The 144179-nt window shown below is 39.7% G+C and overlaps 1 protein-coding gene across 1 annotated transcript; it reads right to left on the bottom strand.

The window, feature by feature from the left end:
- Positions 1-35274: 35274 nt before the first annotated feature.
- On the bottom strand, positions 35275-123583 carry LOC126466530 (translation initiation factor IF-2, mitochondrial). Its single transcript, XM_050096393.1, has 15 exons — positions 123479-123583; positions 122483-122648; positions 122295-122403; positions 119338-119521; positions 113637-113797; positions 111791-111967; positions 111645-111694; positions 110827-111041; positions 78158-78362; positions 65493-65597; positions 46339-46462; positions 46118-46258; positions 40542-40706; positions 40243-40383; positions 35275-35508 (listed from the first exon to the last, which is right to left on the bottom strand). The coding sequence occupies exons 1-15, from the start codon at positions 123514-123516 to the stop codon at positions 35336-35338; spliced, it is 2154 nt and encodes a 717-aa protein (XP_049952350.1). The 5' UTR covers positions 123517-123583; the 3' UTR covers positions 35275-35335.
- Positions 123584-144179: the final 20596 nt, after the last annotated feature.

Here is a 144179-nt window from a genome sequence, read left to right as displayed (position 1 = left end):
CATGGCACGTCGAATTGTTGCACTACACCGGGAAAGAGGAGGTCCTACATGATATTAGGAGGTATATCATAACATTTCTCACCTCAGTGTACAAACTTTGTATTACTCGTTGTTAAAAGTTTAGCCCATCCACAGTGCAGATGCATATTTGGGATTTCCTACTGACTGTAGAACATTGGATTTTACTTGGAAACCTGTAAAAGCACAACAATGTAAGTGACAACTGCACCGACAATGGACACAAAGAGTTGCAAATCAATGTTGAAGAATCCTGCAGCAGAAAAGTGTAACGGATCCATTTGCAGGTGAAAAATATCGACTGCTTCCCTGGGCCGTAACAGGATCCGGACCCTCTCGAATAACAGCGACACTCGGCAAGCGCGGTGGGCCGCAGAAGAGCACGCCCAGCAAGTGGCGAGGAGATGGCTCAGTTTAAACAGCAACCAAAAGGAGAGCCACAATAGGAGTGGCCTGTGTTGCTCGATGCCTAGCGTCGCTGCTGCGCCGTAACTCAAGGAGGTAATGAGGAGCAGTTCGCTGATGGTAGCCAGTAGCAGGGCAGGGCCGAAGTGCCGGCCGCAAAGGTAGCCGCAGCGGTGGAGCGCCAGCCTGGCGCGCTGCAGCCGCCGCAATTCCCCAGCTACAGCCACGGGCGCAGCCGGCAGCCCTGCTCTCGCGACCGCCTCGTCAAGGACAGACTCAGAGGTGACCCGGGGCCGCACGCTTCTCAGCAGAAGTGCGCTGACAGTACCCATACGGTCGCGCACCATCAACACGATGCTGGTGAACTGCACTCGTCCGACCAAACAGTATCCTTGGAGGCAGAAAGGAATGACCGTAGCAGGATTATAGCTGAAGACTTTAACCACAAGAGAAAAAGTCAAAGGTACGACGAGGTAAAGCCCGGTGGAAACCAGCAAAAGAAATGCCATTAGCTTCGTTCTACGGAAACAGTTTCTAACGTACATTTTCTCGTATTTGGCAAATAATTCGTCCACTAATTCCAAAAGCTCAAAAATCTCTGTTATATGTTTGCTTCCAGTAATCACACACTCTGTGAGTAGCACAGCTGGTTCTAGCCAGCTAAGCAGAACAAATAAAACATCTATAAATGTAAGTGTCTTTGGCCGATGAGCTAATTGTTCTACACAGATCTGGCTGTAGCTGCAGAATAATCCGGGTACTACTATACACGCCAACCAGACTGCAGACAGCCCTGTAACACTTATTCTGCTGCGAATGGAGGGCCCTGGATCATCTGACGTCAATGGAGCCACACCACATACCTGAGTCAATAGGTGTATGGGCCTGATGGCACTTTTTAACTCACACTTTGTCATGCCCAAATAGATGTAAGCTATTTACAGAGGAAGACAACAAGTAAGTCTTAATGTGTTATTCCTTGTAGATCTGTGAACGGTCATGAAACACTGAGAAAACAGGTACCAAACACTTAACTGTAGAATAATAGTACTAGTAGAAACTACAGTTACTAGTTACTCCAGACACAGTCACGACAAATTTCTCACTCTGCTGTCAAGAAAAGAGCGCTACTTATATTCAATGTGCTTAGAGTGGATTAATTTCGATCCACTGCACGTTGAGACTATTAAAGAAACTGCAGTAAGTAATATTGGATGCACTGTTTCTAGGTCAGTGTAGACAATGGAGGAGCGATCGAAGTTCATTACAGTTAATGAAACGGCACTAAACTGAGAATATGTAGACACAGGCGACTACTAGAATCTAAATGCTGATGTAGGTCTCCCATATCGATCTCTTTTTGAATATTTCATTATAAAGAGCTACTGTTACGACCAATGCCGTCGTCATACTTTCTGTCTCCGTGGTAACACTTGTGTAGACACGCACCAGAGTATACATATATATATTTTAATTTCTTAAATAACGCTATTTTCATCATGTAAATATGCGGCGATGTTATCTTAGAAAGTACAGGCACCCAAAACTTTTCTGAAACTCCTGTTATCAACGAGTTTCTTCACAGAAGAAATGGTGGGTACCTGACAAATTCAGTCGACGCAGTAGGCGATCTATAAATTTGTGCTGTAGTCTTCTTATGAAAACTTTAATATATTTGCGAATATCGCTCTGTTAAGAAATTAGTAGATCACTAGCTTCGGCAATATAAATTGCCGTCTTCACATTTACAAAGGAAAATAATCCGAGCTTACAGGCTTAAGGAAATGTGAAAGAACACAGTGGGGCAGACAAAAAAATTACATACTCATCAACCGGACAGTGGTTATCACATCATACATCCATTTAAACCACTGTCATTTGAGAAACATAGTGTTCTGTAAGATAATAAATCCCATAAAATTCTGTTCATATGGACAGATAATGAATCTGTCTGCTTAATAAAATTAAACAAAAACATACAATAAGAAAATCGAGGCATTACGATAACACGACAGATGTGCAACCATATACTGGGTGATCAAAAAGTCAGTATAAATTTGAAAACTGAATAAATCACGGAATAATGTAGATAGAGAGGTACAAATTGACACATATGCTTGGAATGACATGGGGTTTTATTAGCACCAAAAAAATACAAAATGTCCGACAGACAGCGCTTCATCTTATCAGAATAGCAATAATTAGCATAATAAAGTAAGACAAAGCAAAGATGATGTTCTTTACAGGAAATGCTCAATATGTCCATCATCATTCCTCAACAATAGCTGTAGTCGAGGAATAATGTTGTGAACAGCACTGTAAAGCACGTCCGGAGTTATGGTGAGGCATTGGCGTCGGATGTTGTCTTTCAGAATCCCTAGAGATGTCGGTCGATCACGATACTCTTGCGACTTCAGGTAACCCCAAAGCCAATAATCGCACGGACTGACGACAGAGCACCTGAGAAGCCAAGCATGACGAAAGTAGCGACAGCACACGATCATCACCAAACGACGCGCGCAAGAGATCTTTCACGCGTCTAACAATATGGGGTGGAGCGCCATCCTGCATAAACATCATACGTTCCAGCAGGTGTTTATCAGCCAGGCTGGGGATGAAGCGATTCTGTAACATATCGGCGTACCTCTCACCCGTCACGGTAGCAGTTACAAAACCAGAATCAAGCATTTCCTCGAAGAAAAAAGGCCCCATTACGGTAGATGTAGTAAATCCAACCCATACCGTGACTTTCTCGTCGTGCAATGGAGTCTCCACAACAGTTCTAGGATTTTCGGTAGCACAAATTCTGCAGTTGTGGGCGTTGACAGACCCTCGGAGCGTGAAATGAGCTTCGTCGGTCCACAACACGTTACTCAACCAATCGTCATCTTTCGCCATCTTTTGAAACGCCCACACCGCAAATGACCTCCGCTTCACTAAATCGCCAGGTAACAGTTCATGATGCTGATGGATTTTGAACGGATAGCATCGGAGAATACGCCTAAGTGCCAACCAAACAGTAGTGAATGGAATGCCGGTGCGACGTGCGACAGCACGAGCGCTGACTTCCCCGTGCATAGACAAACCCGCTACAATCTCCATTTCTTCCTGAACTGTCTCAGCAGCATTACGCCTTGTGCTCGGTCGGCCACTACGGGGTCCATCGTCCAAACAACCCGTGGCTTCGAACTTCGAAATCATTCTCGCCACAGCTGCATTTGTCAACGGACCTTTACCCGTTCGAATCCCCTTCCTATGGCGATAGGATCGTAACGCTGGACTAGCACATTCCCCATTCTGATAATACAGCTTCACTAAAAGCGCATTTTCAGGTAACGTCAACATGCTGCGACTGCTGGCGCATATGATTCTCTCTCTCATTACAGCTCCTTTTATACACGATTGCCATGTGCAGTCACTGACGTTTTGCTGTCCAGCGCCATCTGTCGGACATTTTGTGAACTTTGTTTTTTTTTTTTTTTTTTTTTTTTTTGTTCTAATAAAACCCAATGTCATTCCAAGCATATGTGTCAAATTTTACCTCTATATCTACTTTATTCCGTAGTTTATTAAGTTTTCAAATTTATACTGACTTTTTGCTCACCAGGTATATACACGACTTAGAATTTATATACCATAAACAAACCCCGTAGTTTGGTCCCTTTACTCCCCAAACCAACCTACCAACCATAAACAAAACATGCCACGTATAATTTCACTTGGGCAAAATACCATGTTGGCTAAGAGAGTAACTGTCGATTAGACACAGAGTACAACGGAAATGCTGTGATGAGAAGTACCACCAGATGGTGGTCCGCAACGCATTACCTCAATTAGAAATAATTCAATAGAGTCCCACATTTGTTTTATATTACAATTTCCAAAGGTAATTTAACATTAAAAATAGTATGTACTAAGTAATTATAACGGCAAAATTACAGAAACTGTACTTAAAGAGACACCGCGTGCTTTAAGTTGCCATACATAACTGACTGAAAAATCTCTTGACGTAACGATAAGACAAAAAACAAATTTGTCAGCCATTTGGAAAATAATTTTCCTTTTGAAATATAATAGCATCAAGGCTAAAACAACCTATTACAAACGATACGTCTATGATGTAATAGTCCTTTATAATGGTACTGTTGATGAGCTGTATGACTATCTAGCGGCGCTGAACTGCTTGCGCCCCCAAGATATAGTTCACTTTAGAATTCGAAAATAATAACTCCATATTTTTTTAGGTTTAACTATTACTAAGTTAAATAGTAGACATGCAACTGTAAATGAGAAAGTCGTTTAGTTTCAGAATTTGCTTTCACTATTTACCACAATTTCACTAGTAATTACACAGCATGTCTTATCACCAGGACATGAGAACAACGAAAGGTAACTTTTACTAATGCTAATAAACGAAAAGCGTTAATCTTCTTTTGTCCGTCAGTGTTCAATACTTTTCAAATTAATCTTTGGCATGAGAGTCGAATTATTATCTATACATTTATCAATAAGAAAAAATTATTAAGTTCTTTTATAATCATTAAAAAATAATACAGAAAATAATAACAACTGTATAATATTGACCTACTAGGAGGGTAAGAGTAGATACTGGATCTGGCTTAGCACTGATTACACACAAAAGGCCCACAGTTACCATTCTTTGCACAATCGACATTGATTCCAGGTTTCATCGTAAGAGTTTCCACATCCTGGGCAAGTAGTGGCATCATCTTCATCAGAAACCGAAGATTGCACTGAGTTCGTTGACGGTAGCTGGTTTTCGTAACGTTTTGTTTCTCTTTTCTGTTGTTTTTTTACTCGCTCGCTTTCGTTTATCGATTTATTATGGAGTTTCTCTGTTTTTTCCCTTTTTTTCTTTTTCTTCTGAAAGGGCTTCATAGGGTGAAGATTTTCTTTTATCCTTTGCATTAGGAGTGGTAGAATTAATTAATGCTAACAGTAATTATTTTTGTGGGCTTTGGCGTCGCATCTTTTTCTGGCTATGGTTAGTCTGTCCACGGCTTGGATCTACAAACGCACTTGCGTTTTGATTGACGTCTTTTGTTGCCACCAATGATAGAGCATTAAGTTCTTCCTCAATTACGTCAGGATTAAATGACTCTATGAATGTAGCTGAAAAAAATATTTTTCAGTTAATTCAACTATTGCAACAACTAAACAAAATCTTGAAGAGTCTGAGAGTAGGTAGTGAACAGCTGCGAACTCTTGACCTCCTTGTTAGCCGTTTAGTAAACTAGCACTAGACACCAACACGTTACGTTGAAATTCAGTTTACTATACAGTTTGATGAACGAATTTTACAGTCATTAAACGCACATTGTAACAGCTACATTAACTCAATCGCATCACATAAAGAGCTATAAATCGCTTGAAATTGCTATCTCATTTAAATCATCTGACGAGCTTAGATTGCAAATGTGCGCTACATTAAAGTAGTCCAAAGAATTCATTTTCTAGCTAATAGATGGCTGTTAAATGTATTCTAAGACGAAGCACAGGCCATGAGCGCCATGTGATAGCTGGTCTTGGTAAACAATCAAAATGGCGAAAGTCTAGTTGGAGGTTATGATGAGGCGACTTTACAGAGGTTTATGCATAGTGTTTTCAATAGCGCTACAGGCTTGTGCTAACGAAGTATACTGCACCCCGACATACTTTCTGTAAATAATTGTTTCACTCTATATAATGACAAACATTTACGATCTATGATGGAAAAATTACATCGAAATGTAAGAAAAGAGAATTTTACGTTTGAACTGAAATTGAAGTGCAACAGACCGATGGTGATCCGTCGTATTTCATCACAGTTATAGCAACACTAAACGTCACAATGGCGAATCTCGTTGATGTTTCCAACAATGCGAAATTGTGCTGCTTATTCTTAACAGTCTACGTATTCTTACCCAATGTTCCATACAAACTAGTTCTAAACTGCATACACGTTTGGGCTATAATACGTTGAAATTCAGTTTACTCTACAGTTTGTTGACCAAATGGTACAGTCACCAAACGCACATTGTAGCACATACATTAACCCAATCACATAAAATAAAGAGCTGCAATCGCTTGACGTTGCTATCTCATTTAAATAGTATGAGGAGCTTAGATCGTAAATGCAAGCTACATTAAAGGAAAGCATAGAATTCCATTTCTAGCTACTAGATGGCTGTTACATGTATTCTAAGACGAAGCACAGGCCATGAGTGTCACGTGGTAGCTGGTCTTGCTAACAATCAAAATGGCGAAACGTCTAGTTGGAGGTTATGATGAGGCGGCTTCACAGAGGCTTGTGCACAGTGTTTTGAATAGTGGTAACGAAGTAAGTGATTTGTCTTTCAGTCATTCGGACTCTGAAAAACTGCAAGCTGAAGTTCAAAGTGTCCTTAGGCCCCTAAGTATCAGAATGGAATGAGTGGCGTAACTTCCAAGACCAGCTGACAGCTGTCTTTCCAAACATACGACAAACAATGAAGGGATATAAACAGATACTCTTTCAGCTCGTTGACTGCGTATCGTCAACTCCATCACTGGGTATCGCGTGATCAGTGAAAAGAAGAAACCTCCTACACCGAAAACTTGCTACACCGATATCAGGACCAATGTTGCAGAGCAACTGCCACAGACTGCTCAGCTATCTTGGTACTCTGTTTGCAAGCGGCCTTCAGCGAGCACCGCTATGAGACTTGAGGCAAAAAGGTGAGCTGGTGCACACACTTCCAACTGGGAAGAAAAAAAGTTGCAAAAAGGTGTGTTGTGTACTACTCAAGAGGAAAAAGAAACGAAAGTGCACAGTAATGTAAACAGTGTGGCGTTACTCTACATTTAGGAGACTGTTTTGCGGTCTACCATACTCAACTACCCTCAGACTTCAAGAAGAATATAATAATTCCAATCCCAAAGAAAGCAAGTGTTGACAGATGTGAAAATTACCGAACTATCAGTTTAATAAGTCACAGCTGCAAAATACTAACACGAATTCTTTACAGACGAATGGAAAAACTAGTAGAAGCCAACCTCGGGGAAGATCAGTTTGGATTCCGTAGAAATGTTGGAACACGTGAGGCAATACTGACCTTACGACTTATCTTAGAAGAAAGATTAATGAAAGGCAAACCTACATTTCTAGCATTTGTAGACTTAGAGAAAGCTTTTGACAATGTTGACTGGAATACTCTCTTTCAAATTCTAAAGGTAGCAGGGGTAAAATACAGGGAGCGAAAGGCTATTTACAATTTGTACAGAAACCAGATGGCAGTTATAAGAGTCGAGGGACATGAAAGGGAAGCAGTGGTTGGGAAGGGAGTAAGACAGGGTTGTAGCCTCTCCCCGATGTTGTTCAATCTGTATATTGAGCAAGCAGTAAAGGAAACAAAAGAAAAATTCGGAGTAGGTATTAAAATTCATGGAGAAGAAATCAAAACTTTGAGGTTCGCCGATGACATTGTAATTCTGTCAGAGACAGCAAAGGACTTGGAAGAGCAGTTGAATGGAATGGACAGTGTCTTGAAAGGAGGATATAAGATGAACATCAACAAAAGCAAAACAAGGATAATGGAATGTAGTCTAATTAAGTCGGGTGATGCTGAGGGAATTAGATTAGGAAATGAGACACTTAAAGTAGTAAAGGAGTTTTGCTATTTGGGGAGCAAAATAACTGATGATGGTCGAAGTAGAGAGGATACCAAATGTAGACTGGCAATGGTAAGGAAAGCGTTTCTGAAGAAGAGAAATTTGTTAACATCCAGTATTGATTTAAGTGTCAGGAAGTCATTTCTGAAAGTATTTGTATGGAGTGTAGCCATGTATGGAAGTGAAACATGGACGATAAATAGTTTGGACAAGAAGAGAATAGAAGCTTTCGAAATGTGGTGTTACAGAAGAATGCTGAAGATTAGATCGGTAGATCACATAACTAATCAGGAAGTATTGAATAGGATTGGGGAGAAGAGAAGTTTGTGGCACAACTTGACCAGAAGAAGGGATCGTTTGGTAGGACATGCTCTGAGGCATCAAGGGATCACCAATTTAGTATTGGAGGGCAGCGTGGAGGGTAAAAATCGTAGAGGGAGACCAAGAGATGAATACACTAAGCAGATTCAGAAGGATGTAGGTTGCAGTAGGTACTGGGAGATGAAAAAGCTTGCACAGGATAGAGTAGCATGGAGAGCTGCATGAAACCAGTCTCAAGACTGAAGACCACAACAACAACAATACTCAACAAACATCTGATACGTAAAACGATCATACTAGCTGACATGTATAAGGAACTATCAAAAAGTTTCCGATTTAGGGCGCTGAAGCAGCTTTTATGTAAGTTAACGTTACTCCGATACTGGTATATAAGCACCAACATAAAGGCAAGGGACTAATGTCTTTCCGACGTGCGTGCAGTGAATCTGGGAAAGTGAGCTATAGTGATGTTGTTATCAATTGGGTGCAAACAGGACGAACGTGCCGTCATTCTTTTCTTGGCCACCGAAGGACAAACACCGGTAGATGTCTGTCGGAGAATGAAGAATGTGTGTGAGACAGCATGTCCGTAGAAAACCACCGTTCCATATGCTGCACCAAGTTCTGTACTGGTGGCGACTCGACACGAGACGCCGGCGATGTGGGAGTCCAGTCTCATCCCATTACGGGCAGCAGAGACAGGTGATTGATGAGGTGATTACGGTGGATCAGCACGCAATCATTCTTGTGCTGGCAAAGGATCTCGACATCAGCTTCGATAGCTTCCAATACATTATCCGGCAGGAATTAGGCTACCGTAAGATCTGCAGCCAGCTGATACCCTGGGCGCTGAGTGTCGAACAAGGAGCAAATCAGATTACTGTTTGTCTGAAGCACCTGGCGTGTTTCGGTGCTGAAGTTAACACGTCCCTTAAGTGCACTGCTGCAGGCGATGGAAGCTTGTGCCACCACTGGAAAATGGAGTCTAAAGCGTAGGCGATGCACTAGTACCATCCATCGTCCCTTGTCCCAAGAAGTTCAAGAGCGAGCCATCTGCTGCAAAGGTGGTGCTCACCCAGTTCTTTGACGACCGGGACCCTTTGCTTATTGATTTCAAGAAACCTGTTGTCTACATAACTGGGGAAGGTACTGCCCAAAGCTGGTGACATTAAGTCGTGCAGTTAAGGCAAATGTCCAGGGAAACTGCCACAAGGTAACTCACGCCCCCATATCGCAAATGTCGTAAGGCAGAAGTTACGCCAGTTCAAGTGCGAGACACTCGAGCACCAGCCCTATAGTCCAGATCACTCCCCATGCAATTATCATGCCTTCGGTCCCTTAAAAAAAAGCATTGAAGGGTGGACGATTCCTATCAGATGACAAGTAGTTACAGACTTCTTCACACAGTAGGACATGGCGTTTTACCAAACGGTTGTCTTTAATCTGGTGCTTCGGTGGGTGATTGCCTCAATACTCACGGCGGTTTTACCCGATGAACATATCGATTACGGGCTGTACGGCGTTAGAGTGGAAACTTTTTGATCGCCCCTTTTACTAAATCTGATTTCACAGCAACCAGTGCGATATACAAATAAGTTGTCATAGGGTGAATCGGAATCAGTGGTAAAACAAAGCGAATAATCATATACATCTTGAAACATAGACTTCCAAGGTATTTTACTCCATCGCGATGTCTCTTGTAGGTAGCTGTACTGTATCATTTCTGTCTCATCCGCTGGCTATGGTGGGTGCTGATAACCGTTGGGAAGGGGTCTTTGTCTAGCCTGTAGATGACGGGTGAATTTTTCATTCTAATTGCCATAGTAAGTTTTCACTCAGCAGCGGAGCTTGCACCATGTGAATCTTCCTGGCAGATTAAAACTGTCAGCCGCAGCTGGACTCGAACCTAGGTCCTTTGCCTTGTGCGGATGAGGTCTCTACCGACTGAGCTATCCAAACATTCTGTTCGTGAAAGACAAATGTCCCAGTTTCGCGTCTTGATCTGATATATTGTTGTAATCTGCCTAGAAGTTTCTTTTAAATGGATTTCACTCTGACCTACTATGTCGGCTAAAGGACGAGCGATATCCTATGGTGGTAGATGTTTTCCAACATTTGTTGGAAACAAACTTCGTAAAACCCTGGTAGGAAACATCTCTCTGGAAAATAATGTGTAAGCTTTCTGTATTATTTATTTAAACATGAATTACTGAGTATCCTTTTTTTTTTTTTTTCAAAAACTTTCGCCTCGCGTGACATTTACTTTAGATATTGTATTCAACTGCAGAGCAAAACTGACTTGGTTGGCCCATGTTGCTCAAGGGAACAGTGTCATAAGATCAAAGTTAAATCTTAATGAGATGCTGAAATTGAAATAATGAAAACGAGTCTAATTGGAGGCACAAAAGAAACTAATTATGTCATCACTGAAAACTATTTAACTGACTCTCAGTACTGAAGTACTTGATTAAAGTTACGTAATATGGAGTGCAATATCTGAGTTCAAAATATCCTCGAAATAAAATACTGCTCAACATGGAAGAAAATAACTGTTTGATATTACGTTCACTGTTCACTGTAAATAACTGGAATAATTTGGAAATTTATGGTAAGGTCTTAAGGGACCAAACTGCTGAGGTCATCGGTCCCTAAGCTTACACACTACTTTATATAACTTAAACTAACTTACGCTAAGGACAACACACACACCCATGCCCGAGGGAGGACTCGAACCTCCGACCGGTGGAGCCGCGCGGACCGTGACAAGGCGCCCTAGACCGCTCGGCTACGCCACGCTGCAGGTAAATTAATCTGCTTACTTAATACAACACCTGATAATTCTGACTTAGTACTGTCTGCTCACAATTATGCAAAGTGAGAACTCCCTTGAATGAGAAATAACTCACTCCTTGCTCAGCATGTTGTTTTGTGTCTGGTAAGTGACTTCCTCGAGAGCAAATTGAAATCAGAAAAATCAGTAGCTAAAAAAAGAATCTCCCTTTTTTTTGGTTAGAGCAAAATATTCGCAACTTTATTATGAGAGAGGACGAGTCACTCAATATTTTTGATATTCAAGTCTACTCTTTAACATTGATTTTACACCCAAGACATCATTTTTGTAAGACAATGGGAATCTAACAACAACAGCAGGCACTGATGAGAACATGTACGTTGTTAAAGCATGTGGGATATTTGTGCTGGTTCTCCTTCAAACAGTATTTTCTGGTGTTGAGAACGAACCGGCAGTTTGGTCATTTAACAGTAAACCTTACACAGAACGTTTGGAGCTTGTAATACACGTGCAGCTATTAGGGAAAGGAACATCTGGAACCACTTACCGGGGACAGACTGCTGGTCCCAAGAATTTCCCACACAGGTGTGCAGATAATGCTTTTGGCCGAAGAGACAGAAAAGCTGTCTACCTCGACCTATCTGTTACACACCTCTAACCACGGCAGGGGCACGAGGGAAATTCAGGATCACCCGGCCAAGCCCTTTCGACAGACACGAAACCATTTATAGAACAGGCGTTTATAGTAGTTCGGCTTGGTTAGAATCGATTTTTACATAGGACTTCAGTGTAATAGCAAATCTAGGTGATATTGTGTAGCAAAGTCTACATTATCCGTTTGTTGAATCTCTGTAACTGATGTATTTGTAACTGTCATTTATTAGCTTATGGTACGACTCCTTGAGGAACGTGGACAAATGAGTAGCATGGTTGTTACATCATGTTATAAACGCGTTCACCGCCTGTCTGAAAATCAAAGTCCGGATTGAATAGTGATTCGTATTAAGTGACAGCTCCTAATATTAATACCACTTTGTGGCATGATAACCTCTGCACGCTTACTGAACGAAGCTCAGGGTTCAACCTTCATTTACCTACGTAACAAAAGGCCACTGTGTCTTTGGACTGTACTGTCGTTGTTCATTATCGTGCTCCAAGGAGTAGAAGAATGTTAGTGAAGACACGATCGCATTCTGAACATCTAATTCAGCTGCATAATTCTCGTAGTAGTGTCTTCCATAATATCACTATGGCCTGTGAGAGTATTTCTGTCCTTTTTCCGCGGTGTCTTACGCGCTGTCGTAGAGGCGAGTGTATGTTGCTTTCCGCTATTTAGCGATGACGAGCTTGCGGCCATGTCACTGTGCATACTTGTCTCGATTTTCGCGTGTGTTATGATGGTGTCAGCAGCCCACATATGAGGTGCCTGTAGACATTAAGTCTGCTGAGATTGTGGGCCCTCGCCAGTCATGCGATAAAGTCTTTCTCGAGGGCTTTGTATTTTGTTGGCGCCATGAGAGCGCCGTAACCAAAATCATTATGAGGTACGAACATGCACTGAGCGACTCACGGTGGTGTGCGCCTCAGGTTCAGGAAAAGAATGGCAGCAGTAAGAAGAGGACCATTGGTGAGATAAGGATCAAGCTGCATTGGAGAACTAATTTATCTCTATATATTTTATTACAGCGGCGATCCATCAAGAGAAAATTGGAGGCATTTTTGTAACATGTGAAGCAACAGGTAAGTGGAAACTAATGGCAATTGCAAGTTTCAGATGTGTGAATGCAGGAGCAGTTGTCATGAGACAGAGCATCTATACAGATGAATGGGAGTGTGGTTTCAGACCACTTTGGCATTGGATAACAATGCCACCGAAAGTACTAAGAACAGGAGCAGTATCTCTAGCGTAGTCAAAATCTAAGAGTAGAAGTAAAGTTGACAGGTGTTATGTAGAGAAAATAAGTTAATATTAAGTGTTGTGTGGAAACAGCATGTTGAGTGAAGAGTAGATGCAGTGCTGGTCTATCATACAGGTGTGAATGACAGGAAAAGGCATTAATACAACTCTCACACACAGACAACAGACACTTGACACCATATTTTTAACGCAATTGTAACTGCTAAGGATATCATGTTTAGTCAATACGATTACACATATTTCTTCTTTTCATTTTTGTTACAGTCACTCAAAGAGCTTTTTTTGGGTTGTTGTTCTATTCATAAGAAATTATTCATTGAGATCGATGTAAAACCTTAGTACTGGAACGTACTACGAGGACTGCAGATTTTGGAAGCTGTCAAACCCACTTTGATACATTCTGTCGCTGTTGCGAGGCACCACCCTGCAACTGGCGACAACAACCACATGACAGCTTGAAGGAGAACACCTGAGGCGGGCGGTCCAGAGACCTGCCGAGTTGAGGGCCAGTTGTCAGTACTGAATAAATAATGCTGGGACAGCTGGGGATCTGCCTGCCACCTTCGCATCCCTACACAAATGGAAGCAGAGAGACAGCTGTGCCACATGCTGTGGCTGCCATAAACCATACTACCTGTGGTGACTGTTGACTATCAATGGAGGCAGCCTGCTGGACAAGGGCGGGAGGGGGAGGGGCGGGGGTGGCACACCATTTATGTCACATCACTTCTTCAAAAGTCTGGTGGACAGCCTGGTGCTGACTAAATGACAGCCGACAGCAACCAGCCACCGAGCAGTTGTGAATGGGACAGCTGGACTGGATGCATGTCCTTCACATAACGCCACGTCCTCGAAGGACCTGCAGATGAATCTGCTCCACAACAAGGCTCAGAGGAATCCCCCAGGTGGACACACCACTCTACTGATGGCATGCAAATCAGGTGGCCACGATCCGGATGAGTTGCTCCTGCAGTCATCCATTATGATGAAGATTCCTACTGGCAACTTTGGGAATAACACAAGCTCTCTACCGGCGCATTGAGAGAGAGGAAATCAATAGGGGATGGGTTGCACACCAAATGCAACACTGTCGCACCACCTAATCCAAGGGAAGACTGCACTCTTTCAGCTACTTGATTGGGAGACAAGGCAGCATCAGAAGTGTCACTAACTGAATTGGGGGTGTTGGGTGACATGCATCCACTCCAGTGTCTTATTTCCTCCCACAAGATATCATGTTCATTGCACTCAACAGTGCGCTAGACTACCAACTGCTGTCAGGTCGAGATGGTGCCAACAGCCCAGCTACCTTACTGATGGTCGCCAGAGCCATCTGCTGCTGTTCCTACATCAAGCACAGAGTGAAGGGCGACCCTCTTAGTGCAAGCTCGCTGCACCTAGCAGTGAGAGAGGACGAGTCACTCTCTCAGTATTTTTCATATTCAAGGCTACTTTTCAATATTGATTTTACATCCAAGACGTCATATCTGAAAGACAGTGAGAAGTTATCAACATAAGCAGGCATTGATGGGAGCATGTACATTGTTAATGCGTGCGGGATCTTTACGGTGATTCTCCTTCAAATAGTATTTTCTAGCAATTTGGTCATTTAACAGTAAATCTTGTAGTGGATGTTTGGGGCTTAGAATACACATCCAGCTGTTAGGGAAAGGAACATTTCGATACACCTACCGGGAACAGAATGCTGGTTCCAAGAATTTATTGCAACAGTGTGCAGACGATCTTTTTCCCCAAAGAGGCAGAAAAACTGCCTACCTGGACCTACCTGTTACTCACCTCTAGCCACAGTAGGGCCAGGGGCTCAAGGGAAATTTTGGTCGTCTTGCCAAGGTGCTTCGACACTGTCATAAACGCCCTTTGTGGACAGAGAAGGTGACATAAATATTTGCGAGTTTCCATTTTATCTGTGGGCCAGACACTGTTGGGGGAGCCGTCAGATGGTGACATCCCTCTGCTGCTGACATTTTGCAAAGCCTCGGGTCTTCAAAGGAATTTTAGAATGGAATGCAACTTTTATGGCGGCTCTGAAATGATCTATGTTGGGACACAAAAGCACTTCTATTAGTTTATCCAAGGTCACTGGTCGGACACGCTGTAACGTTTGGACCTTTCAGATAATGATCTCTGTGATAAATGTGTTGTTCACTTTAGGGCTAAATGGAGACTCAAAACGCGCTGCCTAATGTGGCTGTACGAAAAAAAACAAATCAGAAGTACAATGGCTTCTCCTCTCTGAGTAGGAATTTACGAGTCAGGGACTGGTTGCTTCTCCAGAAAAAGAGAAGGATATTGTCAACTTTGATCAGGACTGCCCGATGGGTAGAGCAGATGAGTTAGAGGGAAGACAAGGAGCTCGTGGAGTCTTCTGATAGGCACAATACCCTTGTGGGGCAGTTGCGTGAGTGCTTTTCTGGAGTTTACTGAGGTTTCATGGAAAGTGAGGAAAGGAAAAATTTGGTCTTTTGATCCAGGTTCCAGTCTAGAGAGGATTCCAGTCTTGACTCTTGATATGATTAGGTTGCACTTGAGACAGTTGTCCTGAGCGTGACTTCGCACTAGCGTTGGCCCTGACTAGGGAGCCTGTAGTGAGGACTTAACTGTGACGACAGTTTAGACCACAGTCACCTCGAACTACATGCTGTGCCGAGGGCAGTCCTATTCATGTCAGGTCTGCCACCTTAACGTTTGACCTCCTTGTGTGCTCTGCCATATAAGTGAGTCAAATTGATCCATGGTATGACCGGCGAACGGGAGTGCCACACGTTGGGATCTGCCTAATTTGTGGGCTTCTTTAGAGAGCAACTGCGATCTAACAGATTGCCAGCTCCGATTTTGCATATTTCCTGTCCGCGATAACGAATTACAGGCGCCACACATTGCCACCCTGCAGACGCTTGAACCATGACTGTCACCTGCTCCAGCTTGCTAGCGTAAACAGAATCACAGTCTTGCCACTTATTCTCAGCAGCACCAACATAGTATAACTTCTGTGTAAAACAAATCCATCAAAGTCTATTCTGCGTTAGATAATTTCAGATTGCATTGTCTATGTTTTGAGCAAGATTCAATAGTGTAATCAGACAGATTTTACTCTTTGCCAATCAATCGCCCCCTAGTGGAGCGTTAACTATTTCTTGTGTCTATTTGTGATGCCAGCAGATCATGATTTATTCGTCATCATCCTTAAATTATTCTGTTTGTCCTGTTTTGTGATCAATAAACCTGGGTCATAATTTTTATAAAATATCAATCCCATGTTGGAATATCAATATCCATTAACAGTTTACTACGATAATGATAAGGTCACCATTCCATTAAATGATTTCAGCATTCAAGTTGATTTAGATTCTGATAAAAATGGTAACTTCTCATGCAGGCTAACAACAACCACAATCACGGGGCAAAATCAATTTAGCAGACACATGGGTCAGGTAGCCAAGTGGGAGGCTTACTAGTTAACGTGATTGCTGTCAGGGCGTTAACTCTTAGTCGACTGCAGCGTTTCAAATCATACCGCAGGGCCAGAGTAGTTTTGCAACCAAGAATGATGGAGGAGGGTTTTATTTTAAAGAACGTCGTTTTGAGAAACTAAAATATGATTATTGTAAGAAAAAAAATTACAACATAAGAAGACTCAAACAATTACGAAATTTTCTCAGTACAAAAATTACAGACTTTCGAATCCATTGCGTTATTTGTGACATAATAAAAACAAAGAAATCAAATCAACATTGATCATGAATCTTATTAGTTGTCTGAGGAACAAAGATGTCCTTATGTCCTACAGTTAATAGTTCTGACAAAAAAATATTTTGTTCTTCCACATGCCTTGGTTACCTTGAAAAATTCGCCCAAGAAGTCTTATCCATCAATATAATAGCTTTATAAACAAGTATTCATCTCCATAATAAAGTATTCCAGGTAATTTCTCCCAGATTAACAAATATCATATCTCCTTCTCTAAAAGTCAGCTGCTCGCTACTATGCCTCAATTAAGAGTGCCCCAGCACTGCACAACTGACTGGCGACTGAGTACACCACAGATAACATTACACACAGTCAAGGATCTTATCCACTACTCATGCAGCGCACTCGTACATCTTTGCCCCAGTACAGTAAAGGTGAATTATGTAATATGGCAGAAAACATATAAAAACCTTACAAGTGCTATTAGAGGTATCAAGAATTGAGCAACAAAATTACTACTTTCTGTTCCTCAGGTTGATTAGTTGCAAAGGGTTACATGTAAAAAAAATAAAAATAAAAAAAAAAAATTAAATAAAAAAAATGCAGGTGCTTGGAGTTTGTGAAGACGAGGGATCGGCTTGCAGCCCTTACGAATGTAGGAATCGAATGATGGACCAAGTGGGACAGATGTGTTGTTCTAAGTGTGTTGTCAGGAACAAATAATTCTTCATGGTCCATAAGTCAATAGCATTCTAGTTAGTGAGTTTCCGGTTACCAACGTGAGTGTGTGGGTTTATTGAGTGTGCATGTGCTCGGTATATAAGGTCTCAGATGAAATCTCACAGTCAGTAACTAGATGGAGGTAGTATTTAGTGAACGAGGTGGACAAGAAGTCGTCCAAGCAAAGCCAGTAAATTCCATTAGTTTCTGTGGAAATTACAAGTGTGACATTTTTTATGATATTTGACCTATTGAGATTGAACATATAGGCGGAAGTTGACAGGAGCCGCTGGCGGTGTGTATAAACTGTTAGCGGTCTACATTTTCCAGTGCTTGGTCGGATTTAGGGATCTTACTGAAAGTAGTAATAAAGTTTCAGCTCTTTAATTATGGACTTGGGAGTGGTGAGAACGTTAAACCTCCCTCGCTGTTCAATGAGAAGCTGCAGAACCTTATTTAGACAGACTGAGTAGTGTAGCAGTGCAGAGAATTAATCTTCGTCGGGCGATAAATGTTTCCTGTGAAATTTGCAGAGCAACACGGCGCGTAATTTTCCTCGCGCGTGAACAAAGTGTGGATTTTAGCGGCTGCTACGAGTGCGACTTCTGGCAGTGCTACGAAAGCTCCGAGAACTAATAAAAGGAAAGTTTCAAAGATTGCTGTTTACTTTTCAGACGAGTTACTTCCATAATTTCTCGTTGGAATGACTCCACACAAGGAGATTAGAGCTGAGTCCAGGGGATAGTTCAATCCAAGCCTTGAAGGGAAATTCAGACAACTTCTGACACAGAAGTTGGTGACACGCTGCCCACGATAATGATATAATAATAATAATTAATAAGATGGATGATCATCTTTTTATTACTGTCAACAATTTGACATACTGAAAGAAACTTCGCTTACCTATACTAAACTGATGCTCATAAATTAAGGATAATTGCAGAATGTGGTGTCACACAACGTGGCACTACACAAAACTGGCGCCAATAGCATAGACACATAGGGAACACACACGACACAGATCTGTAAGTCCACGGTATTGGTTATAAGTTGAGAAAACTGTCCCGAAACACATGTGCTACAAAACGCCACTGCTTTCTGTGCATGTACCCTGACATCAATATGGGATATGATCACCAGGCACACGTACACAGGCCGCACAACGAGTTGCCATACTCTGGATCAGGTGGTCGAGCAGCTGCTGGGGTACAGCATCCCATTCTTGAACCAGTGCCTGTCGGAGCTCCTGTGTCGTAGGGGTTTGAAGACGTGCAACGATACGCCGACCGAGAGCATCCCAGACGTGCTCGATGGGGTTTAGGTCTGGAGAACAGGCAGGCCACTCCATTCGCCTGATATCTTCTGTTTCAAGGTACTCCTCCACGATGGCAGCTCAGTGGGGCTGTGCGTTATCATCCATCAGGAGGAAGGTGGGACCGGCTGCACCTTCCCCCCTGCCCCCCCCCCCCCCCCCCCCCCCCCGAAAAGGCGGACATACTGGTGCAAAATGACGTTCCGGTAGACCTGACCTGTTACAGTTCCTCTATGAAAGACATGCAGGGGTGTATCTGCACCAATCATAATCCCACTGCACACCATCAAACCACGACCTCCATACAGGTCCCTTTCAAGGACATTAAGGGGGTGGTATCAGGTTCCTGGTTCACGCCAGATGAAAACCCGGCGAGAATCGCTGTTCAGACTATACCTGGACTCGTCCGTGAACATAACCTGAGATTACTATTCCAATGACCATGTTCTTGACACCTGGCTTTACGGGCTCTCCTGCGACCAGCTGTCAGTGGAATTCACCTTGCAGGTCTCCAGGCGAATAAACCATGTCTGTTCACTTGTCTGTAGACTGTGTGTCTGGAGACAAATGTTCCACGAACAAGGCTACCTGCAGTACTCCGTGGCGTCTGCGGGCACTGATGGTGAGATGTTGGTCTTCTTGTGGTGTTGTATTTGTGAACGTCCCGTACTGCAGCACCTGGACACGTTTCCTGTCTGCTGGAATCGTTGCTATAATCTTGAGATCACACTTTGTGGTACACAGAGAGCCCGTGCTATGACCTGCTGTGTTTGATCAGCCTCCAGTCGCCCTAGTATTCCAGCCCTCATAACTTCATCAATATGTGTTCTTTGAGCCATTTTCAACAGAGTCACCATTAGCACGTCTGAAAACGTCTGCACACTTACTCGTTGAACCGTACTCTGACATGCACCAACACACCCCTACGTATGTGGACTGCTGCCACTGCCACCGTGCGACGACCGCATGTCAGATGCACTGCATGGTCATACCCCGAGGTGATTTAAACCTACAAACTGGCCACCAGATCATTGTTTTTCACCATGTATCAGCATTATCCTTAATTTATGAGCATGAGTGTACGTTACTGTTCATATTAACATTACATTCTCCAATCACATTAACGTAACCACCTGTCGAAAGCCAAAAGAATCACTGTCTGCTGAACGGACTGCCGCAAGACGATGAGGAAAAGAGTCAGTGAGATTCTGGAAAGTACCGACAGAGATGTGGAGCCACGTTGGCTCCAGTGCCGTGGCCAGCTGTGCTAGGTTTCTCAGTTGGGAATCCATGGCATGAACAGCCCGATCGTGTTGGTCCCACAGATCCTCGATTAGGTTTCAATACGGGGAGTTTGGTGGCCAGGGGAGTACCGTAAACTCGTAACGGTGCTCTTCAAACAACCCACGTAAAAAGCGAGCTATGTGGGGCCTTGCGTTGTCATGCTGGTAGATGCCATTCTGCCCAGGAGTAACAAACTGCATGTAGGGGTGGAAATGGTCTCCAAGGACAGATGCACACTTGTGCTGATGCATTGTGCCTTACAGAATGACAAGATCACCCAAGGAATGCCACATAAACATTCCCAAGGCCACAACGCGTCCTCCTGTGGCCTGGACCATTTGCTTTCAGGCGTTTCACGCTGTACACGTCGTCGGCTGTCTGTCCAACGGAGCATAAAATGTGTTTCATCCGAAAACGCTGCCTGTCGGCATTCAGCTGACGTCCAGTTGCGGTATAGGCGAGCTGATTCCAGCCTTCACCGCCATGAGCGGTAGTCAGCATGGGTGCGTGAAACAGGCACTTGCTGCACACGCTGAAGGGTCGTCTGAGTAGACAGTTCCTCGACGGTCAGACATATGTTCACCCGTACACACTTTCGCAGCCGCCATTCACCTCTGTCACCTATGGCCCATGTTACACCACAGTTGCATCAGCGCCAGTGTTGGATAGCGCAATTTGCATGCGCTGTGTATTTTGACCACGAACCGTCGTCCTCCTGAATGCGAGTCCAGTGTACTAACCACTGCGCCACCTCGTTCGGTCTAAGATCCATGCTCTTGCATACTTTCTGTGCAGAACCTTGGTTGATATTGCTCTTCTTCAGGAACTTACCAATACAGACATTATTGTTGTGTGTCATATTGCCATTTTTAACGTTAGCGAAGCTTGTACTAGCACTGCAATCCTGATGCAAGATGGCATTCCCTTCACTAACGTCCAGTGTCTTCATAATGGTCCAGGTATCTCATGAACGGTAAAGGGGATACAGACAGTAAACATCTACTCTCCATCATGATCGATCAAATGACATGAGAATTCTCTGATTTTTTTACACAAAAGACACCCAGTTTTATCAGCACCAACAGCAGTTCGATAATCATTGGTGGAAACTATAACCTCTTCCTCCATCTTAAGGATCAGACGCCAAATTTCAGTAAGTGTCATCAACTGCAAAGTCTGATCACTGGTCTTCACCTCGTTGACACTTGGGAACAGTTTCACTGCCCTCATATCGACTTTACATGTCTGTCCCAGTGTGCAGCAAGAAGATTGAATAAGAGATGTCTCTCTCCCACTCTCCAACCACATGTTAGCAATGCCACAACGCCAGTCAGTTTTTCTGACCACAGTGCCTACTCCTGCTTTATAAATCTTCAACATCAACCGGTCTCCCGTGGTTTCAGTTAAAGGAAGCTGAACATCCTCGAAGCTTAAAAATGAAGAAAAACTCAACTATGTGCAATTTTTTTTACATAGGTATCACAATTCCGATGCTCTGATGTGGTGGACTCGCTATGCAAAGTCTAGGTTCGAGTCCATAGTGAAATAATATGGAAAGCAGAAACGCTTCTGGAAAAAATCGAGCATATCTGCATCAGGGACCTGTACTAGAAAACTACTGTCCTAGACGCTGTAACATATACAGAGCTCAAGTAATTGAAAGCTAATATCACTTACATATAGCGAAAGCGGCTGTCTGGAGTCCCTGTTGAGTCTCCGCCAAAAGACGTAGCTGCTGAAGGAAAAGCACTGCTGTTCCAGGTTTCGCGCCTCACACACCGATGGAAAGCTCAACTAATCACTGAAATTGTGAGCGACTTCAGCTTGCGAGTGGATACCCAGAGGGGATTATGGACTGGGACAGTATTTGTTATAGTAACCTATTTGACAAACAAGACGTCGACGATCAGGATTGTCATACAACACTCAGCACTATCCACCAACACCTGCAAGAAGCAGATAGGTCCAGCCTAGAAAACCCGTTCACGATCAGCACAATTGAAGAAAAAAATCTTCCACGCATTCCGCCTCAGTAGCTTCAGGGTAAGCATGGCAGATTGCTACCAGAAGGGTCTGGGTTCGATTACTGGCTAGGACAGAGAGCCTGCTCTGCTTAGAGACATGGTGTTTTGTTGTCCTTAACTTTGTATACTTAAAATCGATAGGGACGTCGCTTCAAACACACTGTCATATCATTTTTCGCCAATTGAGATGGCTGTATGGGCACAAACCAAAAAGCCAGTAAGTTTTAAAAAAGCCAACGCTATTGGAACGTGCTCAAAGACTCCCATCAAGCTGTTGCACATGATGTGCAGCGAGCTGTCACGATACCCAACACTTTGAAGGAAGGGATAGTCGTTCTTCTCCTAAAAACTGCCTGGAGCAGCCACGTCTATAACTTCACATAGCTTAGCACTGATTTCAAAATGGTTACACATATGACCAAAATTCGCATGGAATCACACTTACCTGCCAAAAAAGACAAACAACGTTCCACCACCGCGCCGCACGGTGGTCGCTGAAGCATGTCCAGAGCTTACGGTGACATGGGACTGGCGGCGCTTACCACTCCCCAGCTCAGGAATTTAATAGAAGTGATAAAGATAGTGGGTTATGGAGATCGTAACACAACAGTCGTCCATGACTTATTATCAAATGCTTCCTCTCCGATTTTAATCACTAGTCACCACACAAATTCACTCCATACTGATGTCTGTTCGTCAAGGATGGCCAGTATTGATGGCCCTGCATGCCAGAGCCATAAAGATACTACTGCATCTCACTGAAAGCAGAATTAGAGAATTAGTGGTCCACAACAAGTAGTTTGCTGCACAGTGTACACAGATGATGTATCTGTTGTTGTGTCTTCCCTAAAATATCTGGCCGCCCTGAAAAACGTAGTTAAAATCTACATGAAGGCATCTGATGTCCTGATCTACAGCAGGAACACGATCATAATTCCTCTCAGTGGAGACTTTGACTAAACATGTGATGTGACATGGGTCAAGCAACAGGCCTTTCACCATTCTCTGGGCATCTACTGACAGAAATAAAATAAAATAAAATCGACCAGTTAAAACTACTACCAGTTAAAACTACTACAGCAGAGCTAAAAATTTCGGATTTTAGATAAAACATTAAAAAAAAAACGAATAATGTTTATGTGGATACTTTCGATTGCTTTGAAATATTGGGTTACTACATAAACTGGGAAAAGAGATCAGTGCTAATTTAATAAAAACAGTTGGAAACTAGCTACAAATATATGACATAAGAATCGGTACAGCATTGCTAAGACAATACTGTAGCTGTTGCCATGTGACATGTCCTATTAGACTGGATGTGTGAACGTGCAGGGTGTAAGACTTGCCCCGGTCTGGTCTATGTAGTAGTTCTTTGCTGTCATCCTCCAAAATCCGTTGTATCCCAGAATGGCACTACCCCTGGCTTGGAAGTATTTTGCGAAGTGTGGCACCAATGAAGTACAGTGCTTAACAGCTTAAAAATGGAAGGAGGCACAATAATCAAATGAGGAGAAAACATCCACCATGTTTCTTGGAAGAGAAGATAAATTTGATTGACATGTCTACAAACATGGGATAATAACTGAATCCTTATTTTTGTGGTTGCTTTATGGTGAAAAATTGATATGATCCAATAATGACGATGCAGGAAAGTCATCAACTTGTGCCCTTTGCTCGCACTGTCACCAATGCTGTCTCCTTCACCTTCGTTATCTTTGCTGCAGACAGTGAGATCTATTTCTGCCACAGCCTCAACCTCATATCAATTAACATCTCCTACTCCTTCCCATAATACAACACGCAATAACACTATCTTCGCGCAAAGCCAGTGTCAGTGCCACACAACAGTCCTTCGTCATCAGCATAGGCGTGCGTATATTATGACTACTTCGCAGAGAAAGTTGATGCTCTGACTGAACGGATTAGTGAGCTGCTGTCTCGTCGCAACTCCAGCAGTGACTGGGTCTGCTATTGTAGGATATTGTGTAGCTGTACCTCCCTGAACTATTTGGTAATAAACAATGCAAAGCAGCTGCCCTTGATGGTCTCACAGCAACTTTGGAGACCAGACATGCAAGTGCACTTCACTGTGTGCTAACTCAAATGTTAATGGCACTCAGGCTAGAAGCATCTGATTGCCGACTGCAGTCTCAGAACCTCTTCATCAGCAATCGGAAGACAGTAAAAATATTTCTTGTGAACACTATTTATGGCATTCAACGTATTGAGTGGGACTTGGGACTGCACCGTTTCTTCACCTTGAATTTCACCATCACTGACGTCATAAGCCCATAATCAGACCAGACTTCTTGGTGTACTGTCATCTGCTGCAGCATGAGTGTAAAACTTGTTGACAGTATCAAAGACCTTACAACTGCCAGATTCCAAAGCAGCATAGCGATACCTTATGCCAAGCTCATCCAAGTGGTAAGCTGCCAAGGTAATTGAAGTTTCCAGCTATAGTGCAATCTCTAGGTGGTCCGAGGGAGCTATGTCACAATACCATTCATTAAATTAAGATGGTTGATGACCCGCCAGTTTTGCGGAGAGCTAGACAATTAGCTCCTGACTGTCTCGCTATTGCAAAGACAGAGTTTGACTCTATGCTCAGAGAAGGTATTATTTGCTCTTCTAGCAGTCTGTGGTCATCATCTATCCACCAAGAACTCAATAAATGTGGCAAATGGTGCCTGTTTGGCAGTTACTATGCCCTTATTGCAAGGGCAGTGCCAAACACATATTTGATACCCCAATTGAGAGATTGCGACTATGCTCTGTGTGATACCACTATGTTTAGTGTGCTAGACTACACAAAAGCCTTCTCACAAATTCACTTGGCAGATGAGGACATCCCAAAAACAAATATAAGCACACCATTCCATTCTCCTTGCTGTAAGGATTGTCATTCCATTTCGCTTACCTAAATAATACTCTCATCTTTTCAGTCACTGGAGAACAGCACTAGCAACACTTGGTAAAAGTTTTTAAACCATCTTTGCTCAAATGCAGTCATTTCACTTATATTCCAACTAAAATTACTTTGCATTTAACATTTCAGTGAGTCGAATGGTAGGGGCCAGGCGTCAATCACAACTGTTTATAGGGCTCCAGGTGTTCACCGTGTTGCCTATTCTACTTGAATGGGCTGCAGGGTTTTGCCATGTGGCACAGGCTGCAGGGTTTGGAATGAGGCCAGGAGGTGGGCCCCAAGGGCCATAGAGGAGGGGAGGCGAAGGAGTGCCAAGCATGTAGTGATTTTTGCATCTTCTGTTGCACTACTATAAAAATATTTTCATGCAAGTAGGAGAAACAGTATCTACTGCAGAGGTTAGTACTTTAGTAAAAATTTCAGTTTCTGCACATAAATATTGTAAAGAAGTATGTCAGATTCTCAATCTTTATCAAGTGATCTAAATAAATTGGTTCAAAAGTTACATTCCTTTGCATCTTATAGTATCACATCATACCTTGCTTTAGTGGTCATAGTTATGATGTTTTGAAATTAAGAAACCTACAATCACAAATTTAAAGAGCTTGCAGTGGAAAATGTGCTTGGTACGTTAAGTTTAATGGGCATTGCGACATATGTTACTGTGCACAAAATGCAGCCATTGTATTGAAATTGTTTTCAAGGGTGTAAGGAGAGCGATAACTCACTACAATGTGGAGTAAATACAATTTACATAGTCGTAGTTGGCCCTGCACAATATGCTGGACTCATTTAGCCCACGTGTTTTGCGTTTTGTTTTCTTAAGCAGTTTGTCAGATCAGTCACAACAGCAATCTAAGTTGGCATTACAGTAACAGTGGATGATAACAAGATTAAATTAAATGAAATTGTCCATGTAACACATTATCATAAGACTAAAGCACTGGACTGGTAATGAAAAGATTGTGAGTTTAAATACAGTACAGAACAAAACTCTTTTTTAAACTTATTTGTTATTTTTCTTTAAGAAAACTGTCTTCTAGCAATAATGTGGTCATAAAATTAATGGCTTTCAGTTACCTCTGTATGTTGTGAATGAAATGGCAAAAAATATGGCCACAGGGTACTCAGACTGCCAACATATAACTGCCACTTCAGGTTTATTGAACTCATACAGTAAAATAAACATAATATTGAGTGACACTATAATTCAAAACAATGTGACATGTATAACATGTACAAACAAAGTTCACATTTGGCACGGTCGCTGATGGGAAGTGATCGTAAAAGCATTTCCCATTTGTCATGCAATCCGAAAACAAAGGAAGTAGGTTACAGTACGCTTGTTCGCCCACTGCTTGAATACTGCTCAGCAGTGTGGGATCCGTACCAGATAGGGTTGATAGAAGATATAGAGAAGATCCAACGGAGAGCAGCGCCCTTCGTTACAGGATCATTTAGTAAACGCGAAAGCGTTACGGAGATGATAGATAAACTCCAGTGGAAGACTCTGCAGGAGAGACGCTCAGTAGCTCGGTACGGGCTTTTGTCAAAGTTTCGAGAACATACCTTCACCGAAGAGTCAAGCAGTATATTGCTCCCTCCTACGTATATCTCGCGAAGAGACCATGAGGATAAAATCAGAGAGATTAGAGCCCACACAGAGGCATACCGACAATCCTTCTTTCCACGAACAATACGAGAATGGAATAGAAGGGAGAACCGATAGAGGTACTCAAGGTACCCTCCGCCACACACCGTCAGGTGGCTTGCGGAGTATGGATGTAGATGTAGATGTCATCACTACCGTCAGCCACCGCACAGAGTGTCAACTTCATTTGTGTGTATAATATAACAGTACACAGGGAGATGAGCTTTTCCAATTAATTGCAAAGATAAAAGAACCCGTCAGCAATGAGGTAAGCTCTTTTATTTCAGTTAACTTGCTGTCAGCTGTGAGGGAGTGCTGAAAAGCAATGCCTTCGAATTGCTTGTGAAACCTCTTAAAGCTTTGTAAATGTGCCAAACATTATTAAAATCCTACATCTTTATTCTTCATGTCTACATATTTATTTCTCAACATAGTCACCCTAGTGACAAAAATATTTCTCCCAATGAGAAACCAGTTTGTTGATACTGTCAGTGTGGAATGATTGAATTTGTTGACAGAAACACAACCTCACTTCTGCTCTTCTGAAGTCCTCAAAGGTGTTCTTTAAGTTTGGCAACAAATGAAAATCAGATGCGGCCAAGCTGGTACTGTATTAAGTATGTTTGGTGACAGTGAACACAAAGTGTCAGACTGTCGAAGGTGTAACAGTTTTTGTATGATATCTGGCAGTCATGCTGAAGGAGAGTGTGCTTCATATATTGAAAACTCAATTAGGGCATGCTGTTTTTCACCTGCCAACACAGTTATGTTACACTCTGCCTTGTTACACCCTACAAATTGGCGCCCTCTATCTGCAGAGGCATACAAATATATAGAAATGAAGAATAAAAATGTAGAATGTTAATAATGTTTGTTTTATTTAAAAAGCTTTTAAGTTTTCACATAAAAATTTTGCACACATTACTTATCAGCACATCCTTGTATTAATATTATTGGAGTTTTATTACAATTTTATTTACACCACAATTTTACTTCTATGATTTGAGATTACAAACAGCACTGCAGCGAAGACGAGCTTTAAAATTGATCAGGAACTTTGACCATTCTCCACTGGGACACTTTTGAAGCAATGCCACAATTTGAAGCAGTTTGTCTGTCTCATCATACATTCGCATGCTGTATAGAAGACCACAGTGCAGATGCTGAATGACAAGTAATGTAGAGAAGGCAACAATTCATAGCATATTCTTTGTGCCTTGATGAAAGTACTGATGTTACTGATATAGCACCATTGGGTACTTTTGTCCAAGTAGTGGTCATAGGTCTGAATATCACAGAAACACTTCTGGATTTAATCCCCATGATAGATACATGTTCTGGTGAAGAAATATTTTGTGCTGTTGAACATGCTCTTGAGAAAACGAATCTGCCCAGATCAAGATGGTTTCTGTCACAAACAATGGAACCTCAAATGTAGCTTGCTGTAATGTGGGATCTGTGGGACATCTAAAAACTAAGTTGAATCCTACACCAAAATTTCACTCAGTGCATTGTGTTTTGTTCTCTATATGCAGTACAGCGTTCTGTGAATGTTATATAGAACAATAGTTTCTTGCCAGTGATAGACAATGCCTGTCAAACTCTTCTCTAGCACTAATGAGTCATACGTCGTATCTAGTATCTTTTCTGTGTTTTTTGGTTAAAAAATGTTTATCCGTTTTTTGTACACCAGTGCTCATATTCATATAAGTGGCTGAGTTGCTCAAAATGCACAATTATAGTTGTTTGGATGCCTAACGCCTAGTTGTGCGAACAACTGTAAAACTGACATTAGTGACATCCAAAGAAATGTAAGTTATACAGCAACTGCTAAAACTATAGCACTGTCTAACTGTAATCAGCCACAGAATGCTACAACTGACTACATGAAAGGTTTAGTGAACGCATAGGAAATCGCTTGTAAGAAGTGTACGAGAATTCTGTAATTCAAGGGCAAGTGCCCCCTCTTACCCTTTATGCACACATGAACACAAGCTCAAATTGCCTAGAGAAATCCAAGCAATGTTGATGAGGGGAAAAAAAAATATTATATGAACATATCATATGAATGAGTGTTTTAGAGTATCACTGCAGCGGTTTGAGAGAAAAGATGTGGCTACAATTGCTGAATTGAATGGCTTCAAAAATTCATTTACCAGATGAGTTGCTATGGAAAACCATTGACATTTTGGAACTGATTCTAGCCACACTTGGGTGTTCCCGTCTTTAAATTTCTGTTCTTACGTTGTTAATTTATTGTGGCACTTCTTCAAACCACAGTTTTGCATCCAAAAGCAACCAATAGTCAATGATTAACGACTTCATTTAAGCTTTTGCATTTAAAGGAACAGTACAGTGATATCGTTTCAGGTATCATCTACCCCTGTTGTTGTCACATGATTGGTGTATCATCACATATTGTTCACAGATAGATTCTTTTTATGTATGCAATGTGGCTCATCACCTACACACTACTTATTACTTGGCATACGAGAACGCTTTTCATGTGTGTGCCATCAAGTGCAATACATGGAAGATTAGTAGAGGGCAATCCCCTTAATCGACAGGGAAATGGTGGAAATTTATTATCTTACTATCCATCAGTGGCAGCTGCTGTGTTCGAGCGCAAGACCACGTAAATCCCTAACTTTTGAAACCCTGCAGATTTATTGGTTCTTATTCTTTGAATGCTGTTAAATGTAACACATAACTAGCACACTCCTCAGACATCCCACTTCACTCACTATATAGTAAAATTGGATTGGATGTCATTATTATGCTACTACTACTACTACTACCAGCATTATTATTATTATTATTATTACTACTGGCAGTGGCTGCAGTTGTATAAATTTGTTCATAATCATAACTGTTATACAGAAGATGCTATTTCACACTTTCAAGTTTATCAGCATCAAAAAGTTTGTGAACATCCAAAATGTATACTCACGTGCTGCCACTGCTATCCATCAAATATGAAAGTAATGTCTTCGTAAGAGACAGGAGTGTTTGTTGAGGAGTACTTCAGTTTGTGCTCATACATACATTTCTTTCTGTGATACTGTGGTGCAGAGATACGTAGAAATGATATGCTTTGTTCTTATTTATAGTGCCGTGGATGACTTTCCATCCTACACTCAGCATTACCATTTTTCTCTGTAGTGACACATTACTGTTTTTCTTTGAAAGTGCTTATATGCTGGAAAATAAATCTTTCTTTTTCCAAAATGATGTTTTTATAGAACCTTGGAGACCTTTCCTATGTAAAATTTTCATTGTGTGTTTCAAAACAATTAACCATTTTTATGAGTTTCTATTCATTTTAAGAAACTAATCTACAAGATGACATGTACAATAACTTGGAACAATTGTCAATTGCAGCTACTGACAGAGACAATCAGTCCTTCATTGTTTCTGTTGTCTCACCTTCTTTCTTGATTCAATTACTTAATTGTGTTTTCCACCTATAGGGTAAGGCATTTAAAACTGTCTGTTGAAATATTTGGCAAAATATACATAAGATTAAAAAAAGTGGTAATAAAGAGGGACATCCATTAACATAACGCTTAAACCCCCTGCACCATCCCTGGAGGCAGAAGGGGGGCTGACTTTGAAATCTTAAATACAAACCCCTATTCTTTATTGCTGATTTGGATTCTTGATGAAAAAATATGTAACTTTTGTATGAAACATTTCTTTTGTTTCACGATAGATTGCACCGTAATTGGCACTCATGAATATGGGGACACAATTGTTGTAAAATGGTAATGACTCCCAAAAATACAGATCTGATTATGAAAATCAAAGTACATTATTAAATATTTGAAAAATACTATCATGTGACACCATCCACCCTCCCGCAATGCATTCTTACTCTACATTTAGCGTTACCCAGGAAGAACAACGTGGCTGTAGTAGTAATGTGTTACCTTCAGGGTACTTGATTTTGGTGAGTCCCTTTGCCTCTCTCTATCTCGGGGTGCTTGATTAATGTGAGTCCCCTTGCCACTCACAAGTGTTTCAACAAATGTTCGAAATGTTGTCAACTGTTTCTATTGCACATTGCAACTCTGTGTCTGAATCACAATCTGACATGTATTAGTGTCTCTGTGCCAATGTTTGCACATTCACTGCAAATTCACTGCCGCATATCTCCAGGGGTTGTTGGTACATTCATGTAAACTGTCTCTTTTTCCCATCCTCACACAAAAAAAGTCGACAGAAGTCAAATCAGGTGGAAGTGTGGGCCACGTCTGAGGACCTCCTCATCCAGTCCATCAACCCGGATAGCTTTGATTCAAAACTTCTCGAGCTAGTCATGAATAATGTGGTGGGCACCCATCGTACTGAAACCACATATCCAGTCTCATTTGAAGTGGAACATTGTCCATTAGTGTGGTTAAAACACTATCCGCAATGTCACTATACATTTGACCAGTCAGATTACCTTCTATGAAATATGAGCCAATTACCTGCATATCTAAAATACTGAAGCAAACACTGACACCCCACGGGCATTGATGTTCAACTTGTGTTACCCAATGGAGATTCTCCACTGATCAATAATGCACATTATGTTGATTCACTTGACCACAATTTGTAAAATTTCATTCATCGGAGAAAAGTATCTATGAAATGAAATTATCCTTGACTGCCAGTTGTTCCTGTATCCAGTTGCAGAATTTAAGGTGATTGTGAAAATCATCACCATGCAGTTCTTGATGCAACAATAAATGAAATGGATACCTTGTGTGGCATGCAGTGTGCATAGAACACTTCTTTGCTAAATTCCTTAACCTCGCACAATTTTCCGAGAACTAGTGTGAGGATTTGCAGCAAGCGCAGCTAAAACACTCACAGTGTTATGTTTGTTTGTCACAGGCTGCAGTCAGACTCTTTCTAAAGGTTTAACACTTCCCATTTCAGTAAACAGGTGGACAATACTGCAAAACGTCATTGCAGACGGAACATTCCTATTGGGGAACAGAGTAGCATACCTTTGATGAGCTTCGTCAACATTTCTATGAGCCTCAAAGTATATGGCAATGATATTGACCCTCTCTGCAGTCATTAACATTGTGGAACAATTGCAACAAGATGTATAAGTCCAAATCACTGAAGTGACATGCACAGTCTGACGCAGACTGAGCACATGATCACAGACTTGCTTCATTCAATTATGGGAAGTGTCACAGGATAGCATTTTCGAAAATATCCAAAAAGTACTTCGATTGTCTTAATCGGATGTGCATTTGTTTGAGATAGTACCATTTTGCAACAATTGTCACCTCATTTTCATGTTTCCCTATTACAGTGCCATATATTATGGAACAAAAGAAATAAGGGTTCCTATTTAGCCCCACCCCCCACCCCCTCCCCGTCCTCCCTCCTGCCCTGGGGGTCGAGCGTTACGTTAATGGATGTCCCTCTTCAAGGTGAACAACATTTATTGCCACTTTTTTTTTTTTAATCAGTATGTATTTTGCAAATACTCCGACAAACAGTTTTAAATGCCACACCCTGTATAATCATTCTGCTCTTTTCTCTGTGCTTCTTAAAGTAATTGCTTATTAGACAGTGCATGGCTTGAATGTCACCCTTTTTCAATTGTGTCCGTATCTCCTGCCATCTTTCCTCCATGCATTCTTCTTTGGCTTTTCTACATTTCTGGATGATTTCATTTCCAAGTGATCTACATTTCACCTGTTCATTTTCATCATCATTTTATTAATTCCAGTAGCTTATCTGTTGTACATGGCTGCCTCTTTTCTACCTTCTTTTTCAAAGCTGCATCTGGCCACCCAGGTTTAGGTTTTCTGTAATTTCCCTAAACTGTTTCAGGTAAATGGCGGGATGGTTCCTTTGATAGGGCACGGCCGACTTGCTTCCCCATCCTTCCTTAATCTGATGGGACTGATGACCTCACTGTTTGGTTGCCTCCCCCCAAATCAACAAACTAACCATACTCTGTGAACCACTACAAAGTGCACTGCAGAAGGCACAGCCCATTGTACCAGTTATTAGGGTTTCATTACTTTCCATTTATGTATGGTGCATGAGAAGAATGATTGTATGAATGTTTCTGTGCAAATTGTAATTATTTTAATCTTGTCTTCATGATCCTTATACGACCAATAAGTTGGGATTGTTGCGCATTCCCAGAGTTACCATTTAAATCTGGTTCTTGAAACTTTGTTAGTAGACTTTCTCAAGATAGTTTATGTCCACCTTCAAAAGTTTGCCAGTTCAGTTTCTTCAGCATCACTGTAACACCCTCCCATAGATCAAACAAAGTTGTCACAATTCGTGGTGCCCCCGTTATTCGCATTTGGTGTGGGTCCCACACAGTTGAGTAATATTCTAGAACTGGTGGTACAAGTATTTTGTATGCAATCTCCTTTGTAGGCTTGATTGCACTACCCAGTATTCTACCAATAAACCAACATCTACCCCCAGGTTTACCCACAACTGAGGAAGGGCATAGTTTTAAATTTTGAATATTCAAAGTACGTTGCCAATCTTTGCACCATTTTGAAATCATATCAAAACAAGAATGAATATTTATGCAGCTTCTTTCAGACAGTACTTCATTATGGATAAGAGCATCATCTGCAATAAGTCTGAGGTTACTATTAATATTGTCTGCAAGATCATTAACATAAAACATGAACAACTAGGGTCCCAAAACACTGGTTCCCCTGGGGACACACCCGAAGTTACTTCTACATCTATTTATGATTCCATCAAAGATGTCTTTCTGCATCCTTGCTACCAAAAAATCCTCAATTCAGTCACAAATTTTGCTTGATACCCCTTATGACTGAACTGTTGACAATAAATGTAGGTGTGCTACTGAGTCAACTGTTTTTGGAAATCAGGAAAAAATGCATCTACCTGACTGCCTTGATCCAAGGCTTTCAGTATGTCATGTGAAAAAAGTGCAAGTTCCGTTTCACATGACTGATGATTTCGGAATCCATGCTGGTTGTCATGGAGGAGGCCATTCAGTTCAATACCTTGTTATGTTTAAGCACAGAATACATTCTAAGATTCTACAATAAATCAATGTCAAGGATACTGGACAGCAGTTTTTTGTATCAGTTCTACTTACCCTTCTTGTAGACAGGTGTGACCTGTGCTTTCTTACAACTACTGGGCATGGATTTTTGTTCAAGAGATCTACAACAGATTATAGTTAGAGGAGGAGCAACTCAGCCACAAACTCAGTATATAAGCTGATAAGGATTCCATCAGGACCTGGAGCTTTGTTCAGTTTTAACAATTTCAACTGTTTCACAACACCACTGACACTAATACTAATTTCACTCATCTTTTCAGTTGTATGAGAATTAAATTGGGGCAAATCTGCTTGGTTTTGAGCAAAGGATAGCAGAGCTGTCAATAGAGCAATGTGTGAAGCCTTCAGTGACTACTATAGTAGAATATTGGCAGATGATCTTTCACAAAACCCAAAGTAATTCTGGTCATACGTAAAGACAGTGGCACCAAAGTTAGTGTCCAGTCTATAATGAATGAGGCAGAAAGTGAAATTCTGATGTGGTTGAGAAGAGCACAATCTGGCACCGACTCAGTGTACCAGTAACCAAGTTCCTACTTTATCCTTTTACAGGGGAGAGTGTAATCATGTTTCTGGTTATTTGTTTCAGTTGTCAACAGAAGCTTCAGTAATACCATGTTGTCCCGATGCTGCTCCAAAATTAGATGCCAGTCATTGGGTAGTTGTTCATCCATCACTTCTTGTCAGTAGTGGCAGAAAAATGTATGAAGGCTTATTACGCCTGGCCAACCTGGTTTGTATCCAGCCTAAACAACTCTGGTGAACTAAATCAGTGACACAACTTACAGACAACACATCCACCTGTAGTGACTGTGGTGAGGATGGAATTTTACCTCTGAACTTCCTTCTGTTTGGGGATGACAATCTGCAGAACATGCAGCAAGTGGGTGATCTTTGTCTTCAATTGACTGATTATTTTACCATTCAATGTTTTAGTCAACAACTCTCACTCATACGTAGAGATAACACCTTGCACTTAATGTGAGAATGAGTTTTGGTGAGGCATTGTGCACTGTTATTAGACCTGTGTATTCTATTTGACAGTACAACCTGAAGAAAATACTTTTGTGCGACTGCTGACGATGTTAGACAGCACAGTGTCACACTGATAGTAATTTCATTAGTTGTCATGCTTTTTCTATTGAGCTACTTTTCAATTTTCCTTCATATGCTACACTTCTCAACATTAATAAAGCCTTAAATACAAGCTAGTGCTGCTATCCTTCACTTGTTGGTGGAAGAATGACTCAAAGATTCACTCGATGTATCAAATACAGGAAAAACAAACAAGGAACAATGTTAAGAGCTTAATATAAAAACCACCTAAATTATTTGGATTTTGGTAGACAATAATGCTGCATTCAAATGGGATTCAATACACAAAATTATTTAGTTAGTATCGATTAACAGAATATTAAAACGTATCAGCAGGTATACATGTCAGCCAGATATAAATAAATCTGAGTAATGACAAATTTTTTTATCTACAAGAAATTATACACAGTGTAGCATATAAATTAGAATAATCAAAATCCAGGGTCCCAATCTGTTTCTTGAAGCTCCTTGATAACTTCATAACACACTAAATTATCACCTGGCTGAAAGCGAATACTTGGATCAGAAAGACGTAGTCCACATTCTACATCTTTTTTGATACTATCTACCTCATTTTTTACATGTCTCATAGATTCTAGTGAACCTGCAACAAACCACAGAAGAACAATGATCAATTTTTCATTTGTTTCGACAAGTAATGTTGTTGCATCTTTTAACACTAACTTATGTTGGGTTAACTATTATCCTGTCTATAAAACTCACTTTGCAGAAGGAAACTGTTAGTAAAATACATTAATAAGAGTTTGTCTGAAGACGAGTGATATGCAGGAAGAAATTAAAGCAATGAAAGCAAGCACAAGCTGACAATGCTCAAAGATGGAAAAACATCAATTGTGTCTTTTTCATATTTAGTTAAATGTTTCCTACACCATCTGCATAATTTCTATTGAACTGATGTGGAACAAGTCAATTTACAGGGTATATATTGCCATGTACTTGCTGTACCCCTAAAGGGATTGACAAGCCCTCAAAACAACGAAGCATCACGGGTTTGGATATGTACAAGGCATCGCCTTCCCGGACTGTGTCAATCACAAGGCCGACAGACAGCAGGACAAGCGGCACCAGAGGTCCTCCATACCAGGGACCTATTTTCCTTGCCATGTCATGTAGGTGGAACTGGATCAGCATAAATTCCTCCACAGCCCAGCTATACAGGGTGATGTCAGTTCACTCCACTTGAGTTCTGGGCCAATTCATGCACTGGCTTTCAGCAATCCATCAATCACAGCTCAGTCAGAAGCCACTGCAATGGGGCCTATTACTTTCCAGTGATATCTTGAGACATACATATCAGCCAACTATGCCAGCTGCTTAATCTTCGTTGTAAGGGATTATCAGTGGCTTGATCTTCATGTCCTACTATGTTTGTTCCCTGTGTACTCCAGATGTATGCCTGTTAGTGTCTGAGAAGTTGTATTATTTTTTATTGAGATGAATTTTCCTTAGTTACTGAATGTCGTTTACATGTGGTAACATGAAGTTTACTTCATTGACATGTTTTATACCATTTTGTGATGTTCAGAAATATATAAACTTGAGTTTATATATATCATTATGAAACTGTTTATGGAGCATTTTCTCTGGTGTTTCAGAAAATATTTGTCATTTCATTTTTTCAGTCCTAACAAACACTGCTAATCACATGTTGCATGACATGCCACCCAGTGTCATCAGAAAGCATTGGTATATTTGCCATTGCAAAGAAAATTATTTTTTAAGTGCAGTTTTTGATTTCCACTCGATATGACAACCTCAAATTAATGTAGTATGATATCTGGTGTATCAATATGTACTTATATGGATAATAAATCTGAAAAAAAAGTACACAAGAAGCGATTTGTGCGACGCCCTCTCCCATGGTGTCTGCTACTACCATGTCGCAGTGTTACTCAGTCACTGCTGGTGAACCAGTTATTTTTCCTGTTTTACTGACAATGTGTGGTTTGTGCGGCACTCAACTGCACGGTCATCAGCGCCCATAGGAAGTCCCAATTTTGACACAGTCCAATTTTTTCACACAGTCTAATCTAGGCACTGTCACGAATGATGATGATGATGATGAGGAGGAGGAAATGATGAGGACAACACAAACACCCAGTCCCCGGTCAGAGAAAATCCACAACCCGGCTGGGAATCAAACCCAGGACTGTGTGAGCCAGATGCAGCAATGCTAGCTACTAGACCATGAGCTTATTCCTGTTTTACTGTCCCTACCAATTCATCGTGACGAACCAAATATAACACCAGATTAATTTGGGACCACACTATCAAATGGGCATGTAAAATTCCACTTTAAAACTCAAATTGCTTTTAACAGGAAACAAACTGAAGCTACTCATTAACACTGGGTATTGTGGCTTGTTGACTGTGGATGAATACCAAACATTATTCTCATTGTTTTTTTTTTTTTTTTTTTTTTTTTTTTTTTTGGGCACAAAACTTTACTGTTTGAAAATATGCAATATTTATTAAGCTATTGATTTGTTTGTTTCCAAAGAATTTTGCAAAGGGCCAAAAATTGTTGAGCTACAGATATTGGAGAAGCTCAATTACATGTTTCTTCCATCTCAAATTTTCATTAACATGCCCACCAAAAACATCTGAGCATACTTCAGAGGGGTCCAGGAAAATGTAGACACTCTTTGAAAGTTAATATCTTTGAAACAAAATGACTTATTGTGGCAATTTGGTGCAGTACGGAAGTCCATTGTTTTCTAAAGAGATCTCGGCACACGTTTTCCTGCAGACAACAGTGCAGCAATGAATGAAGTAAGATTGTCATTTGCCAAGGCCATACTGAAGTGGTACTGGAAGTACGAAAACATGACAGAGGTACAACAGCAATGGTGTAGTGTATACAGAAAAGAGTGACCAACATTTACAACAATTTATCATATTAGGGATAAATTTGAAGCTGAAATTACTGTTCAGGATGTGCAGACGGAAAGATCTGGCTGCTGAAAAACATCAACAGGTCAAGCTTCCAGTGCTGCTGCGTTGCAACATTTTACAAGGACACCTCATAAATCTGAGAAGCAGGCTACAAGCAAAAGTGGGCTAAGCCAACAAAGTGTATGACGAAGACTGCAAAGTGGAAAGTGTATTTCCAATATCACTGCGCATACGAATGAGGATGACCCAAATCGAATGATTGAGTACCGCTAGTAGTCTGAAGGCATGCTTCATGAGGATGAATGGTTTGCAGGGATGTTTATATGGTCTGATGAGGTGCAATTCAAACTGAACGGTACTGTAAACCACCACAACTGTGTATACTGGGCTCCTGAAAATCCTCACATTCACATGGACAAATATGTTAAGCTACCGGGTGTTAATGTGTGGTGTCATTTGTCATCGTGATGTTTGATTGGCACATTCTTCTTTGAAGGTACTGTAACTGGTGAGGTGTATCTTCATATGCTGCAACCATCGATTTTACCTGCCATCCAAGACGTATTCAAAAATTAAAGACTTTTACCTATAATAAGATGGCGCTATGCCTCACTACCACAGAGGTGTCAGAACCTACTCGAGGGAAAACTACCTGGACGATGAATACATTGAAGAGGAGCTCTCGTGTACACACTACCGTCTCCAGACCTTGCACTTCTCTATTTCAACCTGTGGGGGACCTTGAAAAGAGAATTTATCAACAGAACCCAGCTATACTGAATGAGGTGTCCTGCACTGCTATCACGCCGGCAACACTGACAGCCATAGTTCGGTGAACAGTTCAGTGGCATCAATTCCATTTGGCTGTTAATGGGAGTCACTTGAAACATATAAGGTAACGTTCTGCCCTTGCAAGAATTCTAATGGTGTGTTTTTACGTTCTCTTAACAGTGACTATCAAAGAGTGTCTACACTTTTCTGGACCTCTCTGTAAATAATACTTAGCTCTTACAAATGTTTGCTAATTGCTGGTGGTGTTACATTTCTTATACTGAACTGACTAAACTCTATTTTCCAAAAAATAAGGAAGATTCTACTACAGGGGTGGCAAGCGAAAGGTTATTCACTTATTTAAATTACAAAACAAGAACAAAAATTGAACCCTGATAGACTCCATTCACAATTTCTTCCCAGTGACTAACTTTTTTCCACTTCAGAAACCACTCACCACCATTTTTAGTATTATTTTTGTTAAATATCATTCTATCCAGTCGATAGGAACACTATTAACTCCATAGAACTTAAGGTTCTCTAAATGAGTGTTATAATCTATGCAAATATGTTAGACAGGTCACAAACAATATCACCTTGTGATATTTTGTTATTTATGTCTCGTGATAGCTGGTGACTGAATGTGTAAATGGCATTCTCAATTAAACATTCCTTCTGGAACCCAATCTATGCTTTACTATGTAAATTGCATCTATTTAAGTGTGATAATATCCTTGAATACATTACTTTCTTGAGTAATTTAGAGAAGGATGTCAAAAAAAGGATCAATGAAAATTACTTTCATTTTTCTTGTCACCTATTCTAAAAAGAGATTTACAATGGCATAATCTGTGAAAAAATTCCCTGTACTTGTGGTGCATGCATGGCATACATAATTTAAAATATGATTTCTTAATACAGAACAACTTCTCAAAATTCTGTTCAAAATTCCATCTACATTCTATAAGCTTTCGTTTTTGAGAACTTTATAATAATATTAATTTTAGAGACGTGCATTGCATTAACTTAATTATTTTATTTTAGTTAATCAGCTATATTTAGAAAAATATTTCAAATGGTTTTAATTACATTGCCAGTTTCATTAGTTTTTGTCATGATGTGCAAACTTCAGGACATTTTAATAACTTTTCTTCATAATTGCAGGAAGTCTTACAGTACAGGAAGTCCTTTATTGTTTCTAAAAAACTATATAATTTTTTTTTTTTTTTTTTTTTTTTTTTTTTTTTTTTTTTTTTTTTTTTTTTTTTTTTTTTTTTGGAGAGGTAGTTTCAAATCTGGACACAAATTTATAATGATATACAGTGAATTTCTGAATTTTACATTAGCATATTTTCCATTTATACCTTAACCAATTCCACCCCTTTTGCACTTATTCTTAAAACATTGTATTCTGGAATCATTAATTAGCCTTCTCGTTATGTATAGATGTGCCTCACTATTGTATGATGTTAAATTGTTAATATTAATAGGAACTGTCCCAGTATTAACGTAAAGCGATTTAGGTAAATCAAGAGAAACCTAAACAGCACTTCCTTACACACAAGTCTAGTATCCTAACACTGTACCAACTCCCGATTATCATGTAGGACATAGGAATCGTATGTGTTCAATGCACATTTCTTGCTCTCACCTTCATATAAAATTTCTTCTCCTCGAACAAGCCTATATAATGCGTTCTTCTTCAAAATTCCTTTTGTGCATCTGCATCCTGCTACTGGGATCTTTTTCCGGCCCTCGTTAATGATAAATTCCTGAAGGACATTTGCTTCACCTAGAACACACATTGTGATTGTAACTTAACACAAACCTGAAAATGGGTAATAAATTTCATTGCTGTACCATCATATAAAATCTAGGTGAACATATTTCTGGAAGCCAGCAACAACCTAAATTATGTTAAGAGTTTCTTAGTAATTTTATTATGCTTACCTAGCGTTTGTTCAACCTCTTTTTCTGGTAGTTTTGTACTAATTTCTTTCTTTAAATCATCAATAAGTTTATATATGACATTATGGTGACGGATTGAGATCTTCTTGCTGTTAGCCATTTCTTGTGCCTTCTTTAATGTACTCACATTAAAGCCATATATAATTGCTGTAATTTATTAGAAATACAGTTATTTGTGTTCATACTAAATGTGAATTAACATGACAAGACAATCATTTATCTTCAATCTGCAGCTTTTAAAACAAGTAATATGAAATTTCACAAATACTTTCCAAAATGTGGTTGTTTTAAGTTTTAACATCTAGTAAAAATACCTACAATTTCATTGAAAGAACTGCTTACTTACATGAAGTAAAAATATTATATGGTTGTCAAAACAAAATTTCATAGAAAGGACTGCTTACTTACATGAAGTAAAAATATTTCATGGTTTCCAAAACAAATGTATCAAGCATATTCACATAATGATCCCACTAATACACTTATTGTAAACAGGTGTATGTATTTTTTGTGTTAAATAAATAATCAAGAAAAGTCCAGCAAGTGACAAAAACCACAGTCTAAAACACACACAAACATGATACTCAAGGCTGAATAGTTATCATCATCTCACAGTTGGAACAACACTAGCACCCCTAGAGGCAAGAAAGCCACCTGTAAAATTAATGTTTTTGTAATTATTCTTCTACTTGTTCCAAGCTTTAGTAAATTATCAAGAGACATGAATGTCTATGAAATAATGTGAAAACAGCTGAATCTCAATGATTCAGTGGCATAAGCTACAACTTTTCCTCAAGAAAAACTTTCGAATATATGTATAATAGCAGCTTACTCTGCCGAAAGCCAAGAAAATATAAAACCATATTTCATTTATGAGAATCATGTATTTCTGTTGTGTTTTCTTATTATGACAGGCACTTTCCTTGATACCTAATAATTTTGTACAGTGTCTCATGATTTACACTTCAGTCAACTTTGTAATGCGTGAATATTTGTTTGTAACTGTAATTATTTTTCTTTCTGTGTTTATGGCTCAAATGTAGTGACAACTGTGGGATTGGTCTCTTCTGCTCTGGGAAATAGTTTTATTACTTTTGACATTTGATCATAATGTTTGTGTGGTTTTCCATTCGTCTACAGTTGTGGTGGCTTATTTGGTTCATTAAATAACACAGGTACTGCATTCCATACAAGTTTCCTACATTCTTCATTCACTGATTTAACTGTAAATGCAGTTAAGAAAACTCCAAAATGTTGAATAGATATACATCATCTTTCTGCAGAAGGTGAGGCTTCTCTTTGTGAACCATTTCTTTGTATCTTAAAGGAAATGATATTCTTCAACCAGTTTCTGTAGCTTACAAAAGAATCATAAATAAACTGTTTTGTAATACCTTCTTTCATACATAACAGGATCCTTAGAGAACTTTAAAGACAAATGTTGTGTCATTTTTAGTTAGTGCCAATTTTTAATGGCACTATTTATGCTCCCTGTTGTTGTAACTACGTTACAAATCAATATAAACGATACTATTCACACTCATTTGATATCATACTCAGATGTCCACTTGGAGCACTGCAGTCACGGTGTATAGCAAAATTCAGAGGAGTATCTTCACTGTGAGTATTATATTAAGCAAAAACTTCATAAAACTGTGGGAATTACACTTCATTACTGTTATTTTCTAGCTAATATTGTGGTGTCACCGCCAGACACCACACTTGCTAGGTGGTAGCCTTTAAATCGGCCGCGGTCCGTTAGTATACGTCGGACCCGCGTGTCGCCACTGTCAGTGATAGCAGACCGAGCGCCACCACACGGCAGGTCTAGAGAGACGTACTGGCTCTCGCCCCAGTTGCACAGCCGACTTTGCCAGAGATGGATCACTGACAACTACGCTCTCATTTGCCGAGACGATAGTTAGCATAGCCTTCAGCTACGTCATTTGCTACGACCTAGCAAGGCGCCATAGCATTTGATATTATTTTATATTGTGGTTATAACATGTACCATCAAGAGAGATGTTCTACAATTGTGGATTAAAGTTAAGTATTACATCAACTACGTACTTTATTTGCTACTATTAATTCCTTTAACTGTTCCAGACCTCACGCCAATCTGCGTGAGCTTAACGCGTGCATTTCGGCTTCCTCTCATTGTGACTTGGCTGCCTTGCCAAGTCACAACAAATATAATAAATTTAGGCTTATGTTAGTCATTAACGCTCTGTGTCGGCAATTTCTACATGACTGTGCACACACAATTTGGTAAAGTATTGAGGAATGTATAATTATACACAGATAAGTGGTGTCTATTTCAAATCAGCTGCGTTGATAAACTGGGGGCTATATGTATTTTCCTTTTTAGAAGAGTTCGATCTGTAAATAGAACCACATCAAATTTATTTGATATGACATTTTGCTGGCCACAACGAAGAACTGTCAATTTCATACAGATAAAAGTTACATGTGGACTGAGCAACAAGAAAAAAAAAATGTCATTTTGAATAACGCATTTCATAAAAGTATTTTTTAAGAATACTTGCAAGGTCCAAAAACACAGATTTAACAAATGAACATTCACATTACAAATTCTTGTACTGATTTAAGTTATTTATGACATACAATATGGTACCCGCCAGGTTAGCCGAGAGCGCTAATGCGCTGCTTCCTGGACTCGGGTAGGCATGCCGGCCCCGGGTCGAATCAGCCCGGCGGATTACTGATGAGGGCCGGTGTGTCAGCCAGCCTCGATGTGGTTTTTAGGTGGTTTTCCACATCCCGCTAGGTGAATACTGGGCTGGTCCCAACGTCCCAGTTCAGTTACACGACTTGCAGACATCTGAACACGTTCGCACTATTAAATGGATTAGACTAGACTCAGACAGCTGGGGTACACTAATTCCATCCCAGGGGGTACAGGGTGATGACAGGAAGGGCATCCAGCCACCCTCTGACACTAACAATGCCAAATCAATAGTAACGAGGCTGATCCCGTGATGAAGTGGGACACGGGCACAAGAAAATGATGACGACTTACAACATGATGAATAGAACGTTAATGCCAGTTTTGTGCCCAATCATTACACAAAAAATAAGATTTTTGTTTGTGATTAGACCAAGTTAGTTGAATAAATATAATGAATTTTAAAGGGACATTAAGAGTTGTGATCTCTCAGGTCTCCTCGGTGTGTCCAATTACTGGTGTGCTACCTGCTGTTCAGCTCATTTCAGAGTTGCTATTACAACCATGAATCACAGATGGTGGTAGTGACACATACAAGGTTTATCCGGAAAATACGTATAAAAGTTTAATAATAACTTTATTTTACAATTATTCAGGTATTACAATATGGTCTCCCTCAAAGTACTCGTCCTGAGACGCGATACACTTCTGCCAACGCCGTTTCCATTGTTGATAACATTGCTGAAAGTCTTCAGTTGTGATGATGTTCAGTTGCCGTGTCGTTTCCGCCTTGATGGCTTCCACATCTCTCAAGTGCCGCCCCCGAAGCACCATTTTGCATTTCGGGAACATGAAGAAGTCACACGGGGCTAAATCGGGTGAATAAGGTGGGTGGTCTGTCATGGTGGTTGAGCTTCGGGCCAAAAACTCGCGCACAATGAGCGACGTGTGAGCGGGTGCATTGTCATGATGAAGGATTCACCTGCCCCCTTTTGCCAACTCCAGTCGAACTCGGGCCACACAAGCTCTGAGACATGTCAGAACTTCAACATAAAAATTTCCGTTCACTCTCTGGCCGGGAGGTACAAATTCCTTGTGAACAATGCCCCTAGAATCAAAGAAAACAATCAACATTGTCTTCACATTGGACTTTGATTTTCGCGACTTTTTTGTTCTCGTTTCTCCTGCTAGTTTCCATTCCTTGCTTTGAGATTTGAGCTCCACATCGAATTTGTAAAACCAGGACTCGTCTCCAGTGATGACTCGGTTGAGAAAGTCCCCTTGTTCCTCTGCTTCCAACCAATCTGCACAGCACTCAACCCTCTTTGCTTTCTGTTCTGGCGTCAAGAGCTTCGGTACAATTTTCGCACACAATTTCTTCATTTTTGTGTCAGGATTTCGTGAACGATTGTTATGGGGATTGACAGCTCATCAGCAATCATTCTGACTGTCAATCTACGGTCTTTAAGAACACAAGCCCGAATTCGTTCAACTTTTGCACCGGAACTCGATGTCGACGGGCATCCTGGGCAAGGGTCATCGTTCACTTCTCGGCCATCCTGGAACCTTTTTAACCACTTGTTCATGGTTGGTTCCTTCAGAGAATTGTCTCTGTAAACCTGTTTCAAACACTCAAAAATCTCACGGCCATTCTTGCCTAGCTTTGCAAGAAACTTGATGTTGACGCACTGTTCCTCAATCAGAGAGAGCTCCATGCCGACGGCAGGTGAAAAAGGGTAACTGTCAACAAGCTGCCACACACTCCCACCTTCACGCAGAGTGCTCTGACTCGAACTGAGTGTTGATGGGATTGATTACAGCATTAGTCCCACCTGGCAGTGACTGCAGCTTGTAACATAAAGACATTATTCAACTTTTATACGTATTTTTGGACAAACCTCGTACATACACAAGGCAAAAAATGACAGTGCATTGGTGGAGCTGTCAACTGTACTCATGTGAAAAAGTTCCTATGTGATTATGGTCGCACAAAGGGAATTAACAGACTTTAAAAGCAGAATGGCAATTGAAGCATCACACGCAGGACATTCCATTTCAAAAATCATTAGAGAATTAAATTTTTCAGAGACCAATGGTGTCAAGTGTGTGCCAGGAACACAATATTTCAGGTATTCCCTCTTACCATGGACAATAAAGTAGTTGCTGGCCTTCACCTCATGACGGAGAGGTGTGCACGACATCACCTACAGTGCCTCTTATGGGCTCGTGATCATTTCGGTTGTACCCTATATGACTGGAAAACTGTGGCCTGTACAGATGAGTCCTGTTTTTAGGTATTAAAAGCTGATGGTATGGTTCGAGTGTGGCACAGACCCCAAGAAGCCATGGACCCTAGTTGTCAACAAGGCACTGTGCAATCTGGACGTGGCTCCATAATGGTATGGGCTGTGTTTACATGGAATGGATGATTGACCAGAAAGGTTATGTTTGGCTACTTGGAGACCATTTGCAGCTACTCATGGATTTCATATTCCTAAACATGTCTCTGGGCCACAATTGTTCGCAATTTGTTTGAAAAACATTCTGGGCAGTTTGAGCGAATAATTTGGCAATCCAGATCGCCCAATACGAATCCCATCAAACATTTATGGGACATAATTGAGATGTCAATTCGTGCAAAAAATTCTGCACCAGCAATACTTTTGCAGTTATGGGTGTCTGTTGAGGCACATGAGTCAATATTTCTGCAAGGACTTCCAACGTCTTGCTGAGTCCATATTACGTCATGTTACTGCACTACGCTGGCCAAAAGGAGGTCCGATATGGTATTAGGAGGTATCCGATGACTTTTGTCACCTCAGTGTACATTGTCCTAACAATAAGTAGGTTAGTGATATTTATCACAACTCACCACCAAAAACTTCAGCCAGTTCTATGTCAGTCTCTGTGACACCACCTACACCATAGTGTACTAAATCAAGTTTGCATTGTGAATTTGAGTGATATGTTTCCAGAACATCGAGGATGGCTTCAACTGACCCATCAACGTCGCCTGAAACACAGATTACTGTAATTAAATTGAAAAATTTAAACTATACTACTGAGACAAATGTAATACACATCAACTTTTACCTTTAATGATGATGCTAACTCTAGGTCCTTCATCTTCACTCTGTATTTCCTTTGGTCTTGGGCCAGACGGTTTTAATCTGAACCTACCCATTAACCTTTTCTTCTCTAGTTGTTCTCTGTAGGCCTGTTCACAAAAAAAGCAACTAAAATAAAATGCTACAATGAAGTAGGTATTCTGTTTTAATTTTTATTTTTCACAATAACAAGTTTGAAATTATGTCCCTTTTCTTAAGGAAAGGAATTAAATTCACAAATATGGGTTAATACTGTACATGCGTTACAACAGAAGCTGCAGTATTGTAGAAAATTATAAAGACTTTTTTAAATTTAATAGTACACATGATCATGAATTTATAACTGAATGTCACTCTACTGTAATCTTAACCTCCTGTATTTGACCAGAACTAGAACTAATCAGCATGATAAAATTTGACTCGTAACAAAACACTGCTGGACGTAATAACAGTACTGCAAAACATTGAAGGTGATCTGACAAGTGATGAAGATCACTGAACTCTGAATGTGCATTTAGACTTCTCTTGGCGTCAATCAGAGATAGCTTTTCATAATTTTTATGAACAACTCCTGAATTTGGTATAAAGATTGGAAATATTTCAACATATCCACTGATCCTTTATTTGTTATGTCAAGTTTGTAAATTCATATTTTTTGCAATGTTTACTTTGTAGAATCGGAGAGGAAAGGCATTATGGAATACACTGACAAGAAGAAGGTACAAGATGATAGGACATGTATTAAGGTATATAAGGCATGTATTCACAATGTAGAAAAAGACAGATTGCTACTTACCGTAAAGATGACATGTCAAATTACAGATAGGCACAATTAAAAGACACTTACATAAAGCTTTCAGCCATAGCTTTCATCAGTAAAAGAGAGGCACACATCATTCACACATACAAGCAAGCACACCTCTAGCACACGTGACCACAACCCCAGCTGGCTGGAGCTGGTGGTTGCGTGTGTGAGGAGCGTGCTTGCTTGTGTGTCTCTCTCTTTTACTGATGAAGGCTACCGTATTTACTCGAATCTAAGCTGCACTTTTTTTCCGGTTTTTGTAATCCAAAAAACTGCCTGCGGCTTAGAATCGAGTTCAAAGTAAGCGGAAGTTCTGAAAAATGTTGGTAGGTGCCGCCACAAATAACTTCTGCCGTCGAATATATATAGCGCTACACAGGCATGCTTTGGAGGCACAAAGATAAATACTGGTGCCAAACCCTCTGCGTCAGTAAATAAAATAAAACAAAAAAAAGGTGGTAGACGAGCTTTTTTATCCGCCACGAGTTTCGACCACTGCATTTTCATACATTATCCAACGAAGTAAATAAAAATTCCGTACTGTCTATCTTCAAATGTAGCAGCATTTCAATGTACTACGAAAATCCGACTGGCAAGATTGTTTGGGATGTTTGTCAATATGGCCAACTCTACATTCTGAATTTTTTCCTACCTGTGAGAAGAGATGGTTCCTTATAGGAACTTTTATGAATTGTGAATTGCATGCAGTATTCTCTTCACCATAAGAATAATATGAATATAAACATTTTGCCATGTATTCTTTCGTGTTTGCTGCTAACTCATTTAAATCCTGTCTAACTCATTTAAATCCTGTCTGCCTAATAAACTACGAAACTACAGTGAGGCAACAGCAAACGCGGAAGAATATACATATCATGTCATGTTTATATTCCTATTATTCTTATGCCTAATAGTGATACAGTCAGAAATGAAGCACGGCAATTGACTAGATTTTTAAATCTAAGATGACTCTAATTTCAGTGCAGAATGTAATGTGCTAAAGAGGCGTCTGCAAAGATTTTCAAACGGAGAAAAAATTTCGCTAAACTCTCGTTCAGAACATGTATCATACGCTGTCTATTATTTGGTTCTTGTTGATCACTATCAGAGAAAGCAGCAGTGTAAGTAACAACAAATAGCAGTCTCTTGCCATTGTTTCGCTAATGAAGCGATTCCTCTATCTTTTTTTAATTGTAAGCGGCGGTAGCGTGCACAAAAACAAGCCAAGCCGCGAGCGGCGACAGGTCGTAAACACTCATTATCAGAATGCGACAAACAACGCATGACACAGTACAGTAATGCATTTTCAGCTTAGAGTGATGTAAACGTCTATAACAAAGAGAACGGCACTTATCAGATCAAAGAAAAATAAGCAATCAGTTCAAACCAGACAAAGTACGCGAAAAAGGAAGGGCACTCGCATAAATATGGACAGAGCACCTGGCGCATAGCAATGGCTACCTGGTAAAGCTTACCTGCTAAGCTTACGACTCAAACCAAAGTACTGTAGCTGCATCGTCATTCATTCGACCTAAATTGTGTCTCATATTACAATGGACCAACTTTGTTTCGATTTGGAGGTGCGGCCTAAAACTTTTTTCTCCCCTTGAATTCGAGTCTCAAATTTCAGGTGCGGCTTAGATTCGGGAATTTTTTTTCCCTTGATTTTGAGTCTCATTTTTCAGGTGCGCTTAGATTCGAGTGTGGCTTAGGTTCAAGTAAATACGGTATAGCTGAAGGTGCAACCTGACTTGTCTTCTTTACAGTATGTAGCAATTTGTCTTTACCTGCATTTTTGATATTCCTACCAGCATTTTCCATTGTTAGACATACATTAAGATATATAAGATAACATGAGCAGCTGGAAATCCCCCTGACTGCTGTCAAACGATTGGCAGCTACTGTGCATTGGTGTGCTGGAAGAGCTCCCGAGAGTTGTGTACACATGATACTGATACCGGGAGTACCTCAAGAACTGTCCTCTCCTGAGGATCCTGTCTCCTCTGCAGAACGTACAGAATCTGTCATTACTTGTCCACTTGTCTGTGAGTGGCACATCAATGGTAGATCTAGGTGTCCTGTACAGGGTGGACAGGGACCAGGGAGGACTCAGGATGTTATACTGATCCTTCTAATCAATAAGTTTGAGGCACTGTCCAGCTTGTTTTTGGTAAACCTGTTTTGTCCAGTACCAAGAGAAGGCAAACACAAAAGGATTGGGGTCTATTAATCATTGGCAGTTCAAACATACAGTGAATGATGGTACCCCTTCAGGAAGGGATACTAGATGCACTCAGTGTGTATGCCTGGGGGCCTCATTCAACATGCTGAAGAGGCTATTCCAGCAGCCAATGGGAGAACAGGGTGCAACCAACTGCAGATTGTGGCGCACGTTGGGACAAATGGAGCCTGTCACCTGGGCTCCGAGGTTGTACTTGGATAATTCCAGTGACTGGCAGCCAAGGTTGAGAAGACCAGCTTTGCACGTGGAATTCCACTGAAGCTCACAATTTGCAGCATTCCCCAGAACTGATTGTGGACTTTTGGTTCTGAGTCAAGTGGACGGACTAAACCTGAGACTTCGAAGGTTCTGTGACAAGCTAGGCTGTGACTTCCTGGACTTGTGCCATAGGGTCGAGTACAACAAGGTCCCCTTAAATGGGTCAGGTGTGCCCTACACATCATAGGCTGCTACTCAGGTAGCTGACTGTGTGTGAGGTGTACACAAGGTTTTTTTAGATTAAGCAACTCTTCATCCGATCTAGATAATGATAACTGTAGAAAAGCCAGAAGTATCAGTGTAAGATTGAAAGAAATGCCTCCCACAGGTTAGAGTACTAAAATCCTAATGGTTAACTGCCGAAGTGTCAGACTTTGAAGCATTCCTGAAAAGCAGCGAGTCTCTCATAATACCAGGTACAGAAAGGTGGTTGAAACATGAAATTAATAGCAGTGAGATTTTTGAGGAAAATTTAAGTCTATATCAAAAGGATAGGCAAACAGGAAATGGAAGTGGTTTATTTGTCGCAATAGACAAGAAACTCAAATCCAATGAGGTAGAAACTGAAGCTGCTTTGGAATTGTTTGGCCAAGACTTAGTACAGCGGTGGGTATAAAATGATAACTGGATCCTTCTACTGCCCACCACACTCATTTCTTGATGTATCCAAAAGCTTTAGAGAAAACCTCAGTTCACTTGTAAGTTCCCAAATCATACTGTAATCATTGGTGGAGACTCTAATCAACCAACAATAAATTGGGAAAACCACAGTTTTGTTAGTAGTGGGCACAATAAGACAGTCTGTGAAGCATTATTAAAAGCCTTCCCCGAAAACTACCTAGAACAGATAGTTCGGAACCCGATTCATGATGGAAATATATTGGATCTAATGGCAACAAATACACTGATAAGCCAAAACATTACGACCGTTGCCCACTGTTATGTTGGGTGCCGCCTGGTAACACTGCCAACAAGTGACACAATAACAAAAATATGTATGTAGAGCAGACACAGACTGCGAATTATCTTAGCGAAGCTGTGGCCTGCAAATGGAGAAATCCATTGAGATAAGTGACTTTGACAAAGGGCAGATTATTATTATGCACAGCCTGCGAATGAGTATCTTGAAAATGGTGAAGCTAGTCAGATGTTCACACTACTGTTGTGAGCATCTACAGACAGAGGTAGAAGGACATGAAACTACCACTAGGTGCTAAATAGTTGCACACCAACAACTCTTCACAGACCGTGGGGTTTGGAAGCTTATCTGCTCTGTAAAGTAGGATAGAGGGTGATCTGTTGCATCCCCGCCGAAACAGCACAATGTTGGTGCACGCACACGTTTTGGAGCACACTGTTCATCATACATTGTTGAACATGCAGCACCAAAGCAGACCATCCCTATGTGTTAACACACAGTTACGACTGCAGTGGCCACAAGAACATCAGGATTTGACAGTCGATCAATGGAAACATGTTGGCTCTTTGGGTGAACCACATTTTTGCTATAAGAGCTCAATGGTCATCTCCACAAATGCAATCACTGAGGTGAATGGCAACTCGAGATGTGCAGCGCACCACAGATTCAGGCTGGTGGCAGCAGTATCATGCTATGGGAGGCATTCCTCTGCACTTACATGGGACCTGTGGTTAGTCTATATGGAACTGCGTTCCCTGTACTTGGTTCCATATAGATCAGAGAAGCAATAACTATGGTACGATTTGGTCTGGGCCCATCCACTATATTGGAATCTGGCAGTTTGTAATCCATGACATACCATCTTTTAGCAGTGTTTTGTTTTGACGGACAACAAATGTTGGGGAAAATGATTCCGAGCTTTTCTTCTCTATTGTTTAATCACATGTTCACCTGAAGATACGGCTTTTAGTGCCACAAAACTGGTAATGATTCAGTAATAAAGGACCAAATACAGCCGAAGTGGTTACTAATACTCAAGATGAGTACTCATAGCTGTGATCGCCACACCTACAATGTTGCCTGCAAGATCACAATTACAGAGGCAATCAAACAATCATTCTTCCCACACTCCATACATGAAGGGGATGGGAAGAAACCCAGTAACTGGAGCAATGGGGCATATCCTCTGCCATGCAATTCATGATGGTTTGCAGAGTATAAGCATAGAAGTAGATATCAGGGAATAGCTTCCTTGGTACCTGTTAGAAGGAGCCTGGAATACATCCAACAAATAACTGACAATGTTGGTTACTTCTCTGCGATCAAGAGGTCAGCAAAAAAATGAAAGTTACACTGGGCTATCAAAACAATAACAAGAACAATGGACATACTGTGTGTTATATAGAACAGCTAAAGTAATGAGACAGTCACTTTTTTCATTCTACAGTGACATCCTCTATAGTGTTTGACAGGCTATTTCTGACAACTGTACAATCATGATACATCTGAAAAATATGATTTCTAGACTACGAGTTGGTTTGCTGAACAGTATTTTAAGTTTTGCTAACACTTAATTTTCACAATCTCACTTAATATGTTGAATATTTGAATGCATCTGTTGAGACACTCTTCTTGTGAAAATATGAGGGTCGTCCAAAAAGTAAGTTCCGTTTCTATTTCTATCCGTGGCAGCGCTACGATCGCAGTTCCGAGCATGCTCGGCAGTTGCTCTGACTCAAGGAGAAGACATGTACGCCATTTTCAGATCGCTGCTGCCGAAGTGTGCTTTGTAGTGCTTCTTTATAATGTCAGCTGTAATTGAAAATGCTGCCGTGTGCAAAATCACATCTGTGATTTATTTTCTAAATGCAAAGAAAGTTAAACCAAAGGAAATTCATCGGCAAATCTGTGAGGTTTATGGACAAAATGCTATTAGTGATTCAATGTTTAGAAGATGGGTCAGACTGTTCAATGAAGGACATGATCCAGTGCACGATGAAGAACGACATGGATGCCCATCTGTGGTTACTGATGAACTGGCTCACACAACTGAAGAGAAGATTAAGTACAACCACAAGTTTACACTTAGTGCCCTTGCTACGCAAGTTCCGCAAATCTTACGATCACTAATTCATAAAATTGTTACTGAAAAACTGAACTTTCAAAAACTTTGCTCACATTGAGTACCCAAAATTCTTACTGAACAACACAAAAAACAACGGATGGGCAGTGCACTTCAGTTTTTGACACACTACAATGAAGAAGGCGATGGTTTTCTTTCTTGGATAGTCACAGGAGATGAAACTTGGGTATCGTATCACACCCCAGAAACAAAACGGCGATCAATGGAATGGAGGCACACTTCATCCCAAATGAAGATTAAGCCTAAGCAAATCATGACTCCTTGAAAAGTCATGTGCGCCATTTTTTGGGAGAGAAAAGGCCTTTTGCTGACTGATTTCTTACCATGAGGACAAACAGTCAATGTACATGGTTACTGCGAGACCATTAAGAAATTGCGCCATGCAATACAGAACAAGCGCTGAGGATTACTGTCAAAAGGTGCTGTTTTTTCTACAATAATGCCCGACCTCCACGGTGAATGTGACCAAACAACTCTTACAGGAATTTCACTGCGACACATTTGATCATCCTACGTACAGCCCAGACCTTGCTCCTAGTGACTTTCATCTATTCCTAGACCTAAAATCTGGTCAACACTTCAACGATGATGATGAGCTGAAAGAACATGTTACCACATTGTTGAATACACAGGTGGCAACCTTCTATGAAGAAGGCATACAAAAGCTTGTGCCACACTATGACAAGTGCCTACAAAATTTCGGTAGCTATGTAGAAAAGTAGTTTAACAGCTGTAGATTTTTGTACAACAAATATTTTTTCTGTATCTGTACACATTTGTTTTATATAAGCAAACAGAACTTACTTTGTGGACATACCTCGTAATTTAAAGCTAGAAGTGATGAGAACAGTTGTTTTCAAAACAGAAGTGCAATTGTTACAGTTATCAATTTCGTTTATTATTTTTGTTTCTATTATTATTTTTTTACTTGCCACCCAGTTACACAAAAGACGAAGAAAAAACTAATTTAATAGTGTTGCATAATCTTGACAATTCACAGTGATTAGAAAGGAATTCCTTCATATAATAAATGATTCATCAGAGTATTTTCAACCTCCCCCTTGTTGTCAGTCACTTACACTACAACTGTGACCTATCAAAAATAGCCAAATTTTGTGAATACTGTATGAAAAAGCAATGGCACATTTATTTGTAGTCCCTTGGATTGTAACCATATATGATTCATGTTCCATTTTATCATCCGTCTGATACCATTGTGACTCAGCATGATAAGATGAATCTCTCTACTCTTAAGAATTCAAATAAACACAATAATGTTACTTGTAAAGTAAATAAAATTATTGTTGTTTATTTGTTCTAGAAGTTTATAAAAAAGAAATACAAATCAGATGATTAGTATTGCCATCGTTTTCACAGCAGCAGACTTAAATTCATCATGATTCAGCAAATTTCCATGAAACATGTATAAATTAAAAACAAAAACTTTCCTCGTGAATCAATCTACCCATTAGTCAAAATTGGATCAAAATCCTTATAGTAGTTTCTCCAATTAGTCTACCCCCCCCCCCCCCCCTCACACACACACACACACACACACACACACACACACACACACACACACACCCTTGCTGGATTTGTGATGGTACACACCAGTACCTCTGACAAAAAGTCAAAAACATAGTTTCGAGATGCAGTACAACACAACTTTTGCTGCAGTTGAAGTGATGGAAAACTGTGCACACATGATTCAAAACTAGACTATAACTGATCTAAAACACATGCAGTGGCAAGCAGTTGCAGTTGGAGATGGCTGTGCCCAGTTGTATGATAATCCTCTTCCTGCCTGCTCCACAGCTCTGCAGGTGCTCCACTACTGCGAACTGCCATATATCCCTTCAGTTAGTTCAGAGACAAGAGGCATACAGTGAAAACCTTTCAAAGCTATGTACTGTTTTATAAACCATTAATTAAAACATTTAAATTTCTTCCCCTTTTCAACAGGTTATAGTACAAAGTTGTATGTGTTCAGCATTATTGTAATTTCTTTTTTGTAACAAATTGTAAACTGAAATATAAACACCATCAATAAATCATGCAAGAAAAAATTGTAGGTGCACGAGGGAGTTTTATTTTTTACCCACATAAACGTTATCATCACACTTTCAAAATGCTCATAAAAGTGTTAAAATAATGTTTTAAGATGTCTAAATTTCAGAACCACCCCAAGGAAGGTCATAATATTGGAACCTCTTTTTTTATTCATCTCCTAAGAGTCACCAGGCACATTTTCTCTGGTGTTTTGGCAGATTTTTGTAATTTGTTTATTGCATTGTGCAGCTGGAATAAATCCAAACAAATAGAGCTCATCATGAATTTCAAGACCCCTACTGTCGATGGAAAGATCGGTTTGCTTCCCATTACAACAAAATGGTTTTTAAAGTGGAATTTTATGTGCCCATTTGACAGAGCGGGCCCAAATTAGTCTATTGTGATATCTGTTTCATTGATATGTATTATTAGGGACAGTGACACCTGAAGAACAACCATCACTACTGCAGCAGTTGCAGCACAATCATGGCCTGCACTGACTGCTACTGCCAAGCATGCAGCACTAAATGAGCCACTGCTGGACTGCTGTTTATTACCTGCATTTTACTGCCCCTGTTAATACATATTGATAAAACAAATATTGGACTAAATTAATTTGGGAGCGCTCTGTTGAATGGGCACATAAGAACAGTAATTATTTGGCCTGACTCCACCTACACAATGCAAAAAAGACACTGCAAATATCAACTGAAAAAGCAGAATAAATGCCCCTGACAACTCTTACGAGACACGACTACGACTAGCAGAGTGACAGAGAGAGAGAGAGAGAGAAGCTATGAACAATCATAAGACATCTATTTTCTATTTTAGTGATGCCTTTGAATGGGAATAAAACTTGTTTTCTTTAGAAAGCAGAAAAATGTGAAAGCAATGCAGCATTTCACTAATTTATGTTTCCTAATATGGTCTGATGCAATAAAACATGATGAAGTTCTCTGTAAAATATATGAATTATCTTACAGTCCCTGTTTATCTGACAAATCATTGGCTTCTTTGGGCCGGTGCAGAGCATCAACTTAAAAAAAAAAAAAAAAAGAGGTTTAGATTCAAACCATGAGAAATAAATATGTATTTTCATGTAACAAACAATAACCATTGAAGCTAAAAATATCTCAAGAGCATAAAATCAAACAACGGAAAATCCAGGATGGAATGTTTCAGTTGCCTGAGACTGCAGTCGTGTGAGATTTAGTGTGTGTGTGTGTGTGTGTGTGTGTGTGTGTGTGTGTGTGTTGACAAAGGCCTATGGCCAAAGGCTTTAATAGTGAGAGTCTTTTTGTTATGCCTGTCTACAAACTTTGTTTAATATTGCAAAAGTTTATTGTAAGTCTATTTTTTATACAGTTGACACTGACCATATAGCAGAGATGCTGAGTAATAGATAGGCATAACATAAAGACTCTCATTATTAAAGCTTTTAGGCATAGGCCTTCGTCAACAATACACACACATACGCACGCATGGGTGCGTGCGCGCGCGCGCGCGCGCACACACACACACACACACACACACACACACAACATCTCACACGACTGCAGTATCAGGCAATCTCAGGCAACTGAAACATTCCATCCTGGATTTTCCATTGTTTGATTTTATGCTGTTGAGATTATATATATTTTACAAAAAAAATTAATGTTTTGTATTGGACTATAATGATTTTCAACAAAAATGGTACTAACAATTAAACAATATTTTTAATTCTACAACTTTCACATTTTGTGTTTTGCGCACCATGCAGTCAGTCCCAAGTTATCAGAATATGTATTTGAGGATTACAGAACAGAACAACATGCTATATGTGGGTATGACACCATCAAAGGCTACAAGACTGTTTATGGCTTCTGATTTATGATCTTAGTGAGCACACAGACACTAACAAAGAAGTGTAGGACTATTTGTGATATGAGAAATTTTATTAAGAGGTACCGATAAGCCTGATGGTTTCATATCTCATCTGCTATAAAACTAATAATATTTTTGGCGTGAAAGGTTTATTGTTCAGTATCTCTGTCAGCTAAATTTTATGACCAGAGCACCATTCATTTTTCTTAATGATCAGCACAACCTCCCTGCATGGCCTTTCCATTCTTTCTTTTTACATCCAGGTTTGATGTTTTACTCCTGTTCTTTCTCCTTCGAATTTGCGTACACTGGCATTAACTTTCTTATGATCAGTCATTCTAATACAGAGCAATTTTCTATTTAGTAATGCTTTCTTTGTTGTCAATTATAGATCTTCATCCAGCTTACTATTCATTTCCCTTTCTTCTGTCTATTTTATACTCTATTACATTTTTTTGTATTGTCTGCATCTCATATCTGACTCTGTGCCATGCTCAACAATTTTTATTCCTATGAAAGCATGTCTTCATCTTCATTAAGTTTCAGATACTAACCCTCAAGCATTCATTTTTTGATGCAATCTTGAGAGTCAAACTAATTGTGGCTGCATTCATTGTTTGATGCAACCTTGAGAATCATACCAACTGTGTCTGGATCTGTTCTCTCTGTAATAGTCCAGTGTAACATACTGTTACTACTGCACTACGTGTAGTGTTTGTTTTACTCCCTTTTCTCATCAATCTTCCTTTCTGTAACTCTTTGATTTTTAGCTCAGAGACAATGTTGCCATTAGTAGCAGACTGCAGAATTGAAGCTATGAGAAATAGCCTTCTTCCTTCCCACAACTATCTTCATCTATTCTGTCTTGACACACTGTTACTTCTGAATCAAAGCAGCACTTTTTTCCCCCCCCAGGACTCGAGTCATGTTTGCTTCTACATCAATGTGAATGCTCATAAATGTCCTCTACTGATACAGTTGTTTTATAATTCCAGCTATACCATTAACTGATGAAACTGCATGGTACTCAGTAGCGGCCAGTGATCATGTGCTAATGTGCAACAGCACACTGTAAATATCCCGTTTAAATTATTCCATTTCTCTTCAAATGCGAGCCAGAAATCACATTATAAGCACATCTTCCTCTTTGAATGTGTGCTAGTGTGGATATAAAAAGGACAAAAACATGTTTTGTAGCATTCTCTCCATTACAACTAAGTAGAAACCAGTGTCGACTGCTGAAATGATAGTCACCCACGCTAAAATCAACTCAAAGAAGAGACACAGCTATCTGTTTTCGACTGTGTATGCTCTGATGTGGCGTTATCCCTTCTGGCACTATGGATGCTACATTGCACACAGTACTGGTGAGTATTTTTCTTTGAAAGTGTGCGTTAAGTATTGTGCATGCAATATGGCAAATTCTGTAGATGATTTGCTGAAGAGCCCTTTCCAATAGATCTTTAGAGTAGGCAGTGAGAGTTAAATAGTTAGGCAGATCTATTCCAAAACTTAATCTAACAAGTGGAGGGCATGGGACAGGACTCACTGATTTGGCTCAAATTAGTTGAGTACAAGCAGGTAGATACCTCTTTTAAGTTCCTAAAATATTTCACCTGAGTAGGTTGCAGGAAAAGGTAAAATGCTATCTACGGTTTAATATGCAGACTATGAGGAACTTTTGAACAGCAGTTGTCAAATGGTGCCATGGCACAATGGTCAAGCACACCGACGCAATTTGTCGACTCGGGATTGATTCCTGCTGCTATCATCATTTTCCCTCTTTTTTCCATTTTATTTAATTCCTCATTATGTTAAACTAATAATTATAAATTATAAAATTTAAATATATGTAAGGAGTTCAATTTATATATGTAAAATTAATGTACAGTGTAATCCCGACTATTTGTGTGTGAATTATCTGGTTTGCGGGTTATTTGTGCATCTGAAAAAAAAAAAGGATGTGAAATATTTTTTCTAGCAAACAGCAATAAACAAACCCCCCCATGTGACAATAAGTGCCATTCCCATTGTTTCAATGACTGCCACATATCAACAGAATACGGTTTCCATTGTTATTGGCCACTTTGTTTCGAGTAAATTGAAAACTGATGTTAATTGGCTTTTAAGTGTCAACAAAACAAGTTATAAGAAATCTGTAAAAGAATGACAGAAATACGAAAGACACATGTGTTGACATTAAAACAAAAATTAGAATTAGGTGAAAGATCTGAGAAGGGGAAACTGCCGCAAAACTAAGTGCTGGTTTTGGTTTTCATGGTGGCTATTCAAACTTGGAAAAAAGTACCTGAGAATTCCAGGTGTCATGACCAAGATGGTGTCAAGAAACTCCTGATAAATTATTGGTGAGTGGGGAGTGGAGGGGAGGGAAGGAGGTTATCATACCACACAATAATGGCTTTCCTTTCCTGTCAATAATTTATATGCAATAATATTCAAATAATTAATAGACTTTGAAGTATTAAGTATTTTAAAATTTGTGATTTATGAAAGTCAACAAAATTAAACTCCAATGCTAGGTAGAATCCAGAATTCCTTGGTATATTATGAAATTCCCTGAGATTTGCCGGATTTTTTTTTTTCAGGTAAAATATAATTCCCTGAGAATGCCAGGTTTCCCAGAAGAATCGCCACCCTTGTACTGAAATGCAGAATGTCCAGGACATTGAAAAGGATAAGCAAAAAATACAGACTCTTGCCAGGACATGCAATTATAGTTCTGGACCACCTGCACACAAAAGCATGAAGAGATCTATATTTTATGAACTAGATGCTGCTCTTTTGCAATGGTTTAGCCAAAAATAAGCGGGCGTGATGCATGCCGAAAAAGCTAAATTTTTTCATGAAGTTGTAGTGTTACAGGGAGAATTTAATGCCCTACCCGGATGGCTAACCAGATTCAAACATTTCACGGTATACAAAAACTTACTGTTAAAGGAGAACTGCCTAGTTCAAATGTTGCGGTAGCTGATTCTTTCCAGGAAGAGTTAAAGAAATTTGTGGAAGCAGAGAATTTCACACCAGCCCAAATTTATAATGCAGACAAAAGTGGTCTGCATTTGAAATGTATACCAAACAGAATTCTTGCTTTCAAGTAATCTAAAGAACGCATTACAATTTTGTGACTGCTAATGCTTCTGAAAACCACAAAATGAAACTACTAGCGACAGGGGGGGAGGGGGGGGGGGAAAATCCTGAGCATTCATCATTCATAGATATCACAGCTAAGGCTCTCCCTGTGCATTATTGTAGACAAAAAGGAGTATTGCGGGGCGGGGGGTAATGAAATTTTCAAAAACTGGTTCCACACATATTTTGTACCACAAGTTCAGCAATTTCTAGAAGAGAAAGGATTGGCACACAAGGTTGTTCTACTGTTTGGTCTCTTGTTTATGACGATGGTCTTACTGCGACTAAGTTTTCACCTTCTAACGTGACTGTCATTATACAGCCAATGGGCCAAGGCATAATTGCATAGGTAAAACAGCACTTCTGGGCTGGTCTATTGAGAATGCTAGTTGATGAGGATTATTTGGTGGCATTTTGGAAAAAGTTGACAATTCTATACGGCATACACATGATTTCTGATGTCTGACAGGAAGTCAACCCACATACACACATTTCATCATGGAGGAAAATTCTTCCACATATAGAAGTGATTTTCAAGGTTTAAGTGATGAAGAAATACAACTGCACAAATAATGAATCTGGCAATGAGTTTAAAAGGTTTTGAAGATGTCAATGAAGAAAACTTACAATAAGTGGCTAGAGACTGATGCATTTAAACCCAGGTTCCACTACACAAGTGACACCGACATTGTGCCCGCTGCTTCACGAAACAACAAGGGAGAGGATAGTAAATACAAATGTGAATGGGGGGTTCAGAACAGTGACTTTGTGCTGCACTGCAATGTGTTAATACTCTTCTGGAATATATAGGCCACAGGGGTTTCTCTACAATGATATTATTGCCACAAAACAGTTTGAAATGCAGAGCGAAAAAATTTTAAGGAACAAACAGGCCTACAATAATTATGCACAGTACTTGGATAAACTTTTGAACAAAGAATGTATGTTTAAAAAATCTTAATTATTTGTGTTTTTAGATTATTTGTGCATCTTCCCCTGCACATTACCCTGAATAATTGGGAGTACACTGTATTCAATTTAGTCATGATAACTACCCTCGTAAGTCGAAAGACTAAAGGTGGTGTTAAAAAAAGTAGGTATACGAGGAAATTTAGCTTGAAAGCACGTTGACAAGAGTTGGCTCTGCAGATGTGATGTTCAAAATGCAGTTTTTGCTTTTCACGTTTGTTATTTGGTAAAAGTGATGCATGGGATACAGGATGAGATCTAAAACATCTTAATGCAATAATAATAATAATAATAATAATAACAATAATAATTCCCGTGGAGGCCCGGGAAAAGAATAGGTCTCTGGTATGTTCTGCCAGTCGTAAAAGGCGACGAAAAGGACAAATCACTAATAGGGCTAACCCCCCCTTTCAGTGTGATTAGTTGGTTCAGGACAGAACTAAAGAAGCCTCGGACAAGCGCCGTCATGGTCGGGGACGATGCTTGAACCCTATGCCCGCCCACAATGGTAACGACACTGCTAGCCAACTGGAAAATGATTCAAATCCAAATAGAAGTGTTTTTCAGGATATGCTTCCTGCAACCACCCTAGAAGGAAAACAAAGACAGAGGATGAGATGGTCAGATGAACTTAATCGACACCTCATGTTCTGTTATTACCAAGCAACAAACCTAGGAACCAACACAACTGGATACAGATCACAAGTATACACAACATTTATTACCAGATACCCAGAATTAAAATTTTTAACAGAACAACGACTAGCTGATCAGATCCGTGTAATAATCAAAAACAACAGGATACCCCAGTCAGAATTAGAAAACATCAAGTTACAAGTACAACAAATACTGGAACAAAATAATGTGCAATCAGAAGAAGAAGAAAATACAGTAATGGACTCAAACATCCCAGAGCAAACAAACAAAGAACAACACACATCAATTAAACAGTCAGAGGAAAACGAAATCTTAAGACAGCCACCAGAACAAGCACAAATAGAACACGAAGTGACACACATGTTAGAAATAGAAGAAAAATTTCAGCTGACATATATAGAATACAAAGACACAAATACAGACATTAGACCATTCCTGCATAGACCGCCAAATAACCCACAAGTCGAAACAACAATAAAAACTATCAACACAATCATACACAACAAAATAAATGAAAACACAACTACGGAAGAGTTACAACTACTGGTTTATATAGGAGCACTCACTACACTAAATGTACACACTAGGCAGAGATCAGAACCAACCAACACACAGAAGAAACCCACAAAACCAGCATGGCAACACAGGCTACAGATCAGAATAGAAAAACTGAGAAAAGACATCGGACAGCTAACACAATTTATAAGAAATGAAATGTCAGAAAAAAAAAAAAAAAAAAAAAAAAAGGTTAGGTAAAATCTCACAACAAGAAGTGATAGAGCAATTAGATGAAAAGAAGCAGAAATTACAAGCATTGGCAAAAAGACTTAGAAGATACAAAAAAAGTGAAAATAGAAGGAAACAAAACCAAACATTCAACACAAACCAAAAGAAATTTTACCAGACAATAGATAACACACACATTAAAATAAACAATCCACCAAACATAACAGGCTTGGAACACTTCTGGAGCAACATATGGTCAAACCCGGTACAACATAACAGGCATGCACGATGGATACAAGCAGAAACAGATATGTACAAGATGATACCACAAATGCCTGAAGTGATAATTGTGCAACATGAAGTCAGCCAAGCAATTAATTCTACTCACAACTGGAAAGCCCCTGGAAAAGATAAAATAGCAAATTTCTGGCTAAAGAAATTCACCTCAACACATTCTCATGTAACTAAATCATTTAACATATATCTAAAAACAAAGATGATGTGACTTACCAAACGAAAGTGCTGGCACGTCGATAGAAACACAAACATAAACACAAAATTCAAGCTTTCGCAACAAACTGTTGCCTCATCAGGAAAGAGGGAAGGAGACCGAAAGACGAAAGGATGTGGGTTTTAAGGGAGAGGGTAAGGAGTCATTCCAATCCCGGGAGCGGAAAGACTTACTTTAGGGGGAAAAAAGGATGGGTATACACTCGCACACACACACATATCCATCCACACATATACAAACACAAGCAGACATATTTAAAGACCTTACACATGGAATAACTTATCTGAAACCTAAAGATCAAGCAGACACAGCAAACCCAGCTAAATATCGCCCCATAACATGCCTACCAACAATATACAAAATATTAACTTCAGTCATTACACAGAAATTAATGACACATACAACACAGAATAAATTATAAATGAAGAACAAAAAGCCTGTTGCAAAGGAGCATGAGGATGTAAAGAGCAACTGATAATAGATGCAGAGGTGACGTATCAAGCTAAAACTAAACAAAGGTCTCTACACTATGCATACATTGATTACCAAAAAGCTTTTGATAGTGTACCCCACTCATGGTTACTACAAATATTGGAAATATACAAAGTAGATCCTAAATTGATACAGTTCCTAAACATAGTAATGAAAAATTGGAAAACCACACTTAATATCCAAACAAATTCAAATAATATCACATCACAGCCAATACAGATTAAGCGTGGAATATATCAAGGATACTCATTAAGTCCTTTCTGGTTCTGCCTTGCTCTGAACCCACTAACCAACATGCTAAATAATACAAATTATGGATAAAACATTACTGGAACATACCCACACAAAATCACACATCTGCTATACATGGATGATCTAAAACTACTGGCAGCAACAAATCAACAACTCAACCAATTACTAAAGATAACAGAAGTATTCAGCAATGATATAAATATGGCTTTTGGAACAGACAAATGTAAGAAAAATAGCATAGTCAAGGGAAAACACACTAAACAAGAAGATTACATATTGGATAACCACAGCGACTGCATAGAAGCGATGGAAAAAACAGATGCCTATAAATATCTAGGATACAGACAAAAAATAGGAATAGATAATACAAATATTAAAGAACAACTAAAAGAAAAATATAGACAAAGACTAACAAAAATACTGAAAACAGAACTGACAGCAAGAAACAAGACAAAAGCTATAAATACTTATGCTATACCAATATTGACCTACTCATTTGGAGTAGTGAAATGGAGTAACACAGACCTAGAAGCACTCAATACACTTACACGATCACAATGCCACAAATATAGAATACATCACATACATTCAGCAACTGAAAGATTCACATTAAGCAGAAAGGAAGGAGGAAGGGGATTTATCGACATAAAAACCCTACATTATGGACAGGTAGACAATTTAAGAAAATTCTTTCTAGAACGAGCAGAAACTAGCAAAATACACAAAGCAATCACTCATATAAATACATCGGCTACACCACTGCAATTTCATAACCACTTCTACAACCCTTTAGATCACATAACATCAACAGATACGAAGAAAGTAAATTGGAAAAAGAAAACACTACATGGCAAGCACCCGTATCATCTAACACAGCCACACATCGATAAAGACGCATCCAACACATGGCTAAGAAAAGGCAATATATACAGTGAGACGGAAGGATTCATGATTGCAATACAGGATCAAACAATAAACACCAGATATTACAGCAAGCATATTATTAAAGATCCCAATACCACAACAGATAAATGCAGACTTTGCAAACAACAAATAGAAACAGTAGATCACACCACAAGTGGATGTACAATACTAGCAAATACAGAATACCCCAGAAGACATGACAATGTAGCAAAAATAATACATCAACAGCTTGCCTTACAACATAAACTTATAAAACAACATGTTCCCACATACAAGTATGCACCACAAAATGTACTGGAGAATGATGAATACAAATTATACTGGAACAGAACCATTGTAACAGATAAAACAACACCACATAACAAACCTGACATCATACTCACCAATAAAAATAAGAAATTAACACAACTAATCGAAATATCCATACCCAATACAACAAATATACAAAAGAAAACAGGAGAAAAAATTGAAAAATACATCCAACTGGCTGAGGAAGTCAAGGACATGTGGCATCAGGATAAAGTTGACATTATACCAATTATACTATCAACTACAGGAGTCATACCATACAATATCCACCAGTACATCAACGCAATACAGCTACATCAAAACTTATATATACAACTACAGAAATCTGTAATTATTAATACATGTTCAATTACCCGAAAGTTCCTAAATGCAATATAACACATGCCATACAGTTAAAAGGAAGTGACGCTTGATCAAGGTCCGCGTCACTTTCCATTTTTAACCAGACTTAACGTCTGAGAAAGTAAAGAAACAATAATAATAATAAACCATAGTGGAAATCATAAGTACACAATGTATTTGATCTTAGTGTATTAGGTAAAGCTAATATTACACCATTATTAAATTGCGCCTATCATGACGACATAGTAGAACACAATCTGTTTATTTTTCTAATATTGTAGCACATTGGTAAAATTTTTCACGAGTTGCCCCTGTTGGTACAACTAGAACATACTGATGGAAGAAGGTTATTACTTGATGTTTCTCTCTTTCAGTTTCTGAAAATGAATGTGTAAACCAAACATAACTGAAACCAAAGAATCAATACATGGAAAAGAACATCAAATATAATTTTCTGTGTTTTCATATGTTATTTGTGTTACAAAGCAAAAAGTGTAGAACAAAATGAAGATATATTCGTAGTTACCTTACGATACTGTTCTGTCTTTTCTTCAACTACTTCTTTATCGGCCTCCATCTTCTGCTGCATCTGCTGCAGTTCTCTCCATTTCACAACTTCATGTGCACGTTTCTGGCCAGGAAATATAAAAGAAGTTAACCATATAAGACTGAGACAAAAGTAAACAGTAAAAATGTCACTTTATATTGGAATGCATGTTTATTATCCAAAAAGGAGATGCATAGATTGACGCTAAGAAGAGGTATGGATGTGTTTAAACGATAAGTATGTTTGTACGAGGATGAAGAGGCTTGCGACTGTGCTGGCACAATGTAGCCACAGAGGTGTCTTTCTCTGTGTCTCTAGTATGAAACACCAAAGTAATGAAAGCTACAAACAGTTTTTCTATTGATTGTATTTGCAATTTTGTCTCCTGAGGACCTGAATGCAAGTACTGGCTTAAGTACATGTCATCATCTTTGTCATGATTCTCATCTTATTCGTTAGCCAACTTCATCTAACTTTTTCTTTTGTTTCTGTATTTCCTGGTTTTCATTCTAGTGATACGGCTGATTTTAAGGACACAGCCAAAACTGTTTGGCTTATATAGTTACTTCCTTGCTCTACTAAGTTACTAATATTTATTACTATTAATAATATTGATAAAGATTACAAAAACTATGAAAATGTAGTAAATAATAGCATAAAATAATGAGAAATGCCTTCCTTGCTCTACTAAGTTACTAATATTTATTACTATTAATAAGATTGATAAAGATTACAAAAACCATGAAAATGTAGTAAATAATAGCATAAAATAATGAGAAATGCCAATGTTTCAGAATTTCCTCAATAGGAGATATCAAAGATGTAAAAGAAAGAAAACTTCCTCTTGGGACACAGAGACGATTTACCACATCATCAGGGTAGAAACTCAAGTCACAGCCACAAAACCTGGATGGCTCAGAAGTTAAGAACTTGTATACTAAGGTGATAAAAAAAAGCTGAAGAAACAGAGAAAGAAGCATACAACATGGAATGTAAAAAGAAAAAAAAAAGAGAAAAGAAAACATAAAAAAGGAAGTGATAGAGTAAAGATTACTAAAAAATTAGGCTGTGCTGTTTTGAAGAGTAGATGTCAGGAGGAAATGCCAAAACATTTCACAGGATGAGGCAGTTTGTGACAGGAAAGCATGTTATTAAGTTGGCAACAATAGAATGTAACAAGTAAGGCGTATCTGTAGCAGTTGTGATCACAACAAATGAGCATCTTGTACTGCAATGATGTCTTTTCTGTTTTCTCTTCTCATAACAGAAATTGCTACCATAACTTTGTTTCTGATTTGCACTCAAAAAAATGGATCCAACAACAGAATAACACTTCAGCTTTGTGAGAGATGAAACACCAATGAGAAAATGAGAGATTATGTAAGAAAAATGCTGATCTTCAAGACTCCAGTTGTAATATACAATGTAACACAGAATTCTGGAATGTACTTCAATTAGTGGCTTATAAGCATAAATAGTAACTTTTACAATATTATCGAAATTCAACCTGTTCCCTGTTCATAAATGTGATGACAAGAATTGTCAGAATAATGATCTGATTGATGTCACTGCAGATACCTGTTACAAATTCTATTACTCTAAAATATTTCATTTTATAAACTTTTATGAGCAGGAATCAATAACACACCAATTCATTAATGTCACTATGAAATTTACTCAATTCTGTGAGCATGTGTGATTAAGATTTTTAAAATTTCTTATTCTCAGTTTATTGTTGCAGTTGAAAATCATTGTGTGAGCAATATTTCTATTGTGTCACATGGCAACAACCTGCCAACAGGTTTAGTCATTAGAAAGTTTGGTTTTCAGTTCACTTTCCTGTCCACCTTAGAAATTTTATTTTCGAGCAACAGCTTTGTGATACCAAGAGCTTGTCCACTATGCATCAGCAGCAATTGTAACACTTCAAAGAACAGTCTGATAACTTGACAGGTGTGTGTGTGTGTGTGTGTGTGTGTGTGTGTGTGGGGGGGGGGGGGGGGGGGGGGGGGGGGTGTATGATGTGACTTACCAAACGAAAGCGCTGGCAGGTTGATAGACACACAAACAAACACAAACATACACACAAAATTCGAGCTTTCACAACCAACGGAAAGGGGGAAGAGGGAAGGAGAGGGAAAGACGAAAGGACGTGGGTTTTAAGGGAGAGGGTAAGGAGTCATTCCAATCCTGGGAGCTGAAAGACATACAAAGTTTGCCAAGGTAATCCCATTCCTGATGTCCAGGCAGAGCTTCAAGGAATCCTCAGAACCTTAGGCCCCCTACAAAACCTTTCACCTGACTCCATCAACCTTCTGACCCCACCTACACCCTGCACTCCTACCTTCTACCTTCTTCCTAAAATTCACAAACCCAAACATCCCGGCCGCCCCATTGTAGCTGGTTACCAAGCCCCCACAGAATGTATCTCTGCCTACGTAGATCAACACCTTCAAACCATTACATGCAGTCTCCCATCCTTCATCAAAGACATCAACCACTTTCTCGAACGCCTGGAATCCTTACCCAATCTGTTACCCCAGAAACCATCATTGTAACCATTGATGCCAATTCCTTATACACAAATATTCCGCACATCCAGGGCCTCGCTGCGATGGAGCACTTCCTTTCACGCCGATCACCTGCCACCCTACCTAAAACCTCTTTCCTCATTACCTTAGCCACCTTCATCCTGACCCACAACTTCTTCCCGTTTGAAGGCCAGAAAATACCAACAATTAAACGGAACAGCCATGGGTGCCACGATGGCCCCCTCGTACGCCAACCTATTCATGGGTCGCTTAGAGGAAGCCTTCTTGGTTACCCAGGCCTGCCAACCCAAAGTTTGGTATAGATTTATTGATGGTATCTTCATGATCTGGACTCATAGTGAAGAAGAACTCCAGAATTTCCTCTCCAACCTCAACTCCTTTGGTTCCATCAGATTCACCTGGTCCTACTCCAAATCCCATGCCACTTTCCCTGACGTTGACCTCCATCTGTTCAATGGCCAGCTTCACACGTCCGTCCACATCAAACTCACCAACAAGCAAAAGTGCCTCCATTATGACAGCTGCCACCCATTCCACATCAAACGGTCCCTTCCATACAGCCTAGATCTTTGTGGCAAACAAATCTGCTCCAGTCCGGAATCCCTGAACCATTACATCAACAACCTGAAAACAGCTTTCGCATCCCGCAACTACCCTCCCGACCTGGTACAGAAGCAAATAACCAGAGCCACTTCCTCATCCCCTCAAACCCAGAACCTTCCACAGAAGAACCACAAAAGTGCCCCACTTGTGACAGGATACTTTCCGGGACTGGATCAGACTCTGAATGTGGCTCTCCAGCAGGGATACGACTTCCTCAAATCCTGCCCTCAAATGAGATCAATCCTTCTTGAAATCCTCCCCACTCCACCAAGAGTGTCTTTCCGCCATCCACCTAACCTTCGTAACCTCTTAGTTCATCCCTATGAAATCCCCAAACCACCTTCCCTACCCTCTGGCTCCTACCCTTGTAACCGCCCCGGTGTTAAACCTGTCCCATGCACCCTCCCACCACTACCTACTCCAGTCCTGTAACCCGGAAGGTGTACACGATCAAAGGCAGAGCCACGTGTGAAAGCACCCACGTGATTTACCAACTAACCTGCCTACACTGTGAAGCTTTCTATGTGGGAATGACCAGCAACAAACTGTCCATTCGCATGAATGGACACAGGCAGACAGTGTTTGTTGGTAATGAGGATCACCCTGTGGCTACACATGCCTTGGTGCATAGCCAGCACATCTTGGCACAGTGTTACGCCGTCCGGGTTATCTGGATACTTCCCACTAACACCAACCTGTCAGAACTCTGGAGATGGGAACTTGCCCTTCAGTATATCCTCTCTTCTCGTTTCCGCCAGGCCTCAACCTCCGCTAATTTCAAGTTGCCGCTGCTCATACCTCACCTGTCTTTCAACAACATCTTTGCCTCTTTACTTCCGCCTCAACTGACATCTCTGCCCAAACTCTTTGCCTTTACAAATGTCTGCTTGTGTCTGTGTATGTGCGGATGGATATGTGTGTGTGTGCGCGCGAGTGTATACCCGTCCTTTTTTCCCCCCTAAGGTAAGTCTTTCCGCTCCCGGGATTGGAATGACTCCTTACCCTCTCCCTTAAAACCCACATCCTTTCGTCTTTCCCTTTCCTTCCCTCTTTCCTGATGAGGCAACAATTTGTTGCGAAAGCTTGAATTTTGTGTGTATGTTTGTGTATGTTTATGTGCCTATCGACCTGCCACTGCTTTTGTTTGGTAAAAAAATATATATATATATATATATATATATATATATATATATATATATATATATATATATATATATATAAAAAACTACCCTCCCGACCTGGTACAGAAGCAAATAACCAGAGCCACATCCTCATCTCCTCAAACCCGGAACCTTCCACAGAAGAACCCCAAAAGTGCCCCACTTGTGACAGGATACTTTCCGGGACTGGATCAAATTCTGAATGTGGCTCTCCAGCAGGGATACGACTTCCTCAAATCCTGCCCTGAAATGAGATCCATCCTTCATGAAATCCTCCCCACTCCACCAAGAGTGTCTTTCCGCCGTCCACCTAACCTTCGCAACCTCTTAGTTCATCCCTATGAAATCCCCAAACCACCTTCCCTACCCTCTGGCTCCTACCCCTGTAACCGCCCCCGGTGTAAAACCTGTCCCATGCACCCTCCCACCACCACCTATTCCAGTCCTGTAACCCGGAAGGTGTACACGATCAAAGGCAGAGCCACGTGTGAAAGCACCCACGTGATTTACCAACTGACCTGCCTACACTGTGAAGCGTTCTATGTGGGAATGACCAGCAACAAACTGTCCATTCGCATGAATGGACACAGGCAGACAGTGTTTGTTGGTAATGAGGATCACCCTGTGGCTAAACATGCCTTGGTGCACGGCCAGCACATCTTGGCACAGTGTTACACCGTCCGGGTTATCTGGATACTTCCCACTAACACCAACCTGTCAGAAGTCCGGAGATGGGAACTTGCCCTTCAGCATATCCTTTCTTCTCGCTATCCGCCAGGCCTCAATCTCCGCTAATTTCTAATTTCAATTTGCCGCCGCTCATACCTCACCTGTCTTTCAACTTCATCTTTGCCTCTGTACATCCGCCCCGACTGACATCTCTGCCCAAAAAATGCCCAAACTCTTTGCCTTTACAAATGTCTGCTTGTGTCTGTGTATGTGTGGATGGATATGTGTGTGTGTGCGAGTGTATACCCTTCCTTTTTTCCCCCTAAGGTAAGTCTTTCCGCTCCCGGGATTGGAATGACTCCTTACCCTCTCCCTTAAAACCCATATCCTTTTGTATTTCCTTCTCCTTCCCTCTTTCCTGACGAGGCAACCATTGGTTGCGAAAGCTAGAATTTTGTGTGTATGTTTGTGTTTGTCTGTGTGTCTATCGACCTGCCAGCGCTTTTGTTTGGTAAGTTTCATCATCTTTCTTTTTAGATATATTTTTCCCACGTGGAATGTTTCCCTCTATTATATTCATATATATATATAGGGGGAAATATTCCACGTAGGAAATATATATCTAAAAACAAAGATGATGTGACTTACCAAATGAAAGTGCTGGCAGGTCGACAGACACACAAACAAACACAAACATACACACAAAATTCAAGCTTTCGCAACAAATTGTTGCCTCATCAGGAAAGAGGGAAGGAAAGGGAAAGATGAAAGGATGTGGGTTTTAAGGGAGAGGGTAAGGAGTCATTCCAATCCCAGGAGCGGAAAGACTTACCTTAGGGGGAAAAAAGGACGGGTATACACTCGCACACACACACATATCCATCCACACATATACAGACACAAGTAGACATCAATTGCAGCCAGAGATGGGAACTTTAAGTGTGAGGCCTTTGGGGGTTATGCCAAATGTCAGCTTGTGCTTGTGTCTGTATATGTGTGGATGGATATGTGTGTGTGTGCGCGAGTGTATACCCGTCCTTTTTTCCCCCTAAGGTAAGACTTTCCGCTCCCGGGATTGGAATGACTCCTTACCCTCTCCCTTAAAACCCACATCCTTTCGTCTTTCCCTTTCCTTCCCTCTTTCCTGATGAGGCAACAATTTGTTGCGAAAGCTTGAATTTTGTGTGTATGTTTGTGTTTGTTTGTGTGTCTGTCGACCTGCCGGCACTTTCATTTGGTAAGTCACATCATCTTTGTTTTTTATATATATATATATATATATATATATATATATATATATATATATATATATATATATATATATATAAAATATGGTTATAATAGAGGGAAACATTCCACGTAGGAAATATATATCTAAAAACAAAGATGATGTGACTTACCAAATGAAAGTGCTGGCAGGTCGACAGACACACAAACAAACACAAACATACACACAAAATTCAAGCTTTCGCAACAAACTGTTGCCTCATCAGGAAAGAGGGAAGGAGAGGGAAAGACGAAAGGATGTGGGTTTTAAGGGAGAGGGTAAGGAGTCATTCCAATCCCGGGAGCGGAAAGACTTACCTTAGGGGGAAAAAAGGACGGGTATACACTCGCACACACACACATATCCATCCACACATATACAGACACAAGCAGACATATTTAAAGACAAAGAGTTTGGGCAGAGATGTCAGTCGTGGCAGAAGTGCAGAGGCAAAGATGTTGTTGAATGACAGGTGAGGTATGAGTGGCGGCAACTTGAAATTAGCGGAGATTGAGGCCTGGTGGATAACGGGAAGAGAGGATATATTGAAGAGCAAGTTCCCATCTCCGGAGTTCGGATAGGTTGGTGTTATTGGGAAGTATCCAGATAACCCGGACGGTGTAACACTGTGCCAAGATGTGCTGGCCGTGCACCAAGGCGTGTTTAGCCACAGGGTGATCCTCATTACCAACAAACACTGTCTGCCTGTGTCCATTCATGCGAATGGACAGTTTGTTGCTGGTCATTCCCACATAGAATGCGTCACAGTGTAGGCAGGTCAGTTGGTAGATCACGTGGGTGCTTTCACACGTGGCACTTTGCCACGAAGAAAAATGATCCTAATCCTACCCCTAATGATCCAACTCCCCAAGACACTATCCAAATTGAACCCTGCCTGGAACAGTTCCGTCCTCCGTCACAGCGGGACCCACCTCCTCTTCCTCAAAATCACCCTCTCCAAACCTTCCAGGAATTTCTGACTTCCAGCCTTGCCTCTCAATCCTTCTTAAAAAACCTTAATCCTACTCCCAACATCACCACTGCTGAAGCCCAGGCTATCCGTGATCTGAAGGCTGACCGGTCCATCATCATTCTTCCGGCGGACAAGGGTTCCACGACCGTGGTACTTGATCGTCGGGAGTATGTGGCTGAGGGACTGCGTCAGCTTTCAGACAACACCACATACAAAGTTTGCCAAGGTAATCCCATTCCTGATGTCCAGGCGGAGCTTCAGGGAATCCTCAGAACCTTAGGCCCCCTACAAAACCTTTCACCTGACTCCATCAACCTCCTGACCCCACCGACACCCTGCACCCCTACCTTCTACATTCTTCCTAAAATTCACAAACCCAATCATCCTGGCCGTCCCATTGTAGCTGGTTACCAAGCCCCCACAGAACGTATCTCTGCCTACGTAGATCAACACCTTCAACCCATTACGTGCAGTCTCCCATCCTTCATCAAAGACACCAACCACTTTCTCGAACGCCTGGAATCCTTACCCAATCCGTTACCCCCAGAAACCATCATTGTAACCATTGATGCCACTTCCTTATACACAAATATCCCGCACGTCCAGGGCCTTGCTGCGATGGAGCACTTCCTTTCACGCCGATCACCTGCCACCCTACCTAAAACCTCTTTCCTCATTACCTTAGCCAGCTTCATCCTGACCCACAACTTCTTCACTTTTGAAGGCCAGACATACCAACAATTAAAGGGAACAGCCATGGGTACCAGGATGGCCCCTTCGTACGCCAACCTACTCATGGGTCGCTTAGAGGAAGCCTTCTTGGTTACCCAGGCCTGCCAACCCAAAGTTTGGTACAGATTTATTGATGACATCTTCATGATCTGGACTCACAGTGAAGAAGAACTCCAGAATTTCCTCTCCAACCTCAACTCCTTTGGTTCCATCAGATTCACCTGGTCCTACTCCAAATCCCATGCCACTTTCCTTGATGTTGACCTCCACCTGTCCAATGGCCAGCTTCACACGTCCGTCCAAATCAAACCCACCAACAAGCAACAGTACCTCCATTACGACAGCTGCCACCTATTCCACATCAAACGGTCCCTCCCCTACAGCCTAGGTCTTCGTGGCAAACGAATCTGCTCCAGTCCGGAATCCCTGAAGCATTACACCAACAACCTGACAACAGCTTTCGCATCCTGCAACTACCTTCCCGACCTGGTACAGAAGCAAATAACCAGAGCCACTTCCTCATCCTCTCAAACCCAGAACCTCCCACAGAAGAACCACAAAAGTGCCCCACTTGTGACAGGATACTTTCCGGGACTGGATCAGATTCTGAATGTGGCTCTCCAGCAGGGATATGACTTCCTCAAATCCTGCCCAGAAATGAGATCCATCCTTCATGAAATCCTCCCCACTCCACCAAGAGTGTCTTTCCGCCGTCCACCTAACCTTCGTAACCTCTTAGTTCATCCCTATGAAATCCCCAAACCACCTTCCCTACCCTCTGGCTCCTACCCTTGTAACCGCCCCCGGTGTAAAACCTGTCCCATGCACCCTCCCACCACCACCTACTCCAGTCCTGTAACCCGGAAGGTGTACACGATCAAAGGCAGAGCCACGTGTGAAAGCACCCACGTGATCTACCAACTGACCTGCCTACACTGTGACGCATTCTATGTGGGAATGACCAGCAACAAACTGTCTATTCGCATGAATGGACACAGGCAGACAGTGTTTGTTGGTAATGAGGATCACCCTGTGGCTAAACACGCCTTGGTGCATGGCCAGCACATCTTGGCACAGTGTTACACCGTCCGGGTTATCTGGATACTTCCCACTAACACCAACCTATCCGAACTCCGGAGATGGGAACTTGCTCTTCAATATATCCTCTCTTCCCATTATCCACCAGGCCTCAATGTCCGCTAATTTCAAGTTGCCGCCACTCATACCTCACCTGTCATTCAACAACATCTTTGCCTCTGCACTTCTGCCTCAACTGACATCTCTGCCCAAACTCTTTGTCTTTAAATATGTCTGCTTGTGTCTGTATATGTGTGGATGGATATGTGTGTGTGTGCGAGTGTATACCCATCCTTTTTTCCCCCTAAGGTAAGTCTTTCCGCTCCCGGGATTGGAATGACTCCTTACCCTCTCCCTTAAAACCCACATCCTTTCGTCTTTCCCTCTCCTTCCCTCTTTCCTGATGAGGCAACAGTTTGTTGCGAAAGCTTGAATTTTGTGTGTATGTTTGTGTGTCTCTCGACCTGCCAGCACTTTCATTTGGTAAGTCACATCATCTTTGTTTATATATATATATATATATATATATATATATATATATATATATATATATATATATAGAGAGAGAGAGAGAGAGAGAGAGAGAGAGAGGGAAACATTCCACATGGGAAAAATATATCTATATATAATATTACCAAAATTAAATCACTGGGGTGTTACAACAGACGTCTTAAGACAATCCTTGATGAGGAGCACATTAATGTGGAAAAATATGACGCATCTCAATGCAGATCAATTTTCGGTGGATAAATGAGAAAAAAATTGAATGGAAGATTCAGAATCACCATCCAACTACACAGTAACGGTGTCACCACGAAACTGTACCAATCTGTGGTCTGGTGGCCTTAAGATACAAGTATAATTGTTTGTAAATAAAACATGAAAATAGTAGCATAATATAAACTCAAATCCTTCTATAACAACTGGTTTACTGTCAGGTGGATGTTACGAAAATAATGTTTCTTTACAGACAAACCACGACCACAAAGAATATTAGAGCACAGTTGGAGAAATAAGGACAAGTTCTGTCTGTGGTGAGACCATCAGAGATAGTATAGCTTGGAAGCAAGATGAGGAATAATCTATGATCTTTTCAAAAAGTATCATTTCAGTCTTTGTCATAAGTGATTTTGGAAAACTATGAGAAACCAAAATCTGGGAGGCAGCATGGAACTCCAGTCCCTTACCTCACTACGTATGACCAGGTTTGCCTCTTTAACATGTGATTAAGTTTACTGACAATAGGTCTCTGTTGTTTATTGATGAGGGGTGGGGTTCACTGGTGACAGTAAGGCAACTGTGCACATATATGGTTAAGATGGATCACTTGCAACAGGAGGGACAAAGCACACCTAAGTATCGTGGTACAAAAAAAAACAAAAAAACAACAATATCCATTTTTTGGGTCTTTACGTAAATCTGTATACGATATGGGTATCTAGCATTTGTACAGACAAACTGAATGTGGTAAAAAGCTTCTTGCTTAATTGGTACAATATATTCAACAAGCTAATGGATATCATGAGTATGGGTTGTGGAAAAATAAGTAACGACTGACAAGTCAACTGTAGAAGTTTTCTTCCTTTCAGTCTAGTCTCTTAAGAAAACACCTTTCACACATCCCCTTTCCAAAGTCTCATCTGGCACATGGTATCCCACCTTACTGCATTACCATTAAAATTGGCACCTAAGACTGTCACCCGTCCTACCACAACTTGAAGGTTTGTTCAGTCCCTCATCCTCACCAGTCTGGTCCTTTGTTATCACACAATCCGAGATCAAATCTTACTTGACAGCCTCTACTTCTTTTGAAAAGTCCTTTTACTATGTGACCAAACTTCCTGAAGGCCACCACTGCAATAGAAACTCTTGTCCTTCAACAGCTGGAACAGCATTCCCACAACCAGCTGAGCAAGCTGTCACAGCTATTTGTGTCTTACGCCTGCTTTGTGTTACATATTGCCAAGAAAGAGACTACCATTCTCATCTGAACCCCCCCCCCCCCCCTCTTCAACCCCACACAACTTCCTGACAATGTCTTGTTGCCCTATTCTGCCTTACACATCACCCAAAACTTCCTCCACCCTCCATGAAACGCATGCTCCTGAACACCCACACCGTATGGTGTATGCCAAAACTCAGACCCCTGTACAAGTCTCAGTCCTTTCTAAATACCAGATCTTTGGCCCAAAGCTTAGTTCAACAATGCTGGACTTTTAAAGAACCTTCTTTCATTTATTACTTCTCTGGTGTGGAAACATTATTTTGCCACGTATCCCACTTACAACAGGCAATCAAACTCCTACACAGGACCACGTTTAAAACATTTCCAATCTCCTTCTCTTCCAACCAATCACCTCCCCTGGTAATCTTTCAGGAATTCCTCACTTCTGACGTGGGATTGCCTTCCTTTCCTAAATCCCTCCCCAGTGAGACCAACATTGCTCCTATGGAAAAAAACAGTTATCCATATTCTGAGAATCAATCCACCCCACAGTCAAAGGCTCCACAACAGTGGTCATGAATCGCAGTGACTATTTGGCCAAGGGTCTCTGCCAACTTTCCAACACCTCTGTATATAAATCTTACAACCATGATCCCATCCTGAAAGTCGAAACATGACCTCCAACAGCTCCTCTAGGTCTTAGATCCATCCCAAATCCTGACACCTGAATTCACCTCCCTCCTTACACCACTAACTCCACACTTCTACCTTTTACCTACTCCTTATCCTCCAAAAATGCAATCCCATAGGTCACCATGCTGGATGTCCCATTGGGGTTGGGTACAATGCTCCCACAGAATGAACCTCTGCCTTCATTGTCCAACACCTCTATACTAATGACCATAACCTACCATCCTACACTGAAGACAAAGCTCACTTCCGTCACTGCCACTCCACAGTTCCTATCTCATTACCACCAGATTCCTTGTTGGTCACTGTGGATGCAACGTCATTGTACACCAATATCCTCCCATGCCCATGGAACACTACCTTCTCCAGTGTCCTCCTGATACCAAACCCACCATCTCTTTCCCAATTTTCCTAGCCAACCACATCCAGCCCACACTCATTCCACTTTCAAAGGCTAAATCTTCATCAGTCCAGGTAATTGCTTTCTGTAATTGATAACCAATAATCAGTCACACCACAGCCGTGGGAGTGTACATTTGTGTGTGTGTGTGTGTGTGTGTGTGTGTGTGTGTGTATTTTTTTACTAGAAAAAAGGCAGAGCTCAAAAGCTACTGTGTAATACTAAAATTCAGTGTAAATTCTGTCTTGTTATCTGTGGTTGAATAATTAATTCTTAATAATATTTCACTGACTTATACTCTGTCACAGACGTTTTCTTTAAATATCTGTTCCCTAGTGATTATCTTTTGAAGAAAGGTGAGAGTTAACTGAAATCTCATGTTTTACTAGTATAAAGAGTTCTCAAATTAAAGTCACAGTGAGTTGTATCTCTGATAAATATTATCTGTGTGATGTGAAGCAATTGATACTCTACATCTTCTGTGCCTTCATATTTGTAGAAGGCTTTAAGCAATTAGATATACAGACTAGAACTTTTGGTACAAATATTCAATGACACCATGAATAAAATATTTACCTCAGTCTCAACTTCAAGAATTTCATCCCCAGCTGATGGAAGTTCCCTCCAGCCCAAGACTTCTACTGGTGCTGATGGTGGCGCTTCATGCACTGGCTTTCCCTGGTCATCAAACATAGCTCTTACTTTAGCCCATGCTGTACCAGCCACTAAAACTGTTCCCTTCCTCAAAGTTCCTCTCTTCACAATTGCTGTTGAAAGTTTTCTGTTGAATGGAAAGCAGATTAGAAACTAGCTTTCAAAACCTTTACCTTAAACTTATTTATGATACAAAGATTCTCATCTTTCTGCACATAGTATATTTCAGATAAAATTCGGAGCTATGCACTGAAGTCCCTCCTGAGAGTTGTCAAGAGTCATGTTTTATATGGAATCCAACATCAACAGTAAATGTAATTTTTGTTCTCATTATACAAAAAATGCTGTACAAATTGTAATTTTACATGACCAAGGGAGACAGCAACTCAAATTAGCTTGGTGGAATAGTCTAAGCAATTGATGGTCAAGACCAAACTATAACAAACACACACACACACACACACACACACACACACACACACACACACACACACACACACACAGCGTCCCCCCTGAGAGTCATCACACACATTTTCTCTAGTGTTTCGGCAGATGGCTGCAATTTTGTTTTTGTAATGTGTACCTGGATTCACCCCAAATAAATACTGCAACTGTTCATTATGTCTTTCATGTGACGCCCAGTGTCGAAAGAAAGTGTTGGTCTGTTTAGCATTATGAACAAATTTATTTTTAAACCGGAATTTTACATGTCCATTTCACAGAGCGGTCCCAAATTAGACTAGTGAATTATTCATTTTACCAATATGTATTAACAGGGATTTTAAAATAAAAAACAAAAACAGTACTCCAGCAGTGTTTGGGCAATGCTGCTGCATGGCAGTAGCAGTCAGCATGGGCCAGCATGCTGATCAGTCACTGCTGGATTACTGTTTATTCTTCGTGTTTTAGAACTGCTGTTAATAGATGCTGATAAAATGAACATCATACTAGACTAACCTGGGACTGGTCTACTGACTGGGTATGTGAAATTCTGCTTTAAAAATATTTTTTTTCATAAATGGAAAGAAATCAATGCTTTCCATCAGCAATGGGCTTGTGATGAGTAATATTTGATTGGGCTGACTCCAGCTAGACTTTGCAAAAAAGATATCGCAAATATCTGTCCAAACACCAGAAGAAAAGAATCTCATTACTCTTATGTGGGCATCATAATGGGAAATACCATGAGCATACTGGACTGATTTCCTGTGAACATGTTTTCCAACTGAAAATACCTTTGGAAACAAGAGAACAATTACATGTGATAACTCTATGGAGGGCTTACCATACAAAAAGCAGAACTTGCCAAATGTCATGAGAAGCTTGATTAAAAGTATAGAAAAATTTAACCAAAACTATACATAATAAAATGTCATCTAATTTACATAATACACTATTTAAAACTGTTTTGTGTGATATTCACACACATACTTGTACATCTCTCCATGTCTGCTTGCTAACATTCAATGTAAATAGTATTTATCACCATAACTGCTAAGAACTGACAAAGTTGTTTGTGCACTGTTATCAATTATTAAATTTTATAATTTTCAACAGTGTTTTGTGCTGTTTGTGATGAAATAACGATTTAATAAACTTTTGAAAATGTCCACTTGCTGTGTTTTTTTAGAGTTTTCTGTGTGTTGAAGTCGTTTAGAAAATTCATCCTCTAGTTTTCAGCTGATGTTTCTTATTGTTTCTGGTGAAATATTTCAGTAAAATTTTCATTCAATGTTTTAACTTTGTTGAGTGTTCCAGTGGCGGCTTGAATTTTTGGTTTTAGCTAATACATTTTGTGAAGTTTTGCTGATATTGGTATTAATTGTGGTTTAGTAGTTTAATAGAAGTTGTTGCTGTCTTACTAGAGAGATAATTTAGAGACTGCTATTGTCAGTTCTATAAATAGTTCTACTAGTGTAACTGAACTTAGGTAACATAGGCATTTAGATTTTTTCAGTAATTGTAAAATTTTACCATGGGTAAGAAGTGTCGACGCTGTCATAGGTTTGTGAGTAGTGGGTTACGATGTGGGATTTGGTCAAAGTATTTTATTGATGGGAATGCAGTGGGGAAGCCAGTGGGCACTCTAGTGAGATCCTTTCCTGGGAATACAGAATCTGTAGTAGAAATAAGTTGACAGAGGAGCAGTAGAATAAGATGTGCCCTTCAGGTACAGTTTCAATACACAAAGGAGGAACTAGGTAAGTTGAGGAGGGTGAAGGGTGCTGGGGAATGGGAACTGGCAGTTGGCAAGAAGGCAGCTAGGAGGAAGAGGTATTCAGATAGTTGTACTTTGTGTATATGCAATAGGTTTGACCAACTGTTGGAGTTTAGTGGAGAGGAGCCTCTTGTAGGTGTAGGTGTAGGAAACATGCAGCAGTTCTCAGCAGTTAGGAGGCCTAAGTCAGTTGCAAAGTCGAACAGAAAGAAGAAGGTTCTGCTGCTAGGTAGTTCAGACAGAAGAGGTGTGGGCCAGCAGTTGCAGGAAGTGTTGGGGATTGATTACCAGGTCATCAGCATTGTGAAGCCTAGTGCAGGGTTGGCTCAGGTGACTGACAGCATAGGGGAGGTATGAAGGAATTTTACGAAAGAATATCAGGTAGTGATAGTGGGTAGGAGCAGGGAATAGCCTTGACAGGGATGGGGAATATGATGTAGGTGATGACATGGTAAAGATAACTACTCAAACTGGTGGCAGTGATGTTCATTTCATGCAACTGTTTCAGTGTCATGATAGAATTCATCTTAATGAGGATGTTACATGCGTTAACATGGGGCTGGAGAAGGCACTGATGGCAGAGGGCATGGGTCACATTGCAGTGGTGCCACTTGAGTCTATCAGTAGATAGGGTTTCACTGGGCATGGTCGGCATTTCAATAGGTAAGTGAAGGGGAGGCTGGCAAAGCTTATGACAATGTAGTGGGGTGGGGTGGGGGTGGGGGGTGGGGGGTCACTCATGGAAAAATTCCTGTAGCAGTTGGTGTTAGAGCTGCACCTTTTATTAGGCTGAAGTCAGTTGATATGTATACCCGCTTAAAGGAAGTCCTTATAACTAAGGAATCACCTTCAGAGGACATCATGTTTCCAAGTAGAGAAGGAATTAGCATATTTCATACAAATATAAGGGGTATTGGAAATAAAGAAAGTGAACTGCTTCTACATCTACATCTACATCCATACTCCGAAAACCACCTGACGGTGTGTGGCGGAGGGTACCATGAGTACCTCTATCGGTTCTCCCTTCTATTCCAGTCTCGTATTGTTCGTGGAAAGAAGGATTGTCGGTATGCCTCTGTGTGGGCTCTACTCTCTCTGATTTCATCCTCATGGTGTCTTCGCGAGATATATGTAGGAGGGAGCAATATACTACTTGACTCCTCAGTGAACATATGTTCTCGAAACTTCAACAAAAGCCCGTACCAAGCTACTGAGCGTCTCTCCTGCACAGTCTTCCACTGGAGTTTATCTATCATCTCCGTAATGCTTTTGCGATTACTAAATGATCCTGTAACGAAGCGTGCTGCTCTCCGTTGGATCTTCTCTCTCTCTTCTATCAACCCTATCTGGTATGGATCCCACACTGCTGAGCAGTATTCAAGCAGTGGGCGAATAAGCGTACTGTATCCTACTTCCTTTGTTTTCGGATTGCATTTCCTTAGGATTCCTCCAATGAATTTCAGTCTGGCATCTGCTTTACCGACGATCAACTTTATATGATCATTCCATTTTAAATCACTCCTAATGCCTACTCCCAGATAATTTATGGAATTAACTGCTACCAGTTGCTGACCTGCTATATTGTAGCTAAATGATAAGGGATCTTTCTCTCTATGTATTCACAGCACATTACACTTGTCTACATTGAGATCCAATTGCCATTCCCTGCACCATGCGTCAACTCGCTGCAGATCCTCCTGCATTTCAGGACAATTTTCCATTGTTACAACCTCTCGATATACCACAGCATCATCTGCATAAAGCCTCAGTGAACTTCCGATGTCATCCACAAGGTCATTTATGTATATTGTGAATAGCAACGGTACTACGACACTCCCCTGCGGCACACCTGAAATCACTCTTACTTCGGAAGACTTCTCTCCATTGAGAATGACATGCTGCGTTCTGTTATCTAGGAACTCTTCAATCCAATCACACAATTGGTCTGATAGTCCATATGCTCTTACTTTGCTCATTAAACGACTGTGGGGAACTGTATAGAACGCCTTGCGGAAGTCAAGAAACATGGTATCTACCTGGGAACCCGAGTGTATGGCCCTCTGAGTCTCGTGGACGAATAGCGCGAGCTGGGTTTCACACGATTGTCTTTTTCGAAACCCATGCTGATTCCTACAGAGTAGATTTCTAGTCTCCAGAAAAGTCATTATTCTCGAACATAATACGTGTTCCAAAATTCTACAACTGATCGACGTTAGAGATATAGGTCTATAGTTCTGCACATCTGTTCAACGTCCCGTCTTGAAAACGGGGATGACCTGTGCCCTTTTCCAATCCTTTGGAACGCTACGCTCTTCTAGAGACCTACAGTACACCGCTGCAAGAAGGGGGGCAAGTTCCTTCGCGTACTCTGTGTAAAATCGAACTGGTATCCCATCAGGTCCAGCGGCCTTTCCTCTTTTGAGTGATTTTAATTGTTTCTCTATCCCTCTGTCGTCTATTTCAATATCTACCATTTTGTCATCTGTGCGACAATCTAGAGAAGGAACTACAGTGCAGTCTTCCTCTGTGAAACAACTTTGGAAAAAGACATTTAGTATTTCAGCCTTTAGTCTGTCATTCTCTGTTTAAGTACCATTTTGGTCACAGAGTGTCTGGACATTTTGTTTTGATCCACCTACCACTTTGACATAAGACCAAAATTTCTTAGGATTTTCTGAACTTTACTTTCAAATTCATTGAACGACTCTCGCATAGCCCTCCTCACACTACATTTCGCTTTGCGTAATTTTTGTTTGTCTGCAAGGCTTTGGCTGTGTTTATGCTTGCTGTGAAGTTCCCTTTGCTTCCGCAGCAGTTTTCTAACTCAGTTGTTGTACCATGGTGGCTCTTTTCCATCTCTTATGACCTTGCTTCGCACATACTCATCTAACACGTATTGTACGATGGTTTTGAACTTTGTCCACTGATCCTCAACACTATCTGTACTTGAGACAAAACTTTTGTGTTGAGCTGTCAGGTACTCTGAAATCTGCTTTTTATCACTTTTGCTAAACAGAAAAATCTTCCTACCTTTTTTAATATTTCTATATACGGCTGAAATCATCGATGCAATAACCGCTTTATGATCGCTGATTCCCTGCTTATGGATGTTGGCTCTGAAATTATTGGTATATCGGAGCACCACATAAATAATTTGACAATTCAGAGGCTTGCTTTACCAGGATACAGATTAGATGGCTGTTTTTCAAGGAGTTCCTTTCGGGGTGGCAGAGTATCCAGTACGTAAAAAACCAGCACAGACGTATCACGGCACTGCACCGAACAGATATCTAAATGTTATGCAGGAGCAGTTGAATGTAATGAAACTAAACTTCTAATTGTTGTTGTTTGCACTAACTAACACTAAAAGCCTTTTTTACTCAAACAAATGTCACATGTAATTACAAACTTGTGATTTTTTTTTTAAACTCGTCAAGGAACAAGAGTAGGAGGATGTTTATAATGCCGATAACATAGATGACAAATGTAATGCTTTCCTTAACATATTCCTCATACTCTTTGAGAGTTGCTTTCCATTACAACATTCTGAACAGGGTACCAGCAGTAAAAGGCAGCCTGGGTGGCTGACTCATGGGATAAAGATATCATGTAGAACAAAGTGGGAATTATATCAAAATGTTAGAATTAGTCACAACCAAGCTACAGTTGTCCATTACAAACAGTATTGTAAGGTGCTTAAAATGTTATTAGGAAGGCAGAGTGTATGTGGTGTGCAAATAGAGAATCTAATTCACAGGATAAAATTAAAACCATATGGTCAGTTGTGAAGGAAGTGTCTGGTCAGCAGCACAAGGTCGATGATATAAAGTCAGTTTGTAGTAAAAATATTTCTGTTACTGATAAATCAAATATATGTACAGTATTTAACAATTATTTTCTGAGCATTGCTGGAGAATTAAATAAAAATTTAGTTTTTACAGGGAATCATACAACTCTCTTGGGAAGTGCCTTTTCGAGACTGATGTTTGAAATACTCCTCTGTGATACTGACAAGGGGGAGATTGAGTCAATAATTAAATCACTGAAGACTAAGGACTCGCATGGATATGATGGAGTGACTAGTGGAATATTAAAGTACTGTGCTCCATATGTTAGGCCTGTACTTAGTCACATCCTTAATGGTCAGTTTCCTGAACGATTAAAGCACTCAGTAGAAAGGTCACTTTATAAAATGGGAGAGAGAGATAATGTACACAATTTTAGACCTATTTCTATGCCATCAGTGTTTGCTACAGTTATTGAATAGGCTGTGTATATAAGCATAGTTGATCATTTTACATCACATAATTTGCTAACGAATGTACAGTTTGGATTTTGACATTATTTAACGACTGAAAATGCTATATTCTCTTCTCTCTATGATGTACTGGATGGTTTAAAGAAAAGGTTTCAAACACTAGGCATATTTTTTTTATTTAACTAAGGTGTTTGATTGTGTTGATCACCAAATATTGCTCCAGAAGTTGGACCATTACAGAATATGGGGGGAGTAGCTCACAATTGGCTCCCCTCTTACTTTAATAACAGACAGTGTTGAGAATGGCTGTGATGTGGGGTATTAGCAGAGTATGGTCAAATGGGGTGTGCCCCAGGGATCAGTGTTGGGGCCACTCCTGTTCCTCATTTTTTTTTATACATGACATGTCCTCTAGTATTATGGGTAACTCCAAAATATTTCTGTTTGCTGATGGCACTAGCTTGGTAGTAAAGGATGTTATGTGCAACACTGGCTTGGTTTCATGGCTTGTAAAAAATAAACTAATGTTAAACCACAGTAAGGCTCAGTTTTTACAGTTTCTAACACATAATTCAACAAAACCTGATGTTTTAATTTCACAGGATGGGCACACGATTAGTGAAACTGAAAAGTTCAAATTTCTAGGTGTTCAGTAGACAGTAAACTGTCGTGGAACATCCATGTTCAGGACCTTGTTCGAAGACTTAATGCTGCCATTTTTACTATTCAAATGGCATCTGAAGTAAGTGATCGTCTGACACGAAAATTAGTCTACTTTGCCTTTCTTTTTTCTTTGCTTGTATTGTATGGTATTATATTTTGGGGTAACTCTTCCAATTTTAAAAGAATATTTTTGGCTCGGAAACGGGTGGTGGTTCAGGCAATTAGTGGTGTTAAGATCATGAACCTCTTGTTGACCCCGTTCACTACCCTGGGTATTTTGACACTGGTCTCTCAATATATATGTTCTTTACTGCCGTTTCTTGTTAACAATATCAGCTCATTCCCAAGAATAAGCAGCATTCACTCAGTTAATGCTTGGCATAAATCCAACCTGGATTTGGATCAGACTTCCGTCACTCTTGTGCAGAAAGGTGTGCAGTTCACTGCTGCAACCATTTTCAATAAGCTACCACAAGAATTCAAACATCTTAGCAGTAATCCACGTGCTTTCAAATCGAAATTGAAGAGTTTTCTCATGGGTCACTCCTTCTATTCTGTTGAGGAGTTTCTTGAAAAATTAAGCTGATTCTTACATTATATTGTTGACTGTGTTTACTGAAACTTATGGCTTGGCATTTTTGGGTTCACAAACATTTTATTATTATCTGTTATTGCTTTTATGTTGTAATTTCACATACTGACAAGTTCCATGACCTTGGAGATTTGCTCCTCAGTTTGGTCATACGGAATGTGAAGTGTAAATAAATACACCGATGGTGACCTCACCAACTGTGACAGAGGAAAGAACAGCTTGTTTCTAAATGGACTTAATAACCTTGAGCAGTAATACAAACCTATTCTTACATCTTACACTCTTAGTCAAAGAGTAATTTTATTGAAAAATGGAAAAAAATTGACTGATGTAATCCATTAGTACCAAATCACACCACTGCAAGCAGTAATGACAGTCTTAGTAGAGATGACTGCCTCGGGTAGCTCTCTGCTGTCTGAAGTGCCAAATAAGGTGACTCCATTTAAATCTCATGCTAAGGACAGTGTATAGTTTGGATCAGTGTGAAAGAGTTTGCATATTTATTTCTTGCAGCAGCTTTTGTGTTAAATAAAGTTTCTAGTAAAAAGTAACTGTTGATACATCCATTTCAGTAGATGAATTTATTTCCGTTTTATGTGCTTGCAGATCTAGTGATCTTAGGCTATAGTGAGAAGGCTGCAGAGCAAATTTTAGTGTTTCTTTATTCTCCTTGTTTATATTTTGCATAGATAAGAACCTTTCATATTTTGCATAAATATCATCCTCTGTAGCGCCAAAGTCGCTTTTCTTTTGTGGTAGTCTATACTTTCTTGGTTACTCCTGATTGCTTTGTTTGTATTTCTTGAGATTTTGTTAAGTTTATTGTTATTTTATTTTTATGCAGTCCAATATGGATAGGGACTGTGCTAGAAGTGAGCAGACACAAGGAGAATTGGCTGCTGTCCATAAACAGTTGAAAAGTGCACTGGCCATGGTCGATAGGCTTCTTGTTATTGCTCAAAGCTGTGGTGACACTGGAGCACAAGTGACAAGAACTGTGACACCTCGATGCCACTGGAACCCCTTGGTGATCTGATTGTCACTGCATCTTCTGATGCACAACATCTGATCAGTCCATCTTCACTTGAATGTGAATGGCACACAATGGTGGGTTCATACATCACATCCAGTGTTGGTAATATTTCTGAGCCAGCATGGGATGCCTTCCCGTTGTGCCGGCGGCCAATTTTCCTGCCCAGTCTAGACAAATTCAGTGGGTGGGTATGATAGTACTTGAGAGCTCCAACAGTAGGCAGGTAATGCTGTCGGTATATTTGCTAGGGATCTCGTCCAAGATGTGGAAGAAGCCGTGCAGGCGGCTAGCGAGTGCAATCGGTGCAACTGGCTGTAAAATAGTCACATATGTAGGCATTAATGACGCCTGTGGTTCTATTTAGGTTCTGAGGCCATTCTCAGTTCATTTCAGCAGATGGCTGCATTAATGAAAGCAACTAGCATCACACACAGGGTTCAGGCGAATCTCACTATTTGTAGCACCCTACCTCAACACAAGGTTGACGTCGGTCCTCTGGTTTGGGGTTCAGTGGTAGATCTAAGCAAGAGGCTCAGATGATCCTCTGATGGTACTGGATGTGAATTTCTCAACCTCCGTTATCGAGTGGGGAACCGTAAGGTTCCCCTTATTAGGTCAGTCGTGTACTAAATCCAACAAGCGGCTACTAGGGTTGAGGAGTAAGTGCCTGCCAAACTCAAAGATACATAAGCCACAAATTCTCTGAGAATGCTTGGCCTTGTGGATCAGAAATAAAAAAGATTAATATAATATTAGTAACCTGCTGGAGTGCCAAGGAAAGGTCCCAGAATTAAAACTGCTTATTAAAGGTTATAATACACAGATAGTATTAGGAACAGAAAGTTGGTTGAAACCACAAGTGAATAGCAATGAAATCCTAAGTTCGTCCGGAGTATTTATCGTAAGGATAGCTTATTCACCAATGGAAGTGGCGTATTTCTTGCAGTAAAGAATTCAGTAACATCTAGTGAGGTCACCACGGCTTCTGAATGTGAATTAATCTGGGTGAAGTTAAGGATCAAAGGATGGTAACTGGATGCCTTTATAGCCCACCTGCGTCAGGAGCTGTAGTGGTAGAGTGCTTCAGAGAGAACTTCCAAAATATTGTTAATAACTCTCCTGATCATGCCATTGTAATAAGGGATGACTTGAACCTGCCAGATATAGATTGGAAGAGGCAGGCTATCAAAAATGGTGCCAGAAACATTATTCTGAATGTCTTGTCCAAAAATTACTTCAAGCACATAATTAGAGAACCAACTTGAGAAGGTGAAGTCTTGGAGCTCCTGGCAACAAATGGACATCAACATATTGGGTCAGTTAATGAAGCGGAAGGTGTCAATGATCATAAGGCTGTGGTAGCAAGTATGACTACTGGTACTACAAGGAATGTTAAGAAAGGAAGAAAAATATTTTTGCTTAGCAAGAGTGACAGGGTGTAAAGTGCGGAGTATCTGGGCAGTCAACATCAAATACTCAATGCCGAAGATGTAGATGCGTACAAAATTCAAAAGTATAATTCAATATGCCTTAGGCAATTATGTTCTGAGCAAGATCTCAAGGGACCTACTGTGGTTAATAGGCGTGTTACAAAATTGCTACATAACAAAGAGAGCTTCATCACAGATTCAAGAGGAGTCAAAATTAGCAGAGAAACAAAAGCTGAATGAAGTACAAATGACTGCAGGAGAGCAATGAGAGTAGTGTTCAATAACTTTGAATGTAAAACTTTCTAAACCAATCTGACACAATCCTAAAAGGTTTGATCTTACTTAGAATCAGTACAGGGTTCAAAATCATCTATTCAGTCACACATTGACTATACAGGCATTGAAATGGAAGATAACCAAAAGAAGATCAAAATACTGAATTCAGTCTTCTGAAACAGTTTCACCATGGAAGACCATAATACAGTCCCTCCTTTCAACCATCATATGAATCAAATATTGAGACAGCTGACTGTGGAATAGGAAAGCAACTACAGTCCATAAGTAGCGGAAAGGCATCAGGACAAGACGAGATATCTGTACGATTATACAAAGACTATGAGAAAGAACTTTCTCCCCTTCTAGCAGCAGTTTATCATAATTTGCTGGAGCAAAAAAGGGTACCCAGAGACTGGAAAAAAGCACAGGTCATTCTCGTTTACAAGAAGAGACACAGGACAGATGCACAATATTATATGCCTATATTGTTGACATCAATCTGTCATATAATTATGTAACATGTTTTATGATAAAAAATTATGATGTTTTAACAGAATAGAATTCTCCTCTATAAAAAATGGATTCCGCATATAAAGATCATGTGAAACTCAGTTCGATCTGTTCCTCCACGAGATCCACAGCACTATACACAATGGTGCTCGGGTCAATGCCAGGTTCCTCGACTTTCGGCAAGTATCTGACACTGTTCCACACTGCTGTTTAGTGAAAAAGATATGAGCTTACCGAGTATCTGACCACATTTATCACTGGATACAAGACTTCCTCGCAGACAGCACTCAACATATCACTCTTAATGGAACAAAATTGACAGATGTAAAGGTAATATCTGGAACACACCAAGGAAGTGTGATAGGACCATCACTGTTTACAATGTATTTAAATGATCTAGTAGAAAGCATCGGAAGCTCTTTAGGACTGTTAGCAGATGATGCAGTTATCTGTAAGAAAGTAGTAGTGCCAGAAGACAGTACTGCTTTGCAAAATAACCTACAGAGGATTGACAAACGCTGCAGGTTCTCACAGTTGACTCTGAAAGTAAATAAACGCAACATATTGCGCATATACAGGGAAAAAAATTCACTACTGTCCAACTTAGCTATTGATGACAAACTGCTGGAAACAGTGTCTACCATTAAATATCTAGGAGTAATTATACAGAGCCACCTCAAATAGAAATACCATATAAAACAAATATTAAGGAAAGCAGAGACCAGACTGAGATTCACAGGAAGAACCTTAAGGAAATGTAACTCATCCATAAAGCAAGTGGCTTACAAGGCACTTGTTTGACCGATTCTTGAGTATCTAACATTGGAAAATCCAGGACGGAATGTAACAATATTATGAAAAGGAAAGGTGCTACTCACCATACAGCAAAGATGCTGAGTCGCAGATACGCACAACAAAAAGACTGTCACAAATAAAGTTTTTGGCCAGTAAGACCTGCATCAAAAATAGACACCACACACACACACACACATACACACACACATGACTGCAGTCTCAGGCAACTGAAGGCACACTGCAAGCAGCAGCACCAGTGCATGATGGGAGGGTATATTTCGAGAGGGACCGCTCGTCACTGCAGATGCAACAACCACGGATGGCTAGGCTGTATGGAAGGGACTTCTTGGTATGGAATGGGCGGTAGTTGTCGAAGCGGAAGTATTGGGGATGGTTAGGAGATCTGATATGGACGGAGGTACTGATGTAACCATCTCTGAGGTGGAGGTCACCATCTAGGAAGGTGGCTTGTTGGGTTGAGTAGGACCAGGTGAAGCAAAAGTCAGAGAAGTTGTTGAGGTTCTGGAGGAATGTGGATAGGATGTTCTCACCTCGATCCAGATTGCAAAGATGTCATCAACGAATCTGAATCAGGTGAGGAGTTTAGGATTCTGGGTGTTTAGGAAGGATTCCTCTAGATGGCCCATGAACAGGTTGGCATAGTACGGTGCCATGCTGGCGCCCATAGCCATACCCTGTATTTTTTTGTAGGTAATGTCTTCAAAGGAAAAGTAATTGTGGGTGAAGATATAGTTGGTCATGGTGACTAGGGAGGAGGTTGTTGGTTTGGAATTCATCAGGTACTGGTAAAGGTAGTGTGCAATAACGGTAAGGCCATGGGCATTAAGGATGTTAGTGTAAAGGGAGATGGTGCCAATAGTGATGAAGGATACTGTGTGGTAAAGGGACAGGAAAAGTGGAGAGTCAGTGGAGGAAATGGTTGGTATCTTTTATATAGGAGGGTAGGTTCAGGGTAACAGGGTGAAGGTGTTAGTCTACGAGAGCCACAATGGGGTGTCCTGGGTGGTTGGGTTTATGGACTTCAGGAAGCACATAGAAGGTAGGAATGCTGGGAGTGGTAGGGGTGAGTACAGAGATGGGCTCCGGGCAGTCTTTTTTACTACTCTCCTTTTCCACCATCCCCTCCCCCTCCCCACCTCTCTACTGCCCAACATCTAAATTCTGACTGCACATAGTTGCCCTCTCCTCTCTCTAACTCATCCCTGTGCACTCCCCAGCTGCACTTCACTGTCCACCACCTCTACCCTATTGTCCCTCCCTCCCTCCCACCCCAGCCTCCTTACCCCCACCCAGTCACCACTCCCCACATGCACTGGTGCTGCTGCTCGACATATGGCTTTAGTGGCCTGAGACTACAGTCTTGTGTATGTGAGTTGTGTTTGCATGAGTGTGTGGGTGTGTGTTGTCTATTTTTGATGAAGGCCTTACCAGCCAAAAGTTTTATTTGTGACAGTCTTTTTGTTGTGCCTATCTGCGACTCAGCATCTCTGCTATGCAATTCTGGAGTATTGTTCATCAATCTGGGACCCTTACCAGGTAGAACTGATAAGAGAGAGAGAGAGAGAGAGAGAGAGAGAGAGAGAGAGAGAGAGAGAGAGAGAGAGATCCAATGGAGATGGTACATTTTCTTATAGGATCATTTAGTCAGTGCGAGAGCATTACACAGATGCTCAACAAACTCCAGTGGCGGACAATGTGAGAGAGGTGTTGTGTATCACAGAGAAGTTTTCTTTCGAAATTTCGAGAGAGTACTTTCTGGGAAGAGTTGGACAACATATAACATCCCTCCCCCACATACAATGAGAAGATTCGAGAAATTAGAGCTGGTACAGATATTAATGATCACTCTTCCCCTGTGCCATTCGTGGATGGAACGTGGAAGGGGGGAACAGTTAATGGCACCAAAAGTACCCTCCATCCCACACTGTCAAGTGGCTTGCAGTATACTGATGTAGATGTAGACACTCAGTAACCCACAAAAAGTCTTCAGGTCAATTGCTTGTGGTTGATTATGTTGTAGAATAAAAGAGGCAAAGCTGTAACAGACCTACAAAAATGATCTGGATGCATCTCGTGAGCTGGGTGTTGTGTGTACAGTTGTCTGGTGTGTATTAAGAAAATATTTGCATCTCAACACACTCAAAGTAACAATGGTGTGTGAACTAAGAGACAACGATAGGCTTGTTCATCCAAATTTTTGTAGAGAAATGTTACATCAACAAAACAAAGATGAAGATTTAATTGGAAACGTTATCTTTACTGATGAGCCAATTTGTTACTTAACCCTTTCCACTCCTATGACACGTGGCACTAGACACTGTGAATTTTGTTTTCCACCAAAATGTTGAGCCTCATTCGACATTATTTTTCTTAGTTCTCTCATGTTCCATTCTCAAATCTGACTGTACTAGGCATCTATGATGAATATTATTATCATCTAGGGAAACCTGTGTTAACTTTGTGTCAAGCTGTAGCAGTTGTGCAGAGAGAAAGGTTGTAATCATCATGTTCCAGTTAGTAGGCCTGAAATGGCTAGTTCTTCATGAACTTTCTGGGGAAGAGAATGTACAGATCTTAGAGCAACCTCAAAGTGAAAATGAGAGCAAACACAATTGTGAAGATGACAGTGATTCATTTGGAAACAATTCAAATGGAAATGACTATGAAAACAGCTCTCTATCCTATTTCAAAAAATATTACAGGATCAAAAGTGTTGGATGATAATGCTAATGTAAGTATATTTGAATGAAAGGGCACATTTTGTTTTAATGTATACCCTAATTTTTGATCCATTACCTCACTGTTTCCACAGAGACTTGTACTATTCTCTGTTGCTCGCCATTCAGGCCGTGGCTATTTAAATAAGAATGCACAGAGATGGCTGTGTCTGCATAACGGAGTGGAAAAGTTTAAGCAATAAAGTTAATCAACACAATCATGGGAAAATTTTTAAAAAATTTCTTAATAAAAATTTTTTTAACAGTCAAGATCACAGGTAAAAAACATTAAGTGATGACTACTTCAGCTGATTATACAGTCATCTTCAGATCTGAAATAATAACAGAAAATTGCTGTAACATAAGGTACAAGAAGGGATTACAGAATCCTTAATGATACAGGGAAGAAGTTAAATATCTACCAATTATAAAAACATGCATAACATCTGCTTGTAAAATGAGCCTAAGACACAATTACATTACAGTGGATGCTCTTGCAAGAGCCAGATCTCATAAAATAATGGCATATACCACTGAGATAAAACATTAGGTCTACAAGACCTAAGAAGTAAATATATGACATCAATACACAATAAAACATACGACTGCATACACCAAGCCAAAAATCAACCAAAACATTATGAACAGAAATGCTAGTGTGTCCTGTAGTATGTGGTCCCATTTAGATTAAACGTCTAAGCATGCTTTTGCAGACCCACAAGTAAGAAAGAATTTTTATTTTTATTTTTGTAAAATATTAGATCACTTGTCTCCATCCACAGCGGATACTGCCTTGCTGATGGCACCTAATGTGCTGGATAGGGAGGCTGATGAGCTCTGAAGAAGCTGGGGCTATGCTAGCTGTGACATAGTTACTGCAAGGCCACACAAGCCGGAATGGTACCAGCAGAGGGTCCCAACAGAGGTGTCAGACAAAGCCCATCCCACACTGTAGGATAGGTGGGGCTCTATAAACTAGGCTGTCAACCCTACTAGTGGAGCTCACTGTCCTCCAGGTTGAGAGTTGAGTGCACGGTCAATGTCCCTGCCTTGTAAAAACCTATCATTACAAGTAATTTCACACGGAATGCTGACTTTCTTTATGAAGATGAACTGCAGCAAGGAACACGAATATGGATATACCGATGCTCATAAATTTGGAGCACAAAATGTGCATACACTGCTGTAGATAGGTGCTACAAATAGCATTGTGGAAGAGACACTAAGGTATGGTAAGGTAGTTGCTCCACTTCAGGAAATCAGGTGGAATGGAAGAGATGAGATTCACAACAGTAAATTTTTGATACATTATCCAGCAAAACATAAAAAACAAGGGGGAGTATGAAGTTGGATTTATGGTATTCAATGGTATTAGCAGATGTGTTATCGCTTTCACCCCACATGGTTTCTATGATCTGCTACATGAGGTTTGTGATAAAATACCTAGATATGATTAAAAAATAGTTCTTAGTGACTATCATGCCAAACGGGCAAAGAAAAGGCTTTCAGAAGCATGTTTGGTATGGAAAATCTGCATAATGAAACTAGTAATAATGGTGTGAGGGTTGCCCAATTTGCTTCTGTGAATAAGTAAGTACCTGCCAGGCACTTAAATGTAATTTGCAAAGGAGCCATGTAGATGTAGATGTTCCCCAAGGAAAAATATCTATAAAGGGATCTGGAAAATATTATGATCAAATGTAGCAAAACCAAATAGACAATATTTTGGTATTGAAGAAGTGGACATCTGATACAGAAACTGTGCACACTTTTCTATGAGTTAATTCCGATTCTGACCATTATCTAATAGAAGCCAAAATTATGCAGAAACTTGTGATGGCTGCTATAGAACGTAGTACCAGAGTAAAGAAATGGAAGATAGAATGGTTGTAAGATGTCTGCTGCTCATGACTATCAGAACAGGCTGAGACAGGAGTTATAAACAAAAGATGGTGAAGACCATACAAACAAACAATGGAACTCTACTTAAAATGGCATTTTCACAACAGCACATGAAATATGGGAGGAAACAGGGACACCTGGAAATAAAGACTGGTATGATGATGAATGTAGACAGCCAGTGCAACAGAAAAAGAAGCAGGACTAAAGTGCTTACAGCAAAACACAAGATCAAAACCGGCATTACATAATGAAAAGAGAATAGAGACAGCACGGATATTAGGAAACAGAGAAAGGCATAACGAGAAAGATAGTGGAGATGAGAGTGCTACCAAAGAAGGTACTCAAGAAAATAGACTGAAGATGATTATTAGTGTTTTAGGGCGCACAACAGCGAGGTTATCAGCGCCCGTTCCCAAAAGTTCAATTCAGAGCCGAATTGTGAGAGAATTGGTATTGTTCAAATTGCAAGATTGGACACAGCACATCAAAACAGGGAGATAAAACTAAAAATAAAATAGCAGTACAAACAGGGAAAAATAAGTAACGGTGGCTGAGTGACCACTTACAAATAATGGGTGACCAAACCACTGGACAGCACATTAAGACTTCAGTCCCAATATTTTGGGAAGAAGGCCAGACATCACACAAAAATGTAAAACTCTAGCGACACTCGCCTCATTATTAGTTAAAAGAGAGGGTAGGTAAAATAGACTGAAAACAACATATAAGGACAAAGAGAGAAATTTGCTGACAAATAAACACAAATTGATAGGTAGCTACATAGGCACAAAGTAAACCCAGATGTGTGTGTATGCTGATGATGCAGCAACTATTAATAGAAGAAGAGTTTAACTAGAGAATAGTAGGTGAACTGTATAAAGCCACATTGCCTAGAGGTGTTGCTGTTAATGAAATGAAGACTAAGTACATGATTTCACCAGGAAGGCAGTAGGTTTCAATTTTGAACATGTGTGTAACTTTGAATGTCTCGAATATAATGTTAACTGGACAAACTGTAAATCAACTAAAATAAAAGTGTGCATATTAAGTGGTAATAGATGCTTCCATACATTTAGGAAATTGTTGGCCTCTAGGTCATTAAACAGACAGCTGAATCTGCAAATTTGTAAGGTCATGATCAGGCCAGTAGTAAACTAGGGATGTGAAATGTGGACACTAACCAGTACTGAAGAGCAGCAGCTCAAGATATCTGAACAACAGTGTTCTGTGCAAGATCTGCAAGTAGCTCAGGATAACAACAGTTTCTAGAGATCTAGAATGAACATTGGCCTGGATCGCCTCACACAAGGAGCTGACATTCTAAGAATAATAAAACGTAAGAGGATAGGCTGGCTTGGACATCTCCTTAGGACGGATACTGGAAAGACAACTAAAAACGTTTTTGAATGGAAGAAGACAGAGAGGAAGGCCACGAAAGTGGTGGATAGACAATGTGGAAGGTGATATAAAATCTCTAAGAGTCAGAGGATGGCAGAAAACTGTACAGAAGAGGCTAAGACCCATGAAAGGTTGTTATGCCACGAGAAGAAGAAAAGAAGAAGTTCGCTTGTCTCCGTGCTGCCTATGTCAGGAATTAACAACTCTAGTACTTTAAGCAGTGAAAATATGCAAAGAATTTTGGAACACTGTTGTGACAACCCAAAACTTAATACCTTTTGAGCACTGAGCAAGAGCAAAGTTTGCGGTCTTTTCTTTTTCCAAGAGAAAACAATCCATGGAATAGTGTACTTAGAAATTCTGAAAAACTTGTAATCCAGCTGAGTGACAAGGCTGACCAAGAAGGCAGATTAAATTTCACGGAAGATGGCAAACTGTAGCGCTACTTCACTGATCTCCACGATTTCATCACAACTGACCACTTTCCAGATAAATGGTCTAGATGATGTGTACCAGTTGCATCACCCCAACATTCACATAACACTAGAATGCTGCATCCATGTGGATCACTACTATCCGTGCAATATAGCACCATTCGCTTTCAGTGTGCACGCACATCCCTAATGCGACCAAACAGGTGTGTGCCCCATTAAATGTGGCTAAGGAAACATGGTGGTTAGCTATATCGCAATGCAGCATGAGCCTTTGCACACTGCAACTTTGCAGCCTATGGGCATCTGAGCGGCTTGCAAAGCTGCTCAAATGGCTGTGTCATTAGGCGAGGTACTGTCAGTCATCTTCTGCAACATCCACCACAATGTGCAAAGCGTATTCGTCCTCTCTCAGACATAGCGTAGCCAAGTGGACTCCATGCAATTGGGCACATCTTTGCAGTGCTCTATCTGACACCTCCAGATTTTTTCTTGAGGGGATTCACCAATGATTTCATGTGTCTTTCACCCTTACTTGCATCTCTAGCACAGCTCAGAGCAAGAATCTATGATGCAACTGAATAAGTCACATCTGACATGCAACATCAAATTTGGCAAGAAATCGACTTCGGATGGGATGTGTGCCACATATCCAAGCGAAATCACTTTCAATGTGTTTAACTACAAAGCGAACATTTTATACAGTTTATTAAAAAATGACACCAAAACTAGTTTTCAAGTAGTATGAATATGTTTACATGAATTTCCAAAGTTGTAAAGCCCTCCTACAACCACCCAGTATTTGACAGTACACTGTTGTGGTTTAGTGAGAGGCAAACATTTTGTGTCTGCTGTTTACATGTTTGCAAACCACAGTCTGTATCACTCCTTACTTATTTTTCCATAACAATAACGAAAACATTTCCAAGATACCTTGTCACACATTAAAGGCCGAGCTTTGCTGCCAAAGTACTGACTTTCAGCAGAGTTTATTTCATTAGGAAATTATGCGGGTTACAATTCGCATTACAAACGATCAAAAATGACAACTGATCCATGACTGTGACTCAATGTTAGGGAGTTTTTTTAGGAAAATAAAGTGGGAATTATATTCACAGTGTAATGAATGCTAAATAGTCAGGGATGGGATGGCAGTAGAACTTAGTGTGTTTGTTAACTGTACATTTTTAAAACGGGAGGGGGGGGGGGGGGGGGTTCCAGTTTGTTGCATCCCAACCATACTGAGACGAAGAACAAAGTAATTATGATTGTTCTCAAGTACAGGCATGCAGATCAACTAGGAGGATGGGGCTGAGGAGGATGATAATGATTAGTTTTTTATACATGAATACAATCTTAATTTCTAGTCACAGCTGCCTACATTTTCTCTGTTAAGACTCCAGATGATACTGCTATTTCCTGCACCATATTTCTGTTCGCATGTATTGTGTAAGTGCATGCAGAAAAACAGATAAACTTGACTTCATTGCTTTCCATAATAATTCAGCTAAGTAGTGCTGTTATAGTAGCCTTAAAGGAAAGTTCAGAAGACACTATTCACAAAGACAACATGAGAGGTATTTCAGCTATTCAATTTGCACAGGTTTCCTTACTTCATATACAGTGGTACCCTTTGAACAAAATATGAGCATGAGTCTAACATGTAATTGGATTGTTCAGTTGTCTATGATACCTATTTGTCAATTGTACAACTTTCTAAATTATGGAGGTTGGAGAGGGAACAGAATGCCAGCACAAAGAACCTAATATCTTGAATAGCTGCAAGGATCCTACCAAATGTAACAATCCCATCCAAAGGACAGATTACTCTTGTTTCATAGGGCATCACAAAAAGGTTTGCTATTTAGTCCACGCCTGGCAGCTCCCCTCTGTCATCAAAACTCTGGGAGTAAAAACTCCCTTTATCATATACTCGTACCAGCTACACACTGGTTCCATCTCATTGTGTTTCCATGTGTTAACAAACTGTGACTTGAGAGACGGGAAAATAATGAAAACAGATGCACACAGCGGGTATCATAAAAGGAAATGTTAAGAAGAAAGAAATATTTATTTGAAGCAAAGGATTTCATAGGTGTGTGCTACATTATGTGTTGCGTTCAAGATAAAAATATTTCATCCATTGTTTATTGCAATTGTATGATCTCGAGCTACTGTGACATTATCACGTAACATTTCCATAGTACAAGCGGTCTTGCAACACGTCATGTTTACAGTAAACTGAATATTGCTAATCAGCCTGGTATCCGTATCAGATTGGATTGATAGAGGAAATATGAAAAATCCAAAGAAGAGTAGGACATTTCTACATGTTCATTTACTAAGCATGAGAGCATCGCAGAGATGCTCAGCGAACTTTAGTGATAGACACTACAAGAGACATGTTCTGCAGCACAGTGTGGTTAACCAAAGTCCCTAGAGCATATGTTTCTAGAAGCATCCACCAATATACTGCTCCCTCCTTTATATATAGGGTGTATCAAAAAGAATCACCCGATTTTAAAAAGTCATAACTATTATGTTATTTGAGATATATGTGTGAACAATACACTGTTGGAAAGAGCAAACCCTCAAACTTTACATGGTTCCCTCTCAGTAGTAGCAGTGCACACCCATTTCAGTTCTAGTAAAAATGGCGTCAGGACAACAGGAAGCAGTTTGTGTTCTACATTTTGTGTAGTGCAGGTCAGCAATAATTATTCATCATGACTTTTGTACTAGGTATGGTGTGGATCCTGCTACTGCACAGAGCATTAGACAATGGCATAAACAATTCCAAGAAATCGGTTGTTTGTGTACAGGCAAATCGCCAAGCTGTCCCCGAGTGTCTCACATAGATGTTGAACGCATCCACCACAGTTTCACAAGGAGTCCCCAGAAAACAATTCACCGTGCCTCAGAAAACCATTCACCGTGCAGCTCGACAGCTCAACATGCCCCTGATGTCCGTCTGGCATGTGTTGTGTCGACGTTAACACATACCGTACAAAATTCAGCTACTGCAAGCTCCTCGTGAAGATGACTAACGCCAACGTGTGGAGTTTTGTAATTTTGTTCTTCGCAAGATGGAGGAAGACACTTTTCTTCCACGCTTAAGTGTTTAGTGATGAGGCAGCATTCCATTTAAATGAAAAGATGAATGGTCATAATGTGAGAACATGGGGTACGGAACAACCACATGAAGGTGTACAACATGAGAGGGACTCTCCAAAATTTAATGTGTTTAGTGCAGTTTCACATGAAAAGGTGTATGGTCAGTTTTTCTTTGCCAAGAACACTATTACAGGAAGCACATATTTCAGTATGCTTGAGAACTTTCTTTTTCCACAGTTGGAGACTGATTTGAATAATTTCATCAACCAACAGGATGGGGCGTCGCCACACTGGCATCTAGAACTGCAGGAATTTTTAAATCAAAGGATCGGTCACATTGGACCAAATGATTCAGCCTTACATTACTGGCCTCCAAGGTCACCGGGCCTGGCTATCTGATTATCTCTTGTGGGGATTTATTAGAGACTCTGTTTATGTGTCTCCATTAGCAACAACAATGAATGAACTGCGATATCGCATAACAGCAGCTGTGGAAGCTGTAACTCAAGACATGCTCACTGCAGTATGAGAACAATTTGAATACCGCATTGACATACGATGCGCCTCTGAAGGGGGAATATTGAACGCCTATGAAGATGTATGAAAAAAAAAAAAAAAAAAAATTGAGTTTCTCATTCATCAAAACACAAAACTCACTGCATAAGTTTATTAGTTTCAGAAATACAGATATGCGAAATCAGATGATTCTTTTTGTTACACCCTGTATATCGCAAAAGGACAATGAAGGTAAAATTACAGAGATTCGGGCCACATGGAGGGTTACCAGCAATCATTCTTCCTGGGAACCATTTGCAACTCGAACAGAGAAGGGGGAAGCGACAGTGGTACACAAAGCAGCCCCCGCCACATACTGCAAGGTGGCTTGTGGAGTGCTGATGTAAATGTAGACACAATGAATATTTATAGACTGTGTAATGGTATTGCTCCTGCTGCCACTGAAGAATACCATCAGCACTTTGTAAAACATTAAATTGTTGGTTATTATTTGTTTTTTCCCCCCTTTAATATGCATTTTAACACAATGGATGAAAAAAAAGAAAATGAAAAAAAAAATGAAAAAAAAAAAAACAGCAAGAAGCGAACTACACACTTCTTATGAGAAAATTCCAACAAAATGAACAGGAACAGCGACACACTGTCACATGGCCAACCATTAGCACATGACTGCTTTTTGTACATCCTGATGTTCGATGAAAGGAAAGGCAAACCTACAATTCTAGCATTTGTAGACTTAGAGAAAGCTTTTGACAATGTTGACTGGAATACTCTCTTTCAAATTCTGAAGGTGGCAGGGTTAAAATACAGGGAGCGAAAGGCTATTTACAATTTGTACAGAAACCAGATGGCAGTTATAAGAGTCGAGGGACATGAAAGGGAAGCAGTGGTTGGGAAGGGAGTGAGACAGGGTTGTAGCGTCTCCCCGAAGCTATTCAATCTGTATATTGAGCAAGCAGTAAAGGAAACAAAAGAAAAGTTCGGAGTAGGTATTAAAATCCATGGAGAAGAAATAAAAACTTTGAGGTTTGCCGATGACATTATAATTCAGTCAAAGACAGCAAAGGACTTGGAAGAGCAGTTGAACGGAATGGACAGTGTCTTGAAAAGAGGGTATAAGATGAACATCAACAAAAGCAAAACGAGGATAATGGAATGAAGTCGAATTAAATCTAGTGATGCTGAGGGAATTAGATTAGGACATGAGACACTTAAAGTAGTAAAGGAGTTTTGCTATTCGGGGAGCAAAATAACTGATGATGGTCGAAGTAGAGAGGATATAAAATGTAGACTGGCAATGGCAAGGAAAACGTTCCTGAAGAAGAGAAATTTGTTAACATTGAGTATTGATTTAAGTGTCAGGAAGTCGTTTCTGAAAGTATTTGTATGGAGTGTAGCCATGTATGGAAGTGAAACATGGACGATAAATAGTTTAGACAAGAAGAGAACAGAAGCTTTCGAAATGTGGTGCTACAGAAGAATGCTGAAGATTAGATGGGTAGATCACATAACTCATGAGGAGGTATTGAATAGAATTGGGGAGAAGAGGAGTTTGTGGCACAACTTGACTAGAAGAAGGGATCAGTTGGTAGGATGTGTTCTGAGACATCGAGGGATCACCAATTTAGTATTGGAGGGCAGTGTGGAGGGTAAAAATCGTAGAGGGAGACCAAGGGATGAATACACTAAGCAGATACAGAAGGATGTAGGCTGCAGTAGGTACTGGGAGATGAAGAAACTTGCACAGGATAGAGTAGCATGGAGAGCTGCATCAAACCAGTCTCAGGACTGAAGACCACAACAACAACAACGATGTTCGATGAATGAGTCTATGGCGGACATTATTAACAGAAATCTTGTAATGATTTCAGTACAGTGTGTGCAACATCTGTAAAATGGAATGAGTATTGTGGGACTTGAATTTGCCACTGTCCAAAGACTGACCACAGTGTGCTTCCCTTTACTGATGAAACCACATTTACATGGCATACAATAAAAATAACACACATAAGATACATCATATAACAACCTAAATGGTACAATTGAAGCATTTTAACCGAGTACACTTTTCTATCAATAACATGTCCATAACTCCTCTTATCTCGAATATTTAATAACAGCTCTCCCCCAGTCATTGTTATGTGTAGAAAATATATTGAAACAGAGAATAATCTTTTGTAACAATACCAGAGAAGGAAAGTTGCTACTCACCATATAGCAGAAATGCTGAGTCGCGATAAGCACAAAAAAAGATTCACATAATCATAGCTTTCGGCCATTAAGGCCTTTGTCAGCAGTAGACACACACACACACACACACACACACACACACACACACACACACACACACACAAATGTAACTTGCACACACATCTACAGTCTCAGAGAGGTGAAACTACGCTGCGAGCAGCAGCAGCAGTGCATGATGGGAGTGGCAGCTGGGTGGGGGTAAGGAGGAGGCTGGGGCGGGGAAGGGGAAGGATAGTATGGTGGGAGTGGCGGACAGTGAAGTGTTTCAGTTTGGACAGAGGGCAGGAGAGAAGGTGCAGAGGGGGGAAGGGGTAAGTAGCGGAAAGGAGAGAAATAAAAAGAATGATGAGTAGCAACTTTCCTTCTCTGGTATTGTTACATTACATCGTAGATTTTCAATAGAATAATTTTTTGGTCATACAAAACGCAATGTATTTACACAATGATGGGAACCCCTTCACAGTTTACCACATGTGTCATGCAACATCTCAAACCACTTAACAGGGAGTATTATTTAGACAATAAGATCTTCAGACCTAAGACCAGTAAGATTATTGTTTATGAGATTCATGGATTTAGATAAAGATGGAAGAATACAGAAAAAGGTGAAATATGGACATCAATGAGGATGCAGTAGAAGCAATGGATACACATGAGGTACGCAGCTCATGGTTGGGCAATATTGCAGTACATTAGCAGAACTAATTGTGTAGCCTGGGATATAACATGATTCACACTCATCATTCATCTCTTGTGTTTCTATCTGAACTGCACATTCATCACTTACTGGACTGAGCAATATTACTTTTGTTGCTGTTGTTGTTATTGCTATCTGTTGTCACAGTCTTCTGTCAAAGGACTATCCCTTCTTTTAGCCAAACTGTGCCATTAATTTCTTTTCCCGTTACTCAATTCAATACTTTTTTCCATTAGGTATCCAATTTATCTACCTACTCTTCAGCATTTTTCTGTAGCACAACATAACATATTGCTGTTTTTTAAAAGAGCTTTTCATGCCACTGCCCATCTGAATTTTATAGTTCATCTGTTGTGATGAAAATCAGTTACTTTTCGAAATGTTCTTGTGTATTCAGCCAGGCAGCCTCGTCCAAATGGCACAGTATTTTGGGAAGTTTGCTTATTCCATCTTCAGGTGATCCTGATGACTGACCACCTTGCACTGGGTGTCATCTTCTGTACCTTCTCTCTCCCGCCCCAAGACCGCAGTACTTGTGTGTGGCTCTCCTCATGAAATGGAGAACAAAGTGCATCGTCATAAGATGAGTCGCTGTTCTTAGTTTCTATACTGTCACAGCAAGGTTGTCTGTAATGCAAAGGAGACGTGTCTACATCATCTCAGCTCTTTAGATGAAACTGTGTAAGTGTACACAGTATATACTGTAAGCCAGCTCATTATAGATACTGTACAATGAGGTGACAGAAGTCAGGTTATACCTCCTAATATCTTGTCAAATCTCCTTTCACTGACTTAGTGCAGCAACTTGATGCTACATGGAGTCAACAAATTGTTGGAAGTCCCCAGTAGAAATATTGAGCCATCTTGCCTGCAAACCCGTTCATAATTGTGAAAGTGTTGCCAGGGCAGGATATGATGCAAGAACTGACATCTTGATTATGTCCCATAAATGTTCGATGGGATTCATGTCAGGTGATAGTAGTGGCCAAATCATTTGCTTGAATTGTCCAGAATGTTCTACAAAGTAACTAAGAATAATTATGGCCTGCTATTCATTCTATGTGGTTGCTTGTAAGGGTTGGGTTGTTTAGGAGAAGAGACCAAACAGTGAGGTCATCGGTCTCATCAGATTAGGGAAGGACGGGGAAGGAAGTTGGCCGTGCCCTTTCAAAGGAACCATCCCGGCATTTGCCTGGAGCGATTTAGGGAAATCACGGAAAACTTAAATCAGGATGGCCGGACGCGGGATTGAACCATCACCCTCCCGAATGCGAGTCATTTGTGCTTATGGCCTGCTGACATGGCACAATGTCAACCATAAAAAGTCTATCACTGTTTGGGAACATGATGTCCATGAATGGCTGCAAATGGTCTCCATGTAGCCAACCATGCAGATAACCCAGTCCATTCCATATAAACACAGCCCACACCATTATGGAGCCACCACCAGCTTTCACAGTTCCTTGCTGACAACATGGGCTTCATGGGGTCTGCACCACATTCGAACCCTGCCATCAGCTCTTATCAATTGAAATTGGGGCTCATCTGGCCAGCCCACAATTATACAGTCATCTAAATGCCAAATTCTGCGGCACTATCCCAGTGGAAATGTTCGCTGTACATTTCACATTGATTTCTGCAGTTGTTTCTCACAGTGTTGCTTGCCTGTTAGCATTGACAACTCTATGCAATTGTTACTGCTCTCAGTCCTTAAGAGAAGGCCATAGGCCACTGCGTTGTCCTTAGTGAGAAATAATGTCTGAAATTTGGTATTCTTGGCACACTCTTGACATTTTGGATCACAGAATACTGAATTCCCTACTGATTTCTGAAATGGAATGTCCCATGCATCTAGCTCCAACTACCATTCCACATTCAAGAGTCTGTTAACTCCCATCATGAGGCCATAATTATGTCAAAAACCTTTTCACATAAATCACCTGAATACAAATGACAGCTCTGCCAATGCAGTGGCCTTTTCTACCATGTTTACACAGTACTACCACTATCTGTGTGTGCATATCGCTGTCCCATGACTTTTGTCACCTCAGTGTATATACAAGGGTAATTCAATAAGGAATGCAACACATTTTTTTTTCACAAATCAGGAAGCTTTGATTCACAATTTAAATTCACCATACAGTTCACTAAATCTTTGGCTATAAAACACAATCTTTCACCTTAATGTCCTTTTAACTCTTAATGTGACACTCTTGAGTGCAGACATGATGCCACTCTTCTGATCTGCATCCCACCCACATTCCTGCTGCCTAAAGACGTATCCACAATCGCTGTAGTGCTTCCCAGCTTCCCACGCTGTAGTGCTTCCCATGTTATCATGGAGAAGAAGATGTGCCTTAGCATTTTGGTGGGCACAAAAACAGTGAAGCCCTTCAATTTTCTGAGGGTCTCACAACAGACTTTGGAGTTGGTTGTTTGAGGATAAGGGATAACATCAAACTTAAAATCCCCTTCAGAATCCCACAAAACTGTAGCCATGGCTTTACCAGGTGAGGGTAGAGCTTTGAACTACTTCTTTAAAGGAGACACTGTGTTCTAACACTATATGGATTGTTGCTGTTTTGTTTCAGGCTCCAAGTAATTAATCCTGTTTCATTGCCTGTGACGATTTTGAACAAAAAATTGTCACCATCAGTCTGATAATCAACAAGCAATTTGGCATAAATTGTCCTTTTTCCCATTAATGCTCTTCAGTTAGGTGTTGCCAAACCCAGTGGGCGCAACCCTTTGAATATACTAACAGTGTGAGCACTACCAAGAAAGATGTCCCACTGAGCACTAAGTTATTTGATTTTTATTTGTTGATCACCTTGAATAAGTGTGTCTGCATGTTTCAATGCAGACGTCACACCTGCGTGCAGCTAGCCTGTCTGTGGAAGACCATGCAGATTTCCATCTCATTAATCTGCTGATTACAGACGTTTTGCCAGAGCCTTACTAAATTTTTATCTACTGCCCAATGTCCATAGACATTCCTTAAATGCTTGTGAATATTTGTGATGGTCACAGCATTGTCATCTACTGGGAGTTGCTGAAAATATAAGACATGATACAGGAATGACTAAGGATGTTGCAAACAAAATACAACTTTTTTTAACTACAACTGGCTGAGACAAAAATGTGTTACATTTATTGAACACCTCTTGTACTTGCATGCTTTCAGCTGCCACACTCCTTCACAATGAGAAGGCGCCCTAAGCATCCTCACATCAATAATAAATCTGAGAAAACTGGAAAAATTCTCCAAACCCATAACACCTGCATCCCAAGAAAAAAGCCTTATTGAAGTCTATTAAGGATGACCTAAGACACCGGAAACTAGGAGTCTACCGCATCCCATGCCACTGTGGGGAAAATGTATGTAGGTCTGACCATCCGGATGGGACATGAAACATACATGAAGCACAAGCATCCAACACATACAGAACAACCAACAAAGGCAGCTGTCACAGAGCACTGAAACTTCACATGATATCACATGAATTATAATGGCACCAAGATGTTAAAACAGCCAAACACATTCTGAGATCGCATTTTTAAAAAAAAATATGTAGAGACCTGGCCACATGATTAGTTGATAAATAAAGACAGCAGTTTCCAAACTAAATAATGCTTGGGGCAGAGTCTTGAGCATACTCAAAGCACTAGGACAGTCTGTGGGGATGTCCACTTATGCCAAACTAACTGAGATCTGAGATCACACCATGCAGACGTGCCACATAGACAGACCTCTCAACCAAATCAGCAGCAAACATCATTGCTCAATATAGCAGAGCTGCATGTCCTAAGGAAACACAAAGGCTGTAGTTTCCCCTTGCTTTCAGCTGTTCACAGTAGCAATTGATATTCCTGAGATCTGAGATCACACCATGTAGATGTGCCACATAGACAGACCTCTCAACCAAATCAGCAGCAAATGTCATTGGTCAATATAGCAGAGCTGCATGTCCTAAGAAAACACAAAGGCTGTAGTTTCCCCTTGCTTTCAGCTGTTCACAGTAGCAATTGATATTCCTGTAATGCAGTTGCACACATGGTAAATTCATCTGTATCATTGAGGCACATATGTATCCCATCATGACAAGATTCATGGTTCATGAGGGGAGGAGGGAGATTATTATTATTATTATTATTATTTCTTTCTTGTCTCAGACGTTATGTCTGGTTAAAAATGGAAGGTGACGTGGACCTTGATCAAGCGTGACTTCCATTTAACTGTACGGTATATGTTACATTGCATTTAGGAACTTTCGGGTAATTGAACATGTATCAATAATTACAGATTTCTGTAGTTGTATATATAAGTTTGGATGTAGCTGTATTGCATTGATGTACTGGTGGATATTGTGTGGTATGAGTCCTGTAGTTGATAGTATAATTGGTATAATGTCAACTTTATCCTGATGCCACATGTCCTTGACTTCCTCAGCCAGTCGTATGTATTTTTCAATTTTTTCTCCTGTTTTCTTTTGTATATTTGTTGTATTGGGTATGGATATTTCGATTAGTTGTGTTAATTTCTTATTTTTATTGGTGAGTATGATGTCAGGTTTTTTATGTGGTGTTGTTTTATCTGTTATAATGGTTCTGTTCCAGTATAATTTGTATTCATCATTCTCCAGTACATTTTGTGGTGCATACTTGTATGTGGGAACATGTTGTTTTATAAGTTTATGTTGTAAGGCAAGCTGTTGATGTATTATTTTTGCTACATTGTCATGTCTTCTGGGGTATTCTGTATTTGCTAGTATTGTACATCCACTTGTGGTGTGATCTACTGTTTCTATTTGTTGTTTGCAAAGTCTGCATTTATCTGTTGTGGTATTGGGATCTTTAATAATATGCTTGCTGTAATATCTGGTGTTTATTGTTTGATCCTGTATTGCAATCATGAATCCTTCCGTCTCACTGTATATATTGCCTTTTCTTAGCCATGTGTTGGATGCGTCTTTATCGATGTGTGGCTGTGTTAGATGATACGGGTGCTTGCCATGTAGTGTTTTCTTTTTCCAATTTACTTTCTTCGTATCTGTTGATGTTATGTGATCTAAAGGGTTGTAGAAGTGGTTATGAAATTGCAGTGGTGTAGCCGATGTATTTATATGAGTGATTGCTTTGTGTATTTTGCTAGTTTCTGCTCGTTCTAGAAAGAATTTTCTTAAATTGTCTACCTGTCCATAATGTAGGGTTTTTATGTCGATAAATCCCCTTCCTCCTTCCTTTCTGCTTAATGTGAATCTTTCAGTTGCTGAATGTATGTGATGTATTCTATATTTGTGGCATTGTGATCGTGTAAGTGTATTGAGTGCTTCTAGGTCTGTGTTACTCCATTTCACTACTCCAAATGAGTAGGTCAATATTGGTATAGCATAAGTATTTATAGCTTTTGTCTTGTTTCTTGCTGTCAGTTCTGTTTTCAGTATTTTTGTTAGTCTTTGTCTATATTTTTCTTTTAGTTGTTCTTTAATATTTGTATTATCTATTCCTATTTTTTGTCTGTATCCTAGATATTTATAGGCATCTGTTTTTTCCATCGCTTCTATGCAGTCGCTGTGGTTATCCAATATGTAATCTTCTTGTTTAGTGTGTTTTCCCATGACTATGCTATTTTTCTTACATTTGTCTGTTCCAAAAGCCATATTTATATCATTGCTGAATACTTCTGTTATCTTCAGTAATTGGTTGAGTTGTTGATTTGTTGCTGCCAGTAGTTTTAGATCATCCATGTATAGCAGATGTGTGATTTTGTGTGGGTATGTTCCAGTAATATTTTATCCATAATTTGTATTATTTAGCATGTTGGTTAGTGGGTTCAGAGCAAGGCAGAACCAGAAAGGACTTAATGAGTCTCCTTGATATATTCCACGCTTAATCTGTATTGGCTGTGATGTGATATTATTTGAATTTGTTTGGATATTAAGTGTGGTTTTCCAATTTTTCATTACTATGTTTAGGAACTGTATCAATTTAGGATCTACTTTGTATATTTCCAATATTTGTAGTAACCATGAGTGGGGTACACTATCAAAAGCTTTTTGGTAATCAATGTATGCATAGTGTAGAGACCTTTGTTTAGTTTTAGCTTGATATGTCACCTCTGCATCTATTATCAGTTGCTCTTTACATCCTCATGCTCCTTTGCAACAGGCTTTTTGTTCTTCATTTATAATTTTGTTCTGTGTTGTATGTGTCATTAATTTCTGTGTAATCACTGAAGTTAATATTTTGTATATTGTTGGTAGGCATGTTATGGGGCGATATTTTGCTGGGTTTGCTGTGTCTGCTTGATCTTTAGGTTTCAGTTATTCCATGTGTAAGTGTATCAGGGAATGTGTATGGGTTTCAGTTATTCCATGTGTAAGTGTATCAGGGAATGTGTATGGGTCTGCAATGTAACTGTTAAATAATTTAGTTAGATGTGAATGTGTTGAGGTGAATTTCTTTAGCCAGAAATTTGCTATTTTATCTTTTCCAGGGGCTTTCCAATTGTGAGTAGAATTAATTGCTTGGGTGACTTCATGTTGCAAAATTATCACTTCAGGCATTTGTGGCATCATCTTGTACGTATCTGTTTCTGCTTGTATCCACCATGCATGCCTGTTATGTTGTACCGGGTTTGACCATATGTTGCTCCAGAAGTGTTCCATGTCTGTTATGTTTGGTGGATTGTCTATTTTAATGTGTGTGTTATCTATTGTCTGGTAAAATTTCTTTTGGTGTGTGTTGAATGTTTGGTTTTGTTTCCTTCTATTTTCACTTTTTTTGTATCTTCTAAGTCGTTTGGCCAATGCTTGTAATTTCTGCTTCTTTTCATCTAATTGCTCTATCACTTCTTGTTGTGAGATTTTACCTAACTTTTTTCATTTTTTTTCTGACATTTCATTTCTTATAAATTGTGTTAGCTGTCCGATGTCTTTTCTCAGTTTTTCTATTCTGATCTGTAGCCTGTGTTGCCATGCTGGTTTTGTGAGTTTCTTCTGTGTGTTGGTTGGTTCTGATCTCTGCCTAGTGTGTATATTTAGTGTAGTGAGTGCTCCTATATAAACCAGTAGTTGTAACTCTTCCATAGTTGTGTTTTCATTTATTTTGTTGTGTATGATTGTGTTGATAGTTTTTATTGTTGTTTCGACTTGTGGGTTATTTGGCGGTCTATGCAAGAATGGTCTAATGTCTGTATTTGTGTCTTTGTATTCTATATTATTATTATTATTATTATTATTATTATTATTATTAATATAGAGGGAGATTATTATTATCATTTATTACAAATTAGAAAGGAATTGGTCAATTTGTTTTAACAGAATGGTAGCATTACATAATTGAATCAGTATTCGGGCCCAACACTATTTTCTTGACATTAACTGTGGAGCTTATTTAGTGGTGTAATCTTTGGGATTTTAATATCTGAAAATTACTTGAGAACATTCAGATTTGGGTAAATCAAACGTTGTGTGTGTTCTAATATGAACTGACAGACACTGGAAGGACATTTGGTATGGAAAGGCATTTGGCATATGTAGGCTGCCTTGTGACCACTCTTTTATGTTTTGTGGAGATTATTCTTTGTGAATTAGAACTGAGTGCTGCTGTTGTAGCAGTTAATGATAGGTCTACATAAATGTTTACAATAATACTAAAGCAGTTTCATAGCAGATCAGCATTTAAGCTCAATTAATTTTCCTCGTGAACTAAAAATGGAACACAGAAAGTTTAAAACAACTTGTAATAAGATCTTAGAAATATACAAACCCTCTCAGCATATCAGTTTTAGACTCAATAACAACACCCTCTATCATCCCTTTAGGATCTCCTTTTAAATCCATCAACTCAGCCTGTAGAACTATTGCTTCTGCTAGGACATCCAAGTTTGTTCCATGGAGGGCTGATATTGGAACCACTTGAACATCTCCACCCTCATCTTCTACTTGTATTCCGTGTTGCAGCAACATTCTTTTTGAGCGTTCCTAAATCGAATAAATCACTTTCACACTCCTGAAGGCCAATAATGCACAAAATAAATGATTCATTATTTTCTGTTTCTCCAGATTAAAGTTTCAGACTACATTTTTACAATAGGACAGTAGAAACAAACTTTTGTACAGTATGAGCAAATAGAAAGGAAGTTCAAATACTGCTTTTAGACTACAAATATCAATAAAACAGCAGTTTATGAGTAGACTCTCTGAATAACTGTCCACAAAGCAAACTTCATAACACGTTTTTTTCTATAAACCATTACAAATAAGAGTACTACAAATTTGCGTGCTATACAATATAAGCTTATGTGCTGGTCACAGGATAAACAAATTCTGTAATAATAAATCATGGTAAAATCCTTATTTCAGTGTTAATGCTGCACAATTAGAGCTGCTACTTTGTGTTCAACCATGTAGGTAGGAATGACAAATCACATCTGCCATGAACAATGTCAAGTGAATGCTTGTGACAGCACTGCAAAGTATCAAGAGTAACTGCTACTGACATAAGTCAATTGGATGTGTCAAATTACTATAATAAGAATAGCCTTTACCACTCAAATAAACCAGAGAAAGTTAATGTTTACCTACTATGTCAGCTTCAGGTTTGTCAATCTTGTTAATGGCAACAATTATGGGTACTGTGAGAAAGAAAAACAAAATGATAAGTTATGAGACACAGACATTTATCCACCATCATTATAATAATCTTTTAAATTTTCTACCAAGACATTTACCGTTAGCCTCCTTTGCCATACGAATTGATTCAACAGTCTGCTCCATGACACCATCGTCGGCTGCCACAACCAGTACCACTATATCAGTAACTTCCGCTCCTCTTGCCCGCATCGCAGAAAAAGCAGCATGTCCTGGTGTGTCAAGGAATGTAATGGTGTCTCCACTTGGCAGTGTCACTAAATTGGAAAAGTAAGGGTGCAAATTGAGCAACAATGCCATAACACCTGGGAAACAAATTTACTACTCATCTTACGGAACTAATAATTCTGAAAGCTAGAATAGCTCTACGCTCTTTTAAAAGCATCTATTGGCAGCACTAAACATGTCACCTCCTGAAGGTAAGTACTGGTTAGAAATTTTGTCTCTGTTTTATAATGCAATCTAAATTCTGTCATGATTCAACCCTCATGCAAAACATTAGATTTTGATATTTGGATAGATATCCTAAACAGAGGCTGTAAGAAAGGAGAGATGGACTACCATAATCAGGGTAATGTCTACTAACACAGTGTGGTTTTGAAATTCCAAGTTGTGATCTGTTTCACCCCACTCATCGTTAAATAACATTTTATTTATGGCCCCCCACTCCCACCTGGTTTACTGTACTAATTATCAGTCTATAATTATAGCTATTAAGTAACATTTTACAGTATTTCACTGTAACAGACACCTAGACAAATTTAAGTCATATTAAGAATATACTGGAATGATCAGTTACTGATTCCAAATTGCTAGCAGTGTTAATGAGGTATAAAAATTACCATACATTGTAAACAATAATGGTACTACAAATAATGTATTTGTTTAAAAACATATATAAAAGAAAATAATACGAATGATTAGTAAGTGATCAATATCAAAAATTGTTTCTTCATATAATTATGTTCTTTTTTCAACCTCTGAATCTCATAAAATTTTTGTATCACTTCCATTTTTAATCCTTAATAATAATAATAATAATAGTAATTCCATTACCTTAGATTTTATATGTTAACTAAAATGATATGTACTGCTGTTTAATCTCAGAATGTATCTAACCAACTTTTTCCATTTTATGCATGACAGCAGTGTCATATACAGCCCAATATTTGTAATATAGGCCCTCAGCTACATAATTTAATTTATCATCTTGTAAGTTGAAATCTGAAGATGCTAGTGCTGGTTGTATGGAACACACAAAAATACAAAAAAGGTTATGTGCAACTTGCAGCTGCTCTACAACTTCACAATTTTGATTTCAACTAAATTCTTGATTTATTCTATGTTACTCTTCTAAACACTTTTTGAAGACAGATATGTATTTGCATATTCCTCAGTTTTTATTCTGTTTCATTCTTTTTAATTGCATGCCTCTCAATTCAAAGCTCTAGCAAAATTTTAAATTTTCTGTTAGTTGCCTGCATCCATACACACACACTCCTAGCTCTCTCTCTCTATCTCTCCCCCTCCTCCACACACACACACACACACACACACACACACACACACACAGTGAGGATAGAGAAGAAAATTTCCAGCATTCATGTTATCAGTTTAGGGAAACACAAAATGCAAAATCTGGATGGATGGGGGAGGATTTGAACCCCACTTCTTCTTTCAAACAGAAGTCCAGTGATATACAATGATATGTTTTCAGAAAATAGCATTCAAGTAACAATGCTAGGTCTTCCGATCCCATGAAATTGCACCAAATTCATGTCAGAAAGGGTTACAATATTGCCAAATGTGCAATAATGAATGCAGATGCATCAAGCAGTTACAGAAATACTACAGATAATATAAAACAAAAATTAAAATAACAAAAGGCAGTTACAAATGTAAACAGCTATTAAGGATACAAAGTACCTGAAAAGGCTCCAATATGTTGTGTGATGCCTCCGAATTCAGACTCAACTACTGACGTATGACGCAAGGCATCCAGCAATGTTGTTTTACCATGGTCAACATGACCCATTACAGTCACTACAGGTGGTCGTTTCACTAAAACTGATGGGTCTGGTGGAGGACTGTGAAATTAACAGACACATCAGATTACAGAGTCTCCTGAAAGATAAATACATATTTACATACTTGTACTTTTTCATTAAAGCAAAACACACACACACAAAACAAATATTAAACATACACCACAATACCAACAGAAGATGAAGAATAAATGCATGCTAACAGTTGGTAACACTACACACTGTAAACACACACATTCAATACATAGTGAAAATTGGAAGTGATGTGCTCAAGTAAATGTGGTCAAAAAAACATCAAAAATCGCCTATTTTGGGCATGGGAACCGAGAAATACATCTCCATGACGACACACATGGATTAACAACTTTGGAAATGGCAAGTAACACCAAATAATAATTTAACCTCAAGAAACTTTCATTGCAGAAGTTGTTCCCAACCCGAAAAACAAGAGAATAAGAAAAGAAGATGTAGTAATAGTAACATACTTGTAACTAATATACAACACATTTTTATATACATAAAACAAATATAAAACAGGTTGCTGAAGATGCTTCAAAAATAAAAGAAGTGAGACACACACAGCAAAAAAGAAATGCCTTTCATTTAGTTGTAAATACGGACTATAACATTATGAAAACAGATTAGTCAGACTCCCTTGTAAATATCTCCATTAGTTTCCTTATTACAGAAATAAAGTCTAAAATCAACAAACTCAGAAAGTGTGTGTGACATCTCCCCATCTACAGCAGTAATAAAAATGGAATTTTTTGTAGCTGCAAGGCGTTGATTACTTCTGTTACACAAGTTTTGAGACAGAATTTTTTGTATCACATTAATGAGAACAGTAAACAGAAAAGAGGGAGTGTATACACTGGCAATGATTTTATGAGAATCCAATAACAGTACATGTAACAACTGCTTCCAGAATTTGCACATATTTTGTCTTGAGAAGGCCTACTGCATTACCTGCAGCCATAATGTCATCAGGTATCTTCATCAATGAGGCTTATGAGGACATCAACTAATGTTTTTATAGTTTTTCCTGCCTCGCATCAGCATTATTTCAGATATTTACTTGTAAGTCCTGTCAGACGGGGTTAAGTAGAAAAAACGTTTTCCACACAGGTGTCAAGTATCACCTTCTTCTCTGTCATCATTAACAGTATTATGTCGACAGAAGAGTCCCAGTATAGTGCTCTTTATTTGTGGACAAGTCCACAACATTTGGCTCATCCACCAACACAGCATTATTCACAACCTCTACTTGTCCACCTTCTTTGAAAATGAGTGACAGTGTTCCAAATGTGGGAGAATGGGCGAGATATCTGGTGGCTCTTATGTAGGGTTGCCATATGTCCCAGAAAACCTTGATTGTCCAGATTTGAGTGGTGTAAATAATATCCTAACTGGCTGAGCAGAAGTCCCAGAGTTTTAAAAAATAATCCCTTTACATAGATGGCAAGAAAATACAGTTTAAACACCTCCCCAATCTCTTCAAACTACAATCAATTATAAGTGTCGCGACTCATATATTATCAATTGCATTATCGATACTTTCTATATGCTTCTGGTGCTACCTCTTTCCATTCCATTGGAATATTGGAAAGAATCTTGTTCAATGTTCTATATTTTAAGAAGAGCCGGTAGGAATCCATCACATTCAGTCTGATATTCTGGTAAATGATCATTGTTATCAATATCTAACATTTTTAAGGCCATGTCAACAAAATGGGAAACAGCATTTAGAGATGAACACACCAGAGAATTTCCTTCAATGAAACGGATCAAAGTGAACACGACACAGAATTCCTTTTCTATACATCCATCCCCCACGACAAACTGTTGAAATACCTCGACCCTGTACATTCATCACAAAGGTACAATAGATATAATAAAATCTAAATTGTAATTTATCACAAAGTATTTCACATCAAAATATGCCAAATATATTTGTATCACTTATTTCATCAAAAGTGCATTATATTTAATTGTTAATATCTTTCTGTCCCAGTGGACATTGGAAGAGAATCAGAGCAACCCTATTCTTATTTGATTTCAAGCTGACATGTTTAGCACACACAAGGGACAGACATTCTGCACTCAGTCACCACTGTAATGTTGTCTTTCCCATGTGGTCTGTTTCCTGACAGACAAATTCTCATTAATGAAACCACTTTATAAAATGGGTGAAAGGGATAATGTAGACAATTACCAGCAAATTTCTTCCCTACCAGTGTTTTTGAATGTGTCAAGAAAATTGGCAAAAGCATTTGATTGTGTGGACCATGCAATAGTTCTGCATACTTTGCAACATTATGGCATTAGGAAAATACTCAACAATCACTCACTTCTTAGCTGGAAAGTAGGAGGCAGAAGGCGGACAGCCAGTCAACAAATAGAGTAATGATTTGGAGCTGACTTGGATGGTGTAAAGCGTGGGATGTTACAGAGTTCTGTTCTGAGTTTGTTATTTTTATATACCAGGTGTAGAAGTATCAAACCAGAATTTCCCTATAGATTGTGTAAGCCATCAGTGTACGGCTCGTGAGACCGCATTTGCGGTGCCATCTGCTTCCTGTAACAGCTGATGACAAATGTCAACACACAGTAACCCAAGTTCCTTATATCGGTATCTGTTACAAACCCATAAACATGTCAAGTTTAGTGCCTACAAACTATGATTTGTGGGCAGCATAGGTTTTCTGTTATCATTTGACGAAAACTGCAACAGAATCATTTTGAATGCTTGTTGAAGTTTTTGGTGAACATTCTCTTGGGAAAACACGGTGTTTTGAGTGGTTCAAAAAATTCAAAAGTGTTGATTTTGATGGGGGAAACAATGAGTGTGGGAAACCACCGAAAAAGTTTGAAGAGAACAAATTGCAGGCTTTATTGAATGAAGATGATACTCAAACTCAACAGGAACTCATGGAACAATTGATTGCGATATAGAAAGCCATTTCTCTTTTGTTGAAAGCTAAGGGAAAGCTGCAGAAAGTTGGAAAATGGGTTCTGTATGAACTGAATGAAAGATAGCCAGCAAATCAAAAGACCACTTGGGAAATGCTGCTCGCCAGATGCAAAAGAAAGTTGTTTCTTCATTGAATAGTGGCAGGTGCTGAAAAATGGATATATTTTGAGAATCCTAAGCATAGTAAATCATGGGCATCCACTGCAAGACCAAACCACTTTGGAAGACAATGCTCTGTGTTTGGGGGCATCAGAAGTGTGTCATCTATTATGAGCTGCTAAAAACCGGTGAATCCATTAACACTGATCACTACCAACAGCAAATGATCGGTTTAACTCAAGCATTATGTGAAAATGACTAGAATATGGACAAAGGCAACACAAAGTCATATTGTTCCATGATAACGCCCCACCAAAAAATTAAAATGGGTCAGGGAAACGATCGAGGTGATCAGTTAGGAAACACTAGGTCATGCGGCTTATTCTCCAGACTTGGCTCAATTCGATTATCATCTATTTGCATCACTGTGATACGCTCTCGCTGGACAATGCTTCTATTCATATGAAAATGTACAAAAATGATTCACTGACTGGTTCACTTCAAAAGAAGAATTTTTTGACGTGGCGTTCATAGCCTGCTGCAGAGATGGAAGAAATGTATAAATATCAATGGAGTTATTTTGAATAAAATATTGTTTATCAGTTTCAAACAAAAGATGTCTAATTATTGTAATCAAATTCCAGTTTCATACTTCAACACCTGGTATTTTTCTCCTTGCAGCTGTCACTAGTGTTATTGTGAAAGATGTAGAACATAATATAAATGATGCAACTAATGTGGTAGTCTGTAAAATCAGCACATGGCTTTCAGAGAACAGATTAACAGTTAACTGAAACAGAATGCAATTCATACTGTATCCAACATGGGACTCCTGTAAAAGCAGAATTTTAGTATCCCGAGGTAGTCTGCCAGTGAAGTTGAACATTTTAAATTCTCACAGTTGAGGATAGACGGAAGACTTTCTTAGAAGTGTGCAAATAATCTAGGACTAAAGGAGACCACTCACTGAATAGCAGAAGCAGTGAGAACTTAACAGGCACAAACAAAAGCGAATGAAAACTTGACATCTTTTCGAATAAATCCTTAGTTGAGCTTGAGAACAAATACACACACCTGCAATTTGGCGAGTGGCCTCCTTTACTCCTAAATTATTTACATTCGGCCAGAACTTTTCTACTACATTTTTCATGGAAGTATCACGTTTACTGAAAGTGAATGCTGCCATCTTCACAACAATGCTCTCCACATTTCCATCACTGAAACGCGAAGGAATGTTTACTTCACTTATGTTCACTCTTGTATGGTGCTGTATTTTGCACTAACTCTGGGCACTCACTAAGAACATTCTTAGCCCAGAAATGGGTGGTAAGACTCAACTGTGTTGTTAGTTTGCAAATTTTGTGTAGACTGTTGTTCAGGTGTCTCAGAATTCTGTTATGGTGTACACATATTCTATCAGAAGATTTGATGTTGACAATGTTGATACATTTAAAAAGAAACTGCAACACTGCTCAGTGAATACTATGAAGAAAAACAACCTCAACACTTTCTGAAACATAGTACAGAAACGTTTGCAGTGTGTAACAGGTTTCATTTTCAACAGGGTTCCATCAGAACTGGAAATAGAGGGTGATAAACCCCAAGTATTCACATCCAAGTTGAAACGTTCCCTTGTGGCGCAAACTACATTGTACAGGAGTTCCTTCCAGTAAATGACAACTTTTCTGTGTAATATGTTATTTATTTGTATACTCTCACACAATTTTTTTGTGTTTTCTTAGTTCTTTTGTTTACAAACTTTCTAATCAGCTTTCTGTAAAGGGACTTTTTTAATGATTATAAAGTGGTGGATTGCATGGTCCCACATATCTGATAGATAGATAGATAAATACACAAATAGGAGTAGCTTAGCTTCATGTACTTGCGAAGCACAATATTTCTCTTTCAGTTTTATAAGGCTGTTGTGTATTCTCTATTGGATTATGGGTGGCAAGGGCATGGATCAAAAAGACCAACATTTCTGATGAACATAACGTTATCCATAACCAGGAAATAAGGCTTGCCTCAGGTGCCTAACGGACCAGCCCCACAGCTAGTCTCTGTGCTGAGATCGTTGAGCTGTCACTATGCACCAGATGTTCATTAGGCATATAGGCCTTGGTTGATCCATTTACCAGCATGTGCACACAGTTGCCACATGAAATCAATGTGTCTTAGCTAAATATTCACCACATCCTATCAACATCACAGAATTCATCTCTTAATTTTTTTCTGAAGGCAAAAGATGTTTACAGTTCCAAGTACCATTGACAAGTTAATTACAGGTACAGAAAACTAGTATAAATAGCAAAGGTCAAAGGCCTGCAGAAGAAAATAATACCTCTAGTTAATTGCCTGTGTGCGTGTGTCATTACGTTCTCAACGTCACTTTCAATAGATCATAATCATAACAAACAGAAATGTTTAGCAAGTTCCAATAAATAAAAAAAATAGTCTGACAAAGAAATGCTAAATGTTGATATCTAAATTACACACAGAGAAACATTTGTACCTTTTCACTGCATCCTTATTTTTTTCAACAGTTTCCTTAACTTGGCCAGGTGGTGCTATGACTCTGTACTTCATACCACTTTTCCTGACAACTTCTTGAATGACTTGCCAGTTGTCAATAACAGAATGTGGATGCGTATAGTCAACCGAATTGTCCACAAACATCATCACCTCAAAAATGTGATCTTTCAGAACAGAACAACAATGAAAATTAAACCACCCATCAATACAAAAATTATAAACAATTGAAATTTCTACATTGTGGACATAGTATGTTGCTTCATTAAAGAGTAAGTATTCATCTCTAAGTAAATTTAGATTCTAAATGACATTTTAAGGTTATTATATCTTAAATGACCAGTAAGTAAAATCTTTTTTAAACTATTTATTTCATGTAAAGGAAGAAAACATATTCTTTCTATTAACTATTATAAAATTGTTGTTTTTCTGCTGTATTGAGATATATGTAGCCCATAGTTTTCTATAATTACAAAGTCTCAAATAAATTTACAAAATAAATTGTGACACATTTTCTTTTATATTTCAGAACAATAAATTTATACACATGTAAAGTAATTCAATACCATGTGGATGCACTATGTGAAGAATAAAAAAAAAGGTGAGTCCCCAACGAAGGTCTTATCACATATTGTGCTAGAATCTGACTTTGGACGACATCTTCAGATGAAAGACAACCTCCTTCCTAATATTAGTTGTTACCAGTGATGTAATGGTATTGTGGCCTTGTGATGTCCTAATTGGGCAGTGAATGTGAAAGTTGGTGTGTGGGAAGAGGACATTTTGGAGCAGCTGTGTTGCTTGAGATATTCTCTTCTGATAAATTTCAATACTACTGGTCAGTTGTTATTTTCAAAAGTTCATTATGTATGTTGGTTGTGTTTTGCTTGTGACGAATGTCAGTGGAGGCGTGTGATGTGCTGAGCACCATAACTTTCCTCCAGAAGTATGGTGTTCTGGCAGAATACGTCAAAAGCATGAAAATCCTATGAAAATGATTGAAGAGGTCCATCTCATGACAGTGACAGTTTTCTGTGGACAATTTGTGACATTTGAGTTGGCGAAAAACCTGTCCAAAGTATCTTGACAGGTGACATTCTTTATTCGTGCCACTATTCATTCAGTTACTGATTTGTTGGAAATGGAGAGAGTGAGAAGTTTATTTTAAAGGTGTATTACTTTTACTCTTTTATAAAATCAATTTTAATTTGTCCAGTATAAGTTGTAGGAAAATGATTAAGGTTAATGGAAGGGAAGTTTGGTTTTTAGCAGGAGGGGAGAGAGATAAGCTGGAGAGATTGTTTGAGTACAAGCAGAGAGGAACAGGTATTTTATTTCTCTATAGCCTACTAATTTTTGCGTTCTTTGAATGGTGTTCAATGATATGTGTCTGACTTTCACTAATTACATTTTTTAAAGGGGAGTATGTTTTTAAGGTTTACTTATTGAATTTTTGGATTTTATTATGAACGTATGCAATGGCTGGTATCAGTGATTTCATATATTGGTAAACTGAAGTTACTGATACCACATTAACTTTCACGCCAGAGCATTACTTGGTTTATTTGTAAACATGGTTTCTTTGTAGTTAATAGGTATTATGGAATTCACCTGAGCTACAAACGTAAAGTGTAGATGATGATATTGGTCTTGTCATAAACAGTTTGTTATGTTTTAGATTTAATTTTGATGGTCATTGTGGAGTTCATCTTAGCTATATGAATGAAATGTATTTATCAACACCAGTTTGTATTTTTCTTCTATGCAGATGTCAATGTTTTGTCATTAAAAGCTTTACAGGTTATGTGAACTTATCAGTACCTGCATCAGTTCTTTCTTGCAATTCAGTATAACTATACAGATGTGTTAATTAAAGAAAGTGATACCAATGTTGTTGTGTTTTCTGGAGTATTTATGTAATGTGATGGTCATATCTGGAGGGGGGCTTTTTTGTCTGGCTTGTCCCATACAAAGAAAATCCCAAATTTCTGTAGGTGTCCTACTAGTCTCCATTGTAGACTGATTGCACTTCCCCAGTATTCTATCGAAAAACCGGAGTCTACCACCTGCTTTACCCACAACTAACCCTATGTGACCATTCCATTTGCTATCCCTACAAAGTGTTACACCCAGGTACTTCTATGAGTTCGTCAATTCCAACAGTGACTCATTCATATTATAGTCATAGAACGCTACATTTTTTCATTCTGTGAAGTGCAAAATTTTACATTTCTGAACGCATAGAGCACATTGCTAATCTCTGGAGCATACTGAAATCTTATCAAGATCTGTCTGAATATTTATGCAGCTTCTTTCAGACAGTACTTCATTATAGATAGTTGCAGCATCTACAATAAGTCTGAGCTTCAATTAATATTGCCTGCAAGGTCATTAATGTACAACATAATCAACAAGGGTTCCAACACATTTCCCTGGGAGAGACACAAAGTTCCCATATGACTGAACTTTTGACAATAAGTGAAGGTGTGGTACTGAGTCAAATGCATTTTGGATGTAAAGAAAACCTGCATCTACATAGTTGCCTTGATCCAAAGCTTTCAGTAGGCCTATGTCATTTGAGAAAAGTGTGCATTGGGTTTCACATTATTGATGTTTTCAAAATCCATGCTGGTTGTCACTGAGGAGGTCATTCTGTTCAAAATACCTCATTATGTTTTGAGTTCAGAATATGTTCTACAGAGCTATGACAACACTGAGATGTTACTGTAGAGACATTTACAAAACTGCAACATGTGACTGGGTGAGGTAAACAGGTGAAGCTGTCATACCCAGCTCACTGTAACTGTCAGAGATCTTATGCCAATTAAAATATAGGTACATTTAACACTGGTGAATAATATTTTAATGCTTTACAAGATTTGTCATATATAGCATCTTTCCCAATATATCCTTTAACTTTAAAAGGAATATGAAGCTTACCAACGTCTTTTCCTATGGCACTGCCTAGTTCTTCAACTGTCATGTTTTTCCATATTTCTATAGTTGGAGCATTACTTTTTGGGGTGTATTGAATAATCCTTGGAGCTTTCTGTTAAAAATAAAAATATATATCAGACAACAGGTCTATTATATAAGGGAATTTTAATTTGTGTGACAGTAAAACTTACTTTCTCTTCCGCTGATCTTCTCTTTTTTCGAAGCCAGCTTGTAGCATATAATGATCTACATTGATGACACAAGTGTAGATCTGTCACTTTTGTTTGAAAACGGACAATTGTGGGCATACTACTTATACTTTTCCACATGGGCTTGTGAAGAAGTGATCCTCTTATGCTATAAAATAAGTACATAAAATTTTGAGTCTAACATTCTTGGAGATTTACCATTAATCTTTGTATTACATTCACAAATGTTGACAATATATCATTCCACATACATAAAAAATTAAACCAATGTCAGGGAATGCTTTATCTTAACATGTCTTGAGTAAAGGCACTTTGCTACTATGGAAATCTACTGTGGGTCGGAATTAATTTCTTCATACTAAATAAAATTCTGTTTCTGTTTTTACCTGTAATGTTATACTGTACTGAACATACAAGGGGGAATGAAAAATTTTATACAAAAACAAAAGTTAATCTAAATGCTACTTGATGTCAAGGTGGAATATGGTCACAGTAGATAATTAACAATAAATAAATCAAAAACAAGATGTTCCCACAATGACATAACGGTGTTGGTTGTAGTCTCCTAATATGTCATTCCAAATTAAGTGACTGGAAAGAGAGAAACAAATCCAGTGTTTTGAATTACACGTGAAACAAAAAAAAAAAAAAAAAAAAAAATCTCAGTAACTAGGTGGTTCATACAATGAAAACGAAAGTGGTTCTATGTATCTCAACTGCTACTTCGGAATATCCGAACACAAATATATAAAAGTTTGTTAACGATCATTTCTAGTGACTCACATAACGAAATACAATAGAACCATATATATTACATGTTGAGGACGACTACTACAATAAGCTATGCTACCAACGTATATGAACTATTATTTTCCACTATATATTTATATAGCTCTCAACATGAGCTTCGCAAACGATCGAAGTAGCCTTCAAATAAAAATTAAAAAGCCTATAACTTCAGTTTGCAAAATAATTCACCTGATTAAGAAAAATGATTTAACAAATACTGTAGCCATAGCGCGATTGTTGTATACACAAAACCGTAAACATGTCAAACATCTTATGAAAGACACTACAACCTTCCAAAGCTAGGCGTGCCTATAGAGATCACTTGTGATACCGCTTGCTGTAAATATCTTAGTACTACCTTGTAAATCGCTGATCTGTGTAATCGATACAACACAGGTACACTCTCTTACTTTAGGACAATTATAAATACATAGAATAGTACAGGGATAGTCTTGTCCATTTTGTTGGGCACAGAAAAGACTACATCTCCGCAGTATTCAACTTTTCTGAAACGTGTTCTCAGTGTGTTCATACGATCAATGTACATGAAGCAGTGACAACGTGGTCCAGACCACAGTTAGACTGTGGTCCAGACGCTCGCAAGATATCGGGAATGCGCAAATAGGGTATGGAAGCGGTCAGGTGGCGCTGTTATCGATTTGTGTTGTGCATTTGACGGGCATACGGTTGGGAGTGTTGTTAGTGTGTGGCGCCGAAGAGAAGAGTGCCGATTTCACCACTCTAAAGCATATTTTCAAAATATGATCAACGTTCGTGGATTAAAATAGAGGCTGCCCCTGAGAAAAATGCATCAGAATGTTATCGAGGATTACGTGGAGCCTGTTGCGAGAACGCATTACCATATAGGACGGTCATACGACGAGTCAGACTGCGACTGAGGATTTTTACTGCACAGGTCGGCTTTACATTTCTCAAGACCAAATTGGTATCGCGAGTGGTCTCGTTTTCATCGATGGACTGTCCGTAATTATCTGTAAAGATTGGTCTCAGTCATCAAATGCTGTGGCGCATGCTGAAGAAACGTCTCAACATGAGAAAAATACTGTCCTATTGGATTCCACATTGACTTACCAACGGAGATGGCACCGGTATGTTTTGGCTGGCATCCTCCTGGACAGATACTGCAACGAAGGAGACATATTTCTGGAGCATATCTTCACCATCGGTGACACGTGGATATGAGCCTATGAGCCTGAATTAATGCATCAATAGAATGAATGGCGTCATCCAGGTTCGTCACATCCACAGAAATTTCGAGAGACACCCAGTCAGGTGAAGCTATAGTTGACTGTGGCATGTGGCTAAGAGGGTGTTATGCATACTATGCTTGAGAGAATAAACTGTCAACACTGATTAGTATTCCCGATTTCTTAAGTACATCAGTTTCCAGCTATGTGGTGCAAACTTCTACGTTTATTGTGAGACAAGTGCATGACAACAAACATTGTCATGTTGCAAGCCGTGTGGTTTGAGGTGCCATGTCACATATTGCACGGCCCCTTCCACTGAAGGTTCGTGTCCTCCCTCAGCCATGGGTGTGTGTTGTTGTTCTCAGCATAAGTCAGTTTAAGTAGTGTGTAAGCCTAGGGACAGATGATCTAAGCAGTTTGGTCCCTTAGAAATTCACACATTTGAACATTTTCATGTTTCAAACAGTGTCAAACTCTTACTGCAGTTGTGGCATTGGTAGTTCTTGGAACATTTTTCGTACTCGCCAGACGTGAGTCCCTACGACTTCAACCAGTTTTAGAAGTTTAAAGAACCCATCCCAGGTCGATGATATCCTGACATGGCATCTATATCCAAGCAGCAGGGCGCTCTATTGCTGTCATCAATTCGCATATTTTACTGTTCGCATCGATTCTGACTAATCTTTCATTGTTTGTATCAATACCCATTTGTATTGTGATGTACTGTGAAGTTTCGAACATTCGCGAGTGCCGCGAAAAACTCGTACATTAATCGTAGGCTTTTACTAAATTTGAGAACAGCTATCCTGTCCTAGTTCAAAATAATCATCCTCTAATTACATTGTACAATAACGTGAGAAACAGATAAGTTTGAGTATTTTCAGATGCTTATAAAAGTATATTTTCATAACTTACTGGTGCGATTGTTTTCGATATGCATTTAATTTATAGCAAATCAGCGTTTGTGGTTCATAGTTCAACCAAAGAATACACCACTCCCGAATTTCATTGAATATCAATGCAAATAAACGTACGTTTTTGAGAATTTTCAGAAGCCTCCATTCTCCTTTGCATAATCTACTAGCAATTTGTAGATAACCGGCGTTTATGATTTAGCTGCTGTAGCAAATTTTGTACCTAAAATATTGTGTTAAATTTAGTTTTCCCTTGAAGAGGACTATAAAAATACATTGTCTGCATTAATCGTAATCAATTCTGTTTTCGAGTATGCTAACAACTGTAATTGACATCAAAACGTTCTAGGAAACTAGTGATTGTTACTACAGTTTTTTTTTGTTGCCTTACTGGAAATCTCGATTTGTGTATTTGCTTCAGTTCTTATAGCGAATTAGCAACTTTTTAGCTTTACGCATTATAAACTAATCAGTGGACTTAATTTAAAGTTCCTGGTTCATTGCCTTGTAATACATCACATCAGCCAAAATGCTATCCCACTGTAAATGCTGTTCTCAAACAAAGGATGAGTCGGCTGACGTTCTAAAGTAGCTAGAAATCGCCTTGCCTACTGTCAAACGATTGGCAACTGCTGCGAATTGGTGTGATGGAAGAGCTCCTGAGAGCCGTGTACCTGTTATATCCGTACCAGAGGTACCTCAAGTGCTATCCTCTCCTGTGGATCCTGACTCCTCTGTAGAAAGTACAGTATCTCTCATTACCTGTCCACTTGACTCTGAGTGGTGTTTCAATGGTAAATCTAGGTTTGCTGTACAGGGTGGACAGGGACCAGGGAGAACTCAGAGTGTTGCACTGATCCCCCTAATCAATAAGTTTGAGATCTTGTCTTTCATTGCTTTCACTGAAACTGGTAGTGAGCCACTGGAACTCATGTCTTCTGTTTTGGTAAAATATGTTTTGTATGTATAAAGAGGAGGCAAATGCAGAAGGGTAGGGATCTATAAATGGTTGGCAGAACAAACATACAGCAAATGATGGTATCCCTTAGGGAAATGGCAGCGAGGACAGGAAAGGACACTGTGTTCTATTAATGTGCATGCCTGGTAGGCTCATTCAAAATTCGAAGAGGTTATTCCAGCAGCCATTGAGGGAATGGGGTGAAACCAACTCCAGATTGTGGCGCAGATTGGAAAAAATTACGACCATCATCTGGGCTCTGAGGTCATTTTTTGGCCATTTCAGCAACTGGTGGAGAAGGTTGAGAAAACCAGCCTTGTGCATGGAGTTTCAACGAATCTCACGATTTGCAGCATTGTCCCCAGAACTGATCATGGCCCTTTGGCTTTGATTTGAGTGGAACGACTGAACCAGAAACTTTGAAGGTTCTGTGATAATTTAGTCTGTGGCCTTCTGGACTTGCGACATATGGTTGAGAATTGTAGTGTCCCCCTTAATAGGCCAAGTGTGGACTACACATCAGAGGCAGATGGTAGCTCAGGTAGCTGATGTGTGTAGGGTGCACACAAGGGTTTTTCAGATCAGGTGGCTTTCCATACAATCCAGATAACGATGGCTGTAGGAAACCCAGAAGTATCAGTGTAAGATCGAAAGAAATGCCTCCCACGGGTGAGAGTATTAAAATCCTAATGGTAAACTTCCAAAGCATTCAGAGTTTGAAGTGTTCATGAAAGCAGTGTGTGTCGCACAATACCAGACATAGATAGCTGGTTGAAACCTGAAATTGATTGCAATGATATTTTTGGGGAATATTTAAGAGTATCTCGAAAGGCTAGCCAGATGGGAAATGGAGGTGGTGTCTTCTCGCAGTAGACAAGAAACTCAAATTCACTGAGATAGAAATTGAAGCAGCATGTGATATTGTTTGGGCAAGACTCAGTATCAGCAGTGGGCATATGATGATAATTCCATCCTTTTATCGCCCACCAATCGCCTGATATAATGGAAAACTTTAGAGAAAACCTCAGTTGACTTGTGCATAAGTTCCTCAATCTTACTATAAACATTGGTGGAGACCTTAATCATCCAATAATCAATAGCGAAAATTATAGTTTTAGTAGTTGTGGTCATGATACAACAGCCTGTGAAACTTTACTGAATGCCTTCTCTGAAACCTACTTAGCACAGATAGTTAGGAACCCCACTCATGGTGGAAATATATGGGATCTAATGACAATAAATAGACCAGACCTCTCTGAGGATGTCCACATCGAAACTGGTATCAGTGTCCATGATGTGTTTGTGGCAACAATGATTACTGAAGTACAAACGACAACTGAAACAAGCAGAAAGATTTAAATGTTCAGTAAACTAGATAAAAAATCAGTAGTGTGGTATCTCAATGAGGAACTTGAAACTTTCAGCTCAGGGCAGTAGCATGTAGGGGAGTTCCGGCTCAAGCTTAAAAGATTAGTTGATCATAGAACAGTTCATAATTTGAGGGAACCTCCATGGTACACAGATAATGTGAAGAAACTTCTAAAGAAACAGAGGTTACCGCATAATAGGTGTAAAACGAAATATAGTGCTGTAGATAGAGAGATGCTTGAATGAAACACATTTGGCTGTCAAGAGAGCAATGCGGTATGCCTTCAGTGGCTACCATAGCAGAATATGGCTGTCAGTGACACCAAAGTTAGTGTCCAATCGCTAGCAAATAAGACAAGAACTGAAACTGAGAGTGGCATAACAAAAGCTGAAATTCTTAACTCCATTTTAAAATGTTACTTTACAAAGGAAAACCGACGAGAATCATCCCTATTTAATCCTCGTAACACTGAAAAGATGAATGAAATATTACTGTCACTGGTATTGAGGGACAGCTGAAATCGTTAAAATTGAACAAAACTCCATGCCCCAATGAAATCCATGTTAGATTCTACACTGAATTTGTGATTGAGTTAGTCCCTCTTCTAATTTTAATCTATCGTAGATCCTTTGAACAGAAAAAACATGCCTAGTTCTTCAAAAAAGGCACAGGTCACACCTGTCTACAAGAGGCGTAGTATAAGTGCTCCACAAAACTACCGTTCAGTATCCTTGACATCAATGCATTGTAGAATCCTATAACATATTCTGAGCTCAAATATAAAGAGTTATCTTGAACAGAGTGCCCTCATCAATACAAACCAGCATAGGTTTCGAAAACATCTATTATGTGAAACTAAGGCCGCACTTCTCTCAAATGTCATTCTGAAAGCTTTGGACCAAGGCAACCAGATACGTGCAATACTTCTCAGTTTCAGAAAAGCGCTTAATTCGGTACCATACCTACATTTATTGTTAAAAGTACAATCATATGGGGTATAAAGTGAAATTCGTGAGTGGATTGAGGTCTTTTTGATAGGGAGGACACAGCATCCAGGAGAATCATCATCAGACATAGAAGTAACTTTTGGTGTGTAGAGGTGTATGATGGAATCCATGCTGTTCATGTTGTATATTAATGACCTAACACAATACATTAATAGCAAAATCATGCTTTGGACATAATGCAGTTATCTATAATGAAGTGCTATCTGCAAGATGTTGCATAATTATTCAATCAGATCTTGATAAGATTTCGACATGGTGCAGAGACTGATAAGTTGCTCTAAATGTTCAGAGAATTAAAACTGTGCAGTACAAAAACTAGAAAACATAGTATCCTATGACTATAATTTGAATGAGTCATTGTTATTCACACAAATACCTGGGTGTAACACTTTGTAGGGATATGAAATGGAATGAGCTCATAGTTCAGTCATGGGTAAAGCAGGTGGTAGACTTTGGTTCGTTGGTAGATACTGGGGAAGTGCAGTTAGTTTACAAAGGGGATTGCTTAAAAATCACTTATCTGAACGGCTCTAGAATATTGCTCTAGCGTGTGGGGCCCGTACCAGATAGTAGTAATAGGGGACATTGCAAATTTACAGAGAAGCACAGCACAAACGGTCTCTGGTTTGTTTAATCTTTGGGAGAGTGTCACAGGGACACTGAAGGAACTGAACTGGAAGACTATTGAAGATAGACATAAACTGTCCTGAGAAAGTCTATTAACAAAGTGGGAATACGAAGTGTGTTGGAAAAGTATGAGGCTGATAACACTGAACATGAACCAACAATGCCATTATCTTCCCCTTTGCGTGGCTGTCAGGTTGAATTTCGTCCTTTACACAGAATCAGTATGAGTTTATTACTGTTGTAACACGAGTGTTGAGAGCATTTGAAGTGAAGTCGTATTTGTCAAGTGCGTTATGAACAGAGACTGACAAAATCACGAACCATACTGTGCCACTACTTCTATGATTTACTGAATGTTACAAAGGGCTTATGAAGAGCGTTCTCTGTCTAGATCACATGTCTTCAGATGGTGCAAGTCGTTTTAAGCAGGGTGAGATAATGTATAAGAAGAATATCATGCTGCAAAACATTCAGCTGCAAGAATTGATTACGACGTGAAAAAAGTTGTTTATCTTGCGAGAGCACACTGTCCACTGACTGCTGGAATGATCAATTGCGAGTTAAAGTGGAATATGTTTAGCATCCACCAAATGTCAACATAGGATTTGGACACATGAGAAGTGTGACGAAAATAACTTTGTAATATGATGCAGAGATAAAACACCAACGCCAAGAGTGGCACACAACAAACTCTCCCCCCACCCACAAAGTGAGACTGGGAAAACTCAAATAAAATCTACGCTTAGTTTTTTTGATCAGTCAGGGGATCGTCCACCAAATATTTCTACCTTCAGGACAAACTGTCAATCAGTATTGTTATTTGGAAGTCCTTGAAAGACCCAGGAAAAGGCACAGTGGACCTTCTGCAATGATTTTTTTAGCTATAAATAACATTCCCCTGGATTTTCAGCCTCACTATTTGCCGGATCTGAGTCTCTGTGGCTTCTTCCGATAGCCTAAAACTACTTGTAAGAGAGTAATTTTATTCTTGGAATAGTATTTAGAAGAGTGTATGAGACGTAAATGTAAATGTCAAATGACTAGGACCTCCCCTTGGGTAGATCATTAGCCAGGTGCAAGTCTTTCGATTTGACGCCACTTCGGCGACTTGTGAGTAGATGGTGTTGAATTGATGATGATTAGAACAGCACAACAGCTAGTCCCTGAGTGGACAAAATGTCCGACCCAGCTGGGAATCGAACGCGGGCCTTTCGGATTGACAGTCTGTTGTGCTGACCACTCAGCTACCAGGGATAGACAGTGTATCAGATAAAGTGAAGGGTATTACAGCAGAAGCCTTCCAGAACTGTGACAAAAATTGGAAACGTCTCTGTCACTGTGTAGTCACTGAAAGGACGTATTTTGAAGGGGATTACATTAACGTCTAAAATGAATACAGTTCAGTTACAGAGATATCATTATTTCTGTAACACACTTCGTACATTGGACCAGGACTCCAAGATGTCTGCAGTATGTTTGACTTGGTGTGGCACGATGATCTCATCTAAAAACTCTTCATGGAGGAGGCTATAGGACGAAACATACAGCTTTGCTCTGTCTCAACTGTTGCACTTCCATATGTGTTGGTGGGATGGTTTTGTCGCATCTAGATGAAATCTTCCTTTATTATACGTTGGCAACATATACCTTTCACTAAATACCCGATTGGTTGTTGGTATGAACATAATAAAAACCTATATCACCAGATTCTATCATTGCACAAATAGGATTGAGTGATTAAATGTTCCATACTCAAAAATGTTTTTTTTAAATATGGTAAAGTGGTAGAGAGGAGCAATTTGGATTTAGATGGAATACAAACATGAGGGATGTAATAGGACTCTTGCTAATTTTGGGAGAGAGGTTTATTGAAAATGATGTGGTGCAGGATATAGTGTGAGTGGAAATATAAATAGGGGTTGTGAGAGCACAAATACTTAACAACTCATAAACACATTTACTAACTACAGAATTCAATAAATCAGAGTGCACGAGCAAGGTAAAACACAAGGAAAATGACCAGCACTTAACCAAAAAATATGCATGAACTCAATATTTAGCGTATATAGCAGATGGTGAAATTCCTGCCCTTCAAAATAATTATAACGTTACCACAACAAGGAAGACACAAAATGATATTTAGGCAAACCACTTGTAATTATACAACTGGAAGAAATGACAAGAAACATAAAACAACAAGATTCTAACTCAGGACAGAAAACTCACAGTTTTGGAGCTCTGGTATGTCAGTTGACAGACCGGGGCCCCAAAACTAATACAGTTACAGTTAAACAACAAGAGATAATAGTGATTAGATAATTAAAGCCCACAGGACCAAGCGAGACAATGCTGGTGAAAGGACAAAATAAAACAGACCAGAAATTAAAACAATGCCAGAAAATTGGAAGAGAGAAAGGTAAATCATTTAAGCAAATAGAAAATAAAATAAGGTGCACCTCTAGAATCTAATTCACACTGAATCTTCCCCAACGAAAATTTATTTCAGAAAACAACAGTAGGATTTGCGGCAGCCCCACAATTCTGGCAATATAATATCTAACACACTTTAAGCGGAAACATAGCCAGACACAGCCCTCTGCCCAACCAAAGTTTTCTACCAAGCACAACTGGCCCTACTCTTTTCCTATACACTGCTGTACAACACCACAAACCACAGCTAATATCTGTTTGGGTCACATGAGAATTACTTTCTCCGGAGTCAAAGCGCCAGTCACCATCCACTCGTCCAGAACAGGCACTGATGCCTGCTGTTGACAACAAGTCGCAGCCAGCTTAAGGCCAGATGCCACCGGGCTTGATGAAAATCTTAAGGAGCTTTGGAAAACTTCTCTGGTACTCGAGTAGCAGACATGGCTGCTGCGTCCCTCATTTTCTTATGTCATGGCTGTTGACTCCCTGTGTAAGTGGAGTGGAACTTCATGACTGAACACTAAACATGAAGTCCACAGCCCGTGTCCTAGTGGCTAGTGTTGCTGCCTCTGGATCATGGGGTCCCGTGTTCGATTCCCGACCGGGTCGGGGATTTTCTCTGCCCAGGGACTGGGTGTTGATGTTGTCCTCGTCATTTAATCATCATCATCATTTGTGACAGTGGCTAGATTGGACTGTGTAAAAAAACTGGACTGTGTAAAAATTTGTAGGGGCACTGGTGACCGTGCAGTTGAGCTCCACACAAGCCAGACATCACCTAAATATGAAGCAAAATTGTTATGTTCGATTTGAGCAGTATAACTATGAAGTTTCTGACCCACTTTATCAACATTTATGACGTCACTTGTGCAGCTTCCTACCATATACACTCATGAACCAAAACATTATGACCATTGCCCACTGCGAGGCTGAATGCCCCCTGATGCTGTTGCATGCACGTGATGCAGGAAGGAAAGAATGTAAGTGGAAGAGAGACGAATGGACAGTCATTATAGCGGAGGCATGGGCCGCAAGTACGGAATCCACTGATTAAGCGGTTTTCCCAAAAGGACACATCGTTGAAGTGCTACAACTGGAAACGAGAATCTCTGAATCAGCGAAGCTGGTCGGCTGTTGGAGATATACTGGCGAGAGCACCTGTGGAAAGTGGTCGAAGTATGCTAAAATAACGAGTAGACTGTATGGTACTGGATGTCCACATCTCATCACAAAACTTAGAGGTTGGAGAATTCCCCACTGTGTAATCCAGGATAGGCAGTGATCTGTGACAGATATGACAACAGAGTGCAGTGCTGGTGCATGCACAAGTGTTTTGCAGCACACTGATCAAAGGCCAATGTTAAACCTGGGGCTCCCTATCAATCAACAACTATGCATTCCTGTGTTGACCCAGTGACATCGTCAGTGTGATTGCTGTGGGCACAGATTCACCAAGTTTTCACTGTGTATCTATAGAAATGTATCACCTGTCGAATGAATTGCACTTCTTGTGACACCAGGTCGATGGCTGGGACCTTACATGTGGTCATCCAGGTGAAAGGTTGCACGAAACATGCAACATGCCACAGTTGCAAGATGGTGAGGGCAGAATTATGCTGTGGGGTACAGTAAGCAGAGCTTCCATGGGATCTGTGGTGGTAATCGAAGTCATCATGACAGCAGTGAACTATATGAACGTTATAGCTGACTGTCTGCATTGCTTCATGCTTAAAGTCTCCCCCTCCAGCCATGACGTCTTCCAGTAGGCTAACTGTTCATGTTGCACAGTTGGATTAGTGCTACAATGGTTTGAGGGGCATAGTAGTGAACACACATTGATGTCTGGGGCAGCAAATGTGCCTGTCTTTACCCACTGTGACGCATATCAGTCGCCAGCTGCATGCCCATTAACTACCATTCCATAACCTGCAGGAAAATTCTTGACTCGTCTGTAGACATCTGGTGCCACATACTTCTGGAATCCTATCAAGGATTTGTAGAATCCATGCCAAGCACAACTGTGATTGAAAAATGGAACAATACAATATTAAACAAGGTTTATAACGTTTTGGCTCATCAGTATACATGCTTATGTTGTATAATCCACAGGAGGAGAAAGCTGTAAGAGTCAAAGAGGGTGCAATCCATGAGGTTATGGTGGCCTTATACTGGCCATTAAAGCGAGACATCCAATTACAGCCCAGTATTTTACTGGCTATAAAAATGAAATAGTATGTAGTGACTAGCTTGGTCCTGCAAAAAAGAATCTGAACAATCTGTACTATTTTATAAATTGGTGTCATGTTCTAAAGTACTCCATCATTTACAGTAAGTACAGAAAGATGTTGACAACAGTGATGTAGCCTGTGAGTAGTGATCTAAATTACAGGTGAAAGTGCACTTGTCAAGAAGCATATTTGATCGTTGTGCCACACTTTCTATAAGGCATCATGCTACCCCAAATTTAAAATTTCTAAATATAAATTCACTGTATTACTGTTTGGTAACACTACAAAATACATGTGAGCTACATTAATATGCCTGTCAAACGTCATCTAAAATATCTGTCAAAAATACATGACAATTTTGACAATCCTGTGGTAAATTACAGTATTCCTACATTTGTATTATTTACCAACAATACGAAAGCACAAACAATGTTATTTCCCCATTTGAAACATGTACAGATAATAACAGTAGGATGTTGGAATTCTTTATCAAAAATATGTAAGTGTAGATACAGTGATATGTCAATGTAATTAGCACATCTAAATTGTCAGTATTATTGTTCTATAAAACACATGTTAGCTAAAATAATTTGTCAACTACTACAAAAGAGAATTAATGTGTAACTTATACTTGATACCTAAACCTGATTGTGGAATAACAAATTAACTACTACATGATATTTCCACATTTAAATCGGTTTTTTGCTCTATAAAACACATATTAACTACAATAATTTGTCAGATAGTGGGAGAGTGCAGTTATTGTGCAGCTTACACTTTGTGCCTAAAAAAGACTGTGGAAAAATTGGAAATTTTTGGTAAGATCTTATGGGACCAAACTGCTGTGGTCACCGGTCCATTGGCTTATACACTATTTAATCTAACTTAAACTAACTTATGCTATGGACAAAACACACACACCCATGCCCAAGGGAGGACTCGAACCCCTAGCAGGGGAGCCGTGTGGACCATGACATGGCCTCAGACCGCTCAGCTACCCCACACGGCAATGACTGTGGACTCTCAAATTAAGTGCCACAATACTGTTACCATGTATAAATTGTTGCTTATCACTACAAAGCATATGTGGCTAATTATTTTTCTGCTTTAATAATCGACACTTCATCTTTATAAGCCTAAATTAGGCGTTGTTACAAAAATGAACTGACAAAGCATCATTTAAACTGAGGAGTAAAAGACAATGCATCAAGAATCATAGAATTAATATTATTGACTGACTAATATACTTTTTTATTTCTTTTGATCTTGATATTACCTGTGGTGGAAAGTTTAGCCACAGAGATCACATTTTCAGATACTTTAGCATAACCAACTGTGTCAAAAACAGTGAATTTTGATGAGATATTTAATGTATTGTCTCACTTAAACAGCAAATTTCCATAATTTCAAGTGTAACTTCTAAATGCACCAAAATACGATATGTAGACACAATATGTTCAAAGACCATGATGGACAAGCTTCCACACAGAGGAAAGTTCGATCTCTCGAAAAATCAGTTTTTACTAGAAAAGATGTGACTATCTCATTTATCAAAATACTTCAAGGTTTCTTTTACAATAGTAAAAAACGCATGTGGCACTACTGATGTTGTTTAACTGTTCTACAACAGTTTATTTAGCGCATAGTATTTAAGTACATTTCAGTATTATGTTACATTATTCTACATTACATAACATTACATATATTCACAGACAAATGTCTAGTCCTGGGGGCTCAATGTTGCTTCATGTACATGGGGGTAAACCTGAAATTTGCCCCACATGTGACCCCTGGGTGGTACTAAGAAGGCAACAAAATTGGTAGCCAGATAATCTGTCTAGATCTCTTGGCTATTCGAGAAGTACGTAACCGAGAGGAAATGACACTACAACAGTAAAAAAGAAATAAACATTCTTGTTTATTTCTACTACTGATCTGATTTACAGATTACAGTGCATTTGCCAGCGACTGACTTCTGCTGACAGACACTGGGGACTATATGAAACTTAGATAAAATAGCATACTGAAGAGTGGTAATATACATAGGTAAGAAATGAGGTTTTCTGTGCTTGCATCTAAGCTATTTAGACTACTTTTCGAAGTCACCCAAACGCCAAATAGTCACTCTACACTAGGATATTAACTTTGTCTTGCAGTACAAAATGTTTGTTATCTACTGCTGATAATGCTAGGTTGCAATAAAACACGTGATACTACCCCCATCTATTGATATTTCACTACAAAACTGTAAAGAAATGCCCCATACATCACAATGTTGCAGCAAAATTGTTGCAAATGTACCCACTTTATATTTTGTTACGCATAAGCATCAAACAAAATTGTAACAAAGTGCTCCATACATCATAATGTTACAGCAAAATCGTAAAAAACTGCCCTGCACATAGCCAGCTACAGATAATTATCAAATAAAATTGTAGCAAATTCTCCTATTCCTTGCCATTTTATATTAAAATTGCCTTTTTCTGCAGTTAAAACGCGATTTCTCTTAACTTACAAGGGGAGGCCGCCAATTGTGAAATTCAGATTCGATTCATACTGCGTATAATAAAAGCTCATGGCCAGAGGTGTAATGTGGCAAAGCACCACAGCCGTTGTCGAGAAAATCAACAGTTAAAAGAAACCGTTGCAGTGAAATATTCTCTACGATTAATAATTTTCTACAGTGTCGTGGCGCAGCGGTAAGCGCTTGGCTTCGTAATTCGAAGGTCGTCGGTTCGAATCTCGCGCCATGCAATTTTTTTTATTATTAGTTTTTTATAATTCATATATATATATATATATATATATATATATATATATATATATATATATATATATATATACACTCCTGGAAATGGAAAAAAGAACACATTGACACCGGTGTGTCAGACCCACCATACTTGCTCCGGACACTGCGAGAGGGCTGTACAAGCAATGATCACACGCACGGCACAGCGGACACACCAGGAACCGTGGTGTTGGCCGTCGAATGGCGCTAGCTGCGCAGCATTTGTGCACCGCTGCCATCAGTGTCAGCCAGTTTGCCGTGGCATACGGAGCTCCATCGCAGTCTTTAACACTGGTAGCATGCCGTGACAGTGTGGACGTGAACCGTATGTGCAGTTGACGGACTTTGAGCGAGGGCGTATAGTGGGCATGCGGGAGGCCGGTTGGACATACCGCCGAATTGCTCAACACGTGGGGCGTGAGGTCTCCACAGTACATCGATGTTATCGCCAGTGGTCGGTGGAAGGTGCACATGCCCGTCGACCTGGGACCGGACCGCAGCAACGCACGGATGCACGCCAAGACCGTAGGATCCTACGCAGTGCCGTAGGGGACCGCACCGCCACTTCCCAGCAAATTAGGGACACTGTTGCTCCTGGCGTATCGGCGAGGACCATTCGCAACCGTCTCAATGAAGCTGGGCTACGGTCCCGCACACCGTTAGGCCGTCTTCCGCTCACGCCCCAACATCATGCAGCCCGCCTCCAGTGGTGTCGCGACAGGCGTGAATGGAGGGACGAATGGAGACGTGTCGTCTTCAGCGATGAGAGTCGCTTCTGCCTTGGTGCCAATGATGGTCGTATGCGTGTTTGGCGCCGTGCAGGTGAGCGCCACAATCAGGACTGCATACGACCGAGGCACACAGGGCCAACACCCGGCATCATGGTGTGGGGAGCGATCTCCTACACTGGCCGTACACCACTGGTGATCGTCGAGGGGACACTGAATAGTGCACGGTACATCCAAACCGTCATCGAACCCATCGTTCTACCATTCCTAGACCGGCAAGGGAACTTGATGTTCCAACAGGACAATGCACGTCCGCATGTATCCCGTGCCACCCAACGTGCTCTAGAAGGTGTAAGTCAACTACCCTGGCCAGCAAGATCTCCGGATCTGTCCCCCATTGAGCATGTTTGGGACTGGATGAAGCGTCGTCTCACGCGGTCTGCACGTCCAGCACGAATGCTGGTCCAATTGAGGCGCCAGGTGGAAATGGCATGGCAAGCCGTTCCACAGGACTACATCCAGCATCTCTACGATCGTCTCCATGGGAGAATAGCAGCCTGCATTGCTGCGAAAGGTGGATATACACTGTACTAGTGCCGACATTGTGCATGCTCTGTTGCCTGTGTCTATGTGCCTGTGGTTCTGTCAGTGTGATCATGTGATGTATCTGACCCCAGGAATGTGTCAATAAAGTTTCCCCTTCCTGGGACAATGAATTCACGGTGTTCTTATTTCAATTTCCAGGAGTGTATATATATATATATATATATATATATATATATATATATATATATATATATATATATATATATAAACTATTAATGAATTGCTTATGCATGTTGGTGAAGGCGGATCGCTCTCCAATTGTACCGCCTCCATTTTTCCGTTTGTTTAACAGGGTGTACCAAAGCTCTCCCGTCCGCACTGATTTTCGACGATGTTATAAGTTGCGCTAGGGACTGCATCTACCTTCTTTCGAAGTTAGCAGGCAACTACGCTGTTATGCGGCGGCTCGTTTCGGCCCATTCAACATCTGTCCTTCAAGTGTAACGAGCGAGTAACGGAGTTTATATTTCATACCTGCCACAGCAAGTTTGTGTTTGTGGGGTCTCTATTCTAATTCGAATGTTTGACTTACGCTATACGTATTCGTTTCGGAATATCGTTTCTACATCTTCCGGTTAACTATATGTGGTTAACATTATGAAGATAATTAATAACATTTGTGAAATACAACTTTGTTTGCGGAAAACATAATGATGTTCGAAGTCGCCAGTTTTTCCACGACAAACGACTTTCAACAACTTATTATATGCATAATTGTTGCAACTGATTGCCAGGAATTATATATATATATATATATATATATATATATATATATATATTTGAATTACAAAAAACAAATACTAAAAAAAAAGGTAGCATGGCACGAGAATCGATCCGGCGACTTTCGGATTACGAATCCGACCACTTACCGCTGCACCACGACGGTGTAGAACATTAGTAATCGTAGAGAGTATTTCACCGCAACGGTTTCTTTTAACTGTCGATTTTCTCGACAACGGCTGAGAAGTGCATCTTGGTGCTTTTTCACATTATACCTCTGGCCATGAGCTTTTATTATGCACAGTATGAATCGAATCTGAATTTCACAATTGGCGGTCTCCCCTTGTTAGTTGCTGTAATACAATAGAAAATCTTCAATGATAAAAAATTGCTACTTCTGGAACAATGATGATCAGTTGACATGGTGACTGCTATTATCTTGATCATAATGAATATTGACATCCTTAATGCATGATTTTACACAATAATTAAAAAATTATTTGCTGCGGTTGGTGTCAGCAGTAAGAGTCCACATAATGTTGTAACACCAGAAGCTGACACTGTTCATGCCTGACAGTAGGTGTCAACTACCGGAACTTAAAACTGTATTTTATCACCAGAAGCTGGCAAGTGTGTAGGCAGATTTAAAGAAACCAATGACTGTCTGCATTATTTTTCAAAATCTTCCACAACCGAGTTGTATCACTTTGAATGTACATGTGCTGATGTCAAGAAGTCTCAGCTTGTTTGAGATGGTGCACATGCATTTATGTCAGCTTAAGAAAATATGGCCAGCTTGGAGATGCAGTAAAGAAGGATGAGGGAGGTGTCGAAGGGGAGCTGCATGTGCATGATGAATCATGCACTTAGGGTAATATGATTCACCATAAGAGGAGAGAATGGCAATCGCCACATCAGCTGGCCATCATCACCAAAATACAATCCATTTTTAAATTATCGAAGATTTGTATAGCGTCACAATAACAAAGCTAAGAAAAACTGAAGTTGAAGATGCAGAAAAATAACTATTCGAATATAAAATAGTTATATATGGAGCAATTTCTTACAATTCTGTGTGATGATTATCTCTAACTGTTATTGTATAGGGCAAATTCTTACAATTTCGCTGTAACATGGTGATGTACAGGACAATTTGTTACGATTTCGCTGTAACATGCTACTATATGGAGCAGTTTGCTACAATTGCATTTGATGCTTATCTGTTAACTGAATATAAAATGGGACTATTTGTTAAAATTTTCCTGTAGAATGTACAGGGCTATTTGTTTCAATTTTGCTGCACAGGTCGACGCAAAGCGTGAAGTGTCATGTAGTCTGCACTGTGTGATAGTGTAAGCTAGCCTAACTGTATTCAAGTGAAGTATCATGTGGTTTCCACTGTGTGTCAGCAGAAGTCAGTAAGCAACAAATGTTCTTGAACCTGTACATTATATCAGTAGTATCAATAAGGAATCCACGTGTGTTTTTGAATTCGTTAAAGGTGGTACAGAGATCAAATTATTCTCATTGACAAGTATACTTCAAAGTGTAAGTTAGAGCAGCAGTAGTTCCTTGTGTTTTTGTGATGTTATAAAACAAATTTTAAGGATTCTCATAAATAATACTGAAAATTTTTGTTTCCTTTAAGGTGTGGTACGAAGATTGATCTATTCTTGTTGACAAGTATGGTTTACCTTACACATTAGAGCAGCACTGCCAATATGCAACTCACTTGTATTTCTTCTACTGATACACAATAATTAAGCTATGACACTAGCACCATGTGTCTTCTGTACAGTTATAGTAGAAATGTTTACATATTTTGATAAACAATACAGACAATTTTGTTTAGCTGCAAAGATTCTATTTTCATTTGTGATCTGAGATATATTGTTATCTTGTATATTATGATAAGGATGTTAATGTATTTTGTACTTGGTCTTTATGTATTTTGAAAAACATTTTATTTTGGTACAAGAATCGATTTTTCGAGAGATCGAATACTGTTCTGGTGGAAGCTGGTTCAACATTGTCTTTGACTACATTTTGTTTACAAATCATATTTTGTGTAGTCCAGCATTATGCTGGCATATTAAAAAAATTGCAGTCTACGTGATACAGAACATTATAGACCTGGCCAAAACATAAAAATTTTAATGTTGTTTGTTGTGACAGCATGTCTGAAAAAGTGTCATCGGTTGCCAAACATGCTACCATGAGAAAGTTCAAGACTAAAAGTAATAAAAGTATACCTTTGTCACATATGGCATGGTTACGATTGCACTTCAAATGGTTAATTGAATGGCTGGTCAGATGTTCTTCCTGTTACCACCTTGTTACCCTCCAGGACCGAATATGTATTCCCCAGCTGCATGTGTGCATATGTGTGTATGTGTGTGTGTGTGTGTGTGTGTGTGTGTGTGTGTGTGTGTGTACAGTTATTCATGTTGTAAGGAGTGTGTCAGAACTCTCCATTGCATTGAAAACAATATATCCAACTGAATGCTATTCTTTGCATTGTGTAAGCACTGAGATGTGGATAATGGCAATCTGAGGGCGAACATGGGAGCGCGATTCTAAGCATTGTTGTGAGATGAGGTCTGGTTGTGATGTGTCACTCTGCCCTCTACATCTACATCCATACTCCGCAAGCCACCTGACGGTGTGTGGCGGACGGTACCTTGAGTACCTCTATCAGTTTTCCCTTCTATTCCTGTCTCATATTGTTCGTGGAAAGAAGGATGTCGGTATGCTTCTGTGTGGGCTCTAATCTCTCTGATTTTATCCCCATGGTCTCTTCGCGAGATCTACATAGGTGGGTGCAATATAGTGCTTGACTCTTCGGTGAAGGAATGTTCTCGAAACTTTAAAAAAAGCCCGTACCAAGCTACTGAGCATCTATCCTGCACAGTCTTCCACTGGAGTTTATCTATCATCTCCGTAATGCTTTCGCGATTACTAAATGATCCTGTAACGAAGCGCGCTGCTCCCCATTGGATCTTCTCTATCTCTTCTATCAACCCTATCTGGTATGGATCCCAAACTGCTGAGCAGTATTCAAGCAGTGGGCGAACAAGCGTACTGTAACCTACTTCCTTTGTTTTCGAATTGCATTTCCTTAGGATTCTTCCAATGAATCTCAGTCTGGCATCTGCTTTACCGACAATCAGTTTTATATGATCATTCCATTTTAAATCACTCCTAATGCGTACTCCCAGATAATTTATGGAATTAACTGCTTCCAGTTGCTGACCTGCTATTTTGTAGCTAAATGATAAGGGATCTATCTTTCTATGTATTCGCAGCATATTACACTTGTCTACATTGAGATTCAATTGCCATTCCCTGCACCATGCGTCAATTCGCTTCAGATCCTCCTGCATTTCAGTACAATTTTCCATTGTTACAACCTCTCGATACACCACAGCATCATCTGCAAAAAGCCTCAGTGAACTTCTGATGTCATCCACAAGGTCATTTATGTATATTGTGAATAGCAACGGTCCTATGACACTCCCCTGCGGCACACCTGAAATCACTCTTACTTCGGAAGACTTCTCTCCTCATATCGTTGATGGCAGGTCTTACCACACTCAAGAACTGATTTCATTTATATAGCCAAGAGAGATTTAGATGGCATAACTACACTTGAATATGGAAGTCAAGGTAAAGCATAGCGCAAAACCAATTGCAGAGTTACGCTTGTGAATGTTAGACCGAGTTTGCACTAATCCCATATTTTACTTGTCAGTTGAAGAAGTCTCCACATCCATTAATAAGTAAATGCTGTAGTTATTGATTGTTAATGTAACTTTGAAATTGAAATAATTTGTTAATCTGGCAGTCAACTGTTGTTGATACCTGTGTCATTGTAATTGTCATCGTCTTTTATTGTTTTTGGATTATGATGAATCTGAAGTTTTAAACAGACTTAATCGATGAAATCCCTTCTCATAAGTTATTTAATAGTTAACAGGACCCTGGCGAACTGTTTTTTACTGAATTCATTGTTAGTAGCAGTAAGTTTCAGCTGCTGCAAATTGCTGTAAACAATATGGAAAAAGGAAGTCATCTAAAGAGGTGAGCGCAAAATGTAGGGCAAGAACAGAGGCACTCACATACCACAATATGTGATGTACTCTAATCCAGTAAATTCCGCTGCATAAGTCAGAATCTGTATCACTTGTAAATTCTTATTCAAAAACGCAGTTATATAGCTTAGGTACTCATTGTTACAAGTTCATTTGTTGCTGTAGTTTTTCATATTCAAATATGCAGTCATGTTGTTTTTAAGTTTTCATGTAACGGTCTGTTGAGGGCTTAAATGACAGTGAAACTTACACTCATACAACATCCACACAGTGTCACACAGGTTAGATTCAGTTTGCTGATAGCTCAGGTTGCTTATTGAGTCCATTTTCAAAGATAAACATAGACATTATTGGCTATAGAACATAGGCAATATTGACTGTAACTATGTTACAAATTGATTGCATATATTGTAACCTCCCCACAAAAAATGTTAAATGAAAATGAAAATGAGCCAAGTGCAGCCTCGCCACAAAAAATAATAATTAAATGAATTTTTTTAATATTGTGACCTCTGAATAAAATTGGCTCCCATTTATAGTCTGTGTGCAAAAAATGCCTTCACATTTAATGTTAACACAAAATTCTTTTCTCATTTAATGTCAAGTTCGAAACAGAAAAATTCCTAAACACCAAAATAATAAAAAAGTTTAGTAACCTGATAAATTTTATGAACACAGCAGCGCTGACCTTCGGCCCTGTATTCTGAATAAAAAAAGCAAAAATTCTTACCTTAATAATAACTGCAATTATATCTGCTCTTAATTAGATATCTTTCGACACAGCTTCGTGCAATGCTGGCGTATATTTTTTTTTATTATTGGAAGGAATGATTATGCATTGGAAATATTCTTTAAATTGAAATGAATGCTTTTCTTTAAAAGAGTTACTTTATATTATAAAAATTATTATTGGGGCATTTTTTTGGAACAAATTAAATTACAATTAACATACATTATTAAATATGTGCAAGGCTGCTTCTTTACCTTCTACAACAATACTCATCCTCCAGAGTCCTGACCAGAGTCGCGAGCAGAGCACACAGCCGACGCATGCCGACTCCGTCCGACTACTACCAGACTACTACTCGACTACTATTGTCGGCTTGTGCAGACTAGCGACAAGCAACAACTAACGATAAACTACTCTCTGGTCAGAGATTCTGTCATGCTTCGCCCATTGCCGGCGAAGCATACACCTTACAATATGTTACAA

Source organism: Schistocerca serialis, chromosome 1 (genome assembly GCF_023864345.2).
Source record: "Schistocerca serialis cubense isolate TAMUIC-IGC-003099 chromosome 1, iqSchSeri2.2, whole genome shotgun sequence".
NCBI classification, from domain to species: Eukaryota; Metazoa; Arthropoda; class Insecta; order Orthoptera; family Acrididae; genus Schistocerca; species Schistocerca serialis.
Note: the sequence above shows the minus strand (reverse complement) of the source record. Positions and strands in the feature narration are given on the sequence as shown.

Excerpts from the sequence above, each read along its gene's own strand:
- LOC126466530 (XM_050096393.1), bottom strand. The coding sequence starts at position 123,516 with ATGGCTACAGTATTTGTTAAATCATTTTTCTTAATCAG. Across the intron at positions 46,463-65,492 it reads AGACAGAACAGTATCGTAAG|GCCTACAGAGAACAACTAGA; the intron begins GTAACTACGAAT and ends TTTTGTGAACAG. Across the intron at positions 35,509-40,242 it reads AGAAGAAATTTTATATGAAG|GTTCACTAGAATCTATGAGA; the intron begins GTGAGAGCAAGA and ends GGTTTGTTGCAG.